This window comes from Amblyomma mixtum, chromosome 2 (genome assembly GCF_055824585.1).
Source record: "Amblyomma mixtum isolate Tamu chromosome 2, ASM5582458v1, whole genome shotgun sequence".
Classification (NCBI taxonomy): Eukaryota; Metazoa; Arthropoda; class Arachnida; order Ixodida; family Ixodidae; genus Amblyomma; species Amblyomma mixtum.
Window position 1 is genome coordinate 101812805 of NC_143013.1, and position 143321 is coordinate 101956125.

Genomic DNA, 143321 nt, shown 5'->3' on the forward strand with positions numbered 1-143321 from the left:
TTCACGTTGGTCTTGTTCACTTTGGGAGTGGCCAGAATCCATCTGCCTACCCTCTCTCTACTATGAAAAGGCTGAGCCTGACTCATTCTCCACCGACAGACAACGGCAGCGAAAAAGGGGAAAGGGTCCACTTCCTGGCCAAACTTGTTTTTTCTCTCCACGTGCTGATATTTCGCTCTCACCCTCCCTCATATGGGCTCCTTGGAACTTCACTTCCATGCACAGAGCCAGTTAAGACTTTCTTCGAGAAGGAGAACGGTTCGTGCTGTGCCGTGCTGCTATCGAGCAGACCAGGGTAAAAGTGAAGACACTCGCACTGGTCGTCACCGATACATTTCGTCCGACTACTGGGTTCATTCCACGGGTGCGTACAAGTAAACAGCAAAGTGCTGTGGTTCTTTCCTTGCTTTTTTGAAATCTTGTTATGCGGCAGCCTTTGTGAAAATGTACCGAGCGAAGGCCTTGATTTCAGCGGAGCCGTCATGCGCTAAGGTACACTGCATTTCTGCGCCGTTGTCTCCAATGTGTTTCCATCACGACTTCCTATGTTAACTTGCGTATGAAAGACGTTATGAAGCTAGTATTGCCGTACCGTCGGCTGCCTGTCAGCATTAAGTTATTACTCTCTCTGTGTCTACATAGAGAACCACTTGAAGCATGTCTTCTGTACAAACTGCAGGTTCACGATCATGGCCGCAAAACAGCCATTCGCTAAACCCTGCAGCGACGACCACTTTTCCGACAGCGACAATGATTCACAGTCGTCAGACGACTGCACGCACTTGCTTAGACGTTGCCCTTCTCAAGAGGATCTTCCTGACCTCCGTGTCTCGTCTGATGATCAACCATGGTCATGGCATGAGTGCGGAAGCCCTTTCGCCCGACAACTTGGAGCTTTCACACCACATTCGACAGACGACGAGTCCCCCGAGCGCTGGAAGCCTTCCCCTTCTTCCGGGGAACACCCATGCGAGACACTACCCGGTTACAAGATTCACATGCTCAGAAGCGCACTCGTGTGGCACGGTCCAAGCACGTACAGGGCGCACTGTTTGCAGGAAGACAAGGTATTTAGCGTTCTGTTGAAAACTATTAAGCCGACTTTACCGTGAACGTCTGGAGAACTTTATGTGGGAGCCCTTTAACGTCGCAATTCTAGTTTCCTACTGCATCCCTCAAATGTAATACCAGCTCCCTGGCACATTTCTTTCAATTTCTGCGTATTCTTTTAACGGTTGATATAAGCATGCTACAGGACACCTTTTTCTTTTGCTGAGGCGACTGTCTTGAGGACAAATAATAGTTAACTTTTCAATCACACAATCGTAATCATCACGACAGCCTTGAATTTGTTTTGTTCACTGTGCCTCCACTCCGCAGAATGGTTAACAGCTACAGTCGCGAGTAAAAAAGGTTAGCTTCAATTACGTGCCACATGAGCGGCAGATAGCAATGCTCGGTGCTGCGGTTACGAACTCGCCGATAACGAAAATAGTCAGGTGTGTTCGCAAAGCACGGTTCCGCGCCATGCGCACAGTGCGATTTTCACCTCTCCGGCGACGTCATTCAGCTAATCTTTTCTACTCGCGACTGCACTGCGTATATTATGGCGGACGTCTCTCTACTTGCGTAATTTGTTGAGTCATTTTACTGACAGCAGTTGCTTCATGTTCATTTCTCAGTGTCTGCATTAGCCATTTTTCCCTTCACAGGACGATGAAGCAGACGCCCGTGCCCTGCTGCTAGCCTCTTGTCAGCACGAGGAGCCGGCAGAAGTCGCATTCCGGCGCAGACTAGTCACGCGATCATCCAGCTCTTCTCCAGAGGCTCCCTGCGCCCTCCTCAGCAAGGAGGCAGCAGCCGTATCCACAGAGGCTGCCCACACAACAACCCCAAAAGTCCAACAAGCGCCACTCAAACAGTGGTCATACAAGTTGTCGTCACAAGTGGGCCTCGTGGATACCCACTGCCACCTAGACTTCCTTTTCCCCAGAATGGGTCACCGCGGTTCCTACGCCCGATTCCGCAACAAGCACGCAGACACCTTCCCGGACTGCTACGATGGCTGCGTGGCAAACTTTTGCGACCCGTCGACTTTTAAGCAGGTACCACTTCAAAAGAAATCTCGATGCGAATCCTGGCTTTTCCCCAGGACCATGCTATCTTGATCGGTCCTCAGAGGCTTACTGCCAACTGTCTTTATTCATCACGATCAATCTTCTCCATGGGCTACGCGTTCATTTGAAAGGATAAGTTAAGCTCGGATGTCTCCACGGCATGAAAGCCGAGGCGTACTAATTGACTTCTGGGCACCGTGAAAGCTGAGACGGCCCTCAGTGCTATGCTGCCCTATAGGTGCTTTCGTTTCATACAAACGCTATGGTGCTGATGTGTTTATTTTTTTTTTTTTGACGCCCAGTTCGAATGCTTCTTGGCTGGCAGATTTCGCTGAGCATATGGTCACATCTTTACACGTTGCTCGAATTCGCGGGCACTGCTCAGCACCAGCATGCACTTAGTTCCTCTTTGCCGTACGTGTGCTCGTTTTTAAGAGCCTCTGCAGCGCCACATATGGGAGAAGATCCTGGCTGAAGGTGTCTGGGGTGCATTCGGGTGCCACCCTCACATGGCCCACCAATACACAGAGGATGTCGAAGACCACCTCATACGGGCTTTGGAACATCCCAAGGTGGTCGCCTTAGGCGAAATAGGACTCGATTACTCGCACAGGTGAGTGCGCGCGCTAGCGAATTGATTCATTCCATCACACTAACAGCGCGTCAGTGAACGGATAGAATAACACCTCAGATTGATCACGTCGCACCAGATTTCCACGTTGCCCGACTAACTGCTAGTACAGCCGGGGCTCTCCCCTACGACCAAATTTTCGAACCACTAGATGGGTCCCTCAGAATATAAGAGGACATGTGTAGCAGATTCATTGGTACGAAATGCCTGCAACGCATAGTAATACATGTATGGGCTTGTTTGCTCGCCAGGTGCACCCTCTTTCCATGTAGTGACCTCTTCCCTTTCAATGTGTTCTTTCAGGAGTCGGAACACCTGAAAGCCTCCCACCTGTGAGGATCTGAGAGATTGCAGGTCTTATTTTAAACAAACACAAAAGTACAAACAATAAACGAGGCGGATTTTATCAAAAAGGAAACCAATTTCAATATGAGCGAGAAAAAAGGAAAGGAACAAGAGAACAACGCAACAACACACGGGAAAAACACACGGGGAAACAGAACAAGGTGCTTACGAAAAATGCAGAAAAAAGAGTCAAAGAGGAAAGTCACACTACTTGTCTTATTCGAGCAACGAGCGGAGAGGACTGGCTGGGTGTCGGGTAGTCAAGGAGTCTCTTGGCGTTCCAACGTCGATGCAAGGCTACCGCAGCGTCAGCGTTCGTGGGCTCCCGGCACGGTTTCCAGGTCTGGTATCCCGGAAAAGTCACGTAGGCGCCAGAAGCGGCCTATGTAGAGCAGCTGACGGATGGACTGAGAAGAGTAGCGCCTGGGCCTGGTGGTTGAGGCTCTCGACGATGGATGTCCAGGTCTGGTGGCCCGGACGTCTGCGGCTAAGGCCCAAGCCCGGAACTCGGGGAGCCAGCAGAACTCGTCCACGTCCGTCGCCCTCCGCGCTCTTGTCTTCTCTGCCACGTAATCCTGTTCGACCTGTCCCGGCGTACCCCTCAGCACGCGCTCCTCGTGCTTTTTCTTCTTCTCCTCACGAACGCCGCTGGGTGGCGCTATCTCCTTACACCACCCCAGGATGGCAATACACGTAGCCACCCGGCTTGCTTCACTGCGAGGTATCGAAGTGGAGGACGTACTTTGTGCAGTCTGCAAGAACACGCACCGCTTGTGTGACGCATTGCAGTGCAAATACAGACTACAACGCGGTGCTGAGTGACGCATTGCAGTGCAAATAGGGACTACCACGCGGTGCTGAGTGACTCATTTCAGCGCAAATAGAGACTACAACGCGGTGCTGAGTGACGCATTGCGGTGCAAATAGGGACTACCACGCGGTGCTGAGTGACTCATTTCAGCGCAAATAGAGACTACAACGCGGTGCTGAGTGACGCATTGCAGTGCAAATAGGGACTACCACGCGGTGCTGAGTGACTCATTTCAGCGCAAATAGAGACTACAACGCGGTGCTGAGTGACGCATTGCAGTGCAAATAGGGACTACCACGCGGTGCTGAGTGACTCATTTCAGCGCAAATAGAGACTACAACGCGGTGCTGAGTGACGCATTGCAGTGCAAATACAGACTACAACGCGGTGCTGTGTGACAGATTGCAGTGCAAATATAACCTCCATGCGAGAACGGGTACTCTGCAGAACTTACGGTGCTGGGAATTTTTCTACCGTATCATGTCATTATTTTGTGTGCGCGCGAAACGGCGTCTTTTGCTGGTGAAGCTTTTTATAACAGTTTCAATAAAAGTCTTCCTAATGATTTCTGAGGATTGTCTTCTGGCCTTGTATTGTGGTTGCCTTTCATTTGCCTTTAGCTCATCTCACACAGTAGACCGACCACTGGCGTGAAAGCTCTGAGTGGGCGCCACGGTATTGCTTGTACATCTGGACGTGGAGCCGTCGCACGATATGAGAGGGTTTTTAAGCATCAAATGCTTTTAGCCTGGGCGCCACGGTATTGCTTGTACATCTGGACGTGGAGCCGTCGCACGATATGAGAGGGTTTTTAAGCATCAAATGCTTTTAGCCTCATTTTTGGCAGAGCTGAGGTGAATTTCGTCCGGAAAACGCGCTAATCCTGAAACCGATCCTAAGATAGAACCTGAAGTGTCTGATCATGCAGATGAGCTTATCCGCAGTAGGGGGTAACTTTCCGTACGCAGACTGCAGCCTTGAGTGCGATTTGAACCAGCGCTATTTAGAACAGATCCGCCCGGCTGCCCCGTTTCTTACGCCTCACGGCCATCATCGCAGCATGTTGCGCCGCGTCTCTACCTGGTTGTTGTTGACCTCAATAGACAGGGCACATATCCACGTCCGGCGATATGCCGGGGTTTGGTGGTGATAGGCGATTCAAAGGAGAATACTGGCAGGAGGCGGGAACATAAAACAGTTCAATGATTGAAAGCTGCAAAAGTTAGTAGAGAAAAAAATTCAGATCACTGCGGCGACCTGCATTGGGCGAAAGCATAGATGCCTATACTCTGCACTTGTCGCCTCTCTTTATCATTTTCTTTTTGTTTGTTAATTTATCTACTTAATAAGCGTCATTATCTCATGCTTCAATTAAACGTCGATTTATTTGCTCTGATTATACGTTCTTTCATCTAAGTCACCTATATTGGTTTTTCAAATTTGGCACCGTGGTAGCTTTCCCATCCGCTTACTATATCTCCGCCCGGCCTATACTACCGTCCAATGGTTTTTGCTGATAATTACACAATTCATATCAGTGAAACTTTTTGTTCGATTGTCACTCATTAAGCACATTTCAAATCAATTCAAACTGTTTCATTCTTTTGACTGTTTCCACTATTTTCCGTCCATTGCTGATTTCTCGTCCACCCACTTTATCCACGCCAGCGCTATTTTGACCTTTTTTGACATTTTTGGCTCTAATTAGTGAATAATACAGACATAATTTTTTGCGCCGTATCCTCCCATGATCTTCTTTCGATTATAACCACTCGGTATATGTTACCTCTGCTGACAACGTCACAACTGCTGCGGACAGGTTTTGGTGACACAACCTCGCCGACGTAGCCTAGAAATGCTTTCGCATTAGTAAAACAATAGACTATAGAAAAAAAATTTCCCAGTACTTAAACATGCGGAAGAATTTTTTATGGAGCCAACGAACGAACCTTCAATCTGCATCAATGTAGTCGTGAATGTATCCGCATATCCTAGTTCACGCGAATGCCTTGGCGCTTGCACTGAACGAAAGAAGAGCTAAAAGTGACGGAGGGAGTACTAAGCGCGAGAGTGGGACCTCCAGATGTGTCCTTCCCAGAAGTGCGAACCGCTGCCATGAGAGGAGAAAATGTTCGATTGATTCAGCACCCCGCAGATATCCCAGAATGTGGTCGTTCGGAACCCGCATCTGGATAACTACAAAATTAGGCAGCGGAATCTGCAGCGCGAAAGCTTCACTGACCCGTCACCTCCCTTGATTTTCATGGCCTGACATTTCAGGTTCATGTTAAGTGCTTGAAATCCGCGGCATTTGCTAACAGATCACTGGGGCTTGCTTAGATATTTTGGAACCGCTGGAAACGGGCAATCTCCAACAAAATAAAATGAGTGCAAGGATATATTGTTACATTATTACGTGGCGGCTACAAACAGCAGAGGCAATCTGCTAGGCAAAGGATCGACGGCTTCGGCTAGTCGCACAGCACACAAGCGCGTACCTCAGCGTCGTCTTCGTTTCAAAACACTTCGTCGTCCTTCTAGCGTCCGTAGCAAGACCCCCTCGAGACAAAAGCACTGTCCCGGTGCGCACTACACGGGCCAGGGAGACGAGGAGTTGTAAGATTTGAGGCGGGACACATGCACGATGCCGGTGCGGGCTGCAGCGGCCGAGGGCGGTGGATGTAGCGGGGTGATCTCGTACGTCACCGCGGTCACGGGGCGTACGACCTGATAAGGGCCTGTATATCGCGGGAGCAGTTTTTAACACAGGCCCACACAGCGAGACGGGACCCAGAGCAACACAAGGGAGTCAGGAGAGTAGGTTACTTCACGACGGTGACAGTTATGACGGCGTTTCTGAGTTAATTTGGAGGCCGACAGCCGCTGGCGGGCGACAAGACGGGTAGCGTCGGCGCGAGCCATGGCGTCCCTAGCGTAAGGACTCGTGGAGGCGGTGGCGGGCAGTACACTGTCGAAGGGCAGCAAAGGATCGCGGCCAAAGAGAAGGTAAAAAGGGGTGAAACCGGCTGTATCGTGACGCGTAGAATTGTAGGCGAATGTAACAAATGCGAGGCTAATATCCCAGTCGCGCTGATGGTCGGAGACGTACATGGAAATCATGCTGGTGAGGGTATGGTTCAGACGTTCAGTGAGGCCGTTCGTTTGCGGATGGTAGGCCGTGGCGAATTGATGACGGACGGAGCAGGAGCAGAGACGTTCGGCGACCACTTTGGAAAGAAAGCAGCGGCCGCGATCGGTGAGCAGGTGACGGGGAGCACCGTGGTGGAGTATGACGTCGTGCAGGAGAAAGTCAGCGACATCAGTTGCGCAGCTGGTTGGGATCGCTCGAGTAATAGCGTAGGGCGTGGAGTAGTCCGTCGCGACCGCGATCCATTTGTTTCCCATAGCAGACAGCGGAAAAGGGCCGAGCAGCTCGAGGCCGACACGGGAAAACGGGTCTACGGGGATGGGAATCGGCTGAAGGTGTCCGGGAGGGAGAACCTAGGGCGTTTTTCCGTCGTTGGCACAGCTCGCAAGCGGCCACATAACGGCGGACAGAACGGTATAGACCGGGCCAAAAGAAGCGGCGGCGCACGCTGTCGTACGTGCGGGCGACTCCAAAATGACCTGCCGTGGGAACGTCATGAAGCTGCTCAAGGACGCTGCAGCGCAGGTGTTGAGGGACCACGAGCAAGAGATCAGCGCCGTCAGGCCACATATTGCGCCGGTAGAGGATGTTCTCATGGAGGGATGAGGGAGCGTAGCGATGAGGGAGCGTAGCGAGGAATCCAAGCGCTGTTCTTGCGCAATGTTGGATGCATAAAACGCGGGCGTCAGCCTCGCTTTCGTTGGAGGAAGGCGGATCGACAGGGTGACGGGACAAGCAATCCGCGTCCTGGTGCAAGCGGCCGGACTTGTGGACGACAGAAAATGTATATTCTTGAAGGCGAAGATCCCAGCGCCCCAGCCGGCCAGTAGGGTCTTTGAGCGAAGAAAGCCAGCATAAGACTTATGATCCGTTATAACAGAGAAAGGGCGAGGCATTCCCGCTCGGTGATAGAATAGTTGCGCTCTGACACAGAAAGGAGACGGCTGGCGTACGCAATGACGCGAAGCTGGTTGCGTTGCCGCTGAGCAAGTAGGGCACCAATGCCATGGCCGCTCGCGTCGGTCCGTTGTTCCGTAGGGGCTGGAGGATCAAATTGCGCCAAGATAAGTGGAGAGGTGAGAGCACTCCTGCTGCTTGGCTGGGCCCCCAAGAGAACGGGATGTCCTTCTCGAGGAGCGTGGTAAAAGGGCGAGCCATTTCTGCAAAGTTCTGGATGTACCGGTGGAAATAGAAACAGAGCCCGAGGAAGCTGCGCACATCACCTGAGGAGTGCGGAGTAGGAAACGAACGCATGGCGCAGACTTTGTCGGGGTCGGGTTGGATCCCAGCAGAATCGACCAAGTGGCCAAAGACCTTGAGCTGATGGCAAGCGAAGGTACATTTCTGTGAGCTCAGCTGAAGACCAGCGCGGCGGAAGACGGCAAGGCGGGCTGAAAGGCGATGCAGGTTGGCTTTGGAATTGGGACGAAAAAACTATTACGTCATCCAAGTAGCAGAGGCATGTCGTCGATTTAAAACCGCGCAGGAGGAAGTCCATCATGCGCTCGAAGGTCACAGGGGCATTACATAGGACGAAAGGCATTACTTTAATTTGGTATAGGCCATCAGGGGTGACAAAGGCAGTTTTCTCACGATCCCGTTCATCGACACCTATCTCTCAGTACCCTGAGCGAAGATCGATGGAGGAAAAGTAGCTGCCGCCGTGCAAGCAGTCGAGGGCGTCGTCAGTTCGAGGCAAGGGTCGACGTCTTTCTTTGTGACGGTATTCAGGTGGCGGAAATCGGCGCAGAATCGCCAGGTTTGTTCTTTCTTTTTAACAAATTGAAGGAAAAGGGTTGCGGCGAATCGTAGGAGAACAGGAGCGGCGGCCTAATGGGGAAGGCGAGCGGCTGGACCCACGAGCTTGCGGAGCGGACTCGGCACGGAGTGGCGGTCGACGAAGGAGTAGGGGCAAGGTGGCGCGGTCCAACGACTGCGGCAGTGACGGGAGATGTGTCCGATGCGTGAGCAGGCAAAACAGATCGGCCAATCACCAGACGTACGTTATTCGGCAGAAGAGACGAGGCTTGGGCATGTTGGTATGACATACTTAAGGGAAATAAATAGCGCACAAGAGAAGACGGGACAAGCGAGGAGACACAGACAAGCGCTAAGACAAGTTCTCCTATTCGGCACTTTCCGCCGCGGCGCGGCGGCCGTTCACTTCGCAACGGTTCACTTCGCAAGAAATTTAACGAAGAAGATGACACATGTGCAATGTGTGGTAGATCTGTGGAAACAATTGAAAACCTCATACTCAAATGTCATGGTATCCATCCGGATGTCGACGCAGGCGCAGTCACTCTTCCTGAGGCCCTAGGGTTTAAAGATAGCGATGGTCATGTAAATAAATCTGCAGTGGAAGTTAGCAAAAAGCGATTGGAGGATTGGTGGCTTAAAAGCAGAGATGTGGCATAAAGTTAGAATTCTAGGAAACCGTAGGTAAAGTTGATGGCGAATCTTAATGAGAATTGCCAACACAGTAAACAAAAAAAATAATACAGAAAGAAAAGCTGAGCATGGTGGCAATTCCACCACCCCGTTTCAAAGGGGGCGCTCCTATCCATCCATCCACCCACCCACCCACCCACCCACCTGTCCGTCCGTCCGTCCGTCCGTCCGTCCGTCCATCCATCCATCCATCCACCCATCCATCCACCCACCAACCCACCCACCCATCCATCCACCCACCCACCCACCCACCCATCCATCCATCCACCCACCCACCCGTCCGTCCATCCATCCATCCATCCACCCACCCACCCGTCCGTCCGTCCATCCATCCATCCATCCACCCATCCACCAAACCACCCACCCACCCATCCATCCACCCATCCACCCACCCACCCATCCATCCATCCACCCACCCATTCACCCATCCATCCATCCACCCACCCATCCACCCATCCATCCATCCACCCACCCACCCACCCATCCATCCATCCACCCACCCACCCACCCACCCACCCACCCATCCATCCATCCGTCCGTCCGTCCGTCCGTCCAATCCATCCATCCACGGTCAGCGGGCACGCTCCGTTTGCTCGCAACGCCGCTGAGAGAGCTGCAATTTGGTAGCTCACGAACGTAGCGTGTGGTATTTTTTCGTCTTTCGCGGGCTTTCTTTAGATGCCGGAAAAGAGGGCCCCGTAGGAGATACGATGCTAAAATAAACTGGATCGCTTGTTTATAAACCTGCTCTACAACCAAACGCAACGGTCTCGGTACTAAAATGAATATTTGAAAATTTGCATCATTCATCTTACTTAACTACTAAAGCGCAATAAAATATATTCTGAGGAGCGCCACATGATGGAAAACAATGTATCGTTGGTTTCAGCGGGCTGCGATTTAATGCTTTTTTTTTAAATGCTTGGGTCAAGTTACGTGACACACCTTGTATATCCTTTCTGTACGTAACCATGTAGATTAAATACCATAAAAGAAACAAAAGCTGGCGTGGCGGAGTGGTTAGCGTGCTCGCCTCGCACTCCGGGGCCCCTAATTCAATTCCCCAATTCACTTATCTTTTTTTTATTTATTCAAATACCTCACGGGCTCCGACTGGAGTATTATGTGAGGGGGGTTAAATAACTGGGGAGTGAAGAAGAAGCAAGTAAAAGATGGTTTTTTTTTTTAACATCATTATACAAAAGCAAGCGAATTCGACCAATTTTCTACTCTGTTTTAATGCCTCTAGGAATTTTCGCTCACGGCGAACGCCGTCGACACCGACAACGGCTTTTCTGCGACACGGGGCCCTTAACGCTGTCTCGTTAAAACATTTCGTCGTCCTCCCAGCGTCCGTAGCAATATTACAGGGGGGCTGAGAACCAGTCCGGCACCAGGCAAAACGGACTTCTCTCATAGTGTATGGAACACAAAACCTTACGGAACGATTCAAAACAGCTCTCCTGGTCTTTTGGCAAGATATTTAAACTCGCAGGTAATCGGCGAAGGATGATAACCTGTGATACATACCGAGAAATTTTGTGTACAGCAAAGTGAAGAGCCAAAAGCTCTGCAAAGAATACAGGAGTGTAACCACGGATGCCGACGGAATAGCTCCAAGCTAGATCCTGCGAATGTCCTATCGATGTTTTCTCACAATTTGCGGAGACATCAGCGAAGAGAAGCGAGTGATGTGGAATGTTCTCTAGGCGATCACCAAAAAGACCATTTACGATACCAGCGGGCGTGTGATTCGCATTGGAGGATATGATATGTTAATAATGTCTCCAAACCGTTGCAAGGAGCTTACTCGTATATGACGGGATTTAAGGATTGCCAACTCTCCCACACAAATAATCCTATATCTGTTTACAGCCTTGGAGTCTCTTGCGAATATGATTTGTAATCGTCCGTTCATTTTAAAGCTCTAACTGGCATAAATCCTGCCATTGCTATTAATCTTACAAAACTGTTCTCTTTCCTTGCTACTCACATTACAGGAGTATAAAGTTACGTTTTCATGCCGCCCTTAGGTTACTGAAAGCTATTTCAGGGTAAAACTACATTGACTAAAGCCACCATCCTTATTCTACAACGACAAATATTTCACATCTTCAGAAAAAAATCGTTCGTCCGATCGCAAACGCATCAAATTACTTTTATTAAGCCCCCTTTTTCACGTTGGCATATCATTCGTAAAAGCGTCGCGCATGGAGATTTTATTAACACGGTACGCTGCATAGAAAACTCCGAGGACTATAGATACTTCGAAGAACTTTCAAACAAACCGCGAATGAATACAACACGACATTTAAAACTGCATTAATATTCTGGTGCACAAGGATTCGGAAAAGCGAGCATTAGAATGATCGTAGCCAGTAAAGAAATACTACTTATCAACGGAGTGTTATAGCTTTTAAAAATAACTACAGGATGATGCCTTCTTTCTGTAGGCGCTCACGCATATGTTTTATGCGCATTTCAATGCTCATTTTTTGTGTCCACGTGTGTTGTCTTTCAAAGCACTGTTTTATTTGCTATGTAGGCTTGATCACACAACGCATAACTAATTTATTCGGGTGTTTTTTTTTTTCCTTGGTTCTGCGCGGCCTGTAACAGACGGTGAGCTAGCCGTTATTAAGCAGATTCACGTAACTAATGTCGACTGAGCTAGAGTGAGGGATCGATTATGTCCATTATCGCCATCTTACAGCACTCGAGAGGAAGCAGTCAATCCTTATTTTGCAACTCATCCTCCGGTCTTTCGCACGTCAGGGGTTGCACTTTTCGCTTTAATAAAAAAAAAAAAGTTAAATATACGCCGAACCCAGTTTTGAAACCTTGGGTTTAACCGAAATAGGTCATAATTCTTTGCAATTAAGACATAGCTAGCTGGCTGACGAATGCGAGTTACACTCAGTAAAAGTTGAATGTCAACTATGTAGGGAAGTCGTGGGCATGATACGATGATGGTATTGTTGGAAACGCAGCGCAGTTGTGATATTTGAGTTATTGCTACGCGGGCTTACACGCCTCTGCGGCGAGGGAGTCTTGAAACTGCCTTCTAGTTACACACTATTTGTTGAGTTGAGTTGAGTTTATTAACATTTTAGTTCTCAGTACAAGAAACTAAGGGCCGGGAACAAAAGGTACAAAACCTGTACCTGGCTGGGTCCCCTGACCCCATAACAAAGTTGGTAGCGATGCACCCCGAATAAACAAATCATAAACTAACGAAGAAAAACGAACAAAGCACTTTGAGCGAAAACAATTTAACATATTTTGAAATTGTGCACAACACTCGTGCCAATATTTAAACAAAATAAAAACTGTTTTAGCAAAACCCTGTGCAGAAACCATCAGAAAAATACAGAATCCATCAGGAGAGACACTTATAATCAATAATGTACAACAAATAAGTATGATGAGCATAAATCAAATATAGTCCATTCCACTCAAAAGCAGTCACTCGAAAAAAGTACACATTCTGGAAATTCTTTCTTTCTTTCTTTCTTTCTTTCTTTCTTTCTTTCTTTCTTTCTTTCTTTCTTTTTATTTGTTGCTTAGACATTTGCCTAAGATTCACAAAAACCGTAAACCGAACTACAACCACACAATGAAAATTTGGTGCAAAAATCTTTTCAATGTATTAATAGAAGGATAATTGTTCACTATCATCACGTGCTTAGAGCTGTTAGTCGATTACTGACATTAAACCGCACATTGGCGTCGCGAAAAACTACTACCTGGCTACCGCGACGATTGAGCGCGAGTTTCATCGCTCCAATCAACACGCAGACCGCGTGATGCCCTTCTTTCGCGCTCAACTTCCGCTTCCGTGTTTGTTTGCCGTCTACCTCATTAGACACCATAGAACTATACAAAGTCGTGCTGGGGCCGTGAGCACATCATTGTTAATAAGGTCCTGGTAAATGATGTTTACTGTAGAAAGCTAGTGAGAAATAAGACTAATTGGGCTTACTGAAAATGCTGTTTTTTTTTCTTAGTCATTGAAACAATGCAAAGCATATCAAATTTGTTATCTCTCACTGATTCGTCTTTTTTTTATATGCAAGTGACCAAGAGTTGCGTGGGAGTCGAGCAAGCCACCAAGTTGCATGTGATTTGTGCCAGCAACCATGAGCAGGCTGGCAATTTTGCAAATCGCCAGTGGTTACATTCATTCAATGACGCAAGCTTTCAATGTAAGTACCTTGCTTTTGGCACTGCATTGCTTCGGGATCCATGCACTGAGCAGCAAAATTGCTTCAAGAACAATAATGGGGTGCAGCAAACAAGACAAGACGAATTATGAAACGCGTGATGAAGGCGAAAAAGAGGAAAAATCGAACGACTATGAGATAAAACCACGTGAAAAAAGATGACCAACAATAACCCGGAAAAAACATGACCAACAAGGAGGGATGAAGTCTGAAGATACAGCACCTAGCGTCAAGTGATAAAAACTGAAGATCATTCCTGAAGAACAGTCGTCTTAGCGTCTAAGAATCTAAAAATTGTAAAACACCGAAAGAAAGGACGAAATAAGAGCACAAAACCAAGAGCACAAAACAAAACCGTGATCGATCTTGAGTTTCAACACATTTTTCTTTCATTTTGCCAACATGCAACACTATGCCACGTTTGCCCTACAGCCAACTGGCGACGAAAACTACACGCGTGAACTGCGAGCATGGCCAAGGTCAATTGAAATAGGTCGCGAAGCCGGGGCTTGAATGCGGTCCAGAACCAAGTGCTAGCGACATCAAATTAGGGGTGGAACTAAAGCGCCAAAATGAAATGAGTGGACAAACACGACTAGAAGGGTCAACACCGGGCAAAACCTTAGTAGTGATCACTTCATCCTTAGCATCACCTTCCCCACGACAAAACTTAAAAACAAAGCAAAAGAAATACGAACCACGGATTGGGACAAGTTCAGGCAACTTCGCGACAAAACAGCTCCAAAGGAGATCTCTAACCTTAGTGACTGGGTTATCTCCCTGAATGAGGATGTCAGCTCCACTAGCGTTGTGGTGCCAGTTGAGAAGGAGGAGCAGATTGCAGACTCAAAACTGTTACACCTGTGGCAGGCACAAAAAGGCCTCCAAAAACGCTGGAAGAAGCAAAAACACAACAAGCGACTACGCAAAAAGATCGCTGAAATCGAGAGGCGAATCGAGGAACATACACTTACTCTTCAAAAACAACAATGGAACCAAATATGTGAAAGCGTCAATGGACAGCTCGGAAATAAGAAGACATGGCATCTTCTAAGACACCTGCTCGACCCAGAACAAACACGTCCCGTGCAACAAAGTCAACTGTACAGACTCATACATAAATATGAGGGTACAACTGAAGACCTAATCAAAGAGCTAGCAGAACGTTATCTAAACACGGATGATGGTACCACTCAACCAGACTACCGGGGGACTCCTAATCCAAATTTAGACGCAGACATCACAGACGCAGAGGTCTGGTACGCAATTGGAAAACTGCGGACAACATCTGCGGCAGGACCAGACAAAGTAACAAATAAGACTCTCAGGAACTTAGACGCAACGTCGATCGCGGCGGTTACAGACCTTATGAACAAATACTGGCATGCAGGCAACATACCACCAGAGTGGAAACACGCGAAAATCACTTTTATTCCTAAAGCGGGTAAGAAACTCAGCACTGAGAATCTACGCCCAATTTCATTAACATCATGCCTAGGCAAACTCATGGAGCATGTCATCCTCAATAGGCTCCAAAACTATGCGGAGGACATGAACCTCCTACCTGAAACAATGTTAGGATTCAGGGCCCAACTATCTACCCAGGACATACTCTTGCAGCTTAACAAGGACATAATTGAAGCTGACGAGGGAACAGGAACGAAAGCAATATTGGGTTTAGACCTTGTTAAAGCTTTCGACAACGTCACCCACAAAGCCATTTTGACAAACTTGTCAGAACTCAACCCCGGAGAAAGAACGTACAACTACATCCGATCCTTCCTCACTAACAGAACAGCAGTGATAACGGTCGGAACAATAGAGTCTGCCCCAATCACACTAGGAAGTAAAGGAACGCCACAGGGCTCCGTCCTGTCCCCTTTCCTTTTTAACCTCTCCCTCATCAAAATTCCCCCCAAACTGGCACAAATACCAGACCTACATCACACGTTCTATGCAGATGACATCACACTTTGGGTAACCAAAGGATGCGAAGGCTACATAGAAGACACACTCCAAGCAGCAGTGGACATCATTGAGGCATGCGCATGGGAATCCGGCCTCACTTGTTCTGAGCAAAAATCTGAACTCTTCGTGATCCGTCGTAAACAAAGAGGTAGGCGTACCACGACATCCCCCCCCCCCCCCCCCCCCCCCCCCGCAAATAAACGTCTATGTTAATGGACGATCTGTCAAAGTGGTACAGACCATGAGAATACTGGGGTTGTATTTACAAACAAATGGAAAGAATACTGACACACTCACTAAGCTAAAACGCACGGTAGAAGCGACGGCGCGATTAATCCGCCGCATAGCTAACCGCAGACAAGGGGTGAGGGAAAGAGATTTATTCCGACTAGTGCAGGCCTTTGCGCTAAGCAGGATACTCTATGCCACCCCTTATCTCAAATTTTCGAAAGCAGAAAAGGACAAATTGGATAGTATGATACGGCAGGCCTATAAGGCTGCGTTAGGACTCCCACTAAATGCCTCAACTGAAAGGCTTATGAGGTTAGGAATACATAACACCTACAATGAACTGAAAGAAGCCCATTTAATGGCTCAAACAGCGCGATTAGCCAATTCCAGAACTGGCAGGAGTATTCTTACCAGGCTCGGAATTAACTTTCAACCTACGAATAACGATGCTAAAGTAGACTTACCCCGCGACTATAGGACGGCCCTACTAATCAAACCACTCCCCAAAAACATGCACCCCTTAAACCATGAGGGTAGAAGACAAGCAAGAGCCAAAGCCTTACATAACAAATACAGACAGTGCGCTGGAACACTTTATGTAGATGCGGCAGAATACAAAAATCCCAATGCCTTTGCAATTGTGGTTGTGAACGAGAATGGTGACCACATCGTCTCGGCGACAATCAAAACGAAATCCTCTGAAACGGCAGAAGAGGCGGCTATAGCCCTCGCCCTAGCGCATACCCAAGGGAGCATCATCTTCAGCGATTCCAAAATGGGTATCAATAATTTCGCTAAAGGACGAATTACAAACACCTCCCTTAGAATCCTTAACACAACCAAATTCTCACCAAATTATTCCGAATTGATATGGGTCCCAGCCCATTCGGGGAATCCGGGGAACGAGGCAGCCCACAATAAAGCCCGAGGTTTCGTCGACCGGGCAGTGGATGAGTCTGGCTCCCTGAATTTCACGAAGGACTCCATGATCACATATCATGATCTCACCAATCATTTTAAGCTAGAGAGGAGAATTTTCCCCCCTCCAGACAAAAGACTTACTAAAGAACAAGAGGTTACGTGGCGTCGTCTACAGACGAGATCGATACGCACCCCATCACTCCTCGCGCACATTCATCCAGATCTTTACAACCCAAACTGCAAACACTGTGGCCAACGTGCTACCTACGATCACATCCTGTGGGACTGCAAAATAGAGCCACCTCCGGGTGATCTAGTTACAGCTCCTTCTCTCGAGCGGTGGGAGACCGTGCTGGCTAGCTCTGACCCCAGAACGCAAGTTTTGGCGGTGGAGTGGGCTGACAAAGTCGTCGAGGGCTATGTACTCTCGACCACTTAACGCGACCTTTTGCCAAGCTCTTCCCGGCGAATAAAATGTTTTACAATCAAAAGAGGAAACTAATTAGGACATATTTTGTGTTTCAAAAGCATTCAAAAACAATTGCAGTGATTCCGATTTAAAATGTTTTAGTTGTGTGCATTTTGTTAGAAAGTATAGCGCTTGCTTTGTAAAAATTTTATGACAGCGTTCGCTCAGAGCAGCGGCAATGGCAGCGGGACGATGCCAAGGTTGACGGTGCTCTGATCTTTTGACCATTCTGGTTGCTTTTGTTTGAAACTCGATTCTTCTAGCCCTACTTTTTCCTCGTTGCTTGTTGCTCGAGTTCTTGGTGTGCATCGTTCGTGTACAGTTTCCGCTTTTCCCTTTTGCCAGCGCTTCTGTGTAGTTTCGTTCGGTTGGGTGCGGTTCTGTCGCTTTTGCCCCAAAAGGGCATCGTCTGTGGCCATGGGGCCCCCATACGCAAAAAAGAGGTGTGCGGTTGCATGATGTGCGAGCGATAACCTGTCTGGCGGCGTCACATTTCATCGCTTCAGCGCTACACCTGCGACATTCAGCGCGACACCTGAGGCGAGGACGAAGGAAAAAGGCACAACGAGAACTGACTACCGAAAAATAGCGTTGGTGGTCGGCACTCGTCGTGTCTTCTTTCTTCGTTCTCGTGTCGGGTGTCGCGCTGAAGCGTCGCGGCGTTCAACAGTTTATTTTTCCCGCCAAGCAGCACGTGACGCTGACGTCACAAATATGACCTGACAAAAACACGTGAGTTTGACGTCACTTTTTAGTTGTCCACGCATTTCGAAGACGGCGCTGGCTGCGCACCACAAGCCGCCATGTTTTGAACGTATGGGCTTCTATGCAGCCTACGCTACCATAGTACATCTACCTTGGCATGGCACTCACCGATGCTGATTGCTCCGTCGAAGAATGGCCGCCTGCTCTCGGTTGGTTGTTGCAGGCGCTAATGGCATAGCACACACGAGGATGAACACGAGACGAACCCCCACCCAAAATTTCTAGGCTTGGCTCCCTGGCTAATTCCTGGTTAGTTTGAACTTTTATTTGGCGCATTTACTAAATATTTTTTTTTTAACTCGCAGCATCATGGCCGGCGGGGTTGGTGCGCATTGAGGCACCCCTACGCACGGCTAGGGTAGCTATGTTAGAGCACTGCACGGGCCACAATCTGAGGCCCAAGCCCGGCCCGGGCCCGAGACCTGAAGCCCGAGCCTGGCCCAGGCCCGCGGCTTCAAGCCCGGGCCCGGCCCAGGCCCGCTAAATTATCGCTGTAGCGAGCCCGGCCCGGCCCGTGAATCCCGGAGTGAGGCCCAGCCCGGGCCCGGCCCGGCCGCGTATTCGCCAACTGCAGCCTGTACAGCCACAAGGCTTGAAACCACGGTGAATTTATCTGACTGAAGATTGTCACAACGCCTTACCTAAAAGGGATAATAATCCTCTTAAACGGCGTTATATGGCACTAAGCATCACGATTTGCGACCTAAAAGGGAAAAAATGAAAAAAATGTATTTAAAAAAAGCAATAAAACTACGGTACAGAAAGCGGAGTCGAACGGCCGACCTTCCATACGCAACACGAGCCTCTAATCATAGCCATGCTCTAATCCACTGCGCCATAGCAGCGATGCCAAGCCGTCGTTCTGAATGAATATTTATAACCAGCCTTAATGTGGCTGCTACCTGCCGGTGGGCGGCGCTGTCATCGCTGGCTGTACCGGCTGCATTTGGCGAACACGCGGCCCGGCCCGTATCACAGTAACGCTTGAGGTATACTGCTCACTCTGGGCAAGCAGACTGCGACTAGATCGATAAGGAACTCGCCGACAAAGGTTCTGAAACCACAGTTTGGGTTGAAGAAAGTTGCTTCTTTTTAACCCAGAAGGAAGTGATTAACAGTAGCGCTCGCAAGGCCTGTCCTTTGGACAGTGATCTCGTGTACGTGCGCAAAGATAAACTGGGAAGTTCCGAGAGCCAAATAAAAAGGGCTGCATTCAAGCGTAATAGACTACTTTTCATTTCGCCATGATTTTAATCAGTTATATTTTGCCGCCAACGAAGTATAAACATTGAAGCTGGCTAGCAAGCAGTGGGATGACATTTTTTTAGTGAACGCGATCTCTCAGGCTTAACTCATAGCCGAACTGGTCGCCTTTCAGCAGAAACGAAAAGCTAAAAGGCTTGAGTATTTCGCGGTGTGTATTTGAAGACTATAAGCATCCTAAACATATATTCTTCCCGAATGCATTTCTAATAGTTTACAGGTATGTTTTGGGATGACGAACGATCAATGGCCAATTAAGGCAGGTTGAATTTAACTTTTACTGGTGGAGCAGAAGATAACGCGCGAACCACGTGATAACTTATAGTGCAGAACACTTGTCATGGCAAGAAGGCTCTTGAAGAAGCGAGGAGGGATAGATGTGGTTATGAGATGAGAACTACAAACTCTCGCAAGCTTTTGTGGCTATTTAATTTACGACATGTTCCGGTCAGCTGATCAAAAAGAAAACCAAACGCGCTTTAGTTTGTGAATTTTCTCTCATGAGAAAGATATAGCTAAAAATAAAAGCTATGTTTGGGGGGCTGTGATAGACACCGAAGCAAAGGGCTCCGGATCATTTCGACCACCTGGGTATCTTCAACGAGCAATGATACTGCAAAGTACGCTGTCATCCTTGCCACCTAAATAAAAATGCGGCCGCCGAGGTTAGGAGCAAACCCTAGTTCACCGGCTCAGTAGTCAAGAAACTTGACCGCTAAGCCACCGCGGCGCGGAAATAGGGAAATAAATAAGTCAATGAATAAAGCTTAGTTTTTTCTCAACGCGTGCTATAACCCATAGCTCATCCGTGTCGCTGCTCCAATGCCGCAGTTGTGTACTTCACTCTGCAATAGTGAATGAATAGTCGGACATCAGCCGTTTCTGTACAAACCGAAGGCCGGCTCGGGTCCGCAGCTTTAAGCCCGAGCCCGGCCCAGGCCCGCAACTTCAGGCCCGGGCCCGGCCCGGCAAAACAAATCATGTCCCGGCCCGACACGGCCCGCGGGCCGGGCCGGGCCCGGGCTTTCGGGCCGGCCCGAGCCCGTGCAGTGCACTAAGCTATGTAAGGACATCTCTGGGGAAAATATTCCATTAAGTCAAGGAGCCGTGATAGAGCTGCTTCCAGTTCTTGAGGCAAATGACGATACAACTCCTGCAGCGGCTTCCAAAATGCCTTGCACTTGGGAGGCTACATGCCGCCAATCCTTATGACAAAGAAGCACGAAGAGCGGTGACGGCATACAAAAGCTGCCGCTGCATTTACTATGGATGTTCCCATATCGAGCCGGAGTCAGAATTGCGGCAACTGCAAAAAATATCGCGAACAAAGACACTCGGAGCGAATGGCCTTTTCCACACCTGTCTCAATGAGGCACAAAATTTTGTCACTTCGAGCTTTCAACTGTGATGCTTAACAAGTCTAACAGAAAAAAAAAGTGCGCAACAAAATGAAGCTCGACTGCCTTACGGTGATTAGATCATGTTCGATCTACGACTTCAATGCTAAAACAGCTTCAGTGTCTACTGGGTTGTTGGCTAGAACGTGACAAAATCGGCTCTTTCCTCGTTGGCGTTGCATAACCCTCCTCGCAGCGCCGCCCCTCCTCCTCCGCTGTAATGGGGTGTTCGGCGTATTTTCCTGTTTTCGATTGTTTACTGTATGTTTCTCTTGCACTGATCTGTGCAATTGCTTGCCACTGCACTACTGCTTGACCTACTGCTTGCCACAGTCCTTGAAGGAATGCATCCAGCTCTCAAAAAGTCTACAGGGAGAATAGTGATACTGCATCTAGTTTGTTTCATTCCCGCTGCATATGCTCAAAGCATAAATTAATTTCTTGCTTTTTCCCTCGTATGCCAAATACAACACTTATCCGGCAATTCCTGAACGTGGTAACGTTTTCGAGGTGTCAGTGTAAGTTCAACGCGGGAAAACCCAAGTCGCCGCTACGAATAATTCAAACAAGGTGCACAAATCAGTGCAATAGAAACATCCCGTAAACAATCGAAAACGGGAAAATACGGCGAATCCACTGTTAGAGCGGAGGAGGAGGGGCGGCGCTACGAGGAGGGTTATGCAACGCCAACGAGGAAAGAGCCACAAAATCACTCTCGCAAATTCACACTATCTCTACCAACGTTACTAGAACAATCAGTTTCACAGCTCTGCCCTGAGAACTGTCCCAAGTGGCGGTCGCACGAACTAGTGGCGCTGCAATCGAGTCTTGCTCCCTCGTCGCCGCTCGGTGCGGCTCGCTGGCCCTGCTGCGCCCTTTTTAAAGAGCGCTCGCGACAGCCGTTTTGTGTCGTCTGCTTCTCAGCTAATTTTAAGGCGAAAGCCTTTAATGCCTCATACTGTCGTTAGCAGCCGTGTCGGCAGATGTGTCCGCTTTCCGCGTCACTACTTAAAAAAAACTGTCGAGGCTGAGAATCGAACCGGGGCCTTTGGCATTTGAAGTCACTAACTACTCATTTGGCATTTGAACTAATCATTAACTCATGACTAGTTAGTCATGATTGGTTAGTCATGACTAGTTATTAATTAACCAGTCATTACTAGTCATGAATGGTTAGTCAGTCATGGTTAGTCATGACTGGTTAGCCATGGCTAACCATGACTAATGACACATTAGTCCTGGCTGGTTAATCATTAAGCAGTCGACTAGTTAGTCATTAACCAGTCATGACTAGTTAGGACTGTTTAGTCATGACTGTTTTGTCATGACCAACGTTACTAGAACCAAGTTCTAGTAACGTTGTGTGCCAACGGCCGTGTGGCCTAAGTTGCGTGGAAAGGCTTTCGGCTCGCGCACTTTAGATCGTCAAAGTGGCCCCTGAATTTTTTGTTAGTATTTTGTGACATTGGGCCTCTTCATGCTGACCTGCTTTGCACCGGGATGCAATAGCGGGTATCCCAACGATGACTCCACGGACAGTCATTTCAGCGTTTTTGCAATTTTTTTCACAATATTAACAGCCTAATTTTGCATCACACAAACGTGTCCTCCAAGATAACACGCAGCTTCGAAGCAAAAGCTGCCGTAATGGAAGTATTATTTTTAGGGGTGTGCGAATATCAAATTTTTCGAATACGAATCGAATACGAATACTTGATTCCGAATATCGAATCGAATACCGAATAATCAAGGACAGATGCATTTAACCTATACAAAACATTTATTTGAGCACCCAGGAACATCACAGTTCAACTATCGAGGATTAAATAAACACAGAAAGTTTGTGGCTGCACAAAAAGTATCAAAGTCTCGAACATTATTCTTAGAAGAGTGGAAATATCAGAGAGGATGGCTAGTACACAGCATTGATTAAAGCTAGCTTGCCATCACCACAAAAGCGCGTTGCTGGAATGAACATAAAAGGCTGTCGTGAAGGAAAACCAGCTGCCCCACATGGTCAGGCAGTAGTAGTTCCCTTCCAGCTGAAACGACTCCTCCAGCCACAGAAAATTCCCTCTCACTTGGAACTGACCTGGCACGTATTGCGAGGTACTTCGTGCACAGTTCTGGCTATAGCAGCTTCGCAGGTATAGCCACAAAAGAGCGCAGTCAGCTACGGCATGGCCCTTGGAGGAAGGAAACATTTTCCTTCCTCGAAGGCAAAATTCGAAGGAAAAAATTTCCTTCATCCATGTTAGAGTGTACTAGAAAGGTCTGAGTGAGACGAACGAGGCGCTCAAAGCGAGGCGCTGGCTGTCGACAGAATAGAGGGCGCTGTGATCGCAGTGGATTGGCTGGGCGCGCCGGCAGACGCGGCGCAAGCTGTGCGCTGCGGCCCCTTCTGCGGCGTCTTGTCTGTACGGGTTGATTCTTTTTATTCAAACAGGGGTCATTGGCGCAGTACAGCACAAGATAGGTCCCCGAGGTATTTTGGAACGCTTGTAGTCGCTGTCTCCACAAAAACCAGAAATTGACCGTCCCCTCCATGTGCGCGGCAGGCGAGTTGCAACTGCAGCGCACTCCACAAGTTCGCGTGTATGTCTGGCCTGGCAGCTTACACCGAGTCTACCATTAGCAAACTTTTGTTCTTCGAATACTGATGAAATATCCGTCGTCATGCAAAGGTAAATAAAAAGTCCTTAACCAGACAATGTGTATTAGGCAGCGGAATCGCGAAAGAATATGGTGTCAGCGCGGAAACGAAATAAATTTTCGCGGAATGAATGGACGTGCACAAAAACGGAGCGCAGGAATGCGTTCGGCGCGATTTCGCGCTTCCAAATGAAAGTCTGGAATCGCAAAGTAGAGAAATGTTACAAGGTCGGAGCGCTAAAGGGCCTCCGCGTGCGCAAATCGCAACAGCTGAGTGCAAGACTGGGATTCGAACACCACTCAGCGCTCAATTTACTTCTCTCTGAACACTGGCCAAAGTACTGTACGTTGTACAAGCAAAATAGTTTCTTAGTGTTGCGTAAGGATGAATACATTTTTGGTTATGGTAATAAAAGGCCGTGAAACATGTCAATAATTGAAAAGGAATGATGTATATTAAACCACTGATGGCAAGTGCAACTCAAATGTATGGCCAACTGATGCAAAATAGGTCAACATTTATTTTGCGAAAGCAACAAGCAGTACTGCTTGTCAGCGTCATAGGCACCTGCGCACTTTTAGGTGCTTCGTCCTTTGACGCCTTTCATCATTTGATTTGTTTATGCCCTTAATCAGGAAGTGGAGCCGTGTTACAATACAAAACTTCACAACCTTGCACTTTACTTCGCCTTCATGGACTGTGCATCTAATTGTTTTTGTTCTGGTCCTGAGCAGTGACAGCACGTGCAGAATGCTGTCAGCATGTGTAACTGATTCATGCTGAAGCAGCCCGTAAAGGCACTCTCCCGACTCGTCGTCGTAGTTTCCACTGTCCTGCACGGCCGTAGGTGCAGGCTTTCTTCCTTTTGCAGCCCGGGCTTTTGAGCACGGTAGACGTGCCCCGCTTGCGTAGTGCACGTTTCACAGGTGCCTTTGAGCTCAAATACTTCGGCTTATTGGGAAAAAGCGTGGGCACTGCTTCCGGTGTGAGCGCGGGCACTCCGCGCGCAATTCTCACTTCTTTGCCGGCCACTAGTCACTAAGTATGTACCGTTCTTCAAAGTGCAGCTCACACACTGCGCAGTTCTCATCCAGAGGTTTGTCAGCGCGATGGGGGTTCCGCTCCCAGGCTTTCCTTCGAACCGCATCTTTCGGGACGCTGAACAACGACAGCTTCTTCTCGGCTGGGACGCCCGCGTAGCCGGTGCGACATCCAGGTGCGTAGCGGTGACGATGCCTTCGATTAGGCATGCCACACACTTTGATGGTAACTGCAGGATAAAAGAGTGATCACAAAAGAACGAGCTACGCGAAAAAAAAAAAAAAAAACGCCGCCGCTAGCTGCTCGAGAACATTCCTGACGCATCGTCTGCTCCGGCGCAACCCAATCCACTTCGACCGCAGCGCCACCGCAGCATTTTCGACGCGGAGCGCCTCACCCCCAAGCAAGCGCGGAGCCGGTTGTTCGGCCCACTCAGACCTTTCTAGTACACTCTAATCCATGTGCATCATAGAGTTTCTTACTATTACCTAGAGGGAAAGCTGGCGGCGCTGCCCTTCAGCCACCGTGGACGCCCAAAGCATCATGGGGCGGTGAGCTACTTGTTGCGGAACAGTCGTAGTTTTTCGGGAACACAGAGTGGTACTACTCAGACGTTTCATTTCAAAAACGTTGTTCGTGTGTGCGCAGACGACTTTCGCGCGACCGCAGTGTGCAAAAACCATAGTAGTGAAAACGCGACGACACACGACGCCAATAAAAGGTTTTACTCTTCTGAAATGCCATTAAAAAACCTCTTAAAGTATCTAAGCAACAACATTTTTTTTTAAAACATATTTACTTTTAAAAGTGCGCTTGTTAATTACGAAATATTAGTTCTTATAGTGTTCATTGCTTGGCCAATAGGAGAGCGAGTCGTCTCTTATTTTGGGCAAATTTTGCACTTAAATGCTTTTCTGCTCGTTTGTTGCAATCATTAGACAAGATTTTCAATGTCAGGACGTTTGTAGTTATCAAACAGCTTTATTTCTTGATTATTTTTTGGCCAAAAGTTGCAGTTCCGCAACAAGTAGCTCACCGCCCCATGATGCTTTGAGCGCCCATGGTGGCTGAGGTGGTCACGTGGGGTCTCCATGCAAACTCCCATAGACGGCTTGCCAGCTTTCCCTCTAGGTAATAGTAAGAAACTCTATGATGTGCATTGCTCTGGGCGCCGCCATGTTGTTATGTCTCTGTCGATAGGGCTTGCGGACCGAAATGAACGCCGGGGCTCACAATGAATATTCGGCTAGATACGAATATTCGCGTCGGGCGAATATTCGAAAGAACACGAATACTTGAATTTCGATTCGAATACGAATACTAAAAATGTAATATTCGAAATATATTCGAAAATTTAGAATATTCGCACACCCCTAATTATTTTACTGCAGCCATGTAGAGCGCGAATGCAGCTCGCCAAAACCTCATATGTGCCGGCCGCTCCACGCTTCCGCGCTGCGTGTAGCAGACGACGCGCCCAGCAGAGAGCAAGACTCGACTGCAGCGCCGTTAGTTCTCGTGACCGCCGCTTGGGACACTCTCCTCCGCTGGGCGGTATGGGGAGCTGTGAAACTGAGTTGGTTCTAGTAGCGTTGATCTCTACGCACAGAGCATTTAATAATTCATCTGTTTGCAACGTACCTGTGCCTTAAGCAGGGCAGAATCGTGGGCCTGTTGGTAAGGCATGTCAAGGGAGAAAACCAGCCAAAAAAGACGGAAACACAAGAAGAGAACGACACAGGACAACGGCTGGACTAACAACTGAATTTTTCATTGAGTACAGACCGCCAGGTAATCACCACGCATGCGCCAAGGCAACACTCAAACATGATCACTCAAATAATCAAATTCTTTTGCCGTTAATGCTATCGATGGTGAGCTGACGCAAGCATTACCATGTTAGGCAATCTGGAAGGCCTCAAAGATTTCACGAGCCTTCCGTGCTTTTCCGCAGCCCAGGATGGTGACATCTGCGAAACGTGGGGAACATTTTCCGGGACATCTACTGCAATGCAGAGCAAGATTACCATCTTCACCAGCGCCGACTTTTGTTCTGTGCTTGCGCAACCTCTCGTTCACACAGTCCCCAGTCTGACCTATGTAAAATTTTCCACAGGTCAGCGGAATCTTGTAGATCACTTCGGTCCGGCACTTTGTGTACATAGTTCTATGTTTGGTCGTGCAACGCTTCTTTTTTCCGCCAGGCATAATTCGTGCGCAAAGACCTGAAAGCTTAACTGGCGCAGAAAACACCAAATGACCCCCTGGCGCTCAGCGACTTTCTTAACATTGTGCGCCACTTTGTGCAGATAAGGCATGACTTGCACTTTTTTCCTTTTGTCAGTTGCATCATTGTTTCCCTTCTTGGCCATGCCATTCATCTCCTTTAATACGGATTCAGCGACCGCTCTCAACATTTCTCCTGGGAAGCCTGCATCAGATAGACGTTGGGCTTGCGTAGTGACACTGGTTGACACGGTGTGGCAGCAACATTTTTTCACGGCGTTATGGAAACAAGCCTTGGCAATACCTCGCTTGACTAGTTTAGAGTGGTTAGAGTCAAAGGGTAGCAGCCCCTTTTTTGTTCTTGGTGAGTACATCCAGCACACATGGCCTTTTCCAGAAAAGGTTAGCAACAAGTCTAAAAAACGGATGGAATTGTTAGTGGCTAGTTCGTGAGTAAACTTCAAATGGGATGAGCAGCGTCTAAAGGCACCCAAAACATGTTCAACCATCATCTTATAGGAGTCAATAGGTCCGATGTTTAAAAGCACTAAAAAGTCATCAACATATCTGACAACTCGCAGAACACACCCGTCGTCCAAAAACTTACAAGGGAGCGGTCAAACTTTGCTAAGAAAATATTGCAAAGCACTGGGGCTACACAAGCTCCTATACAAATTCCATTTTTCTGGATATAAAACTTGTTATTAAACTCAACCAGTGTCGAAGAGAGGTACATTGCAAGAAGCTCCAAAAAACTTTCGCTCTGAATACCACATCTTGTTTGAAAGGCCACTTCACCGGACTCTTCAATAAGTTCTTTCACCGCATGGAACAGTTCGTCGCGAGGAATTGAGTAGAAAACGTCCTCGATGTCCACAGAGAAGGCCATGTTAGCTCCTTGTAGGTCTTGCTGGAGCTCCTGCACGAGTGACGCTGAGTTCCTAATCCCGAAAGGGTCTATTGGACAAAGACTATTCAGATGTCGTTGAAGATAGTGTCCAACCACTTTCTGCCACGAGCCCTCTTGTAACAATGGCTCTCAACGGTACCGATGGCTTGTGTGTCTTTGCTGAGAAAAACACTTGTAGCGAGTTCCGCGAAGATTTCTTTACAGATTTGAGCAAGTGGTCCAAATTCAGTTCTTCAAGAAGCTGCTCAGCAGCAGACCTTACCTTACCATGGTGATGCTTGAGTCAGCTCACCATCGATAGCATTAACGGCAAAAGAATTTGATTATTTGAGTGATCATGTTTGAGTGTTGCCTTGGCGCATGCGTGGTGATTACCTGGCGGTCTGTACTCAATGAAAAATTCAGTTGTTAGTCCAGCCGTTGTCCTGTGTCGTTCTCTTCTTGTGTTTCCGTCTTTTTTGGCTGGTTTTCTCCCTTGACTGTGCCTTAAAGACTAAGAAAAAGGGCTGAAATGTTGTGCTCTTTAAATTCTGTTTCTTGCGTTAATTTAAAATGCTAACAGTTCTTGTTCTTTGATAACTGTCACATTCATAATATCGCTTCAGTTCTATTTGGCTACAAATTTGGCGCCAAGTTTGAAAGGTATGGCTACCTTTGGCTACTTTCAGCTCAAGTTTTGGCTCCTTCTAAAATGTTTCCAACGGCAACACTGCGCTTGAGTCAAACAAACATGGCGGCGCCCAGGTATCGAAGCACATAGAGTTTCTTACTACTACCTAGAGGGAAAGCTGGCGGCGCTGCACTTCAGCCAACATGGACGCTCAAAGCATCATGGGGCGGTGAGCTACTTGTTGCGGCACAGTCGTAGTTTTTCGGGAACACAGAGTGGCAGTACTAAGGCGTTTCATTCCCGAAAACGTAGTTCGTGTGTGCGCAGACGACTTTCGCGCGAACGCAGTGTGCAAAAGCCATAGTAGTGAAGACGCGACGACACACGACGCCAATAAAAGGTTTTACTCTTCCGAAATGCCATTAAAAAACCTCTTAAAGTATCTAAACAACAACATTTTTTTTTAAAACATATTTACTTTTAAAAGTGCGCCTGTTAAGTACGAAATATTAGTTTTTTTAGTGTTCATCACTTGGCCAATAGGAAAGCTAGTCATGTCTTATTTTAGGCAAACTTTGCACTTAAATGCTTTTCTGCTCGTTTGTTGCAACCTTTAGACAAGATATTGAATGTTAGGACGTTTGTAGCTATCAAACAGCTTTATTTTTTTATTAATTTTTGGCCAAAAGTTAGAGTTCCGCAACAAGTAGCTCACCGCCCCATGATGCTTTGAGCGCCCATGGTGGCTGAGGTGGTCACGTGGGGTCTCCATGCAAACTCCCATAGACGGCTTGCCAGCTTTCCCTCTAGGTAATAGTAAGAAACTCTATGTCGAAGCATGTATGGAATCTAAAATCGTGTAGAGCCGGCTCTGGGCTGCTGCTGCACCTGTTTTGCCTTTGTGTTCTTCGTGGATCTTCGTAGCCTTGTGCTGCTGGAGTTCTCCTGGCAAGACCGCTCTCTTCAGCTGGTGAAACGGCTCTGTGTTTCGCGCTGCTATGAGCAGGAGAAGCTGCGCAGTCCCAGGCTGCTCGAGCAGCGAAGGCTCTCGTGGAGTGTCCTTCCACACATTTCCGTCTCAGAATGAGCGGAAAAGAGCGTGGATGCAAGCCCTGGGGATTCGTGAGCAACCGTTTCGGCGGGTGTGCTCGGCGCATTTCACCCGAGACGCCTTCGAGGGGTCACCACACGCTCTGGCATCCGCTGGCTACAAGCAGCGGCGGCTTCGACGCGACGCCGTGCCGTCGGTGGCAGGCGCTCAGGGGAAAACATCGGTGGAGAAAGTAAGCTGCGTTACTTGGTTACCGATGCATTGGCCGAGCAATGAAAGCTTCTAGCGATGTCCACGTTAGAGTTCAACGAGCCTATCTTCTTGCGTGATTGAGGTTGTCATGCTTTTACCGCTGTTCGGCCACGAGTAATGAATGACCCAGCAGCCGCTCGCTGTGCTCTCGCCTGTCGGCCGACGGGGATCATCCTGTGGGGCGTGTGTGTGCACACTTGTCGACGGCTCGAGTGGTGCTGTGCGGAGGAAAGTAAAGTAATTTCTCGCTGGCGAAAATCTTTCCCAGCCCAACTGGTTTATGGAACAATTCCCAGCTGGAACCAACTGGAAATTGTCCCATAAACCAGTTGGGCTGGGAAAGAATTTCGCCAGGATTTGCGCTCGGGCGCTGCCTACGACCTTCCTAGGTTTTAATAATATCGCGCTACCAGCGACCACGCAGTGTGACGATGATAAACAGGAAATGAGCAGGGAGGAAAGGAAAAACGAGGAAAGGAGAAGAGAGGAATGTGTTGATTGTTCATTGTGTTACTCTTGTTGGTATTTGTGTGTGTAATTGTTCTTTCGTCGCCATATTACGACCATGACTTGTAACGCATTGTAACCACTTCTTCCAGAACAGGGCAAAAACAAAACAATGCATCGATGCATGAAGTATTGTCTGGAATGTGAACCTTCTGATTTCCTGTTGTGGCTGCAAAGTGTGAACACAGTCATAAGGGCATAAAGTAATCCGTAGTTCGCTTCAAGTCAATATAGAGCTGTAAAAAAAAATTCATTTTTCAAAGGCATCTTCACATGGTCACAGTGGTTTTTTGCAACAGGTAGTGTGGCAGGCTGCGACCTCGACATGTAAGCAGAGGCTATAGCTACCTCTGATGTCAACCTGTGCTGTGCCGATGACAGGTTATGAAAGCTGCCAGTAAAATGATGATATACAGCTAACATATGAGTTGAAGAGGAGTCCATCACTGCTCTGTTGGTTGGTACCAACCAACCATCTCTCCATATTTCAGAGGCACCTAACCGAACCTGAAGAAGCTGGCCTTGCTGATGTTTCTGCACTGCAAATACCATATACTTCAAGCTTAAAAGTGAGATTTTAAACTTTATGTGTGTGGGCCGATATGAAAAAAGAATTGTGCTAAAAAATTAACTTTTCACATAGGTGCGTACAGAAGAGACTCCATTTTACCTTGAAATCGGTGCAAATGTGGAGATTGGTGTTTCTTCACCAGTTCAGCTTCGCTTATCAGGCCTTACTTTGAACACTGGAGAGGAAGTACATGGAAAACATTTGGTGAGTGGCCAGGTAGTATTTTTTATTTATTTTATTTCAAGACGCCCCTAAAGGCCCTCTTCATGAGGGTATTACATATGGTGTGGTAAAAATTACAACTTGAATACATAGAAGGAACATCTAACATGAGTAACAGGGAAAAAAAAAGAAGCAAGAAAAGAGCAATAACTGGTAGTCAGCGAGAATCGAAATGTGGTGGAACAACAAGACGCAAAATAAACAGAATGAAAAAAAAAAACAAGAAAAAACACAGATAAATGCAGCGGAATAAACAGAACGAAAAAACACAACTCAAACACATTACGGTGAGCAGAACAGAACTAGAAGAAAACTACACATCGCTTTGATTTTTTAAAAGTTCATGAAATGATGTCGCATTCGTTTCAATTGCCATTGTGGAAGGCAGCCGGTTTCAATCAATAATGGTTTTGGGTATGAATGATTTGGGAAAACTTGAAGTATGACATGTGATGCGTTTTATCTTAAAAGGATGGTCATGGCGTGGAAACACTGCTGAGGGTAAGTGAAAAAAATCGTTGTGAAGCAACTGATGATGATAAATTTTGTGAAAAAGAGTTAAGCGGGCCAGTTTACGACTATGTGAAAGGCTGTCACGTCCAGCACGAGCTTTTAACGCCGTGACGCTAGTAAAACAAGAGTAATCGGAATAAATGAAACGAGCAGCATGGTTTTGCAGGGATTCTATGTTATCTTTGATGTAGGCTTGATCTGGGTCCCATATGGCGGAAGCGTACTCAATTTTAGGTCGAATTAGTGCAATATAAGCAAGTTTATGCACGTGCACCGGAGCATGTCGAAGGTTACGTTTTAAAAGGCCAACAGAACGGTTAGCAGCTGCTAGAATGAAGTTAGTATAATAGTTCCAGGTTAAGTCTGATTGAAGGTAAACTCCTAGATACTTGTAAGTGGAAGTTGTCTCAACTGTTATGTCATTAAGAGTGTATGCGGTTGGTATGCGATAAGAATTTCTAGTAAAGGAGATGAGCTTTGTCTTAGAGAGATTTGGGGTGATAAGCCATAGCTGGCACCAAGTGTTAATACAATCGAGGTCAGTTTGTAAAGATTGTTTGTCAGAGTCATTTGTAATGGTTTGGTACACAACACAGTCGTCAGCAAACAGTCTAATTTGTGATGAAGTGCAATTTGGTAAGTCATTAATAAATATTAGAGAGAGGAGGGAACCAAGCACACTCCCCTGAGGCACACCAGATGTGACATGGGCCATTGTAGAGTTAGAATCGTTAGCAGAAGTGAACTGATCGTGAGATGAAAGGAAGTCTTTAATCCATCCATGAGGGTGAATATTAAGATGCGATAGCTTGAGAAGTAGTCTATGGTGTGGAACCCGATCAAATGCCTTCGAAAAATCTAAAAACAAAGCATCGATCTGAATTGCTGCATCCAAAGAAGTAAATAAGTCGTTAGTAAATCCGGCGAGCTGAGTGTCGCAAGAGAGGCCCTTGCGAAAACCGTGCTGATATTTAAATATGATGTTATGATCTTCAGGATAATGAATGATCTGAGTGTGTAGGACGTGTTCAAGGAGCTTGGAGAAGGTGCAAGTCAATGAAATTGGTCTATAGTATAGAGGATCAGAGCGGACGCCAGATTTGAAAATTAGAATTACTTTGGCTATACGCCAGTCATGAGGGATGGAGCCAGATGATAAAAACTGAGAAAAAAGTGCAGACAAGGCTTGGAAAATACTGTGAGATATGTTTTTTAGTATTTTGTTGTTAAAGCCCTGTGGATCTGCACTTGTGGTAACTTTAAGATTGCTTAACAAAGAAAAAATACCATCTTTAATGACTATTGGGGGCATAGAATAATCATGAAATGGGTTGAGAACTGGAGAGGTGGTGCTGACTTCTTGAGTGAAAACAGATGAGAAGGCATTGTTGAAGAGCTGAGCAGAATGGACATCGTCCAGCTGGTCATCATTAGAACTTGTCAACAAAGAATCAGCACGCGAATGAGGGTTAATTACACTCCAAAACCTACGGGGGTTATTAGATAGCATGGTGGGCAAAACGTCACCATAAAACTGGCGATGGGTAGCTTTAAGCATTTTTTGGTAATTTTTATCACTTTGTTTGTATTTTTCCCATGTGTTTAATTGGTTGTTAGCAACTGCCTGCATAGGCAAACGTTTTTTCTTATTATTAGCTCTTTGCAGCTGCCCACTGAACCATGGCGCACTTTTGCTGCACTTAATTGCTATAACCGGTATGTATTTTGTAATGAGGTTAATTGGAGTAGTTTTAAACACTATCCAGTTCTGTTCAATGGAACGGAATGAAGATTCAGCCAAGAACCGCCCAGAAAAAGAGGTTAATTCATGGTTCATTTGGTCAAAATTAGCTCTGCTGTATCACCTGATTAGCTTAGTGGTAGTTTTTCTTTCGATAATTCTGCCATTGATGCACCCAGTAATAATATCATGGTCAGAAAGACCATTAAGGTGAAATATTTTAGAACAAGCATCGGGATTATTGGTTAGAATGAAGTTGAGAATGTTTGCAGTGGTAAATGAGGATCGCGTGGGCTTTGTAATGAGCTGAGTTAGGTGAAAATCAAGACAAGTCTGTAGGAAAGCGTGCGCATCCTTATCACTTGGAGAAACAGATAGTGTTTCCCAATTGATACCTGGGAAATTAAAGTCGCTAAACACAATTAGGACAGAATTTGGAAAACGCGTACACACATCGGCTAGAAGGCGACAAAATTCATCTGCAAAGCTATCACGCAGGTCGGGTGGACGATACAACACACCAGCAATAATGTTCGTAGTAGTACATTTCAAGGAGACGAATACACACACGAGAAAAGTAGAAGCAATGACTGGTATAGATATCAGCTGTTTCTTATTCGCGATAAGCACACCACCTCCTCTTCTGTTCTTTCTGTCGCACCGAAAAAATTTAAAACATGATTCGCATGAAAGGATGTCATCATCTGAGATATAATCGGTTAGCCATGTTTCAGTTAATGCTATTAACGAGGCTCCAGAGGAGTCGATGAGAGAGGAGAGGGCATCACTTTTCGCTGTAACACTTCTGATGTTAGTATATAGGAAGTAAATGTTGTCTAAACACTTCGGTCCGGGCAAGATTGGCAGTGCATGATCGGAAGCACCATGATGATTTGAATGTTGTCAATTGGTAGAAGGCTCACTTAGACGCACAGCCTGGTTGCCAGTAGTGTCCCAGCGATAAACGTCGTCGTTTACGTGAAGTTTATTAAAATGCAGACGAATCCGGTCCCCCTCTTTCTTTATGACGAATGTTTCATTTCCACCCGTACTTTTCCTTGCAGCTGTCAAGTCCCAGAATAGAAATTGGTGTTCCTTCACCAGTTCATCATTGTTTATCAGGCCCTACTGTGAACACTGGAGAGAAAGTACGTGAAAACATTTGCTCAGTGATCAGGTTGTATGTTGATGCAAGAGTGTTTCTTTTTCACCCAAACATTTCCTTCCAGCTGTCAACAGGTCCCAGAACAGACCACGACTACTGCAGACTGGCCATTGCTTCCACACAGACACATGATACTGCTGTGGATGTAAAGAAGTCTATAGGTAACTTTTTAGTTGCAAGAATTACTTTGTTGCCACTTATAGGAGTTTAATTTTGGTTGAGAAGTTGGATATTTAGCAACAGGATGACGCAGTGTATGTGCGTAGCTTGTTTGGTCATTGTTTTATCAGGGCCGTGACAACTTGCTTGGACTTGCATTAATTAAGCACCGTCATGCCTAGTGTAACTACAGATTCCTCACTTTTCTCTCAGGTGTACAGGCCGGTCTCCGGATCAAGGCCCTGAAGGATCGATGGATGCAGACAGAGCCTGTGTTGGTCCCGAAAACAAGAACCAGGAAATGCCAAACAGATGGCACATGTGAGAATTCCTTGAACACATCATTGGAGTTTCTTGCAGAAGGTTCCATTGTAAGGTGCTCAACACCAGTGAATCATCCAGATACATTGTCACTCTCATCAGTCGAGCTGTTCGCTTTGAATGTCCCTGCTGATGACACCTATGAGCCATCACGTGACGAGTCATTTTTGTTAGCGTTTTTTAATATCGCCTTAGCCTGAACCCTTCACTACTGCAGTTATTATCTCTGAACAGTATAAGGAAAGGCTGTTGTTCAGCATTCCCTTCTGCACTGCTGACGTGACGATGAAGCATCGCTGGGCCAGCTGGACATCCACGTGATTGTTGTAAACATGGAAATAACACTGCCAGCCTTAGCATGAACAGGCTACAGAGAACAGGCAACCATGGAGTGCAAACTTCTGCGATGTGCTCAGATAGGCTGTTTTGATTGGTCCCATCCAATGTTGTCATTGGGCGAGTGAAATGAGAATAGGAAGTCCCGCGAATATAGAGTTGAGGTCAGCATTTTGTTTACTTGTGTTTCGAGATTTCTTCATTGAACAACTCCCGTTCCTATGCATCGATCCCTGTAATTCTTTTTCAGTCAGCATCTGCGTGACATAAAGAATCCACCTGATGTATAGCCAGCATCCTTTCAAGCAGTGTTTCGCAGCCCCTTTAAATCAACCACCCAGCGCCCCCGTGCCTGATGCGTCGCTTTTCTGTGTCTACAGGAGGACGGAATAGTGTACTCCGTCCCGCCCCCCACCTCCTTGGTAGCGCGGCCATGTTGGTAGCAAGCTAGTTTCTCCGGTGGGTGTGAGATGGCGCCACAGGTACCACTGCTACAAGGTCTTTCAGTTTTGATTCGCTGTCGTCGCACGCGATAGGGATTTCGGGTTAATTCTGGCCAAATCGAGGGATTTCGGGGTAATTCTGGCCAAATCAAGTAAGTACCCCACCTAAACGTAGTATAAAGCAAAACTGACCGTCAAATGCAATTTCTGTGCGAAATTTGATCACTCAACAAATGTACAGTTAGGCCGAGGGAATTTTTTTCCGATTTTCTTTTATTGAGCAAGAGTCAGTAGTCTGTCAGTTTTTCTATTTAATGTATTTATTATACCAATTGCCTATTAGTTGTCGAAAACAGGCTATAAGTTCTGCTATTAGAATTTTCGCTAGGAAATGTATGCGAGCGCTTGGGAATGATCTGAGAGTAGCGTGCTTATCGCCCGCAGTCACGGCATTGAACTCGATGACAGCCTGTATTTAGACTAGTTGGTGAATTGTGAACTTGACAGAGAACAGCGCCTGGACGTGGGACATGCGTGTTACGGGACTGAATCATATGCGAACGGCGGTGCATATGCAATTCATCATCATCATCAGCCTGACTACACCCACTGCAGGGCAAAGGCCTCTCCCATGTCTCTGCTGAAAAGAACATGCAGAAAAGCAAAGTAATGTTCAACAGCCTAGCAAGGGAACAGCAGTTCGCAATTGGTAGGGAGGTGCTGGAAGTAGTAAGGGAATATGTCTACTTAGGGCAGGTAGTGACCGCTGATCCGGATCATGAGAGGGAAATAACTAGAAGAATCAGAATGGGGTGGAGCGCATATGGCAGGTTCTCTCGGGTCATGAATGGCAGTTTACCAATATCCCTCAAGAAAAAAGTATACAACAGCTGTATCTTACCGGTGCTCACCTATGGGGCAGAAACATGGAGGCTAACAAAGAGGGTCCAGCTTAAGTTAAGGACAACGCAGTGAGCTATGGAAAGAAAAATGATAGGTGTAACGTTAAGAGATCGGAAGCGGGTGGAGGGGGGGAGGGAACAAACGCGGATGAATGATATCCTGGTTGAAATCAGGAGGAAGAAGTGGGCTTGGGCAGGGCATGTGATGTGAAGACAAGATAACCACTGGTCCTTAAGGGTAACGGAGTGGATTCCAAGAGAAGGCAAGCGTAGCAGGGGGCGGCAGAAAGTTAGGTGGGCGGTTAAGATTAAGAAGTTTGCGGGGATACAGTGGCCGCAACTGGCAAAGGACAGGGCTAATTTTAGAATCATACGCAATTGCTGAGAGCCAAATATTTTGGCTCTTCTACTGCAACCATTGCTTCCTAACTGTAAATAATGCTCAAAGACTTGTTTGTTAGTGCATACATGCGCGGGTATAATCCACGCTTCGCAGTTGCTGACATGAAGGCCTGCTGGAAGAACCTGCGGGATACGTTCCAGAGGTTGTATTAGCAATGTCCTTAGACCACATCGCCATCTGGCGGTGAGAGCATGAAGCACCTGGAGAGGGGTACTGTGGACGATGAGACGGCAGTATAAGCGCGTTTATCGCCTGGTCAGCGGCATGCGCTCATCTTTCTTTCTTTCTAAAGACATGACGCCAAATGTATTGGTGGCTCAATGTGCTGATTGAACCATCTACAACCGAAAATTTTCTTTTTATCAGCCAACAGATACTGAGTAGAAGTAACAGTGGGTGATGAAGCTGCGTCGCCGCCAGTGTAAAGGCCGCTTCACATGCAAGCGACTGAGCGATTAAGCAATGCGTTGCAGCGAAAATTTCCAACTTGTTGAAACCTCGCCGCTCATCGCAGCGACGACTCAAAACAGGTTTTTCCGCCTCCGCGGCAGGATTCACTAGCATTTTTGCTTGCATGTGAAACAGGCTAAAGTCTGCAGTGCACATTTCACTGTTAGGTATTTATTCTCGAGTACCACGGGTAATGAAAACGCAGCTGCATGGCCTACTGAGAACAAAATGCGAGCTGCTTTTTGCTTCGAGGTGTTTGCACTTCTAGAAACTGTCCGCCTCACAAAAGCAATGGCCCCATTTATGCGCACAAAAGCCTTTATGCATACAAAAGCCGAGTGAATAAAAAAAACTGACGCTTCTTTGCAACACTGTTACTATAAGACCTGGAGGCTTCTAAGGCAATGAGTGGCTCTATTATAAGGGTCGTATAATTAATACTACCTTGTGTGGTGTGATATTTACCTTGCCCTCAGCGACGCTTGCATGTGCTAAGGGTGAGGTATTATGCGAGTTACTCCATTTAGCTGCTAAATGCTGGCAGCATCACATTGGCCAAAATCTGCTAACTCAGCCGACCTTCACGCTGTTAAACTCGTTTTTATGTGCTTTGTGTTTCGCTTGATTCATCGGATTAGTGCTGTTGTGTCGGGTGGGAGAATAAATCAGAATGCAGTCCGCACTAAATGTGGAAGTTCTCGCAGAAGTTTTCAAAATACGGAGAAGCTCAATTTTTTTCTGCTTGGAGGCACGGACTGTACCAAGAAAGGCACTCTGCGGGTCTCACCGGGGACAGTAGAATGCACCTTTCCCTTCAGAGATACATGTTTACACCGGAAAGAGATAAGCTTTCACACGGTTTCCATGCTTAGAAAACATCTGCACACTCCTGTAAATGAAGCCAGTCTTCCTATGTACTTTATCACTCCGCATCTACGGACACTGAAGTGCTTCTTTGGACATGCTTTATTTTATTTATTCTGATCTCTTTGTTTCCTCGATTATCATTCCAATCTCCTCAAAATCTCTCAAAAGTCATTATTCGTTTTCCCATATTTTTTCAGTTTCTGTTTGAGCCAAATGAGACAAGTCTAGATGGTTTTCCTGCTGTTTGGATCTGCACCAAACCCTGGCCAATTCCCACCGTGGGTAATATCCAACATCAACGACCGACTGCCGTTTCTGAGAGACCCATGCAGTGACTGGTCATCCGTAAGTATGCCGAGCTCCATGCTTTTCAAAGTACAGGATGCTAACCATTTACAGTGATGCAGACTTTTTGTCATCATTAATTCGTTTGTGGTTTTTAGCAATCACAGCCTTTACGCGCATTTTCGTACCTGTTCCTTTGCCCTTCAGTCATTCAAGAAGCCGGCATCTATATTGCATGATGCAGCAGCTAAGATTTGGGACAGTATCATTGTACCATGATCTAGAAGCTGTCCAGTTGGTCATTACAAAATCGTGCTGCGAGTAAACAGAAGACGTGCACACTGTTTATTTCAGTGTTGAGCGGCTGCTTTGCTTCCTTGTATCCTTTCAGGGCTTCAGGTAACCTGGAGCCACTCCCAACCGATGACTGCACCACGACAGTGTTGAGAAACTGATTTTCATAAGCGTGTGTACGTAGAAGATTCAACATGTACAGATTCTGGTGCTGGAGACAATGACAGAGGGATGCAGCAGACTCCACAACCGTTAGTGTGGAATGTGCCGCTGGCTCTAGTGACATCACAAAAAGGAAGTGAAAAAAAGTTCCAGTGTGAAATCATATCCATGCCCTGTCCGAGTTGTGTTGGCTCGGCACAATGCGCATCGTCTTAGGCAAGCGTGCAGTGCATCCCACCCACTGCAAGTGCCTTACCTGCTTCCTCTGCTGAAATTATCCGCAGGAGACTGTGTACTGCCTGAAAAGAAATTTCTCTGCCGCTCCACGCGTGCTTTAATTCCACCGCATGGATCCAACGTTTCCGGCGATTTAACTCGCCGTGAGGAGAATCCGGGTTGATGCTGCGCTGACACCTGCGGTCAGGGCCTCCTGGACATCGAAGACCCTGCTTCTGGACTGCCACATGTGCCCCACTTCTGCTACAGAGGCGACGTTACCTCACTCCTTGTTAACCTGCCCCGGATATTGGGAGGCACCAGTGTTGTCGGTAACGCATTACAAGTAACGGCGTTGCCGGTAACGCGTTACTTTTTTCGGTAACTTAGTAACATACTCGTTACCATTTCGGAACTGTAACGGGTAACATACTTACGTTAACATTTTTCGGTAACGTGAGGTGTCCCGTTACTAGTTACCTTTTATTTCAGTTGTCCACCTCCGCCTCTTTTTCAAAAAAAAAAAACGCCGAAAATGATATTACAAATAAATAAAATCTATCGGTGTTCTCGATGACCCTTGTTGCAGCTCGCATGCACGCACTCAACTAAAAGAAAAGGCACGAACACGCAGTCACACAGTTGTCTTCACCCCCAAACCACTCACACACACAACTCTCTAAAGAGTGGACGCATGCTGAGCCACCAATGGAACATTTTCAGAAATCTGTAAGTCAGTTTCTGCGTAAGCTTGTTTTCCAACCAAAAGGTCTCGTTCCCAGGCGACACTGTCGCATTCTTGGTGGAAGCAGTTCCCTCTTCTGAGCAAACTCAGGAATGTCGCCAGTTTACTTCAAGACGGCCCCAAGAGAGCCGTCGAAAGAGTACAATGGTACTGCACAGAAAAGCGGATTGCAGTCAACCGGCTGTTTCTATCTGCAACTGCGGCTATGTTTCTGGTTACTGAGTTCCTAAGCGAGCGAAGCTGACCTTGAACACCTTGCCGTAAACACTCGCAGTTTTGCGATAATTATGTGGGTTCAATTAAAAAAATTGTTTATGTGTGCAAATATATTTTTTCCCAAACTATAACATTTAAGCATTTCTTTATTGCTACACAATTTCCGCGTAATTTCGTAAGCAGAAGCACACCAGAATTACTGTAAATTTGTTGAGGTCAGCTATGTTTTCTTTTTGAAGTTGGTATTATATGAAGTATGAGCTTTATAAAATTGCTATGTTGAGTTCGTACAGCGAAGACGCACTGATTAAAATTTATGGCCATGGAGTAACGGCAAAGTAACGTGTGATACTTTTTTTCGGTAACGGTAACGCGTTACCTTTTTTTGTAGGTAACGTAGGGCGGTAACGCGTTCTTTCTTTTTTAGTGTAACGGGTAACGTATTAAGCTACTTTTTTTCGGTAATGCCTACAACACGGGGAGGCACACAAGCGACACCTCGGCATTCAGGGTCACCAAACTACACAACTGCCATATTGAACGTACAGCTTCTGTTGAAAGGAGTTCGCTTTTGAGCCATGTAGTGGGGTGCTTGTAGCATCCGTAGAAATCTTGTGTTTCTCTGGGGTCAGGATAAGAGTTCCACTCACCTTCAAGCGATTTCAAACGCTGGTGATGCATAATGAGCCGCATAGCATGGTGCAGAGACAAATGTCCCGTGCTGTATACTTTTGACAAAGGCTGTACCGCACTGGCATGTGCCAGCCTATGCAATATGTCTGCAACCAGCATTTGTAATTCATGTTTACATTACTTCCAGTTATTCTAGAACACTTTTCTTATGCATTACTTGTTTACTACACGTGTTTACAAGTGCTGTCTTTTAAAAAGTATTGCTTCTTGGCGCCCGTAAGGCTGTTCTATGTATTAATTTATTTACAAAATACTGCAGTACAGGGTCCAAGCAGGAGTGGCATATGGAAAAGACATCTGACGTAAAAATAAGCATAAAAATGCAAATATACAGACTATGCTAACACATTTGTTAGAACTGCAAACTAAAGTACATTATTGCACTTGAATGCATGAAGTATAAGTTGAAGTCAACGTGTGAAGTACGATGACTGGTTGCCGCAGCAGAAAACATTTTGTGACCTTAAATACTTGGTTCCAGTATCTCTAGAGGCTGAAGAGAGCAGGCAGGTTTTTTTCAACTGGTAATTTCAACATGCTCCCCCCCTTATTTTTAGTGATTAGTTGTTAGTAAGTATTAGTAAGGAAACCCCAAGGCATGCACACTGTACTGATTGCCCGCGTTGGTTCGTATCCCATCCTCGTCACCAATGTGATGTTTTTGAAAGTGGAAATCAGACTCCAGCCGTCCCGATGCACACACAACCCATTTATTCAAACATACAATTATATATATAACAAGAACAGAAGTGCCCCCTGGGGAATAAAGAATTGAAAATGAAAACGAAGCTGAATACAACAGTAATTGTACTGGAGGAAAAGGAGAATTTGTTAAAAAACAGTCTCTTTAATGTAGGAGCACGGTTAAAGGCAACCACAAGACGAACTTGTAAGTGCAGGAGATTTTGATGCCATATCTTGTTTTATTAATTGGAACGTCAGTTTGTTGATATTGCTTATTGCTGTGATTGGTTAGTTGTGCAATACAGTGTACTGTGGACCACGGGCTGTTGTTGCCAACTGATGCTTTTAGTCATGCAGATGCAGTTTCAGAATGCATTGTGCAGTATAGGAATGTGCAGTGAGTGAAACTAATTGATGGCCATCATAGTACTATACTCTATCTCACGAATTCTGCAGGCAGATCATAGTTTTCTATGCCAGCTACCCACCGGTGATACAATGGGTACAAGCGTTCCCCTGGTCTGGTGCTCGGCTTATTCAGGGTGAAATGCTTGGGAAATGGGTCTTTGACCCCCACCTTGAGCAAACGAAAAGTTCCTTGTACAGTCGCGGGTAAAAAAGATTAGCACACGAGACAGAACACCAGAGCGCCGGAATGACAACGCGTGGCGCTGCCGGTGGCGAAGAGGCTGATAACGAGAGTGCCGGGCCGGTCCCATTCTACAGTATTAGGGGGGTTCAGTAGACTGCCATGGACCAGCAAAATTACTGGCTTAAAAGCAGCGCTGATTTGTTTCCGCGAGTTCCTTTTGACAAACCATCGCGGACATAAAAAAACAGTAATAGAAAGAAGCCATCTTTGCTTGATAACCGAGCCAAAATAAATGCAGCATGCACAGTCACGTAGGGTCGGCACTTCGACGCTCGGGCGGTGCACGCTTGGTAAAGCTTACTTCCTGTCGTCCCCCCCTAGGCTGCAAAACATGGAAACGGCCCGATAAGCAGGTCTGCGTACCGCAGAGCCGCGTGGTGAGATATACGAATTCTGATCACCAGTGATCTGTGCTAATATTTTTTGCTCGCGACTGTACCTTGTGCCTCTTTGGCTGCAGATGTCCTTGCGTCATAAAAATCTATCATCATCAACATTGTTTTCTGTGCAAGTATTACATACTTGTACTATATTACTATATAATCTTCCATCACACACCGCTTCTGAACGGGATCTTAATAAGTTTCAGGACCTTCTTACCCAAATGTCTGTTTAGCTTCACTAATTGATTGTACCACATGCTGCATTCAGCTTTTTGTTATTTTGTTTTGTTCCTGCGGTTGTTATGCCTCTAAAACACTATCTGTTCTTTTTTTGTGTGTAAATTACAATGTATACTACAGGCTTTTGTTTATTTCTTTTGTTTTCTACATGTGCTTTCTGTTCTTATGTATAGCACATTGGCGCTTGCTCAATATTATTTTGTGTTGTGTGTCATTGCTCCCCCCTATGTAATACCCTCGATTGAGGGCCTTTAGGGGTTTATTGAATAAAAAAAAAAAAATATTGTTTTGCTGTTTCATGGCAGGGATGTGCATTGTCAAAATGGTCATAATGGTAAGTGAGTCGGTGCTGAGCATCTTTGCAGAGCTCTAGCCTTTTTCCCATTTATAAATAATTCACGATTATGCTGTACAATGAACCCAGTGGGCTTCAAGTGTGTGCAAGTACAAATATACAAGTACAAAGCTTTCAAAGACTGTTATAACTGTTGTCATAAATGTTTTGTTGTACCAAAGTTGTATGTGTAATTTTACATCTTTATGTGATATTTACACAGGAATTTCTGCATTGTGGTTTCTAATGCAATGTGATGTTTACTCAAGACAAGCTGGTAAAATTTTTATTTTGTTATGTGATATACGAGGTAATTTGTACCTTTTAGTTTCTCTCGCATCTGACTTGCTTTGGGCAGACATCAGTTGATTCTGCATTAACTTCTCGTTAAATTTTTCTTATACTATAATGCAGGAAGAGTTATTTGTGGTTCTTAATTTCTTTTTTGCAATTTCTGTACTCAAAGCAGCAGGTAATTTATATTTTTCTGGCATGCAATTTTTTTCCGCAGTGCTGTATCTTCATGTTCTGTGATATTAAAATGATACAAATGGCAGTAGTCCGAATGTTTTTCATCGTTAAGAAAGAACTGCTCTGGGGTTTTCAACGCTGCATTTTGGTGGAGGCAGGATGCAACAATGCCCGCACAATTCAGCTGGATGTTCAGTGAGCACAGCTGCAATGGCATTGCTGATACATAGCAGCTGGTGTTGCACTGGCCTCAGTACTCTAGGCAGGCTCCATTGACATGGCACTTCGCCCTCGCTAGAAAAAGTAATGAATTTCCTGCGGACATTAGCTGAAGCTTGCAAGCTTTTGCAGGCCCTTGTGCCTTGGAGCTCAAACATAGCCGTTTTGCCTGGTGCCTCATTTTGCCATGTAGTAGTAGTATAAAACTTCATTCCGCAAAATGGGACGGGGTTTAGGGGTTGGGGTCCTGAGCAGCAGGTGGTGTTCCTAGGTACAGGATCCCATTGGTTCTTGCGGCCTCCTCGGCTCGCTCAACCAGCGCAAGCTGATCTTGCGGGTCGGAGCTGGACTCCTCCCACTGCTCGACTGACGAGTTTGTAATTTTGGGCTCTATCGGGCTCGCCCGACAGCCCCATGTGGAGTGGTAGAGGGTGGCTATCTCTCCGCACCACACTTATTCTGGAGTGTATTGCGTAGGCCAAATCTTACTGTGTATGTAGCGACTTGGGTATGAGTTTGTTTGTAGCCGTCTCCATGTAGTTGCCTGATGTCTTGTGAGTGTCTTGTGGGGAAGCGGGTATTTACGGCGTCCTAACTTCCAAAACATGATGAGCTCTCCGTAGCTATTCGAAGTATTGTTGGTTTCCCCCTTGTCGTCGCTCGCTCGGTGTGTGTAATGCTCCCTCCAAGTCTGCATATCCAGCAGGGCAGTAGTCCGATCCCGATGCAGCCACAGTGCTCAAGAAATTGCGCAGTACGCATGTTGCTTTTACAACACCGCCAACATTACTTGGCTGCAGGTGGATGGTGCGATCATACATCCTCCAGCGTGACGCAAGAATGCTGAACGCATTCTCAGCATGCCTTTTGCAAAACAGAGTCAGTTTCTGTGTTTGAAAAAAAAAAAAAAAACAACGCTGCTTCAGCACGAAAGGCCTCATTCTGCTCTACAGTAAAACTTTTTCTCTGGCGATAAACCGTGCAAATAAGAGGATAGACATCTCACTTGATTGGTTGGTTTATGAGGTTTAACGTCCCAAAGCGACTAAGGCTATGAGAGACGCCGTAGTGGAGGGCTCCGGAAATTTCGACCACCTGGGGTTCTTTAACGTGCACTGACATCGCACAGTACACGGGCCTCTAGAATTTCTCCTCCAAAGAAATTCCAGCCGCCGCGGCCGGGATCGAACCCACGTCTTTTGGGTCAGCAGCCGAGCACCATAGCCACTGAGCCACCGCGGCGGCCATCTCACTTGAGTCATTACAGAAGACAAACTGCACTCCTAGCTGCAAACAATAATGAACATCCCAAAATGCCAGGGCTTGCACACATATCTTTGTTAATTTTCGTTCTTTATACGTTGCAGACAGTACTTTTTTTTAGCTGCTGTTTAAAAAAACTCGCATAGCAAGGCACACCATAGCATAGCAAGGCATTTGCATAGCAGTAAATTTTGCGCCATGCAAAGGCAGTTATCGCCGGGACGGCTTCAACCCGACGGTAAGGCGATCATCAGATCATAGAGATGGGTCAGCCGGATGTGCCGACGCAACCTCGCTCTTTGCTGGGCATCTGCTGATAGAGCGCGCTGGCATGCAATGTTATTTTTGGCTAAAGCCGCTCAATATTGAGGAGCTTTAGTTTTGACCATATCTGGTAACCGCTCGCGTGCTCCGTTTTACTTTTGGTGCACCTGTACGTATACGTACGGCAAACGTTCTCACGGCGACAACAGGTACGCGTGGTACCACACTGCGATGTCAGAGCAAAAGTGCTCGTTACCAATGATATGCAAGAAGACACTGAGCTGAACAAATTAAAAACATTTGCCGCAAAGCGCTCGGATGCAGAAACAATGCAAACAGTGCGCAAAACCGTGAAAGAGAAAAAAACCTCGCAGTACCCGTACTCAAGTAGAGCGCCATGCAGAGCGGGGTAAAAAAAGAAAAAAACGACTGCTTGGGAGGCTTGGTAGATGGATTGGATTGTTCCTTTTCGGATCTTTTCACGGTGCTCAGAATGTGTGCAAGAGCGTTGCAACAAATAAAGCCAAATAAAACAAAAAAAATTATTTTGCATCTTTATTTATGTTTGTTTTATTAGTAGACAGTTCCTATCCTGTGAGAAGAACCAAGAAGAACCCTATCATCATCAGCTAAATGAGGGCGTCAGCGGCGACTTTACTCGTCGCGGACGAAATTTAAATGGCCAGGTTCGTGAGTGCGCGTGCAGATGAGTTGCTTGCGCTGCGCGAGGCGGGTTCGGTTATAATTTCCTCGAGCAGCTCTGGCTAGAACCGCTGCTTCCAGCTCGGACAGGGCCCTGCCGCGGAGCCGCAGAAGTGGCGTCGCGTGCGACGGACTCCGAAGAGCGCCTGCGGCGTGTCGCGAGACTGCAAGAGGTGCGTATGAACGAGCTCTTAGTTTGTCTGCGCCGAAGCTATGCCGCCCCAGCCGCTGCTCACGGCCTTCGAATTCGTGCAAAACCTTTTAGCCAGCTCAACTAGCGACCTACGCTAACCGCTGCCATACGCGCTTCCCTGCGAGGAGTGGGTGGACTGTCTGATGGGCCTGCAACGCTGTTAGCGCTTAGTAATCCATGCTGACAGTTTAGGAGCTGTTTACGTCGCAGTCGCTGCAGTGCTGGGCCTCGAATCTCTGTCCTCCCCCCCCCCCCCCCCCCCCCCCCCCCCCTCCCCATAACCTAGAAAAAAAATCTAGTTACGCATGGTCATTGGCAAGACTGCATTTGATGCTACAGTGCCGTTGCATGTTTGTCGCGCAGATATTGTCCATGGCTTGCGTCCAACTAGGGACACGGATTATCGGTGGCTTCGGAGGCCCACACTGAGTGCAATTCGGCTGATGAAGGCGTTACTGGCGCCCCGCCTTGAAGGACACACTTAATTTAGTCAGGTTAGGTCTCAATCTAGCAACTAGCGTGATGGTTTCTTCCCGATGGTGGTTGAGGACTGCTGAGCTGACGTTTAAAGACACGCCCCCTGGTTTCTTTTTTACCATAACTGTAATGCTTCAGTAGCCATATTGGCAGTACTTAGTGGGAACATGTTATATAGCTTTCTTGTCATAAACTATAGTGTCTGGGCATGTTGCTAATTTCTGGACGGTTGGTGGTTATGGTAATGGGTGTGTTCTCAAGCACTTGTGAAGGACTGAAAAAAATGGTGCACTATTATTTCAGCAATCCTGCTTCCGAAGGTCAGCGCCTATGTCTTCTATTTCAGTTAGGTGAAGTGAAAACCACTGGGGATTGCAAGAGGTGGAATAGGCACCTCTATAGTAATAAACCTGAGTTGACCCTTGTTTGCTGACTGCAACAAGTTTGTTACCCTAGATGCTTATTTTGTTGTAGTAGTGCTAAGTTTGGATACATTTTTTAATAATGTCTTTCATTCCCATGTGATTTGAAACACTTGTGTTCAAGTGCTCTAAAGATTGCCTTTGTTATATGTTGGCAGCACAGTTTATGCTTAAACGGGAAAACTTGAGATCCTACTTCGAAAAGTATCTTATCTGCAAGCGACAAGGAAGTTGGTCATTTTCACAAGTAACATTTGAGTGTGTGGTTACATGTGTGCATGTGTCTATAGTTCGTGTGAAAGTAGTTTGAAGCTAGGGTAGTCTTAGGTGATGCTGTTAGAATAAGATGGTTAATTTCTCTGATTTCTTCCTAATGGTCACCCATTTGTAAAATCCCCAAATTAGCGACCCTGAAAAGCTCCATTCCTATCAGAAAAGTAGTTAGAGAAAGCATCCCTGCCTGTAGTGTAATGCACTTGTGGAAACCAGTGGTCATTCTTCTGTTAACAAGAATTAACCTTCACATGCAGCCTGTGGCAAGTGCTCACAGGTTAAAGGCCAGTGCTAAGATCAAGGATAATAAATGCGTTTGCCTCTTAAAAAGCAAAGTTTCAGAAAAGTGGAACTTCGACGAACAAGCCTTAGCCCCGTGATTGCAATGTGGTGCTTGTTGCAGCTGCTAAATTCACTACTTGTGCGGATGTCATTTTTTCTTTTTACGAGATTTGCAATGTTTCTTTTTTCATGTGGTGAGCTGATGCTTTAACAGCAGCGAAAATCCAGGCTAGCACTTTCACAGAAGTGGGTGGGCGAACCAAGTGACGGAAAGGAGTGAAATGTCACTTGGGCTTTAGAGGAGTGCTAAACATAATTTAACTTTTTGCTATGCAGCCTGTAGACTAAGCTCAGCGAATCACTTTTTTCTTTTCATCCAGGATGCTGAGTTTATTTATTGGGCAATGAAGCAGACTTTTCTAATGGAGCATTAACATAATGAGATGCAAAGAAAACGAGATCTGGTAGCTGACTGCCAGACATCTGAACTGGTGAAGAATTCCTATGCCATTGGTTTGCATTCTCATATTACGTAATGCCTGTGTTTTGGCATGAGCAAGGCTGTTTTTCATAGTTTTTCTTCCCGAAACTGTATTATATTTATGCATCTCACTTGAAGATTTTGCCATGAGAAAACATGCAGTGACATCATTTTTCTGAGCTAGCCTGTTTTGTTTCTCCGCAGTCTGGTAAGTCATAACCTGGGCTATGATCTTATCGACTGGTCTGAGAGTGCAGCAAACATGGATGGCCTGTTTGAAAAAAAATTCTGCAAAGCCATGCATGAAATTCCATTCAAATGTCTCTGAGGTACTCGTGCAGCATTTTCTAAGCAAAGGCACCATGTATGCAGTCCTCTTTAGTGTCTCCTTAGGAGTCTTGTAAAGGACCAGCATGCATGTAAGCAAAGTACGTTTTGAAGACACTTATGTCATATTACCTGCCATTTGGCTGCCACGGTGACTCAGTGCTTATGGTGCTCAGTGGTGTGCACTGGTTAGATTCCATCCACAGCAGTCTCATTTCGATGGAGGCTAAGTGCTAGGGGTCAGTGCCCGTTAAAAACCTCAGATGGTCGAAATTGTCCGGAACCCTCTCCTACAGCATCCCTCATAGCCAGAGTCCCTTTGGGATGTTAAAACACAATCAAAACCAAAGCCTAAAGCCTACCTGTCATTCGTGTGGCACTCTCTGTGGCATAGAGCAACAGGATAGATGTGTTTGTATTTGTTTTCCCAAGGCCTACCTGAAAAGACTCATTAGAAGTGGTTTGTGTGTGTGCTTTTTGTTCTTTTGCGCTCAAGGGGGTTGCCGTTCCTACAATGGCAGGTTGTCACACCAGGCACTGCAGCATAGTTCTGCTTGTGACACCGCATCGTTTCTCTGACCTTTGTTGCCGCAGGTTCGTGCCCGGTCTCGTGACTTCGCCAGCAAGGTTAGAGCGCAGGTTGCAGAAAGAAGACGCGTGGAGCTGGAAGCCATGTCGGGAAAAGACGAGCTGCAGCCAAAAGTAATTCGCAACACATTGTGTGTGCAGATAAGCGAGTGATGTGGCCCTGTTGCATGGCGGGTTTCACGTCGAATGCATCAAGAGGCTGTACATTGGTCAGGTCCTCAATATATAGCATTTATGCTTGTGAAATGATTTTTTGATGTACGTACATGATCTTTAATGACCTCTGAATGGAACGAGGCAGTTGATTACCCAGGTACAAGTTTGTAAGTATGAGGTAGTAAATGCTAAGATCGCCCTTGTATTTAGGCTTCACTATAGTTTGTGTTCGGGTCACTTTGTTTAGCACTGGAGTAAATTGCAGGCGTTGCATTGTTGTAGAAGAGAAACCAGGAAAGACGTTCAACGTGTTTAGGCGCACACTACCAACTGAAGGTTTATTCTAGACATAAAGAAAAAGAAGACTTAAAGGATAGCAAAAGAATAATCGCTTGATTACAAGAGGCAGGTCAAAATACAATGTGTTATCGAAAATGGCTGTGTTGGGACCATGCAGAGAGTTGTACATGGCGCTCAATGCGGACCCAAACGCAGCTGTTTTCCGATAACATGTTGTACTTTGACCTGCCTCTTGTAATCAAGTGATTCTTCTTTCATTACCATTTGTGTTTTGTTTTCTTCATGTCTGGATGAAAGCTTCAGTTGGTAGTGTGTGCCTAACACGTTGGGTTTTTCCTGGCTTCTCTGTTCTTGCAAAACTCTGCAGCACGTGCAATTTGCTCCGATGTAGGCTTCATATATTGCAAAGAAGTCTTTGATTCGGTCACAGTATAAGGATATATTTAGGTGTTTAACACTCCGCTCGACAGCAGGACCACATCTTGTTCGCCGCTTCTTTTGGACGTGGACAGATGGCGCCACGTGATATAGGCTTGTCAAATTTCCAAGCTACAGCCTCGTCCTAAATGCAGGCCTGATCCAGGTACATTTGGTAGACTCGATACAGCATTTTACACAGCAGAGGAGATCGCTGTGTGACGATCAAGCGTGGAACCAAACAAATTTGGCAATGCAGTGGAAAGCGATGTGGATTTGGAGCGCTCAGAGGCAGAATCAAGCACAGACTTTGTTGTGCTGGTCGTGGCGGTGCTGAAGGAGCTTTTTGCACTTGTCAGATGCACCAAGTGCGGAATGGCAGCGCTGTATTTGAACAAGTCTGACAGGCAGTACGGACTGGCCGTGAAGTTGGAGGTGATGTGCTGTGTGTGCAGCTGTCGTGACGAGCGTTCTTGGTCTCCAAGAATCGAAGGATCTGGCAAGATCACCCCTCTTGAGGTCAACATCAGGGCCTTGAAAAGTATTCAAAGCATGAACCTATCCCACAGAGGTCTACACAACAAGACTTTTTCAAGCGCACGTCAGGAAAGTGTTTATTTATAGTAGGATACAACTTAAAAAAACAGCAGTTGCTGACACTGGGCCGCGGTGACACTGGGCCGCGGTCCGCGGTGTCCTGTATTACTCCGCTGTCCAATCGCAACTGTAAAGGAAATAAGCTTCTTACTATTTGACTATATCAAACAAACCACGTATCAAAATTCTAATGCTCACAATTTTTTCCTTCCGATAAGCTTCTTGTTTACGTAACGGGAAACGTTCAAGCAGCGGACTACTTTTTCGTTGTGGAGGCATTCTGTGCTCGGAGGCTGAATGTGGGCAGAGCTTCACTGCAAACTTAAATTGTATTCGACTATAGTAAGGGGAAAAAGTACACTACAAATAGCGGTGAAAATCGTTGTCCACTTTCTTGTAGATAAAAGAACGAAATGCTTTCTCAGGTAGGTGTCTGGAATAGTTTAATTTCTTTGTACCTTAAATCTGCACATGAATGAAATGAAATGAATGACTGTGCACTTCATGTTGTGCATACTGTGACCGTGTGGCCGTGACGTGTGGTGCAGTCATGTTGTGACAGCGCTGTCAGTTGAGGCAGGCTTGACAGAACGCAGCACTGTGCGGGTGGCTCATTGCAGAGGGACGAAAATAGTCCACCCGGAGACCGCCGCGTCGAAGAAGCTTGGAGCCAGCCGCCACGCCCCGTTGGTGCTTCAGCATTGCCGTTGAGGCGGCTGAACAACTCTCCGCACCGCAGCCCTAGGGGGGGGACCAGCAAGGACAGACTTCGTCAGGTGCGCGGCACGTCTTAACAACGCTGCAACCTTTCCTTCTTTCTACCAATTCAGCAAGCGCATTCAGAGGAGGCAGTTGGGGTAGTCTGTGTAGAAGCTGCTGGTCTTTTTGAGCAAGGCATGAAACTACTGTCAGTACTGCTTATGGCTTGCGCTATACTATCTTTTCAGAAACTGTTGATCGCATGTTAATGAGATTTGCTGGGGAACCTTTTTGAAGGGCCTGCCTTCCAAAACAGGGTGCAGTTAATGTGCAAAGAATGGCCTTCAGAGCTTGCTGGTGTGGTACAAGGATGGCAAAATGGCGTTTCTTCACTGCTTGGGGAAACAGGACTGAGACAATCAAAAGTGGAGACAACACGAAAGCTGTCTTGGCTAATTGAAATTGCCGGGTAATTTGCAGGGTAACACAGGGGTCCAACTAATGTGTTGCAGGACCTGTGGGGTGCAAATGAGATTGTACAAACGGACTACGACCTGTGTGATGCAATTGAGATTGTACAATACGTGACAATAGGAGATATTAACCTTCCCATGCTTTAAGTTGGCATGTTCTGTATGCCAGAAGTAGGCGCCTGATGATTCCAATTGACCAATCATAGAAATATGCTGCTTTTACGCTCTGACACAGTTTGTTCTGCAGCATACACGAGGTGTATTATTTTAGATCTGTTATTCGCGATTACTCCCACGGCTGTGAGGTCACCAGTGGTACTCCCAGGCATTAGTGGCCATGGTGCTGTTATTTGTGCGATAAATTTGCAGTATGCAGAAATTGCAAATTGTACCCAACAGTGCATTTACAGCTGTCGGAAAGTACATACAAATGTCAGTAAATGCATATTATGTCTTTGAAACTTTAGTGGGGGCAGTATATCATATACTCCAATGCTGCGGATATAGTAATAAATAAATAAATAAACAAATACAGGCACTGGCTCAACAAAGTAAGCCAACAAATACCATAACACTGGATAATAGGGAGTGTAACAGCCTTAAGCACACGTGGTTATGAGTCCTTAAGGGAAGCCAGAAGATAGTACTAACGGAAGCCTGGCTATAATATCAGCATACTTCAAGATATGGAAACCTTTCCCTACAATGTGAAACCATCATTTACAGCCTTCGAGGGTGCTGAGGCTAAATTCAGATGGGCTTAGAAGACTCTGGACACACATACAACATAGCATTTTGTCAAAGAATGGTAACGAATGACCAAAAGCCTCTAATCTGTTGATGGCTTTAGTGTAAAAGTAGGGCTTTGGTTCTGTCTTTGAATGCTTTCAGACTGTTGATCATTCCTGCTATCCTCAAAAGCAAGGTAATTGTGCACATAGTAGAAGCTGTACCTGGCTACACATTCTAGCATTGTACAGTCAAGCCCACTTATAACAATAGTCAAGTGCCATGGAAATACTATTGTTATAACCAATAATTGTTATAACAGGGTTGTGCCAAAAAAAAAAAGGATGACCAACTTCAGAGCATTTGTTGACAGTAAATACCCAGAGGGGTTTGATTGTTCTAATGCCTGTAAAAGCTCATTAAATCGAACTTCAGGGAACCGGAACAATGTTCACCGTTCACCGATGACCAAAGCACCGCCATCACTGCGCCACCGGGAGTAGGGTGCCTCGATGCCAGCGCCGCCGTTCAGGGTGGTGCCATCCTTTGACCGCTCCAACGCCGCCTCTCTCTCCCTGCGGCGCCATGTTGAATCACAGCGGTCGGTCGGGCTGGTCGCCGTTGCTTAGTGCAAGCAGCTGAGCTTCCGTTTTTCGAGGCCCAGTGGCTGCGGACGATCGCTGGTGGCTTTATTTGTTTGACAGTGCTCTACCGCGTGATTGAGGATCTTCTCAGGTCCACCGAGGCAGCATGACGGGCTGTTGTGTTCTAATGTGCGCCGGGTCAACGCGTAAAGGTCTACGCTGTTTTCGCTTCCCCCGAGACTCCGAGCGAAGGAAAAAATGGGAAGCTCAAGTAAAGCGGGATCAGCCCTGGAGTACATTGCTTTAAATGTTACACCTCACTGTGCTTTTTATCACTCTGTCTCGTTCTGCTATTTCGTGGTTTGCATCTTTTTTTTCATACTTTGTTTTCATGTTTACGGCGAAGGTTACACCACACTGGGCACAAGAACATTTTTCCCCTAGGTCTTGTTAACTTATTTCGTGGTTTGAACCTTTTTCATGCTTTATTTTTATGTTTTCCTTTAAGGTTGCACCCCACGGTACATGCCCCACTTTTCTGCCCCAATGTCTTGCTTACTTATACTGTAGTTAGTTCGTGTTTTTTTCATGACCTACAATTACAGTTGGCATTAAATGAATAATTTGCATTGTCTTTTGTTTTGTTCTCTGTAACCTCTGTAAGAGGGTAGGCTGAAAAGCTATGTTACATATTTGTCTTCATCAGTAGTAAAGATCAACTTTTAGGTAGGAGTTGTTTTTCTAACAGCCTAATCCATCTGCACACAATTTTGTAGACAGAATAGGTATATACACTGATAGCCAACGCTAAAACCGCGTTTTTTTTAACAAAACCCTCTATGGTCGATTTTTTTAGAAAAGCGTGACTTTTTAATGTCGATTAATTCGATTTCGAATTTAAAATTTTCAGAATTACTGCAGTTTTTTAATGACTAAAATCCACCCTTTTTTTGAACAGGTTTACTTGCATGGTTTATTAATGAATACCGATTGGCTTGAACAAAAAAATATGAAAAAATATGCGTAAAATTGTGTTTCACAAACTGAGGAATCGCGGGAGAGCAACCGGTGCATATGTACATGGCGCAAGCGAAGTGTGCATGCGAGCGCACGCAAGAACATTCGGTGGTTGTGCACCCCTCATAAAAAAGAAACGAGTGAGAAACTTTCAGTAATCCTTTATGCTATCGCCAACGAGGGGCGATTCGTTTTCTTTCGCCTCGAGAAAGAAAACGCAGGAGCAGTGGCAACGTCGGTATACGGCGGCATCATTTGTATATACCAGCGACCACCCCATAAGCATATGTAATTGCGCCCTTGTGAGCAATAAACGGGCGAGCAACTCGCAGTTACCCTTTGAAAGATTAGAAAGAAGACAGACACCGGTTTTTGCGAGCAAAAGGAACGGAAACAGCCCGCGCGACGATAGCGAAACCAGCCGCAGTGCTCGGGCGGCTGACGGCACGCGGGCGTTAACAGAACGTGCGAATTAAAATCCAAAATATCGTGAAAAAAACAGAGGCAGCAATTTATTCTATCCGCATGGAGCAGCGGCACCTGCCCGGCAACTGATCTTTAAAATATCAGCGCGTTTTTCAAACCAACAGACGGAACAGTAAATGTTCAACCTCGACCACCTGGGGCTGTAAAATTAAGTCATGCAATTACGCCTTCGACCCTCGGATGTTAAAATGGCTATTATGAGGTTTACAGATACGCAGTGCGATGTTGATGAAAAAGACTTCTAGTCAAAAGCACACTCACGCCCGCCGAGAGTAAGAGTGGCGCCGTTACACACGCTAGAGCAGCTGATCCCATGTGATTCAATATGGCGGCGCCGGCGATGTTGTCTCCACCCTGAACGGCGGCGCTGGCATCGAGGCACTCTAACCGGGAGCTTTGCGCACCTCCACATCACAGGAATCAAGCGGGCTTTTTGGAAGCTATTCTTATGGGAAATTCAAGAAGCATGCAGAACCAAGGGTGCAGTGACAGCTGACAAGAGAAAAACCGTGCTGGCTGCATGCACGCGCGCTGCACTGACTGATTAGGGGTACGCATGGCGTGCGTAGCCAATGCAGCAATGCAGCAGCTCTCCTGACGCGATGACGCCTGCCTCTTTTGCTTTCGTGACGTTGCTGCGCCAGCTTAGTCCATTGGTCGGCCCCACACATGCACGCTTTTGTGTTGTAAGCATGGTTTTGCTGGTGTGGTTGTAGCATTTCTTTTCTTTCTCTGTAATGGTTGACACTCAATTACCAGATTTGTTATAACCAATAATGTGCCTTGACAGCATTGCTATAAGCAGTTTATTTTACCATAGAACACAAGGCAAAGCTGATGGTGCCATGACTGACCATTGTTATATCCGATATATTGTTATAACCAGTATTGTTGTAAGTGGACTTGACCGTATATGCAGCGGGAAAGCCTAGTCAATCTTGCTGAGGCATTCGACACCCGGCAAAGGCACCACACTCGGCGCATGTGCAGACGGATTTTTTTTTTAACTTATGGCCTGTCTGTCTCCTTGTGCAGCAGGCATGCAACCAAAGTAACAGAAGTTCCAGGAAAATGCTAATGTAAAGTGTTGCAGTCGTCTCCGAGGTGTAGCTCATTTTCCTCAATAATTTGGCTTTGTCGTGTCCTGAGGAGCATTCCCTTTCCAAGAAAGGGAATAGCAAATGCAATGCGGGAGGGGAGCATTTGACAGCAAATGACAGAAATCTGGCCACATTTGCTGGCCAGTTTGTTACGGGGTGTGGCGTCGGCAACTTGCACGAAATCGTAGAGAGACTCAAAATCTCTTGAGAATCCCTGTACCTGGGTACGAATGAGTCTCTGCATGGTGGCATTAGTTGTCTAAAGGAAACCGAAATTTTTTTTTTTTTGATGTGGGCAAATTAATTGCCATTTAGCTAGCCTGTGTGCCTTGGTAGCTTTATCAAGACTGTGTTAAACTTGTCAAGAACAGCAGGGATGCTTTTGTATGAGGTGTACCAAGGCAATGTTTCTTGTGTGGTCTGTGAAGCCGCCGCCATTGGTCTGTAATTATGGTGATCAGCTGCTGACCCGAAAAGACAGCTTCAGTCGTGACCATGTTGGTCGTATTTCAATGGAGGCCAAATGGTGGAAGCCCGTGTACTTTGCGATGTCGGTGCACAATAAAGAGCCCCAGATGGTCGAAATTATCCGTATGCCTCCACTGCGACATTGCTTTGGTATGTTAGACATGTAAATCCAACCAAACATCTTCTCTGATGCGCGTTTCTACACCAGAAAGAAGCGAGTGCCATCGTTTCAGTGAGACTTTGGTGCCTTGGAGTCCTCCTTGCTGGATGTCTTTAGGGCAGGTGCTCACTTACCAGCTTGTGGGCTGCTGATTCATGTGAAACCTTAGTGCGTGCTTGTTCTGTTGTTGTACATGACGGAGTCTGTGTCTGTGCTGTTTATACGACTCTGTTGTAGGCTTATCACTTTGCAGGCAAGAGAAGCCATTTTTCTTTCTTCCTTTCTTGCAGTTTTGCCGCCAGATCTTGAGTCCTGCCTCATCACCACCAGCTTCACCGCGAGGCCAGGAGAGCCCACAGGTTTGTCGCCTCTTTCCGTTCCCCCGGTGCCTCCGAGTTTTTGGCACTTGGCCTCCGTTCCATTGATAATTCAAGCATTTGTCATAGCCTTAAGCCTTAAGGCTCATTCACACTTGCGAGTCGCAAAGGGCGTGCGACTCGCAGTCGCTTGCGACCAAGCAGCAGCTCGACAGCACCGTTGTTCACACTTGCAAGCGCGACCAGCGGGTCGCCTTCTCGTTAGATTCTCGTTTGAAGCGAAAACTCTCGGGAATGACGTTGTTCGCGCGCTTTCGAGAGTTTCGTCTGCTGTGGCCGCGCCTCCTGTACTCGCGCTCGATAGTCTAAACTGCTATTCGCAATGTAATACAACTACCCGAGCGAAGATTAGGTTGTCGTGACGGTTTTGATGTGCACCGAGGTCGTACAAGCGTCACGATGACAGAGGCGCGCTTCTCTGTAGGGCCGGCCTACCAGCCTGCAGTATGCCGGCCGCCGCGGCGTCACAAAAATGCGCCAATATTGCTTGTTCGCGTTCATAACAAGCCCTTGGGTACAGAAATGTAAGAAATGAATCATTTTTGAAGATCGCTGGCCAGTACCGAGTTGCTGGTAGAAGGGATAACAGCGACAAAAGCAAATTTCTTCCCAGAGCCGCTTTGCTGCTGCTGCTCCATGCGGCTCGACTGTTGTCTGCTAGCTCCGCTGCTGAAGGCGTCGCGGAAGTCGAGCATTTCTTGATATTATTATGATACAAGGTCCACAATAAAGTGGTTACGAAAGCAGCATCTTAATTACTAGCGCTGGCCAGGATCCGAAGCGCCCTCAGTTGCGACATCTATATGAAACCAGCTAGGCTTAGCGACGACTACGGCAGCCCGCTGGGAGCAGCGCAGGTCGTCGCCCGGCGCGCCCGCGAGCGGTGTCGTTGCCGGAAGCTTGGCTCGCTCGCTGATTGGTTCAGAGGTTTGCGACTCGCAGTCGCGAGGCTGAAAAATCGAGCACCGAGCGACTGGCCCGCGACTGTCCCTTTTCGACCAGGGCGACCGTTTGCGACTGTCGCTTTTCGACCAAAACAGTCGCGCGACCTCTGCGACTCGCAAGTGTGAACGGGCCTTTATAGCGGTTGAGTGAAAGGCACAGATCTTAGTGACATTCACTACATTCATACAGAAAAATAAGAAAGGTAGCATTCGCTCACTGGTTTCCAGATGCAGGAAGCGGTGGTGGGAATGCTACACCACTTGCATGGTTCCTAGTTGCACCACAGAATCAGCACGTGGCACATATCCACGGATGCAAGTTTCTGGGTGAAATCGGGCTAGTGCTGTGCCCAGCTGTGTTTCCAACATGAGCCACACCCAATATCATACCATCTTCAGTGTCTTGCTAGTGCGGGGGTGCCTGTAGACGCACTTCATGGATTTCTCTCGGTAGCATGACCCTTATATCGTTGTTAGGAACAAATAGTATGAATGAACAAGCAAAGAGGAACGGTAAGGTTTAAGAAGCGCATTTAATTGCATTTGGAAAGCACATGCATAACATGATAGCTCCCGCATACTTGTCTGTGTTGCTGTTCTTGCGAGAGTGCACACCACAGACAGAGCATGGCGGATTCCAGGTCCTGCTTCCAGTCTTTGTTGCTATGCCTTGCAATCTTTTCTCTTTGGTTCCAGACTCCACAGTAAAATTACACCATTCCATCATATGACCCCTCACCTTGCCTTCTGCACCTTGCCTTCTGCACCTTGCCTTCTGCACCTTGCCTTCTGCACCTTGCCTTCTGCACCTTGCCCTCTGCACCTTGCCCTCTGCACCTTGCCCTCTGCACCTTGCCCTCTGCACCTTGCCCTCTGCACCTTGCCCTCTGCACCTTGCCCTCTGCACCTTGCCCTCTGCACCTTGCCCTCTGCACCTTGCCCTCTGCACCTTGCCCTCTGCACCTTGCCCTCTGCACCTTGCCCTCTGCACCTTGCCCTCTGCACCTTGCCCTCTGCACCTTGCCCTCTGCACCTTGCCTTCTGCACCTTGCCTTCTGTATTCTGTTCACTGCGAATCTAGGGAGCAGGCAGCCAAGAAATGTGCAGTTCCTTCATAACCTCATGTTCCCATTACTGAATTTTGGGTACTGGCCCAGCAGGCCATTGAGGCATCAACTTCGGCTTACGATTATGTATCTTCTATATGCTTTGAGTCTTCACAAATCATCGCGATGGCGCCATTTTCCTCATGATCATATCGTTTCACTCTTTCAAGTGGCTTCTAAACGATATGGGCAGCTTTGGCCTTGCCACGATGCAGGGAGTGTGATATCCTCTTCAGTCCTTTCTCGCTTGCTTTAGTTTACTGTCTCCTTCAATTTTTAACTGAAAGCCAGATGCATGCGAAATGCTGTTGCTTACAAGAAGTAACTTTTTTCTTTTTTTTTCTTGAGCTGTGATGGAGTGGGGTTTGGTGGTACATCGTCATGTCACTCTTTCGCTAGCAGTTGGGGAAATAACCCAGAACTTCTCATAGGGGAGGCAGTGTCCCAGAAAGTTGTATAATGCATTCGACAGATTCTGAAATGAAGTATTACGAACAGGCTTCAAATGGTGACAGTGTAGCAAAATTTCGTTCCGTAGCGCGAGCAAATTGCAGTGTAGCAATTGCTGCGCAGGTTGTCTGGGCAGAGCATTGGTGCCATTTTAAATCTACTCATTTTCATCTCTGGCTCCGCCTGACCACAAATATGGGCCCTGCATTCGTATCTTAGTTTTGCTGTGTGTGCATTTTAATGCAGTAGCACTACTAAGTGTGTTTTCAGATTTCAGGCTTACGTACATACTTATGTACAGGGTACTCTTAGAGGGAACACGCCTTTTGCCTGTACATGTACTTTTAGAGGGAGCACGGCTCCGCGTGGCTGCGTACATGCGGAGCACCATTGCGACCAAGCCGGTGGCAAACCGGCGCAAAAAAAGGTCAGATGACATGAAGCACCACATCGAGGTCCTTCTCCCTTTGTGCCACTCTGCATTGATTCATGAACGAATTAGATGCAATGGCACTTCACAGGCACGTGGCCACACGGAGCAGTGTTCCCTGTAAGTGTGATTGACCCTGTACATTCCTGAATCCTGCTTTATGGCTGACAGCCCACTGGGTTATGAGCAACCTGCCAGATGTGGCACCTGGCATGCCTTTATGTGGGCAAAGGCCTTCAAGGTATGCCTTCAGGGTAAAGGCCTTAAGGTCTTTACGTGCGTAAGGCATTCGACCTGAAGTACCGATTTGCAACTAGTGCTACTGCACGATATTCCTTGCTTAGCCATGCTAAACCGTCCGCTAATTCTTTTTTTTTTTTGTTGCAGATGACAAGTGCCCACAGCACCAGACTAAAAGCTGGTGAGTGCATGTTCATATTCTCAAGTGTGACTATTGAGGAGCTGAGTTCCATCTCCTCCTCTGTGCTGTCTCTTACGGTGACAGGTTGTGCGAGCAAAAAACAATGTGACAAAGAATGCATGTGCCAGAAGAGAACGGCACCAGGAATGCTGGAGCACAATGGATTATTATTCTGAAGGAGCGAAGCATACATGTGCACATCGGCGTAAAACTCGTGAGAAGCACAAAGCTGCCGTGCGACCACTGCGGAAACGTGGGTGCCAATATGTGTGTGTGGGAACAGAAATTGCTCTTCAGGAATGAAAATTAATTTGTACGAACTGCCACTGAGCGTCTTTCACGTTCCTTCTGCCACTGCTTTCTTCATTGGTAAATATGCACCAACTGTTCCTGGTAGCTGTGTTTCTCTGAGGGGGTTAACGGCAGTGGCATAGTTTTGCTTACGCAAATACACCGCTGCTACCAACAAACGTAACCGGATGGGGAAGTTTGAGATCCCTCCCCCCCCAAAAAAAAAAAAATTGCTGGTAGCTTAGCATAGCATTGCTAAGCACAAAAATTTGCACAGTTTTTGCAGTTGTGGCCGTGGCCAGCCAGGTACCTCATAGTGCGATTGAGGTGTCCACTAACCCAGGGACCTTGTTTCTCAACATTGACTGTTTTAACCTCATTTTCAGAAAAATGAGGGGACGCTGAGGCAGGGATCCAGTGTCGAGCATTAACACACTTAACATAGGTCGCCGGTTCAAATCTCTGCCACGAGCTAGACTCTAATATTAAGTTTGTGCTGCATGAAACTGAATCGTTTGACACCATCCAGAACATCCTGCGGCAAGCAGTTGGCCTACAAATTTTGCACGAATGTCGGGACTAAGTGGCCAGACTTCGACGCCTGCCAGACAGGGATATATGTAGCTTAGTTTCTGGATGTGGTGCTCAGGCATCATGCTGCCACCTGTTATTATTTTATTCTAATATGTAATCACCTCGGTTACCATGGCAACCACTGGGATACGTATGGAGGACATCATCTTGGATTCTGTCTGTGGAATCAGCATAACTCGTAGGCTTGAAACAGAACCATTAGAGCTCTAAAAGGCGCATAGCTGCCTCAGTTTTTAGATGGACACCACCTAAGGACACACATGCACCTTCAATTGTGTCTATGCCATTTCTTTTCCTCAAAAACTAATTTAATTACCATTAGTACTACACAGTTGTGGATGGTGTCTAGTGCAACTGAGGTGTCCACTGACCCAGGGAGTCAGTTGCAATACACTTGCTACTCAGAGGCTTCACATAGATGGACACTGCTAGAAGTGCTTTTGCATTGGAAAACTTGATTGTAAGAATATAAAACGTAACCTGTTCCAAGCCAACTACAGCCGAGCATGTGGAAAAAAAAAGAAAGGAAACTGAGGTGGCCTACAGGAATACAGAAGCAGTTGATAGATATTTGTGAGGGGAAGTTCAGAAATGCATGTGGCACCAGTGAGCGCAGCAAAGCCTTTGACTCATTAAAGGGACAGTGAGGAGAGCTCTATTGATATTTTTTTTATAGCAAAATCTGATAGTTCGGCATTTCATGGCTTTGTTGCCACTTGGCCGACAGCGAAAGATGCATTTATTTCTAAGAAATTTGGATTGGAAGTTGGAAAAGTTTTTGCCGCCACTCTGATTCAAACTTGGGATTCTCCTGCGATGACACAGGACTAAGAGACGTGAAACATGACGTGCATATGACTTAACGCAGACTCCGTGATTTCTGGCGGCCAGCAGTGTGGCCTAGCAGCAGCCAAAAAGAAAGCTGCCACCGGCCACATGTTGAAAGCATCTATAGGCTATTGCGGCCGTCGCTACAGTCGCTTCGTTTACGTTTGCACTGGCGTTTTGCCAGCGTTACGATGGATCCCGCTCTCGAAGTCTTCAACGAAGTTCTCGCAAATAGACACCTTTAGCATACTGTGTACCTTGTTACCATTAGCGGAATACCGGGAGCCCGCCTACCGCCAGTGAGCAGGCGCTGATTGGTCCCGATGCTGCAGGCGCACACGTGGCTGCCGGGTATGTGGCGCCATCTGGCGACGTCAAGGAGATTTGCGCATGCATTGGCTGTGCCTCAGTGATTTGTGGCTTCTCATGTCCCAGTGTTGCTAGAACTATTTGTTCTAGCAACACTGTTTTGTCCTATGACGTCATCATGCTTGTACTTGCGAGTTTGGCCTGTGGCGGCGATACCTGTATTTTGGTTCTTGCTCTTTTCCACGTTACAAGAGCTTTGTTGTCAGTATGAGTGGCGTTTTTGTAATCAGGAGCTGGTGTTCTGTCGATACAAGCCAACTTTAATTTCTCCTCTGTGTCCCTTGAATGCACGCAGCCTTCCATGCAGCCGTGACTGCCATCACCATCTTTCCTCCGCTGCTTGTGTTTCGTGCGGCCCATTCCTGCCCTTCTTTCCTTTCCCTACTTCACTCAGTGCTTTCTTTCTCAATTGCTCGCCTCGCCACCTTTTCAATTTCATAGCCACCCTCTCCTCTGACCCTGAGCGCTGCATGGCTTCAAGGTCATCGAAAAGGTGGCTTCAGGTTTGGTTTTATGGGGGTTCAACGTCCCAACGCGACTGAGGCTATGAGGGACACCGTAGTGGAGGGCTTCGGAAATTTCGACCACCTGGGGGTTCTTTAACGTGCACTGACATCACACAGCACAAAAAGGTGGCTTCAGCCTGCAGCTTGCGAGCTGTGGGGTGAAAGTTGCTGTAGCTATTTTGGGTAACAGTAGAAAAAGAATGTAATTTTTTTCATAGTGAACAGTGGATTTATTAGTGGGTCACGGCGACCAACGAACGCAGCGGTCAGGTCGTAGCAAGACGGCAGAACCAGCCGAAGGAAGCAGCTCCAGCACGAGCCTCGCGCCGGAACCACCAGCGATGACGACGAAGTGCGGCACCGCGGAGACGTCCTCTTCTTCCTCTTACAATGGCCCCGGCGAGAAGGAATAGCCATCCTGGCGACTTACGGCGAAGAAACGACAGGCGGGTTGTAATATGGTTTGAGGCGACTAACGTGGACGACCTCGCGACCACGGCGGCGGTGGTCCGAGGAAGGTGTAACTGGCTCAATGAGGTAGTTGACAGGAGACGTGCGTTGAATGACGCGATAAGGGCCATGGTACTTGATGGAGAACTTGGTGTCGGCAGGAACCCAAAGCCAAACGAGACAGTCAGTGGAGAACGTCGGAGCAGGCCTGGCATTGTCATGCACGTCTTTGCGGTATCCTTGTGTGTCGGAAGTAAAGGTGCGGGCCAGCTGACGGCACTCTTCAGCCTTGTCAGCAAGGTCGGAGATAGTTGTGTATTCAGACGGATCTGGTCGGTAGGGTAAAATGGTGTCGATGGTACAGGATGGTTCATGGCCGTATAAGAGGAAGAAAGGGGAGAAACCTGTCGTCGCTTGATGGGCGGTATTATAGGCAAAAGTCACAAACGGAAGTACCTGATCCCAGTTGGAATGGTCAGACGAAACGTACATTGCGAGCATGTCGCCCAGAGTGCGATTGAAAAGCTCCGTGAGGCCGTTTGTTTGCGGATGGTAGGCAGTAGTCGCACGGTGTATGATTTGACATGCTGAGAGGAGCTCTTGAACTACCTCGGACAAAAATACGCGGCCCCTGTCACTGAGCAGCTCCCGAGGTGCGCCGTGACGGAGGACGAAGTGGTGCAGAATAAAATAAGCGACGTCACGAGCTGTGGCCGTGGGAAGGGCGGCTGTCTCGGCATAACGGGTCAGGTGATCGACGGCGACGATTATCCATCGGTTACCTTCCGGAGTGCAGGGAAGTGGGCCATAAAGGTCGATGCCGATGCGGTCAAAGGGGCGAGCAGGGCATGGTAAAGGCTGCAGGGGTCCGGCCGAGTGACAAGGTGAATCCTTTCGTTGCTGACAGGCATCACACGATCGAATGTAGCGGCGGACAAAATTGTACATTCCACGCCAGTAGTAGCGCTGACGAAGTCGGTGATATGTTTTGAGGACACCAGCGTGAGCACTTTGCGGGTCAGTGTGATGATGGGCACAAACGTCGGAGCGGAGATGGCGTGGGATAACCAGTAACCATTTTCTGCCGTCAGGGTTGTAGTTTCGGCGATAAAGGAGACCATCCCGGACGGAGAAATGAGAAGCTTGGCGGCGGAGAGATCGCGGAGATGCAGCCATGGTAGGGGCATTGATGACGTTGAACAGGGCAGAAATCCAAGGATCTCGGCGCTGCTCGGAAGGCATATCTGAGACTGTGAGAGCGGTCAGGGGAGGGTCTGGTGTGGGAATGGCAGGCAGGGACACCGGCGACCGAGAGAGAGCGTCGGCGTCAGAATGCTTGCGGCCCGAGCGGTATACAGCACGGATATCATATTCCTGAAGGCGCAAGGCCCAGCGTCCGAGACGGCCCGACGGATCTTTGAGCGTAGCGAGCCAACAGAGGGCGTGGTGGTCTGTTACAACGTCGAACCTGCGTCCGTACAGGTAAGGACGGAACTTTGTGATCGCCCAGATGATCGCCAAACACTCTTTTTCGGTAACGGAGTAGTTTGACTCTGCTGTCGTGAGGGCGCGGCTGGCATAAGCGACGACGTATTCAGAAAAACCATGCTTGCGCTGGGCGAGTACCGCACCGAGGCCGACACCACTGGCATCAGTGTGGAGTTCCGTTGGAGCATCGGGATTGTAATGACGAAGTATGGGCGGTGATGTCAAAACTTTGCGGAGCTTCGCGAAGGCCTCGTCGCAGGCCGGTGTCCAAGAGGACAAGTTAGCGGGTCCATTCATGAGCTTTGTTAGTGGGGCGATGATTGTAGCAAAATTACGTACAAAACGACGAAAGTAGGAACATAGGCCTACGAAGCTGCGCAGTTCTTTGAGAGAGGCCGGTTTCGGGAAGTCAGCAACGGCGCGTAGCTTCTCAGGATCAGGGAGGACCCCATCTTTACACACGACGTGGCCGAGGATGGTGAGTTGGCGGGCGCCGAAGTGACATTTTTTGAGGTTCAGTTGAAGGCCGGCGCGAGCAAGGCAGGTCAGCACCTGGCGGAGACGATGCAGATGGGTGGGAAAATCAGGAGAGAAAACCACGATGTCGTCCAGATAACAAAGACGGGTCTTCCATTTGAGGCCACGCAGCACGTTGTCCATCATTCGCTCAAATGTTGCTGGGGCGTTACAAAGGCCGAATGGCATTACGTTGAATTCGTAAAGCCCATCTGGAGTGATGAAAGCGGTCTTTGGGCGATCAGCTGGAGCCATGGGAACTTGCCAATAACCGGAGCGTAGGTCAAGCGAAGAAAAGAATTCGGCGCCTTGCAAACAGTCCAATGCATCGTCAATGCGTGGGAGTGGATACACATCCCGACGTGTGATTTTGTTGAGGCGTCGATAATCCACGCAGAAGCGTATAGACCCATCCTTTTTCTTGACAAGGACAACGGGAGATGACCAGGGACTACTTGATTCTTGAACAACACCGCGGTGGAGCATGTCGTCGACTTGTTCGGCTATGACACGACGCTCTGTAGGTGACACACGGTATGGTAGCTGGTGCAGAGGTGGGTGAGTGCCTGTGTCGATGTGGTGGGAGACAGCCGTCGTCCGGCCCAAAGAGGCTTGCGGCGTGTCGAACGAAGACGAAAAATGGTGCAACAGCTCAAGAAGCTGCTCGCAGCGGCGTGGCTCGAGGGCAGTGTCAACAGAACAGGCGAGGAGATCACGCTGAAGCGGGTCAGAAGCCACATTATTAGGGGTCAACGCATCAATTTCGCAAGCAGATGAACGGTCGGTAGCGTCGAGGTCAAATAGTACGTCCACAGGCTCAAAACGGCCAACGCACTCTCCACGAAGCAAAGTAACGGCGTAAGAAAGTGTATTGAAGACCAGAAGTGTGCTGGCACCATTGCGCAAGTCAAGCACGGCGAAGGGCAGTGAGATACGGTGGCGGCAGGAAGCAACGTCGGAAGGTAAGAAGACAACGGTGGCGTCGGCGGTAGAAGCGGCAGACAGAGGAACGAGGACAGCGCTAAGGGGTGGGATAATAGTGTCCTGAGCGACATGGAGTTTCGGAACAGCACGAGGACCCACGTCATCAAACGCAGCGGCGGATGGCAGAGCGCATGGCACGGAAAGTTCGACGTGAGGGCGGGCGCAGTCAATCATGGCATGGTGATGGGACAGAAAATCCCAGCCGAGAATGACATCATGAGAACAAGTGGTGAGGACGATGAATTCAATAAAATACACTTCGTTCGCAATTACTACTCGGGCGGTGCAGAGAGCTGTGGGCTGGAGATGCTGTGCGGTGGCGGTACGTAGCGACAAACCGGAAAGAGGCGTCGTCACCTTGCGAAGAGAGCGGCAGAGTTTTTGGCTGATAACAGATACGGCGGCACCAGTGTCTATGAGAGCAAGCGTCGAAACACCTTCCACAATAACGTCAATAACGTTCGCAGGGAAAAGAGGACTTTGACGGTCAGCGGAGTACGCAGTTCGTGCCTCGGGAACTGCGACGGTTAGTTTCCCTGCTCGGCTGAGGAAAGTCGGCGGCGCATGGGCGAAATGGAGCGGCGGCGGGGTGACGGTGAGCGACGAGACCAGGAAGCCTGGTGGTCAGAGGGTTCAGGTGGCGGCCCCGGCGGAACTCGGAAGGAGGGCGCCGAATAGGACATGCCCGTATATTCAGGCCTCGACAGTGACATGCGGCGTCGACAATGGCGGGAGATGTGCCCGGGAATGCCGCAAGCAAAGCATATCGGACGGTTGTCCGATGTGCGCCATGGCGAGGTGGGCGGCGCAACTCTACCAGTAGTGCGTGGCGAGCGCATGATGGCCGAAGGATACGCATACGCCGGGGGAGGGGCTGGGCGAGCCACAACTTCGGCGTAGGTGCGAGGCGCCGCCACAATGGGGTGCGGCGCGAAAGCGTCAGGATAACTCAGCGGCGAAGCACTCGGGGCAGGTGGAGATAAGGCAGCCTCAGGAAGCGCCATCCGGGCAGCGACAGGAGCTGTAGGATGGCCGGAAGGAAGAGCTTCCGAGACCTGTCGCTGGATTTCATGTCTGAGCTGCGGCGCCAGAGAACATGATGGTTCGGGTAGAGATGGTAGGAGAGATAGCTGGCGGGCAACCTCCTCGCGGACAAATTTCTTGATTTCGGCGCTGAGGTAGGAGGAGTCGGGGTCCGCGGCCAGTCCAGCGAGCGACGCGTCAGCAGGGTGGCGAACCAAAACGCGTTGCTTCCGTAGCTCGTCGAAACTTTGGCAAAGTTCGTATACCTTTGCGATGGTGGTCGGACTTCTAGCCACGAGCATGTTGAAGGCTCCATCATCGATGCCCTTCATGACGTGGCGAATTTTATCTTCCTCTGTCATAGATGGGTTCACTCGTTTACATAAATCGACTATGTCCTCGATGTAACTTGTGAAGCTTTCACCGGTCCTCTGCGCTCGCGAACGGAGACGCTGTTCAGCGCGAAGTTTGCGAACGGCAGGGCGGCCGAATACTTCGGCAAACGTGGTTTTGAACACGGACCAGGTGGTGATGTCCGACTCGTGGTTCCGATACCAGAGGTTTGGGACGTCAGTAAGATAGAACACGACGTTGTTAAGTTTCAGAGCGTCGTCCCACTTGTTGTGCCGGCTCACCCGTTCGTAGGCTGACAACCAATCTTCCACATCTTGGTCGCAGCTGCCACGAAATATAGCAGCGAAATATAGCACATGTTTCGGAAAAAACATGTGCCCCTGATTTACCTGGTTAAGCTAAACAGTGCACAAGCGTGTTTTCTCTTGTTTAGTGGCGATCAAATGGACTGATGTGCAGGAAGTGAGATAGCATTCGCTTCAGCGCCTGTTGTCGTACATCATTGCTTCTCTTCAGCAATTTCAGCTTCCCATTTCAGACGCATTTCATTTTGCTGAGCCATTCTGAGTCATTTTCATTTTCGCTCAGTCTTCCCAATTTCAGCCCCTCAGTCCTCTCGCGTACAAGTGGAGAGCGGGATTTCCTTCTCCCTATATTGGCAGGTGGCTGATGGAGAGGGTGGTGGTGATCTCTTTTATTACTCCCAAAAACACCACATGCCACGGTTGGTAGGTGGAAGCTTTACCTGGACGTAACAGTTTTTTTTTTTGCTAGAGACACACCTAGCACTAGTGCTCTAATAATGCCAGATGCATTCTAAAACAATGATCTTGGAAAAAGAAATAAATGGCGGTTACACAAATTGGTAATGTAAAAATGCAGCAATCACCGGGAAATACAAGGACTGCACACAGAAACATGCCATTGCAATGAATGTAAACTGCAGAGAGACTGTTCTTAGATGTGGCTGCCACGGGGGCTCAATGGTTACGGTGCTTGGCTGCTGACCCGAAAGACGCAGGTTTGTTCCCGGCTGCGGCGGTTGAATTTCTTTGGAGGAGAAATTCTAGAGGGCCATGTGCTGTGCGATGTCAGTGCACGTTAAAGAACCCCAGGTGGCCGAAATTTCCGGAGCCCTCCACTATGGCATCTCTCATAGCCTTAGTCGCTTTGGGACGTTAAACCCCATAATCTAAACCAAACCTATTCTTAAATGCCAATCACTGGCAGGCCGCTTCGGGATGCTGTTATCCAACTGCAGGATCCTGGATTCTCTGCTGGGCGGCTTGTGCTCTGCTATTGATGCTTGGCTTTCTTTGGGTGGTGGTCTCTTGGCCATCGCTGCTTTCACTTGCAGTCATGCACATTTTCCTCTTCTTTATTCTTGGTTACTATGCTCCGTGCTGGTTGTAGTGTAGCTGGTATGGCTTCACACCAAGTGAGCAGCTTTGGCCCTCTCTCTTCTTCCCCACTAGGATGCAATATCAGCAGCTATTGCTCCTGAGTTGTGACGTAAGAAAAGACCACAAAAAAAAAAAAAAACTCTCTAAAAAACTACGGCTATATTAGTGTAGGTACGGTATGTCACAGCTGTGACTCCTGTATCCGTAGCTTGTGAGTTGGCGAGTAGAGCACTTATGCTAGCTTCACCCTGGAGGTAGATGTAGAGTCCTCTTTCTGCTTGTACGAAGAAAAGAACTTGAAATTCCTTGTACAGCATAAGAAGGTGCAGCCTTGGGCTGCACTCTTGAGTTTCTATGCTGTGTGCTTGACTCTTCACTCTGTTGGCATCAGTCGCATCAGTCAACTGGGGCTCTCATTTGTTCCAGCGGGCCTAGCTGGCGCAGACCGCGGCTGTTCCGAGATGCTTACGCCAGGACCTCCAGGGCGCCTGCAGCCACCTGGCATCACTGGGACTGCCGGTAAGCAGAGCCGCCATTGCATTTACATCGCAGTCTCTCTCTGCTTCTCCTGGTTCAAGTGTGCACCAACTTTGGATGGCTCGCTCGGCGATACCTTTGCCTGCCCAGTTCCCCTACCCCTTGGAATGTGCATAGAAGATTATCGAAGGTGCAGTCAGCAGTGAAACATGGGGAAGCTCCGAGGCTGGAGTAGACTCCTTATGGTAGTGCCGTCTAAAGGGGCTGTTTCTGATGGGGGATTAGCATTAGCCCTCTGGTCTCTGCGGGAAGTATTACTGTCTTTTCAATGCAAAGCTTCAGAGCTCACAGACAGTGCTAAGCAGCTGCCAGTTGTTCACCAGATTCCACTGCAAATCATCGTGTGTGTTGACCATAGTTTAGGAACATTATCGGCCCCCCTCTGGGGCCGATATCGGCACCCAAATCTCATTTGGGGAACTTGTGGGCGAGTAATGCATTGGTGTGTTGAGAGTATTAGTATGTACTATTACTGGTTTCCTTTTCGTAGTTTCCCGCAGTTTTGAAATGCTGTCACTATTACTGGTTTCCTTTTCGTAGTTTCCCGCAGTTTTGAAATGCTGTCACTATTACTGGTTTCCTTTTCATAGTTTCCGGCAGTTTTGAAATGATGTCACTTTCTGGGACCACGTTATTGGCGATGCCGGGTTTCTGCTATAGTTAGACGTGTAATGCTTTTGCGCTAGTAAATGGCACTAGCTCTCGTCCTTTCTCGTGCCTCTCCTGCACTCTGTTAGAGTTGGGAGCTTTTCTTGCTTGCATGTGTTGCACTCCAGTCCATGTAAGCGATGTGCTCGGCTTAGTAGTGTCTTGGCATAAATTCATGTTAAGGGTTTTCTTTTTCTAGGGGGCCATGCTTACGCAGGCCACGACTCTCCAAAGGTTCCCCTTACACCTGAATGCACAGTGCAACTTCAGCAGCAATCTGGCATTCCCAGGATGACTGGTAAGCAAGGTTTTCAGATTTGGGAGATTCTGTGTCGGGTACATTTGTAAGCCTCCACGCAGTAGGACACATTGAAGTGGAGGCTTGGCATGCCCCCCTGGGGACCGTGTGTGCCACTTGTGCAGTTGAAACTTGTGCCATCTGTGTCAAACGAAACACTAACAGATTAACTGAAACAGAAATGCAAGAATGCAGAAACATCAGCTGCTGCAGAAGAAAGGACGTGTGCAGGGTCCATTAACACCTTCACGCATTGATCTTTGCACCGCAGAAGTAAAAAAGCTAGTATTCAGTGTCAGTCAGCTAAAGAAGCGTTGTTTCATTGTGTGTTGCGAATAGTTGTGTTTCATTGGAAGTGAAACTCTTTTTTTTTTTTTTTCTCACCCACTAGTTCGATGTAGGTGATTTACTCTGAGCCCTGCTTCTCGTTCATTCTCGTTCCTCTCTGCCAGTTTCTTCCACTCATCTTCCAATCCCCTCTCCTTTGGCTGCCTTTTTCCTCCACTCTTTAAAAAAGAAAAACTAGCTCATTTCATTACTTTCCAGGCAAGGGTGGTGGAGAGGCAGAGCTGTTGTCTACTGCACTGATAAAGTTTCTCCGGAATTCCGCATGCACGTGCAGTCTTGACATGGCACCTATCACTGTCTATCAAAAGTTTGGAATAACCTCCGAATGGTCCCTTATGTTTGATTCCAGTTGCACCGAGCTTTTTCATTTAGTAGCATCTTTTTACAAAGTGCATCATGCTGTCAGCAGCGCTGCACTTAATCACTTAATCCCAGGTTGAAGATTGTGGCAAAGCAGACGGCACCTTTTTTTCTCGAGGCAGGGACTACATGTGGGCAACTGCGTGAGCTAGGAAGATGCTAGCATTGCAGCTAATACATCGCGTGCCACAGTTTGTCAGGTCATTGCTGGATGAGGTGCTGGTCATGGACAAATCTGTGCAATGACTTTACGTTGCAAAAATGGAGGAGTTTAATGAAAAAGCACCCATTCCGATTGACTCTTCTTTCCCACTAGCGCTGTGCTGCGCAGCGGACACATCATGAGAAGTGTATACAAGGGAAGTTGCACTAGATATTTAATGAGATGGCATTACCATATATTACTCATGTAAGGGCCACACCCCCAACTTGCTAGCTGGTTTCTCGGATTTTGCCCATGTGGCATGTTACGCTGGGAGCCTGCGACACTTGGTATGACCACACACGCATCATCCCATTCACCGAACTCCGCCTGGAACAGTGAACATGCAGTGCTGCAGCGCTGTTAACTGGTCTTGTGCACTCGGTGTTCGCACCAGAAAGGACAAAACCTTATGCTACGCACAAAAACTAGAATGGGGTGGCATGGGTGCTCCCACATTAGTGGCGTATTTCTGACGACATGCCGCCCGCCAGGCTCTGGCGCCGGAGTAGCGCGCCATTTGCCCGGTGCTGTTAGGCCTAGCGCACCATTCGCCCGGTGCTATTAGGCCTAGCGTGCTTCGCATCAAAGCCATGCCAAAAGTGCTTTGAATCTAGTCACGGTTTACTATGTAAGGTGTAATGTTGCCAGTTCACATCATCGCACAATAACCTCGCATTGAAATGGACGTGCATTACTTCCCCAAAGCCTTCGACAGTGAAGCTCGCCGAAAAGCAGGCCAGGCGAACACCACTTCACACTGACGACCATAGGTCAGTTGCATGGCGTGCCGATCCGAACTGTCGGGCCATTCAAGTGCCAGATCCTCAGAGGGTCATGATCTTAACTGATAATCACATGCTGTCTCCCAGTAAACTGCTCTAGCAATCTGTTTTACTTTATGTGGTTAATTCGTGCAGGTCATCGGACGTGCGTCCTATCATTCATACTTTCAGTGCATTATGTATTTGAAGGATGTGCCGGGACTGCGCTAATTCATCGTAAAAATGTGTATCGCAGCATAAACAAGGGGCGCATAATCGGGGCTTCGCTGTAGTAAGGAACATTTTATAGAAAAATTGCTGGTCCTGTGTAAGGGCCACATCATGTTAAAAGTGTGGCCCTTTCACGTGTATACACGGTATATGGCTCATCGGCAACGAAGCCCAGTAGCGGTGTTGACCAGCAGCAGTGCTGGTCACAAATTTTCTCCACTTGAGTAACAAGCTCAGCCAAAACCCAACAGCCAAGAACAGAGGAGTAGCCGTTTGGTGCTGAGGTTTCACTGGTCGCAGGGCAGAAAATGGGTTGGAGCCTAACGGGACAACATTTACCACATAGAGGTGATACAGAGCAGTTGCACATGCAGCAAGGTTAAAATACACAGGAAGAGATCGTATATTAGCAGTGCAATAATGAAACGGAGCCAAACAAGAACATAAACTGTTGACTATGCACTCAATCAACCATCACTCAACCGAAGGACTCCGAAGTGGCCATATGGAAGACTGATGCATGTTCTCTCTCTGCTCTGCTGGCAGAATGATGGTGGTGTTGACGCCAGGAGTTGCACGATAGAGCCCCCTCCAAAGCAACTGAAAGGAGTGTTTCTGCGGCATGGGCTGATTGCTAGCCCTAAGTGCCTTTCTCTTATACTAGGTATGCTGTATGTGTTGGTTACTTTGCCTCAAGGCTGGGCATGCACGAACCACAGTGTTCATAATGTGAGCACCATCTCATCCTCCTGCTAACATGCGTATCATGATTGGTCGGGAAAGGAGGAAATTTTGAGTGTGCATGCGTGTGTTGTCATTGTGCACAGTGACATCTGTTAGCATGCTCAAAGGCATGCACTAGTATTCACCAGTAATTGGAGGATCTTTCTTCGTTCTTCTAGGGAGTTCGACAGTGTATGCAGGCATGTTTTTTTAAAGAGCCCTTTTGGGGTGTTGCATAAAGGGTGGGATCACATGTAGGTGATGACTGTGACGTTTCAATATGAGAGGCAAAGTCGCCGCATATGCCGATGGGCAGGTGATGGTAGCAATGTCGGGAGGAATGTCGCTCTAGTCGATAGCTGTTCGGGGCAAAAATTGAGCCAGCGAACGCAGCAGTTCTAGCAAGTGGTTTGAGCAATATGAGTATATAAACAAGCAAAGGCTAGAGTTGTGGCGACGAATGCCAAGGTTCGAAAGTTATGGCTAAAGTTTCAGTGGTGTTACGCTGGTATTAAGAGTAGGCGTAGTGATTGAACCTTGCAGTATGATTTTGTAAAGCTTGGAGTGTTAGCTAGATAAGTTTGATGTGGGTGCCAGATTGTAGATAACATATTCTGGGCTAAACCTGTTGAGTGATTTCTATGAGAGTAGTAATTTTACTTGCCATGGTGCCTGTTGTAGGTGATGTCTCAGAAATTGAAGGTTTGTTTGCGATGATGCAATGTTAGTGATACGAGTATGTCAGTGAAGATCACCGTAAGGTTATGCCAAGGTATTTGTAAGATTCCGCAAGTTCAGCTATGGAGGTGTTGACAGTGTAGTCAAATACGAGGGGCTGTTGGCAACTGTGAAAGGAGGAAACTTTGCTTTTGTTGGCATTTAGTTCCATGAGCCACTGGTCACACCATTGTTGAATGTGGTGATCATTTTGTGTGACCCAGTTGTCGGCAAACATGCGTGCCTTACATGCTACACGCATTGGTAAGTCATTAACGTAGATTAAAAATAGTGGCCCAAGGACAGCCCTGTGGGGTGCTTGTTACAGCGAGGGAGGTAGAAATTTGGCTAAACTGGGAGCAGTTAGAAATTCCTTGATCCCGCGAGAATGTTAGGGTGTGAATTTAGTTGCCCTAGTTTTAGGAGGAAACGTTTGAGGCGTGGTCTCAAAAGCTTTTGCAAAATTAAAAAAAAAAATTGTCATCAATTTGGATATCACAATCAAGGTTAGCATGCAGATCATGAAAGAAAAGTGTGAACCGGGTTTCCCAAAAAAAGATCCCTTGTAAAAAAGCCATGTTGTGACAGTGAAGGACTAAAAAAAAGAAATTGTTAGCGTCCGGAAAGTTCATGATGTGGGAGTAAAATACGTGTCATTGTGATTCTACATGGTACACTGGTTACAGAAATGCCGCAGATTTTTCATGACATCCGCATTCCAAAAACTGCATTTTTAGTGTGTTCATTTAGCATGCTCTTAAAGTATGCTCGGCTAGAATTCAATCAGTGCCGTACTTAGTAAAGGCTGTTCTGTGAGAAACCGAGGATAGTCATTGCTGTCATGAAGTCACAGCATGACTTGAACGGTTACCATGGCAGGATTTGTCGTACTGCTCACATTATTCCAATTCTTCATCACTTGCTGGTCGAGTGCGTCTCGTGGTGTTTTGTTTGACTGGCTGAAGTCTGGCCACCCAGTGAGGGCATTTCATCGGAGAGCAAGGTTGAAAGGGCAAAGGGCACGTGGTTTCATGTGAAACTGTCATGAATTGTGCCTTGGAGGAAGTAGAAGATGACGTAACCAGTGATGCTGTTTTCAATGTAGGTGGGTCTAGGACGCACAAGGCTCGCAGCAACTACAGGGTGCTGCAATCCACACCAAACACATCACCGGGGTAAGTCACGGTCACATGGTGCGTTGCTACTTCATCAACATGGTTTCACTAATGAAATGAGATAATGGTGCGCATAAAGCCATGTGCAAAGGTGGCTGGTGTCACTGCAGTTGAATCCCAGTACTTTTAATTAAAAGGGGGCTGAAAATTCTTGTTTTTAGGCACAGATGTTGTTATAAGGTCATAGCAGGTCTTAACACAGCTGTGTCAAAAACACAGAAATTCAGGTGCACATAAAAAAAAGGAACACTCGTTTATACAAACTTGGCAAGAATGACCAATTAAAGTGCTCATCGTATGATATGGTGCCTGCATCACATCATCATTAGTTTGTTTTTTAACCCTGTTGGTTAGGCAGCGTTGGAATTAAAGGGACAGTGAGAACAAATTTAAAGGGTTCTGTATCAACTGTCTGCCGAGCTCTAATGACAAACAATCTACCTCTGCTGAAAACGAAGGCTCTTGTAAGCTGGAAAAGGTATCTAAAATGGAATGCAGGTGTCACCACCATTTGCTTGCAAAAATGACGTCTGTGCTTTCCCTTGTCCATGCATCTGAGGCTAGGCATCACCATGCAGTTCCAGTCTGTGATCACAAAGTCTTTTAACTGCCGACTTTGCTAGTTTCAATCAATTGGGATTCACAGTTATAGATCTTCCGAACGAGCAAAAGGGCAGAAGAAAAGGTTTCTTTCTAAGAACAAAATTTGAAGGAGTCTGGACACTAAGGGCACTTATTGGGACACTGCCCCACACTGTTTCAATCAGCTGTGCGCATCTACATGCATTTGTTTTGATGATAATGATGGTTTTGATTTTCATGACAGGACAGCTTGGCCCAAGAGCGCTATGGTAAACATGTTTTCATCTCCACCGGGTGTGAACAAAGACCCATTTTTTTTCAATTGCTTCACCCCAGGGGAGCCATGCACCAGGCCAGAGGAAGGCTTGTACTCGTGTGGACAGTGTGGAGAGTAGTTGCGCATTGCTGCTATGGAATAAGCCTGGTCACATCTCACCTTGAGCCTCGCCGTGGTGGCTCAGCGGTTAAGGTGCTCGGCTGCTGGCTCGAAAGATGCGGGTTGCACCTCTGCCGCGGCGGCCGAATTTCGATGAAGGAGAAATTCTAGAGGCCAGTGTGCTGTGCGATGTCGGTGCACGTTAAAGAACTCCGGGTGGTCGAAATTTCCCGAGCCCTTCACTATGGCGTCCCTCATAGCTTGAGTTGCTTTGGGACGTTAAACCCCAATAAACCAAATCAAACCAAGCATCTCGCCTTGCAAACAAATGATAAAGCTGAGGGCAGCCTCTGCCCTAAGCTTGGCGCATGATGGCCTTAGCTGCCTAAGTGCCATTAAGCCCAACACAACACACACACAGAGTGCCAGCGACTTTGTGCTAGAATCTTTTTACCATGTCTATATAGTTGTGACAAGATATTATAAAGAATCTTTGTACTCTTTGCTTGCGCTCAGATGTACAGATGCACTCACGCTCGGATGTACTTGAGAAAGAAGACAACTTGGGCGCTTGTGTTGTCTACTTTCTTGTGTGTTGCAAGTCTTGGTGCTGGAATCCTTTCGTCTGGCAGCCAACTAGCTCAGCAGCTAACTAAAAAAAAAGTATGTCGACATAGCCTCCAGCTTACCGCTTGACTCTATTAATGTATCTCTATGACAGAGCAATGTATGTGGAACACAGCTGGCAGTAAGCGGTTTGTCAGACGCCAAATGGTCACCGGTGGTTATGGGAAGCTCCAGGAGCACCGGGATAACTACACTTCCAAGATAGTTGTGCGATTGATTGCCATGGTAAATGGTGCGGAATAGCCCCAGTGTCATAAGTTGAGCTATTGTGACCAGGAATATGAATTCGTTTGTTCTCAGTGACTAGTTTCCTGGCTGAAGGAGCTTTTGTGCGCTGAAAATTGGCCTTGTGGAGAGGGAAGGTGCGGCAACTTTCTCAGTTCTCATTTGACTCCTCAACTGTACCACGAGGAAATGGAGGGAGCAAAAGAGAGAGGGGGGGGGAAGGGGGGGGAGGTGCCATGTGGAGGTGTGTTAATTTCAACCACCTGGCATTTCTTAAACCTGAAATTCTCTACGTAGCACCTATGTTACAGGGGGTGAAAACCTGAAGAATTTTCAGCTGTGCTAGTAGAACTACAAGACTTGGCAACTTGCTTGAAGTCATTTCAAACATGCGTATCAAAGAAATATCGAAATGCCTGTTGATAGACATGCAGGAGGCCTGTTGAAAGATGTATTGTTGGAAAAATTAACCCTAACGGGAAAACTCCCAAAATTTCTCTAGTCGTAATGCTGCACTGGCTTTTGACGGCGCAGTGTTGAATTTTTCCTTGATTTACTTTACACACCTGCCTATTGGTACAGTTTTATCGACCATAGGCATATAGAAGTCACGGAAGTAATTCAATTGCGCGTTTGTCTTTTTTCTTAGTTTCAGCAATGGAGGTGCCATTTGTGATAAAGCCTCTGAGTTCACAACTTGTTTACGATCGCAAAACAGAAGCTTGGGCAAGTTGGTAATCCACTGAATTGAAACGGCAAGATGTTGAAACTGCGACGAAGGATGAGCGCTTGTCTTTGTGTGGCTTCTTTCATCCTAGCCTAGATCCTAGAGTTTAAAAACCGAAGCGTGGCCTTGTGGTAGAGCATCCGCCTCGCATTCGGGAGGTGCTGGGTTCGATCCCCAGTGCCGCCGGGTGCCCACCGGTTTTTTTAATGGGTACAAGATTTCCCCTGGCCTGGTGCTCGGCTCTTCTAGGGTGAAATGCTTGGGAAAAGGGTCTTAGACCAAACAGTTGCCTTGACGGATGAGTGATAAGTTCCCCCGCCAAGCAACCATAAGTCCGCCTCGTGCGGCATAAGCCCAATTTGTGGCTTAGCCTAAATCTCACTGTTTCTACTCGATTGCCCGCTCGATTGCCTAGCCTTTCTTTAATCCCACTTCCTCGTCTTCCTCCGCCTGCTTCTTTCATCACGACTTCGTCTTTGCTGTCTCGGCATCACACTCGGCCACGACTGCGGACGCCCTGTTGATTGTAGGCCGCGTCGCACCCAGACCTCGTTGTCGTACACGCGGCCACTCGTCTCGCCCCGCTTCAGCAGCCGCTCCTTCATGGTCTCGTCCTTCACTTCGACGTAGAGCAGGTTGGTGCACTTGCACACCTCAGCCTCGAAGCGGTCACCCTGCTCGGTGTTCCTGGGGTAACCGTCAATCAGGAACCTTTGGCTGTCGCCACGCTCTTCCTCATTGCTCCTTTCAGCAGCTGCAAGACCGTGACCAGTGGGACGAGCTCACCCTTCGTCATGATTTTGTTCATCTCCTTGCCCAGGTCGCTGCCGGACTGCACCTCCGCCCGCAGCAGGTCACCGGAAGAGATGTGCGTGAAGCCGTAGTTGGCCGCTATCTTCTCGCATTGGGTACCTTTGCCGGAGCCGGGGCCGCCGAAGACAAACACGACGGGGACGTTGAGTTCTGGAGGCCCGTCCATTGGCGTTGAAGTAGGGGAAGGAGCAGGGGAGCAGGCCTGGCTGGAGGCGGAACTTCCTCAGCCTTCTCATCTGGTTCTTTTCTCCTCCACTTTCTTTTCTTCTTCTTTCTCTTCTTTCTTCTCATCCTTCTTCTCTTCCTTCTTTTCCTCTTGGCCTTTCTGATCATGAACAGGCCGTCCATATCATCGTCGGCATCCCTGACATAGGCGCCGCGAAGTCGTCCGCTGGTGGATCGGCATGGAGGGCCGCGGCAGACCAGGACAGTACCCGGACAGTTGCAGGCTCTCGACCGTGGCCCTGCGAGGTTGTCATGCAAGGTGGTGTGTTCGAAGCTGCGTCGACGCATCAAGGGCGACGCCGGTGGTGGACTATCTTCTCGATTCTCATCAAGCTGCCTGCCCTGATGCAACCTCTCTCTAACGGGAGGGGACGTGGGAGCATCCAATCCTCGTTCGATTTGGAACATTTGGAGGCGCGATACTGATGGCCTGCTGCCAACCCTGGAACCCGGAGAAGGCGGCAGCCGCGAATGGCCTACTGGTAGCCTGCGTCCGGAGCGGGACCCGGCAGTTGCTGGCTGCCGAGCAGGTGGCACTGGAGGGGTCCGCTTTCCGCTGAGGGCCTCGTAACCCTCTTCGATGCGGTCCTCTTCGCGGAAGTCCACGCTGGAAACAGGCTGGCGCCGGATTTTGTTGTCTGGGAAAATTGGCTCATGACACTGACGTCCCGGCAGCAGGGGACGCGGTTGTCCTGGAGTGGCCGTCATCCGTTGAGGCGGCAACCCAGGCGACCGCACTCCAGGCGGCATGCTACCTAGGTTATTACTGCTCGGACTTGAGCATCCGATGACGCTGCTGATAGCCACTGAGCCCGGAGCCGCCGTCACCGAGCTGGCGAAGCACGGGTGCCGTGGCGAAGGTGGCGTCATGAACCCAGCACTGCCTGCAGGAGGCGGCTGCGCCGAGGGCCGTCCGAAGCGGTGTCCATCATGCGTCGATGCCGGAATGTTGGGATGCCTCATCGGTCCATGAGACGGTTCCCGAGACATCAGCGGGGACGGTGGCACTGCTGAGACGGAGCCCGCGCCCCCGATGGAATTGGGAGGAGCGCTGGTTGCGTTTAGGCCGGGAACTGCCGACACCTCGGCGAGTGAGGCGGTCATCTGAGAGCGGTGCACCACGGAGGACGCGTATCCACTCGTCGGCTGCGGTGACTGCGGTGGCGGACTGACGATTGTGTTGGAGCCGACCCGCAGGAGCTCGGATGCTTCCACCGCGGCAATGGGTGCCTCAGAGCCCAACGCCTGCTGCGGCCACGTGCGGCCCCTGCAGGCCTGAAGAATGCGTACCTTATCTTGATTGTAAAGGGCGATGTCTTCGTCTGGAGCCTGGCGCCGCGCTCTCATCGTCGTGAGTTTGGCGTCGTGCGCAGTGGCCAGGGGTGTAAACGCGGCAAGAAGTGCAGAGGTCCAGGCCGGCCAAGTGGTGTAGCGGCGGCCTTCGTACTGGTGCCAGGCGCGGGCGGCACCGCGGAGATGCTCTTCCGCGACGGCGAGCGTGGTGGCTGGAGACCAGGCGAAACGCCGGGCAGCAGCGTCGACCACTTGAATCCACGCTTCAGCGTCGTCAGAAAATCCACGGTACTCCGGAATTTGTATCGGGGTTACTGGGTATCCAGAGGACAGTGATGCGCGGCCAAGCGCTGCAGTCAAAGAAGTAGATAACTCCCGGATGATGGAGAGGGCTTCGGGAAGAAGGGCCAAGGCTGAATGCGCCGAGGAGGCATGGACGCCGTTCTCGGGCGGAAGAGGGGTTCCAGGCGCCGAGGGAGCCGGCCGTGGGACTGCCCGGCCGCTTCGAAGGAGGAGCGACGGGTCGTGGAGGTCCGGGCCGGGCTCGACGTTGGTCGACTGCGCCATTGTAAAGACAGACACCGAGACACGCTGAGCTGAGCGTCCGCTCGATTGCCTAGCCTTTCTTTAATCCCACTTCCTCGTCTTCCTCCGCCTGCTTCTTTCATCACGACTTCGTCTTTGCTGTCTTGGCATCACAATATATATAATATATATAGCATTATTCTACTTTAAAATTTTGCACTGTGCTTTGGCTGAGATTTTGGGCTGTCACTGTGTTCGAGAACCCTCTTTTTTATGACGGCGCTGCTTGATTGTTTTTCTTCTTCTTTCCTGACGCAGGCTGGGAGGTAGCCCCGTGGCCCTGGGAAGCTGCGAGGCAGGTGGCAGCACAGACAGTGCAGACACGAGCGCTTCGAGTGCTGGTCACTGCAGCAGACCGCCTGGGGTGCCAGACTTATTTTCACCGGACTTCGACAAGTACCGGGAGCTGATGCAGCAGGACCTCCTCGAATACTACCACAGAGACCGCGTCCAATCGCCACTGACATCAGTCGGCGGGTCGTCCGGTAATGACCTCAAGGAGACTCGGATACCTTGGGCTGCATTCCTTGTCGGTCATTGTTGAGCGTATTGGTTCCAGCGCACTTGGTGTTTGAACTTTGGGCTTAAGTTGTATGAACTGCGTGCTCAAGTAGAACTTTTTTGCTGGACTAGTTGGTCGATTCTGACGTAAGTAAAGCAGCGTGAATGAAGGTTGCCGAAGGCAAACCGAAGAAATGACAAGAAAGAGTGCTGAGCCAATTCCTTCTTGAGGCAGAGCGTGATGTGCTTCAAGCTTTCAGTTTTGTAATCCAGCATAGGACCATAGCTCAGGGGCTCTAGAGTCCTTTCGGTGTAGGCAGAACCCCCAACAGCTTTCAAAATGTGCTGAGGAACCCCACTTGGTTTCTGTCCTTCCCTGCTTGACATAAATTAAAAAAAAAAAAACAAGAACACAGAAGCATGGTTCCCCTCTAAAAAGAAAAACTGATGGTCACCATGCATATATAATGTGACATTCAGTGAGAGCTGGCCGTGGTGGATGCTGCTGCTCGTGTGCTGGGAGCTCCCTCTGCTCCTTTTTTGTCCTGCATGTTATGCCAACAACACCCACACGAGGGCGCCGCTCTGTGCCTCATTTCTCCTGTAGTTATGCCAACAACACCGCAGGGTTGGGAAGCACACCCTTCAGGGGGAGGACGTGGCTTTCCACAAATTTGTTTTTCCTTGATGTATTTATGTGAAATTTTTTGCACATGCTGGAATTTTGAGTACTCTCGCAAAATTTAACTCTTGTAGTAGCATCTTCAGAAAATTATTTTCTAATGTGTATTTTCCTCTGAGCCCTGCGAAAAGGCTGCAGAGTTAAGAAAACATGGCACGAGGCTGGTTCAACATTCATTGCGTCCCCTACTGGTATGAGACAATTTTTTTTTTTTTTTCCGGGAAGCACAAGTTTTGGTTAATCAATTTTTGCGATGCGGCGTCTGTTGACACATGTAGAGTGAAAAGAAAATTTAATGCAAAAATATAAAACTCACAAATTTGAAAGGCAAAGATTGTCTTCATCTGGACTATGGTGCCAGGGGTGCAACAAAACAGATGGGGTCTAAAGAGGTAGAAGCAGTCATGCAGAAATCTGCTGCATAAGGTGTCTAGGTCAAAAACCTTGGCAGGTAAGAACGCCCACTGTTTGAGTGTTTCCCCACAATGCAGAGCCACCACAGTTGCCGAAACAATTTTTTTTACTTCCTGGTCGATATCAGCAAGGAAACGTGGGTGCAGCATAAATTATGAGGCATGCAAGCGGCTAGGACAATTTTGTTCTAAGCCTAATTTTTTGGGGATCTTTTTGGGACTTCAAAGCGACATTCACCCTTAGCAGCTGTTGCTCATTGCCAAATTAACAATGGCCAAGTGTATAGTGAAGTGATCTGGTACATGCTACCACAATATGATCGTTCCTAGAAAAGGGGGGGGATGAGAAGTTTGATTTAGTTTTGCTTCGAGGACTCTAAAAATGCAATTCAGGAAACCGTGTTTGTTTGTCAACCCGGCCATATCTCGAGCAAGTCATTTACCTGGGAGTCTGGACAAGCGTGTGCTCGCACTGATTTCTAAATAATGATCACGCAAGTTTGTGCACTTGTGTATTCGCGTTTGTTTTGGTCACACTGAACTAAAAGCTTCAGGGCTGTTCGTGGAGCAGCATAGTCAGACGTGACCGAATGCATTCGTGAACAAGTGCGCTTTCTTTTGGTCTCTCTGTGCGTCCAGGCAGGCACCAACAAACAAAACAGTCAGCCACAGGTTTAAAAAACGGTGCAAGTTGTGCACACTTGTGCAGAAAGGACATTTGGGTTAGCTGGGGGGAGGCGTTGTAAGTTGCACTAGATTGTTAGACTCTGAAGAATGCAAGACGGCCACCAGTGCTGGCGTGGTCCCTCCATGACTTTGTTATTTACCAGTTCTTGTTGATTTGATTGCTATGGCACTCTGACTGTTGCTATAGTGCAGGGGTTCTCAAACGTCTTTGCTTGGAGGAACCCCAAAAGCCTTCAATAAGTTCCAAGGAACCCCCCCCCCCCCCCCCACTTTCACTTACCAGCAATGTTGTCGAGTGCATTTTTGCAAAGAGAGAGTTGCAAAAGTTAAATGTTTATTGCACCGATTAATACAAATACTAATGTGATGGGTGGTACTGCTTCCCTTTTGAGAGCAAGCCAAAGCGTGGCTCAGCAGCACTCAGAGCCAGTCTCATATCAGCTGCCGGGTCAGGGCCGGTGAGGGTTCTCGCGGAACACAAGAAGACAGCCCGCGGAACCCCTGTGTTCCGCTGAACCCAGTTTGAGAACCCCTGCTGTAGTGTATTGGGGCTGGTTTTGTTGCTTTTGGTCTGCACATTAAAATTTTTAATAAGGGAGTAATTACTCATTGACGTCCATACGATTGGGCATCAGGCGAGCGTTGAGCCTGCCCGAAAAGGCCATTGCTGGCACACGAGCTTGATGCTTCTTCTTCTTAGTAAGTGTGGCTTCGTTAATGCTGAGTAATTGTTGGACTAAAGGCTGCCCTTTTAGAGGTGGCGTGAAGGCTCGTGTGGAATTTTCTAGACCGATTCCTGCTCTGGACACCTGACTGTAAACCTTTTCTTTGTTTGCAGTGGGGTTGCTTGCACAAGGGTTTCGTATGGAGTAGGTGGCTACGGAACAGTAGGCGATACTAGAGCTGCACTGTGCTCCTTTAAAGCCACTGTCATTGCCAAACCTGGAAGACTGTCTCAGGTGCACGTGTTGGTTGTGTGTCTTCCTCTTTTGCTCAGATGACATGTCCCCTGGGCTCACCCCCCCTCCACATGCTGTTCCCCTGTCAGCATCCAACAGCACGGGCGATGTCCGGCAGATCGTTGCAGTCCCACTGCCGGACTCTCCAGCACATTACAGTGAGTGGACTGGGTTGTGTTACTGCGAGGTTTTTGTTGATTCTTTGAAGTATTCATTGGTGCATTCATTGTGTACCTGAAGGCAGTCATGGGCATTGCATGAGGGGTGCGTATCGAACAGTGGTGGCAACAGAAAGTAAAATTAAGGGTGGTCATCGTAGTCTTCAATGGGTGGCTTGAGGGGAGACGCGGGTCTTGAAATGAACATTTTTATTAGAGATATCGGAATTAAATTAAGTGTGTATACTATATGTTTATTCCTCCTGTTTTCAAAAATGTAATTAGTTTCAGTTTCAGTGAGTGAATGAGCGTTGTATTTCGTTATTCTGCTCATTGATTGTAGCCCCATGTATTTCCTTCGTCCTGTGTGTTCGTCCCTTTTCCGTGTTTTTTAGCGCTCACCAATTCCTTCAAGTATGTATTTCCAACTAGCCCCAGTAGTAGCTCTTTTTCCTTTGGTATTTGTCATTTTAAATGCCTTGTATAGCTCCTCCTGCATGGGCCAACATATTGGCCTGCAGTATTTTGAAATAAATAACTCGATTAGTTACCATATTATAGAATAGCTGTAGCTTAATTAGTTAAATGCTTAGAGGTCGTTAAGACACTTTCTTTCTATATTTGTTTGTTTCGATAGATGTGGAGTGTAGCAAAAGACGTGCCATCTGAGCCGTGCTATTCATATATTTATTGAAGTACATCATCGTATAAAATTATTAAAATTTTGTCCAATATGGTAAATGTTACGTTAATGTCCAAAGCTCTACATAGGCTATGAGAAACTCGACAGTGGAAGGTTCCAGAATAATTTCGGCCAACTTGGGGCTCTTCAACGTGCACCGACATTGTACAGCAAAAAAGGTATCTTTTGCCTTCCCCTCAGTTGAAACATGGCCACCACAGCCGGGATTTGGTCCTGTGCCCTTGGGTTTCGCAGCCAAACACCGCAGCCACTAAGGCACCATTGCGGGTTAACAAGTAGATGATGTCCTGGTATTTCATGGAATGCAGATCGCCACATACCATATGTCATGCTGGCTTGTGTAGACTTGCTGCAGTGGTCTGACTCTTGGCAAGAATGAATAAAAACAAAACCCTTGTGTATTCTTTGTCGACCTTGTCTTTGGCTTATACATCGTGTAAACTTGTGTAAGGGCCGCGCACAAACTTTCCACGACCAATGCGGGAATAGCCTTCGAAATGCACGTGCTGTAGCCTTCGCGATCAGCTCCGGCTGCGAGCAACAATGCGCTTGATTGCGGAGGCCACTGATGGGCATAGGAGCTCTTGATGGTTACCACTCTTATGTAACAGATTCGGGGGTAGCTACTTGTGGAACCACTGGGACTGCATCACGCGGATACATGTAGCTGTGGGGAACTCAGACTGTGCCATGCACCAAATGGTACAAGCACTGTACTCAGTTTCATACATAGCAGTTAACGCTGCCAAAGGTACGAAAGTAGTCTGCTGCAAAAAACAAGCAAAATGTATCCGTCCGCCTCTCGTCGTGGCTGAGTGGTACGAAGCGCGCGCCTTTCTGTTCATTTTAAAAGGGGTCAAGGTTCGACTCCCGGCTCGGCTGTTTTTTTTTTTTTCATTTTTCTTAAAAGATTCATTAGGTAGAAACTCGAAACTGTCAAACTCTAATACCTGCTTTGAAAAACACAGCACTGTTTACTTGTTTTGAAGGTAAAAGGCAGGCATACATACAATGTAACTTGAGTCTGATGGTGTTGAGTGCAAAGCTGTCATATTTAACACTGCCAGAGCTAGATATTGCCACCTTATTCCAGTAGAGAGACCTTTTTTCTTGAACCTCGCAACTGTCCGAGGGCTCACCCTGGTCATCTCGCCCACAGTTTCGAGAACTTCACGCACAGTCTTCTCCGAGAAGCGCTTCCTTACGCTAGAGTAAACGTTGACAATCACCTGCTTGCAGTCTTTAGAAATTTTCGGAGACTTCAGCTTGGAGAATAGGCGAGCAGGAGATGTTTTTGAAGCCGCACTGGGGTTAGAAAACAAGCGAGTAGGAGATAGTGGTGCCACTTTCGCAGACTCAGAAACCGAAAGACGAAAGCAGACGACATCACCGGCCGGCCTAGCTGCGAAAACCTGATAACGAGGAGCCGGAAAAAACCCAGAAAACTAAGGCACTCTGTTCTGAAGAACATAAAAGAAAAAGCGATCTTTTTGCAAAATAAAACATTTTTATTATCATACTACAATATCGACCAACATTTACTTTAATTTTAAGTTGATTACTCTTTTCACTTTCAACGCACTACATTACGATGCGGACGAGGAGCGCGAACAGGCGCCGCAGCCTTCACTGCGTTGACTGCTATGTATGAAACTGAGTATAGTTCATGCTGCTCAGCACAAAAGGCGCCACACTCTGACATGTTTAATGGTGCAGTGCCCCTCCCCTTACCTGATTTCTCCTTTATGTTACGCCAACGATGACGCAGAACCAGGAGACAAGGCCTTAACAGCTGTTGCTGTATAGCTGCCGCACATCCAAGGCATGACTCGTGCCTCATGCTTGGATTCTTTTTTTGCGGCTGTGCTTGCAGCGGACTCTCCGAAGCAGCTGGACTGCAGTCCGGTGGAGTACCAGTTGCCGGCCTCAGTGACCTGGAGGAGGAAGCAGCACGGTTGGCGCCAGTCATCTGCCACCCCACCAGAGACATCCCCCACTGTGCATCACACGGGGTATGGTGTCCAGCCACACATTCGTTGCCTATATGCATGACGAACAAGATGGTTTTGTGCTTGGCTCTGTTGGTGGAAGCAAATGAAGAGTCATTAGTCAGTTTGTGGCACACAAGGGCATCTAAAGCCTGACCAGAGTTCAGTTTCGTTCATGAGTGTGTGACTATTTAATATTGGTACAACTTGGCATTCACTGGTACAAAGGAAGTAAATTGCTGTACGACTTAGTTTCAAAATTGCTCAGGCTCAGGCAGAAGTTGACAGAATGTGTGTGTGCTTCATCTTTGGAAATCAACTGTGATGCGGCTTAGTTAGTGAATGGCACTTCCTTCATTCAGTAAGAAAACAAATTATGGCAGGCACTTAAGACTACTTACATGCTATGAATGCGAAGGTATGCTTACGGGGTGTTTGGCTGCGGCAAAGGCATACTACTATAATACAGTGGTCAGTGAAGCTGATCTGTTCGCGCCGTCCTGATCAGCTTGGCTGGTTTTTTTATCAGTGTGCACTCACAGGTAAAAAATTGGTAAAGGTTTAACGTACTTAAACTGAGTAGACCTGCAAAAGCACGTGTTCATTCTTCAATTGGAGGGGGCACCTAAAGGCACACTGAGGAGAAACTGAAGCTGGCTTGTATCGACAGAATACCAGCTCCTGATTACAAAAACGCCACTCATACTGACAACAAAGCTCTTGTAACTTAGAAAAGAGAAAGAACTAAAATACAGGTATCACTGCAGCAAGCCAATCTTGCTAGTACAAGCGAGTTGATGAAATAGGAGAAAAGGCTACAGATCTCAGAGGCTCACAAAGGTGCATGAAGGTGACGTGTTCAATCGATATTGAAGCATATATTTGTTTTGAAACCACTAGCGCACTTTTATAGCACGAGGAAGACTGAAAAAAGACAACCTGAGTGTTGGAAGTCTGCAATTGCTGGTGCAACAGGTGGCGAGTTGAGTTTCTGTATGTTTTCGGGTGCTTTGCGGCTATGCGTTCTGCATGCTGACATGGTTGCATTATACGCCTTGGTTTACAAGAGCAGAGCAGCAGAGGACCTCCAAGTGCCTAAGTGCTCCTCGGATGAAGTTCATACAACGGCACGGATGAAGTTCGTACACCGCTCGGCTTATTTACATCGTCAGTGCACCAAGACGCTGGGCTGCATAAGCAGCCTTATGAGGACTATTATTACAGAATTTAAATATGCCCGCACGTACTAGTCGCTACACATCAGTGGTGATGGTGGCTTGGCGGTGAGAGGGACACTGCCGACTCCTCGGCGCTAACACTTTCTTGCCACACTCTCCGGCTCAGCCGTCGAAAGCATCACACACTATGGGGGGGGTTGAGGTTGCTGAATGCAGGCCGCAGTTCTTTTCGAGAACTTCGTTGTTGAAGTCTGGAGCAGGATCTGTCATAATGTTGGTGCAAACTTAAACGAATTGATGATGGCTGATAGAGGCCTTCAACGTCCGGCCGGCTGCTAGGCGGTAGCGCAGCACTCGCTGTCAGCAATCACGGAGACCTCATTTCCGTTTCCGCAGAATTGGCCATTCTCTACTTAACATTCATAGATGGCGGTGAGTGCTCATACCACTACCAGCGCAGTGGCGCAGCGGTTAAGCGATGCGCCACTTCACTGGCCGGTGGCTGTTCCTGTCACATCAACCCATAGGGATTGTGCGACCCATGTTTCTCTACCGCCGCCGCGGTGGCTCAGTAGTTACGGCGCTCGGCTGCTGACCCGAAAGACACGGGTTCAATCCCGGCCGCAGCAGATGAATTTCTTGGGAGGCGAAATTCTAGAGGCCCTTGCACTGTGCGATGCAAGAGCACGATAAAGAACCCCAGGTGGTCGAAATTTCCGGAGCCCTTCACTACGGCGTCCCTCATAGCCTGAGTCGCTTTGGGATGTTAAACCCCATAAACTAAACTAAACTGTTTTCCTTCCCGAGCAACCACTGGCACAGCTGGCACCATGCTCCTCCAAACTTACCCAAAGTTACCCGATTAACTCAGGTAAGCTCGGGTAGTAACTTGGGTTGCTAGGCAGTGGCATAAGATTGTACTTACGGTGACAAGGTTCTTGGTCGGTGTTTGGTGATCGTACGAGTGCTTTCACACTGAAATGCATCTACCACCTATGAGCATCCGTGCACCAGAAGCCCACAGCAAAGCCAGATTCAAAGACTCTCTGCAGAGGCGATCAATGTGAGAGTGAAATGTCGCAACTGACCCTGCTAAGGCAGGTTTTCTGCATTACATGATGTGATCGCTTTTGCGTCTTTGTTTTTTTTTCCTGCTCTGTTGCGCTCATTGTGAGGTAGCCCTAGGTTGCTACTCAGTGCTAATCCAGGCATTGCTTCTTTTTATCTTAATTTGGAAAATAAAAGTATGGAATGGAGAGAATTCTGTCAGCAGGAAAAGTAAATGGACCACGAAAAGTACTCGACAGTTCAACTGCAGTTGGTTGACTTACAATTGAAACCAAAGCAGGGCACCGTAAGTAAAGGAGAGACAAAGGAGATATCAGGGATGCTACACCGTGGTTGCGTTTTTGCTGCGTGGCCCTCTGCATCCCTCTTGGTGGTGGCCTTGAGCAGTTTCTCTGTCAACACTCGGAACCCGCACGCCTCCACATTCCCACATTCGGCTGCTAAATGGCCTGATAGCGCTATCTCGTTCTACTCTTAAAGAAGCTTAAGCATCCTCAGAGTTACTTTTTCTTTGATATGTAATATGGGGGTCCACTTACAATCTTATAAGTACTATATACAGACTGTTTCGTCAGTTGGAGAAAATCTGAAAAAAAATTCTCAGCCTAACCGCTCGCTTGTTCGGCTCCAATTTCACACCAGAGTGGCATCTGGCGGTCAGTTCTGTTTTTACGCTTCGTTCGAATGCTGTACTTGCCTGATTCGGTCAGAATTAATTGAAAACCTCCATCATATGCGGTGATGGCGGACTGAAACGGCAAGCTTTCGCAGCAGTCTTACCCGTAGCGCCATCTGTGCCCGCCGGAGCAACGAGTGCTCTACCATTGAGGCTGCGCTGAAACGCAAGAGCGGACGGAGAAGCCCCCCCCCAAACCTCTTTGCACCTCGTGCTTCTCCCATGAGTTTCTCCGTATCCTCCCTGCACGGTAGAGTGCTCGTTCATCTGGAGGGCGCATGATGGCGCTACCAGCGTCATTGCTGCAAAAGCTCGCCGTTTTGGTTTGAAGATTTCTAAATAATTTTGACCGAATCAGGCAAGTTCTCCACCCAAGTGTAATATAAAACAAAACTGACCGCCAAGTGCCACCTTTGCGCAAATTTCGAGCCCTAACAAGCGTGCGGTTAGGCCTAGGGAATTTATTTCGATTTTCTCTGGTTGGTGCAACTTTCTGTATAGCCTGGAAGTGAGTGGCCAACTTTTGTAGTGCAGGCTGCTCAGTTTGGTTGCTTCCTTTCTGAATACTGATTGTGAGTATATTTAAATCCGGTATAAACTTTATTTGCCCGTTTTTTCTCACTAGTTGATTCTAAGTCAGATTTAGCTGTTTTTTCTCGCCCGATTCTCACGGCTGTTATTCGTGCTCGCATTCAACAGTTCGTGAAGGCTAAGTGTGTCAGCCTGTCTGCCACTGTACTGCCTAGCCCTGCTGCTCAGACTGAACCTGCAAGCAGACCTTGTTCTAACTGCAGTGTTGTTGTAAGGGATCATTAGTGTACGCGGGGTCATCGGAATGCGGCTGGGGCGCTCAAAGCAAAGCGTCTCCTTTCTCGGAACGCGGCCAGGAAGTACGGGTGTCCCCCGCCCCGCGGTACCGATTCGCGCACGTACTCGCACGAATGTGTATTTGTGTTCATTTTTATGTTTATTTTGTGGTAGAGAGGGTGGTTTACCTTGTTGAAGCCGGAGGGCTGGCCATGCCCTTGAAGAACCAATCATGCTGAGAGCACAACATGATTGGAAGCTACGAAATGTGGGCCGGGCCTTTAGGGCTTTAAAGCCGGGTCCCGGAGCCGGAAGCGGGGTTCGGCACTAAGGTGAGATGCTATGCATCTTCGGCTATGCCGAGTAGAGGCCTCCCCTAGTGTTAGCCAGTTCCGCCTTTTTGTTGTTTTGTATCGTTTTGCCATTTAATTTGTCTCTAGTGCCTGAACTTCTATACGCTGTAAATATTTGTGTATAAATCTTCAGTTATTGCCTTTTTTATCCCTGCATCTCAACTGATCACAAGACCGTCTCTGACGGGGCACCCCTGGTGCGAAGAAATAAGCTTCAGTCTTCGAGTTACCAACCGTCTCTGGCGGGGCACCTCTGGTGCGAGGAAGATAAAGAACCTGTGAAACTTTACTGTCGTGCTACTTCGCTTTGTCCCATGACGAAACGCAAGTCTCTTATCGCAGGCGCTCGGAGGCGAGTCCCATGGCTGGGGACAAAAAGTCCAGCGATGAAGAAGACGGATCGGGAAGTGACATCGGCCATGGTGGGAGCCCTGGAGTGGCTGCGTATGGGTTTCGCACACCGGACCTCAAGAACTACTGCCATCGCGTCAAGGCCGACATGGCGAAGATGTACAAAATTTCCCCATGGCCATCACCAGCCGAGTCCGTCGAGAGTGTCGGAGAGGATGTGGCACAGCACCACAGTACGTCGCCACAGCTGTCGCCAGCAGATTCCATCAAAGCTGTGGGTGAGTGCGAGCACCAGTTGGAGCCCAGATGGATTTTTACTGAGCATTTTTGGTGAGCGACGGTTTGTGTTTGACTCGTGATGTGGATTGGGGATCACGGCAGATTGGTGCCTAATTTTCACAAGGAATGCAAGCGGGCAACACAAGGGGTGGCATCAGATGAAGCGCTTCATCTGGCATCGTTCTTTGCACTGGCCGCACATACTTTTTGCAGTGTAACTGTGTTAAACCCATTTGAGTCAAGAAGCAGTCAGTGACCCCCAAGACTGTTGCATCTGCACATGAGGTACTGACAAAAATGAGCGCAGGGCCGCCACGGTGGCTCAGTGGTTATGGCACTCGGCTGCTGAATTTAAAGATGCGGGTTCGATCCCGGCCACAGCGGCTGAATGTCTATGGAGTAGAAATCCTAGAGGCCCATGTACTGTGCGATGTCAGTGCACGTTAAAGAACCCCAGGTGGTCTAAATTTCCGGAGCCCTCCACTGCGGCGTCTCTCATAGCCTCAGTCGCTTTGGGACGTTAAACCCCATAAAACCAAAAATGAGTGCAGGATGATGGCATTCTGTTGCTCTGTTTTGTGTTCTCTCAGCTGAAACATGATGCAGCAGAATACCTGAGCACCATCTCTCTCTTATCTGTAACTGCTAAGGGTGACAGGTGGAACTGCCGTTTCCACCAGACACTTCTTGAGGTTCAGACACAAAGCTGAAACCCTGGTTGCATGAACAGTCGGGCCACCAAACTGGCCTTGAAGTGTTAACGACTTGAAAGTGCGCATAACAGAGTTGGAAACGGTTTACTATTGTGTCGCGTGCCTTCTCACATTGGTGAATTGCAACAATGCGTAAGCAAATTTCATACAACAATGGAATAGCAAATGTGAAGCACTGGATGGGGTACTTTGTGTAGCTGCTGTTTTGCAATAGGTGTAGGTGGCAGAAATGGATGCAAGCTCAGGTGGGTGAGCTTTCTGAGACTTCACAGCAGTGCAAACACTACATTCAAGTTTACCATGTCAACGCAAGTCATCACGCACACGGTCATCATGTGCTGTGGCATAACTACGCTATGACACAAGTCTGAATTCCAGAGAATTTATGCGAGTGGGTTCTTTACGGGAGTATATGCAGTAATTATAAAGTATCGTTAGGCGACGTTATGGTTCGCAATATTTGAAATGTTTGGAACTACGCTGTTTTTGTTTGGCTAAGTCGCAGTTTTGTTCTTTCTAAATTTAATGGTATGGGATCCATTTCCATTCGAAGGTCGTTGCAGAGGCATCAAAAAAGGAGCGATATGTGGATATTCTAAAAATATTTCACAGTAATGAGTTGTTAATACCAGTTATTGGGGAAGGGGCCCAGCTTTCAAACAAAACCGAGATGGCAGCCATCGGGGATGCAATCGTGGGAAGCGATGGGCGTGAAGTCCTGTCACATTTCGCTCCAAAATCACCATTTCCAAGCTTCGTAGGGGCGAAAAATATACACCTGTTTTAGTAGTTGGAGGTCAAATTTGGAGCTCTAAGCTTTTAAACAGGAACTTTTTAAACAGGAGTGTATTGATCCCGAATATGCCATTTTCGCATTTATCATTTCATGACCCCCCTTTCCCCTTAAGACTAATCCTCTGAATAAAATGAACCATGAGAGACCATTTCATTGGTTTCGCGACTCGGTATAAAAAAAAAACAAACACTTGTGACGAGCTTTTGCTGCGACCGCAAACCGTGGTGACGCCGCACAACGGAGCTTCCATGTGGCACTGCCCGGGAAAGAGCTATATATATATATAAAATGCTTCTACGCAAGAAAGTGCACTGCCACAAGGTGACTTCCGCACACCACCTTTGAGAAAAACTGTGGGGAAGCAGTCCAGTGGGAGCGCACTTTCTTGCTGGTACGGAAATGACTGCGCGTCGTCACGCCTCTGCTGACTCGGAGACCTGACACTGTCAGATCTTGGCATTGTGTACGTGTCACGTGCTGCACTCGGAGCTTGATGGAAAGCAAAAATCGGAGACTGCTGAGGGATACAGCGAGAAAAAAACAGCGGAAGAAGAAATTTAGACCTCTGCTATTTCGAAAGGGGATAATGTGAGCTGGTTTCATGGTCCCTATCTTCAGCTCACTTCATTCATAGTGCAGTAAATGCTGTTTGCAATTATCCTCTCTCTGAAAGACTACTTTCATGTAACATATTTTTTTTAGGGCACTTCCGTTAAGATGAACTTCTGATAAGACAAATTTTGTTGCTGCTTCAAGTTTGTATTCATTAACGCCTAGTGTATTGTGCTCAGGTTTTTCCCCCAGGGTAAACTAGGAGGACATTCTGGAAGCTGTAAAGCTGGGATGATGCATTTCTCCTGAACATTCTCGCTCCTTGCGAAGCTTCAGCCTCCCACAGCTGTGAGAACGCTTCCCATTGCCCCCACTCTTTTGTGATGGCCATAAACATGTCACAGGGAATGGCATTCGCTGGAAGGGCCACAAGTCAATGAGTAGATGGTGGTAGTGTGTGCAGTGGGAGCAGCGAAGTCTGTGGGGTGAAGTGTTTGGAACACCTTATGTATTGTGCTGTACAGTGCATTTTAGCGAGGAAGTTCGTATCACTAATATTTTCCTTTACTTGGGAGGGTCTCACCTCTCATGCTGTTGGTGCTGTCGGTTGTTTCCAGCTCCAGTGGAAGCACGGGACAACACCACCAGGTCTCCGCTTTTGCCATCGCCTCCATCTGTGCTTACCCGGGCCAGAGCCAGTCCTCTGGTGCGCTTAGCCCTGAGGCATCGCCTAAGCACTGTGATGGAGTGCTCGGAGGAGTCCGCCTCCTTGAGCATCCTTAGCACCACCGCCATGGTGAGTTGGATGCGGACCTCTTTGCATCATCTTTGTAATGCAGATTAAAGGTGCACTGAAGAGGATTCTGAACATGTCTTTTTGCCACGGGAACTCGATCTACACGTTCCTAGCATTCTTAGAAACTGCGATTTATTGCCCTGTGTGGCCGATTTCCCCAATTAAAACGAATTAACGTCCAGCTCCTGCCTTTTTTTTTAATTCTGCCTCGTACGGTGGGCGGAGTCGACCAACGCGTGGAGTGCCTTTCATCCAGTTCCGTGGCGGCTTGCCGCTCTGCCATCGGCGGAGTAATACGTAGTAGTCCGTAGTAGCAAATAGTCCGCGTGTATTTTCATTTCTTTGGGCTTATTTTGCGGCTATATTATCTGCGAATGAAACTATTTATTCATGGAAACCTAAAAAACAAAATAAAGCGAAAGCAAAGCCTCCACGGAACTGGGTGAAAAGCGCTCCACTTGTTGGTCGACTCCGCCCACCGTACGAGGCAGAATTAAAAAAAAAAAGGCGGGAGCCGGACGTTAATTCGTTTTAATTAGGGAGATCAGCCAAACAGGGCAATAAGTCACTGTTTCTAAGAATGCTCGGAACGTGCACATTGAGTTCCCGCGGCAAAAAGACGAGTTCAGAATCCTCTTCAGTGCACCTTTAAGCGTTAAGCGCTGTACTGTTGAATGAAATTGGTATGACTCAATGCGTCTCCGTACTGCACCTGTTGGTTTAGCTTTTAACTGCATGCAAGGGCCTGCGTGCCTTCTGCCTTCACGGGCCAAATTTTGAGAGTTGTTTGGTAAATATCTTTGGCTTATTGATGCCCGCCGGTCACTGAGATCATGTTTGCATTCTGCAGAAATTGAAAAATCAGGGTCTTTTTTTTTTTTTTACGTGCTCATTTTCCACATGGGAGGGGAACAGTACTAATGCTTTCAGTGTTGCTCAAGTTACCATTACGTGCTCCATGCGCAGACGTTGGAGTTCTTTTCAGCGACCACCCCGCGTTCAGCATGCTGGCTTCGAGAACTGTTGCTGTTACTGCAATTAAGAGGGTTTCAAATTGGGCTGGATGGTAGTTGACATGGTCACACATAATTGCGCTTTTGAAAAAGAATTGGAACACAGGGACGGCACAAACTCTGGTGCACACCAGAGTTTGTGTTGTCCCTGTGTGGTCCAAAGTCTTTTTCAAAAGCGCAATTATGTGTGACCTGTTGCTGCAAGTTATTGAGGATTCAGGCTCATGTCTTCACATTTTGGTCCTTCAGGCTAAGTGAACAGTCTAGATGCCTACTGTGTTTGCATTGAGAGAAATATGTTCCTTGAAGGGCAGCTATTGAACCTGGAAATAAAAAAAAAATGCAAGCCAGCTGCACATATGGGGCGTTTTTTTTTTAGACTTTAGAAAGTGTTGCTGGCTTAGACATGCATTTGTCTTTGTTCAAATGTGTGAACAGGCGAACAAAGGACCTAGGAAAACTGACAGTGCATTCTCCGTGTCCAGGAACCTTTGATGGAGGAGAGTCTTCTCGTTGATGCCAGACAGCCAGCTCTCGTGGACGCGACCTTTGGGGCTTTTACCGCCACCATGGTCTCTCAGCTCGATGGGATCGTAAGTTTTTTTTTCTTTCTTTCTGCGGTCACAGTTGTTGTCGTCGCAGCCAAACGACATCCACTGTAATATAGCCTTAGTTCAAGTAGCCATGCTTCAATTTTTTTTTTCTTTCCTTTCCACCTTGCCATCAGGTTATCTTTTTGCTAGGGACGTGCGAAAATTAAACTTCATGGTTTCATGGACGCACACAGCGTCCGCCAATAGTGTCCGTGGTTCGTGCCCCAAGACAGCACTGACCGTCCCCACCACTCTGTGTTCTTCCTTGTTCTCAGCTATGGCCACAGATCATAGTACAGAACTAATGCATGGCAATATATGCAGTAGATGAAAAGTGCTAATCCATTTATTTGTGAAGTGGAGGCGACTTGGCATTGTTTAGCAGCCGAGCAAAATACCAGGTGTGCAAAGTAGCCATATCCAAAGACTATTCATAAGGTCTGTGGTCAAGTGCTTGGGGATTTCGAGTGCCTCTTATACCCCTGCCACACGGCAAATTTAATGTCATTCCCATCGAATGATGTTCGTTCAAAATGACATTAGTTTGCTGCCACACGAGAAAATATGTCATTCGATGAAAACGACATTAGGTACCGAATGAGTTAACAGAACTCATTTGCCAGCGATCTCCGAGCTAATGTGTTCCCTCGACACCAGAGGCTTGGTGAGAATATACACCAAAAAACATGATTACAAAAACGTCACAAGCACTGTAATATTTCCGCGTCCGTATGATTGTGCGGTCGTTCATTTATGTATATAAAAATTCCAAATAGAATTGGAAAAAAATAACACACTCTCGCTACCAGCCTTGCGTGGATAACATTCACAACATGGCGACGCCTAGCTCGCCCGCTTCGGACCGAATACTGCGTCGCCGCTGCATTTTTCGACGCGATAGCTTGCTCTAAACGGTTGTATTCGCTTTTATTTTGTGCATTCTCATCCCTCTGTAACAATATAGGTTTGAAATTTATCTCAAAAGCGACTAATATTTCAGAATTTCTTGATGCTAGGCTTAACTATGTACGGCGTACACTGTCGTCATAGCAACGACCCCGGGCGAAGTACTTCAACTTTGCACTAGAACCTACATTTTCATTTCATCCAATTGATTTACATTAAAAACAAAACAAAGCCTTTGAATGCATTCATTACTGCCATTAATAAAAGAGAAAAACGCTTTTTCGGCACTCAGTTCAGGAGGTTTGACTTGCTGTCATCTAGATGGCGCCACAGTATGTTATGCTTCTCACGCGCTACGCTAGCCACTCCCAACCACTGTGCTCCCAACTAAAACTGTTGTGACGACGGGCGGCAGTGCGCGGAAGGTGCGCCCGTAGCATGCGCAAAGCTTTTGCGGACGCACAGCTAATACCGTCTAATTTCACCATGGAGAGCATTTCACAAAATGACATCAGCCATTTGCCTGCCGCCGCTGGCTGAGGTTTGGCTTGGCTTGGACTCGTGGTGAATAGCAGTGATCAACATGTTATTGAAATGAGGATGAAGATTTTAAAATCGGTTTCCATTAGCAAAGCAATACTTTTTGCAACATATTGAAGCATACATCGAAATTTTTGTACGCTGTACTCTCTTTCCATCGCAATCGCCATCATTTGCAAATGACATTAGTTTTTGCCGTGTAGCAGCGCGCAGAAAAAATGACATTAAGTCGAACAAATGTCATTCGATGAGAATGACATTAAATTTGTCGTGTGGCAGGGGTATTAGGCTGCAAGGGTGGCTTGTGTTATGAAATTGGCAGGGAAAGGAAATCGTCCATTGCAGTGCATGCAGGATTGTATTGCAGACGCATACTGCAGATACATATTTAACCTGTTCTTAAAATACAAGAGCAGCTTAAAACACTCAAATGAGCATTTTCTTTGAATGAGCCGCCTCAAAAAATCCTTGATGCTGCCGTACAGCGTAAGGCAAAGAGAAATATGGGATTTGCCATTTGTTCGAACCAACAATGGTTGTAACAGGTTGCAATATCGTCTACCATTCCTGCTAAATAGCCTTGAAAAGAGGCATATAGACCCGAGCACCATGACTAGAAAACAGTGGAAAGAATTTCTAATGACAAACGACGGTCTCTTAATTAAAAAAAAATTGTAAATGTTTTCTCTTAATTTGCAGCATACTTGCTTTTGTATTAGGTTTGTATGATTCTTTTGTAGGTCTGTACATCCGGAGTGAAAGTGGTCAATTGGACCAGAAATGCGTTCATCTTTTTTTTTTTGCTCTATATGTTTACAAACATGTTGGCCTGTACGTGGGATACTATTGTACGCGAATACATTTGTCTTGCTTTTGTCGGTAGGATGCAACACATATATGCAAACAATATGTATACAGTTGAACCCCTTTATAAGGAACACGCACCGGGGAGCAGTTTGTGTCTCTTATACGAGAGGTCTCTTATAAGCAGGGTACCATGTTTTCATTTTGTAACCAGCCCGTATTTCGTATTTAGGCACCCTGTGGCTAAAGAATGCAAAAAAGAAGGCCATAGCATGTAGCGAAAGCTTTATTACATCATTTTCAAGAGCACTTACTTGGTGGGCCCCCACACACTTCATGGCCACACCCCACAGCTTTCTCAAATTCTTTTGTTGCTGAAATAATTGTCAGTGTTGGTCTGCTTGAGAGCTGTAATCACACTGTTCGTCATTACTGCTTGTTCCAGCTTGGAAACTAAGCCAAGAGCTTCATGGCCGCTAGGCCAAAGCTGTATGTGTTGGCGAAATAATAATAAATATTGGTTGCGCAAGTATGTGTCCCCTTTTTGTTGTCACAGTGGATGTAACTGCAGTTAATGGACTGATGGTACAGCACCCGAAGCTAAATGTCTGTTACAAGCGAGATTCAGTACCAAAATTCAAGGATAACTTGTCCTTTACAACCGGTTTTCTCCTATATCCGGTGTCTGTTACAAAAGAGGTCCGATTAAGGACACATATAGGCTAGCCAAGCTTGTTGGTGCATAGTGTCTTATACCCGACTGTCTGTTACATCTGTGTCTCTTATAACGGGGTTCAACCTTCGTGCTGCCAATCAAACGGGCGAGTGCCTCGTCAAGCTGTTTTCTGCAGCTTTTTTGCTCTTGTCCCAGCATTCCTTTGTTATACGCGGAGGAATGCTGAGTAAAGATTTGATTTGATTTGACATTGCCTTCATCATGTCGTGCACTTTCCTCTCTCTTTGCAGGGGGAAGAGCTGCGTGATGACCCCATGTCAGACTCCCTGGCTTCATTCATAGAGAACGAAAGGATGATCATGGCAGAATTCGACGATTCTGCCTGAACCAACGAATGCAGCTGTCAGCAACAGTTGGGGGACTTGGTGCAGTTTTTTGCAGTGGGGGTGGCTACTAGTGTTAGCTGTGTTTTTAGTGCTTTTAGTGTTTTTAGTTGGCTGAGCAAAATTTCCGGCCTTGTGGTTGAGCCTTTTTTTTTTTGGCCATTGTTTTTAGCTCTTTTAAAGATTAGGATTTTAACGATTAACTTGTGCCTTGTTATGGCATCTAAAAAATCAAGTTTGGCCACTCTCTTTGCATGGCTGCAATGGATGGCGTATTAAAAAAAGGGGCCAACAAAAAACAATTTGCCCACACATGGTTTGCAAAACGTTGGGAGCATTGCCCCTGTCTGGTCACAAGCTAGTGCTGTTCCTTCCAACATACTAAGAACGCTAGGAGTAGGCTAAGCCCTGGATGCTGAAGCCACTAGGCCTGCTCCCCAGTGTCACCGGGTACCCACCGGTGGTACAATGGGTACCAGCTTTCCCCTGGTCTGGTGCTCAACTCATTTAGGGTGAAATGCTTGGGAAATGGGTCTTTGACCTCAACTTGAGCAATCGAAAATGCCTTGTGCCATGGCGCTCTTTGGCCGCAGATGGCCTTGCACAATTAAAAATTCTTCATCAGGTTAAGCCCTGGAAACAATGTTATTCATGGTTGCCTTTACTTGTCATAGAAGAAAATAAGTTGAAGGGAAGGTCTATCAATCTTTCATGCATGCCGTTGTCTCAACACCAACAGAGAACGGAAATTTTATAAAAAATCTGTTTCCCAAGTTTCAGTGGTATACCTCTTGTACTAGGTTGGGCGCTTCCCATGCTAGGCTGCTACTTGTTACATTGTAGCCCTTGGCATGAGATTTTTTTAAACGTTCGTGTCGATACCACTTTGATGCATTTTGGATGGATTTTCTGTGGCTATGCTGGCACCTATATTGCTCTTCCAGTTTTTTTAGTGAGGTTCCACAACCTTTATTTTTTTTTTTTTTCAGTCATGTAGTGCATTTGAGTCCTGAGCGTTCGTGCCAGCTGGTAGGGCCACCGTTTTTTGCCCAGACTCCAGTGTATAGTTCACAAGTAAATGTGTGCAGTTTGCTGCTCCTTTGTGCTGTAAGTTAGCATCCTGTATCAGGAACTGTGGCCCAGAAAAAAAACGTGGGTGTTAGTGTTCAGAACTATGCAATTTCCTAGACATGAGTACATGAGTATGTGGCCTACAGCTCATAGTAAAGTGGTTTCGTTCAAGTATGTTCGCTGGCCCATGGTCACAATTTACAGGTGATGTGAAGCAAAATTTTTTTTACAGAAGAATCTTGCTTTATGTCATTTTAGTATTTTTGGTATGCACTGTATATAGTTACTTCGTCATTGTATTTGAATAAATGTTTATTCACTAATGTTTATTGAGTCGTCATTCATTTTATATTTTGATGTTTAAAATCTTGTAAATGTTTCTCTTTTGTGTATATTCAATGCATGCTCTTTTTGCTTTACTACTCTTTTGTTAGTTTATTTATCTGCTGCTGCCCCACCGCGGTGGCTCAGTGGTTATGTCGCTCGGCTTCTGGCTGGAAAGACGCGGGTTCAATCCCGGCCGCGGCAACCGAATTTCGATGGAGGCGAAATTCTGGAGGCCCGTGTACTGTGCGATCTCAGTGCATGATAAAGAACCCCAGGCGGTCGAAATTTCCGGAGCCCTCCACTACGGCGTCCCTCATAGCGTGAGTTGCTTTGGGACGTTAAACCCCAATAAACCAATTTATCTGCTGCTGTTTCACTTTCTCAATTGAGGGTCCCATCTCACTGACTCTGGGACCCTCAACTGTAGTTTTGGATCTTTGTATCATATAATTGCATATAATTGCATATAATAAAATTAAACTGTCAAACCTCGTTAATTCGGAGTTCAAGGGGGCCGGTTAAAGATTGTCCAAATTATCCGAAGGTCAAATTATTGAATGGAACCCCCAAAAACTGCTGAAAATCACCCGCTGGGGGTTCCTTCGGTGAGAAACTGCAAGGGCAGTCTGCTTTTGAGACATGCGCGGCAACGACGATTTTCTATTGGCAGTGACAAACAGGAGCAGCACTGTCACGTGGTAGCGTTGGAGCCGCCTCTCAAACACCGTCACGTGCGCCGGGGCTCTGCAAGAAAGGGATAACGTGGACTTAAGAGAGGGGAACACACACTGACACTGAAAGCTGCGCGCAGCTTAGGTGAGTTTGGTTGATGCGCGGCCGGTACCCGTCGTCGCCGCGGGCTGGTGGCGGGTGTAATTTTTAAGCCTAGCGACGTAGGCCTTTAGATAGTCTTGCCATTGCGCGTTGCCCGGAACAACGTCCTACGCAATTCAGTCGTGAGCGCGGCTATTTGTACGATCGCGTGGCGAACTGGTCATACATGGACTCCGCGCCCCTTCGGGAACCTGTCCGAATAACCGGCACGATCCCAGCGGCGTCCGAATTAACGGGCGCCTGACAAGATCGACTTGCGTGGGCGCTGGCCGGTACTGCATCGGCTGCCCGAATTCGCGAATTAACTCTTTCCTTACCGCGCCGTGAGCAATTTGATTGTAAAACATTTTATTCGCCGGGAAGAGCTTGGCAAAAGGTCGCGTTAAGTGGTCGAGAGTAAATAGCCCTCGACGACTTTGTCAGCCCACTCCACCGCCAAAACTTGCGTTCTGGGGTTAGAACTAGCCAGCATGGTCTCCCACCGCTCGAGAGAAGGAGCAGTAACTAGATCACCCGGAGGTGGCTCTATTTTGCAGTCCCACAGGATGTGATCATAGGTGGCTCGTTGGCCACAGTGTTTACAATTTGGGTTGTAAAGATCTGGATAAATGTGCGCGAGGAGTGATGGGGTGCGTATCGATCTCGTCTGTAGACGACGCCACGTAACCTCTTGTTCTTTAGTAAGTCTTTTGTCTGGAGGGGGGAAAATTCTCCTGTCTAATTTAAAATGATTGGTGAGATCATGATATCTGATCATGGAGTCCTTCGTGAAATTCAGGGAGCCAGACTCATCCACTGCCCGGTCGACGAAACCTCGGGCTTTATGTCCTTGTTAAGCTGCAAGAGTATGTCCTGGGTAGATAGTTGGGCCCTGAATCCTAACATTGTTTCAGGTAGGAGGTTCATGTCCTCCGCATAGTTTTGGAGCCTATTGAGGATGACATGCTCCATGAGTTTGCCTAGGCATGATGTTAATGAAATTGGGCGTAGATTCTCAGTGCCGAGTTTCTTACCCGCTTTAGGAATAAAAGTGATTTTCGCGTGTTTCCACTCTGGTATGTTGCCTGCATGCCAGTATTTGTTCATAAGGTCTGTAACCGCCGCGATCGACTTTGCGTCTAAGTTCCTGAGAGTAATTATTTGTTACTTTGTCTGGTCCTGCCGCAGATGTTGTCCGCAGATGTTGTCCCATGACAACACGTGGGTCATATATGACCCACGTTTTGAATCTGCCTCCAAAAATCAGTGGCGCTGCTTAGAGTTGCTTCTGTAACACCATTTTTCGGTTTCAGTTCTGTCTTCACATTTTCTAACACGAGAGCGGTACGTCTTAGTCCGCCGGTCACCGATAATGGCATACGTTTGGCCGTGCGTGGAAGGCGAAAAGCCACTCTGAGCACTTTTTTTTAGAGCAGCAGTGGTGAGTTAAGACAACCATGTGAAATGGTCAGATTTCATGCAGTTACGATTGAGACTTTGTCTCAGAGGCCTGTGACATCAGCGTGTGCTCTGGCATGTTTCGTTTTGCCGTTCACGCTGTATTTTATGCAGTGCGCTTGATTTGTAAGTCATTTTATTTGGTGCTTTAATATATTACCAAATGCGCAAGCAGATTTTTAATTTTCATATCAAGACTACCTACCGGGAAAAAAATGGGAAAAGTAGGAACTGCAAGCTCTGGTATAAAAAAAAAGGGAACAAGTGTACTGTGCAGCACATATCACGTCTACCTCCTCTTCACGCCGCCGCGGTGGCTCAGTGGCTATGGTGCTCGGCTGCTGTCCCGAAAGACGCGGGTGAGATCCCGGCCGCGGCGGTTGAATTTCTTTGGAGGAGAAATTCGGGGCCCGTGTACTGCGCGATGTCAGTGCACGTTAAAGAACCCCAGGTGGTCGAAATTTCCGGAGCCCTCCACTACGGTGTCTCTCATAAACCAAACCAACCAAACCTACCTCCACTTCATATCCTCATGCGTCTGCTTTCTCTAGTGGCACAGCAGCCATACTGTGTAACTTGAAAGGTGATGTAAGTGCATTGTATTATGTAAGCAGCTCAAAATCTCAATGGATAGTGAAAGGGACTCGAAATGATTTTGATGGATGGAGGCATCTGAAAACCTATACGTATCCGTAACTGCATGGTTATGGCGAACCACATCTTCCACGAGCCAGGAGGGATAGGTGCAATCTGTGGGGCTGGGGATGCCCGTACACCCCTTACCCCCCCCCCCCCCCTCGCAGGAGGGGGGGGGGGGGGGGCATAATATAGGTAGTATGGAAACCTGGGAGACCTTGCTGGTGTTAAGATCGGAGAACAGGGGCCTGGGAAGCATTAGTACTAGACGTGAGTCATCGTGAAGCAAAGATGCGGCGAGGGCTGGCGACCGGGCAGCAGCGGCGGAAGCAGTGGCGACGGCGGCAGGGGCCCTGTCTGACCTCGGGTCGCCGGACGGAGTGGTGCTGCGCAAGGTCAAGCGGTTGCTGTTAATTGAAAGACGGCTGTGTACTCGACAGAGGTCTCGTGCTTCGAACACCCGGAGGGGGAGTACGAGGACGTCCGTTCACCTGCTGGGAGACTACGGGGAAAATTACCCCCGGAGGCAACGCACAGAAGACTTGCACAGTGATCAAAGTGACACATCAGTGTTTGATGACTCAGTCTCTACCCCTTTCCATCGACCGAGCTGCGAGAGAGCCCAGCACCGCCCCCTGCCGCGGGTGGTACACTGGCATCTACCCACCTGACTGGACATCGTTCTCCGAACTTTATTCCCCAATCAGGTAACTGGGGAATGCGAAGACTTTTAACGGGATGTTTTGTGACCGAAGCACTCCCATCTAGACTGTAAATATGTAAAATAAACCTTCTGTACAGTTTCTTCCATAACGGAGTTCGACACCGCCCTTCGGAGCCGGGACCTGCGGGGCTGAACGAGTCAGTCAACATCAGGGCCCTCCGTCTTTAACATTGGCAGCTCGGACCCTGAGCTCCAGTTGCTTCTCGTCCAACTGGCTGAAAAGGCCGCGCCGGGACTCAAGACCTCCCGGCCAGCATGTAAAGCGGCATATCGGCGATTAGAATTGGCACTCTGTTCAGAAAACTGTCCTCTTCACGGTGACAGAATAAGCCTCAGTGCCGTACGAACTGCAGGATGCAAGGAGGACAACCATAATTTGGACATTTCTGCGTGGCCAATTAATCTGTCAGCAGCGGCACATTTTGAATATAGAATGAAACGGCTGCATGGCTCCTCACGTTCGCTGTGTTTGCTAGGCTACGTCGTTGTGCTGTAGTCATCTATATCGTGCTAACGGAATTTATTTGCTTTGTTGTTTTACGCTGTCTTCACATATCTTCTTCTCTTTACTGGGGGTCTCTCACGTTTCGGTTTCTTTGGAATATATTCGGGAGGTTAGGTAGCATCGTAAGCACGACGCCCGCCGCGGGCGCACACCGTCCCGCAGGCGTGACAGGTTCATACGGCGGTGTTGATGCCTGCCATGGACGTCCTCCCTACGTCTCCGTCGAGCGCCGACCGGAGCGCACAGACTGCGCCGACGCCCCGACACCTCCTCGCCCGAAGCACCGCCTGCCAGGCTCAGCATTAGAACACTAACACTTGAGTGGACTTTCACGTTTCGTAGCGAGAGCTACACTACCCACAGTCTCGCCATTTCGCCATGCGTCTGGAAGGCCAGTTTTGCGCATGCGTGAGGAGCCAAGTGACGTTCAGAGCACGCAGCTGCGTGACCGCTCAGCAGACGCCGCTCGCCTCGCCAGTTGTGCGCATGTGCGAGGAGCCGAGTGACGCCAGAGCTGGTGCGCCTTACTGCGCATGCGCAAGGGGAGGAGACGCGCTGCGGTGTAAGACGGATGTGATGCAGTTGCGGAGAGCCATTGCCATGGAGGAGGCAGCCGTTGAGCGGCTTCGCAAACATAAGCTCAGCTCGTCCGACCCTGCGTTTGTGGCCTGGGAGTTGGCGGTCAGGAAAAAGAAGAACGGTCGGTGCAAGGCCAAGGGCAGCGGAAGCGCCTGAGGAGCGAGAAGAGCGCCTAGCCAAGAGGCGACGTCAGGAAGCAATACTAGCTTTGGACCTAACCAAAGCCTTTGACAACGTCAACCACTCCGCCATCCTAGAAGCGCTCTCGGCACCAGAAACCGGCCCGCGCACCTTCAAATACATTTCAGCTTTTCTAAGACACCGCGCAGCAGAAATCTGCTTCGGGTCTCTCTCCTTCCCGACCTTCATACTCGGCAGCAGAGGCACTCCTCAAGGGTCAGTCCTCTCGCCACTGCTCTTCAATATAACACTCATTCCCATGGCCAAGGCGTTAAACGCAGTACCTAATCTCACTCCTTTTATGTGGAAAACATTACACTGTGGACAACCACAGGAAATGCGGGAGCCATAGAAAAAACATTGCAGGCCGGTGCCGACCAGGTGGCAGCGCATGCTGCTACCGTCGGCCTGGCGTGCTCCCCTACCAAATCCGAGTTTCTCATTCTTCGACCACCTAGACGTAGGACGGACCTAGGCCCCCCGCCTTCAATAAATGTCACGTTGGACGGCACCCCAATCCCAAAGTGGAAAAGGTCCGAATCCTAGGAATCCTATACTCCAGAGCAACGGCAAGAACACCGCCACGATAACCAAACTATAACAAACACCGTCCATCAGACCATGCGGCTCATACGACGAATTGCCAAACGACACAGGGGCATGAGAGAACATGACCTCTGTCGCCTAGTTCAAGCATTCGTCGTCAACCGCATAGTATACTCTCTCCCATATCTCTTCCACACGAGAGCAGAAGAGAAAATCAACGCCCTGATTCGCCAGGCGTACAAGACCGCACTCCACCTCCCACGACACATCTCCAATGGACGGCTCTTACTCATGGGCATACATAACACATTAGCCGAGCTTACAGAAGCTCAGCGTACGGCACAACAACGCCTCTCCTCCACCCCCACAGGCCGCAGCATCATTAAGAACCTAGGTCTTAACCCAACCAACACTCTCCAACCTACATACTCCACCCCCGGGGTCACCCAAAAGCTTCTAACAGTGCATCCACTCCCAAAAAACATGCACCCAGTCCACCACCAAGGTCGACGCGCAGCAAGAGCCCAGGCACTACACAAGCGGTATAACCAACACTAGCACGGAGGCTGTCTACGTAGATGCCGCGGTATGCACCACTCAGCCGGCCTTTGCCATTAGCGCAGTCGGCCACAATCTTTCACCTCTAGCAGCTGCATCGGTCCTAACGTACACCTCGCTAGAAGCTGAAGAAGTTGCAATTGCCCTTGCGATCTCCTCCACCACTGCCACACTCGTATTTAGTGACTGAAAAACCGCGATCAGAAACTTCGCCAATGGGTGGGCACATGCCGTCGCCCATAAAATTCTCAATTCCTCTCAGCCCCCCACTTGACCCATTCAACTCATATGTGTCCCCGCGCACGCGGGCCATCTAGGCAACGAAGCCGCCCATGACACCGCTCGAGCAAACGTCAACCGAGCAGGGCAAGCCGTCGAGCCAGGGAGCGCCCTTGACAGAATGATCACATACCACGAGATTTCACTCCACTACAGAGAGCAACGACTCCACTATCCTCCACCTCACAAATCACTCACTACACTAGAGCAGGTGACGTGGCGCCAGCTACAATCTCGCACCTTCCTCTCCCCCGCCCATTTAGCACTAATGCACCCAGGGCTGTTCTCGCCAGAGTGTACCCTATGTGGAGCCCCAAGAGCTGATTTCCATCACATACTCTACACATGCTCTGAGTTCCAGCCTCCATCAGAGCAGCAACTCACCTCGAGCGATGGGAGGTCGCGGTGTCCAGCTGCGACCCAGCTTTCCAAAAGCAGCTGCAGGGCGGGCTGGGCTTTGGAAGTCGCCGGACGTCACCGACTGCCGGCCACTTCACGAGAAGAGCCAACCCAAGAATAGCTTATGTTTATCACCACCACCGTCAGGATGCGGAGGGGTTGCAGCATCACGCTTTGGCCCATGCAGCTTGGTGAGCCGTCTTCCGAGGACGTGAAGGCTCGCCGCATGGCCGACCACGTGATCAGACTGACTGAACTTTGCGACGGGGGCGTTTCCAGCGGACTTTACGGACAACCCGTTTGGCTAGGGATATGCCGTACCTCTCCCTACGTATATCCTGGCATAGCTGAGCTGAGCCACTGCCATTTTTTTCCGCACATGCCGCCGCTTCGTTTATTTCTTTTACCGTAGAACGTGAGGTAGTCTATAGCCTGCAGTCTGTCTCTCTCTCTCTTTCACACACATGCGTATGGTTCAGACGTGAGAAGATAGTTTAATCGAAGTTTCGGCCGCGGGACCGGCATTCGTCGGAAAAAAGCGCGACAGGGCTATAGGGGCGTCACGTACAAGGTGTTCAGAGTTAGCTTTTCAGGATTTCTTTTTAAATACCAAGAACACTATACGTTTTTTATTTGTATATGGGATATGCGGCCAAGCGGGCACAAACTGTGGGGATAATTGTCATTAACTAAATGCAATATTTACCTTTTCATTCACGGCAGTTAGCATGGGTGTTTATATTGCATTTGATGACTATTCTGTACAATTTTAATAATGCGCTTGTGTCCTGAGATATGCGTGTCTAAAATTTCAGCCCAATCCGTTTAACTACACATGCGAGACCGCAGCAGTCGGCATGAAGCTCCTCCCTGGTGTGACGCAGCCGTGCCGTGGAATGATAGGCGACTTCTTGCTCTTGGCCAGCAGTGTGGCGAAGTCCGAAGCGGCGCCAGTCTTATCGCTCACTCGCTGCTTAAAGAAGCAGTGCTCGCCTCACATTGCCAGCGCAGTCGTTTTTCGGTTTCGCTGCCAAAAGCGTCGTTGGCTTCCGGTCGAGAAAGGTCGCTATTTAGCGGATGGTTCTGTGGAAACTTCCTTAGGGCTGTTCATCCGGCCATGGAACTCTTGAAAATTTTGTACGCCAATCGCCTCGTGGCCCCAGGTTAAGCATTCGCACTAAACAGCGCTAGGCTGAAATGGCTATTTACCCTACTCTGCATATTGCAATACGGGGTCTCTCGCCAAATATGCATTTAAAGTCAAAAGTTCAACCACACTTTCTAGAATTGCTGGCTTCATGAATATTCTAATAAGGGAGTAATTACTCATTGGCATGCACCCAAGCGCAGCCATACGGCTACAAAGGAAAGCTATACAGCTTTCCCAGAAACTTCGCAGTTAAAGAAAAATTCATCCTGGACCGGGGTTCGAACTTGAGATCACTGCTTCACCGGAGCAGTCGCTCTACCAACCGACCTAACCGGGACGTCTAGCATATTTCAATTCAATTCAATTCAATTCTTTTTATTATCATTTCTTCAGCACAGTACATAACATCACTGTCTGGATCCTTAGCCAAAGGCTAGTTATGGATCCATGCAATAAAAGCAAAGATATTAGTGAGGACAAATGCTTTCTACATGCATGCCAAAATAATACACATAAGAATGGTGGAAAAATGAAAAGCGTACAAGCAAGAGGGTTCAAACTACAGAAATACAAGAGGGTTCACTACAAAAAAATAGAAGAGTGTGCAAAAAAACACGAAGGCAGGAACAGCATTCTTTATACAAAATAAACGCAGTTGCCTTAGAAGTGATTATTCAATGACATATAAATGGCAAACCCAACATAGACACTACAGAGAATAATAAGAAACAATCACAAAGCGATTTGCATTGTAAATCAGGTAATTATTTGTGACAGAAAAAAGGTCTTCAGTGAAATATAAGGATTAGACGTTGCAAAGACTGCACAGGGGATTTTATTCCAAGTTTTTACCCCTTGATACTCGAAGCGGCGCTGGCCATAGTCATCGCGAGATGTAGGAACCAGAAATCTTCCCTGTGCTGCTGAACGGCTGTTAGTTGGGGCTCTATGGAATGTGTTCAAAGGAAAAAGGGAGGTGCCGGAGAGGACTCTTAGTACAAGTAGTGCAACGCGAAAATCTCGAAGCTGCAATGCCGGCATTATTTGGAGTCTAAAAAACAAAGGGCGAGAAGGCGTATACGGTGTTGTGCAAGTCATTATTCTCAGTGCCCGCTTCTGCAGGCGTAAAACAGGTTCAATGTATATGGTAGAACAAGAGCGAACTCGAAGTGGGAAACGTGTTGGGTGAAATCTTGCGAGTAGTTCATATTCTGCCACCAGGCTACGACACTGATCCATCACTGAGAAAGTGTCTACCCGTCTTGCCCCCAGCGACCCGAGACTGGTTTTGGTTGAGATGTTGAGATACGTGTCCGGTCCTTTCTTGACCCATGCACCCGTGCTGCGTGAAGGCTTTTCTTTTGTTGCTGCGCCTGCCTTCAGAGGATTACAAACGAACCATGACAAGCCCGGCTGCTAGTCCCCGTCGTGCGTGGGGGGAGGTGTTGGCTGGGGTGGTTCCGCATGCTTCTTTCTCTGCCTGTCCCTCGCCAAAGCCAAAGAGAGTGGGGCTTCCTTTATTCGGTCTATGGTTCCAGAAGGGTGAAGGGAAAAAGTTGGAGAGCCGGGGCAAAGAGGGTACCGTCTTTGTCCAAACGGCGTCAGAGGTGGGGTGATCCTTGTTCGGGATAAGGATGCCAGCACGGGAACAGAGGACCGTTTCCTTCTCTCTCTTGTTTAGCCTTGGCTAAATAGCCGCAGAAAGGTGTACCGTCGATGTTACTATTTGGAGGGCCTCCTTTGAGGGAATGTGCCGTTTCGTTCTTGAGTTTTACCTGACTACAGACTTTCCTGTTTTCAATGTCGTGACATATATTAGTGGGAGCAAAGAAAAAGAAAAAATAATGCTGCCCAGCCCGCATCGCAAAAGGCACAACGTCGACACAGTGGAAACTTGGGAGAGTTAGTGATAATTGTCGACATAATTGCACAGAGCAAATTAGTAAGTAAGCGAAAAGAGGAAGCGGACGCCAAAAATAAGGAAGGTGTGGAATAAAGAAAATTAATTATGCTTATGTCCCATATAACGCTAGAAAAATAAATATATTTCTAGCGTTTTTTTTTTTTTTTTCAATGACCCTTATAGTTGAAATCGGTGCCTTTCTTGTGTCCTTCCTTCTGCCCTCGTCTTTTGCGCGTTCAATCACTTCGTCACTGTTGATGCATAGTAATATTAGTAGTAGTCGGAACACTCCTGGTCTAGAGTGTAACCCGCTAACTATAGCGCTGAAAAAAAAATATTTTTTTATCAAATGATATTGCATCTATGATAAGAAAACTATAACAAAGACAGCAATACAATTTAGTCAACGCTCAGCGTATGCCTGTCCAACCTTATAAACTATGGTTGGTAAAGAAAAAGGCAGAGAGAAGTGGGCAATTGACAATTTTTGTTTACCCTTGAGATGAATCGACATTGCACAAGAGACGTGAAATTGCTATTGAGAGGGTTAGCACCGCAGGGTGTCGGAATGTGTTTACCTCAGAAGCAAATATTCGTCGTACATGCGGCGGCACCTTGCAACCAATTCCGATCAACTACGACGGAATTTTGCCAAGGCTCACAAAAATGCAGTATACAGATGCATACCATTCACGAGGCGGACTCGATACTTTTTTATAGACATTGTACGAAGAAGAACGGGGGGGGGGGGGGGGGGTGCAGGAATGCTGCCAAAAAAAAGGGGTCGGCTACAAAGCGATAGTTCTGTAGGCACTTAGGGCGACCCCCTCCCCTCTCTCGTTTGGACCCTCAACTGCGTGCTCTTATTCATTTTAGACGTACGTCTTTCTTGTATCCAGTTTGCATCATTAGGTTGCTTATTCCCTCCAGAATTTTCCATCGCGTGCTGAAATGTATATCTTTCTTGCCTTGCGTCGATTTGCCTCGATTTGGTTGGATCAAAGATTGAAAAAGTGCGCCCGCGTATGTGTATGCGTGCGTGTCCACGCGCGCGTACCTGGAAACTGTAGGAACAGCTGCTATTTTCACACCGTCTATTGTCAGGAAACTGTAGCCTCGTTTACATGAACCCGACTTCGGCGGGTCGAGCCAGGAGATCGAGTTGAGCAAGGTCAGCCCAACTTGTCTGCATGTTTACATGAACTCGATTTTAGCGAGTCGCGACCGGTTCAACAGCAGCGGCACCAAGCGTCGAACGGCGCAGCGGGAAAGGGCAGTGGCAGCCGGGAAGATTGCGGCATGCACGGCTGCCTCGCAGGCGCTACGGCGCAAGCGAAAAATTCAGGGGGCACTTTGACTGTCTAAAGTGGGTAGAGGCGGAAGCGTTTTCCGCACCACCTTCGCTGTTTCTGTGGCACTGGTGGCGTCGCATATAATTGAGTACTAATTACTAAGTGATGGCAAATCACAAATTAATTGTTAATTACTGATTAATGCCTGAATATTAATTAACTGCTAATTAATGACGCTTAAGCTTCGCCTTTAGGAGTGGAACGCGACAGCGCGTTGTAGCGCTGCCAGGGAGTCCACGGAACGCCACCACCCGTTCGGCGCGATGCTTTGCCCTTTGAACGCAGCGCTTTTTGAGGAAAGGAAATGGCGCAGTAATTCTCTGTCATCTCGGTGGACACCTGAACCGCACCGTAGAGGAAGGGAGGAAGTGGGAGTGAAAGAATATAGATAAAGAGGAGCCGTAATGAAGAAAATGAAAATTGTATTTGAGGAAAGGAAATTACGCAGTAACTGCCTCACATATCTCGGTGGACACCCGTCAAAATTCAGGGGGGGGCACTTTTTTGACCTAAAGTGTGGTCACTGATGTGTGATTACGATGTTAAGCTTCGCCCCTAAGAGTGGAACGCGACAGCGTCTTGCAACGCTGCCAAGGAGTCCATAGAACGCCATCGCCCATTCGGTTCTACGCCTCGCTCGTCGGTAAATTGGTTTTTGAGGAAAGGAAATGTATCTGTCTCTCATTTGTCGGTGGACACCTAAACCTCGCCGGAAGGGAATGGAGGAGGATGGGAGTGAGTGAAGTCACCGTATTCACTAGACGCGCCTTTGTTCATTCCAAACCATCGAGCTGGGATGGCGGAGTGGATAGATGCTCGTCTCTCACGCCGAAGACCGGGGTCCGATTCCTGAGCTCGACCAGTTTCTTAATCGGTTTTATTTATTTATATGGCCTGACTAGTAAGGCTAATTAGGCTAATCGGGTAATTAAGCAATTAACTAAGCTCAGTCCCACTTAATTGAAGCTTCACTATACGATCCCTTCAATTGGTTGCATGGTTACTAGCCAAAGTGCAATTGGCCCCGTTTGAAATTTGCGCACTGTGACGTCACGACCGTTTCCACCAATTGAAAAGCGTGACATTTTCTGTCGACAACTGCTGCTTACAACGATGAGACATTAAAGGCTTCCGCCTTAATAACAGGTTCGCATTTATCACCTCTCCTTCCACTAACCCGACTCAGACCGGTTTACGTGCTATCTGCTCTTGGGGTCGAGTGAGTCAACCCACTCCCTGCAGCGGAGTTGACTGGACTCGCTCCCTCGACTCTCGGACCCGATTCGTTTACATAAACCCAGTAACCGGTTTTCAGCTCAAATCCTCCACTCAACCCGTCATGTAAACACCGCTTATAACGTGCTTGTAATCATTTTCCGAGAATTCCTTTTCCTGCGGCGCTAGTCTACCCCGCCTGCAGGAGGGGCGCGCAGCAAGGGGAGGGGGCGGTCCTTTGTGCCAGTTCCGGAAGAGGGGACTTCTTAGCACTGTAGTCGGTTACAACTAAAGAACGAAGCGGCACATGCAACTCAGAGGGAGCCCTCCAGCCAGTCACGTCGATTTCTGTGGCTGTGCATGCAGCCAAGCCTGCGAAAGAGAAGGAAGGAGACGGCGTTTTTCCCCGTGTAGCCGAGAGTGGATGTCCTTTGTTCGGGATAAGGCTAAAAGAATAATAACGCAAAAAGGAAGGAAAAGATTTTGCTGCCCCGGCATCCGCCGTCGTCTCTAGGAGCACCTGAGCTGGAGCAGGGGAAAAGACAGGGAGAAAGGCGAAGGTACTAGTAGGTGTGGTGCCCCCGTTTATTGTCTCAGCTGCACTGGCCACTAAAGGGGGAGGGGGAGAGGGCTGGGCTGCTCACCTTTCGCATAGATCCGCGCGAGAGCGTCTTTTTCGCAAAAGCGCTGAATGTTACAGGTGGGGTCATATTCGGCAACAGACGGTCGTAGCAGCTTCAGTCTCCACTGCTGTCGCGGCGCACCTGTGGAGACCGAACAGAAACCTGTTCGGTCGACGCGCTTGGCGGGGCGGTCTCCTTTGATGGGCATGTGTTGAGTTGTACCCGACTTATATACCACATGGATTCATTTCAGCGGTGGAACATGGCGCTCTCTAAACCACGGCATTCGTTTGAAAAAAGTGCGAGTCTAGTTCAGGAAAACTGCACCTGCTCCATGGTTAGTGCTGAAATAGTGCAGCTGCAGCCGCCATGGAAGCAGATGATGGTTTGCGGGTTGTGATAAACGGCGGAGACTCAAGTAACTTTCACTCGTCGACAAGCTAGAACGCTGCTCGAGTTCTCCAAAGAAACGGATCGAGGCTGGTTCATGGCAACATGTTATTGTGATGTGCTGTTTGCACATTTCTTCATGAGATACGAGAGGTTGGCTGCCGCTGATGTAGGCTGTAAACAGCTGGCTGCAATTCATTGGCATCGCAAAGGCTAGCGACGACCAGGCCTGCACTCGACCATCCGTTTTGGAAGCAGACAGTGCCAAACTGCGCTCAAAGTGCCGGAACTAGCGGTACACACCCGCCGCACCGCCGCTGCCGCAGAACTTTGCCGAACTGGTGCATTGAGTGCAGGCGAATCGAGCGCTCTCCAACTTCCCCTCCACAGCGCTAGCCGGAACAACGAACAACCGGCAGCACGAAGCGAAAGCCTGTCTCTTCCCTTTCCTGTCGCTTTAGCAATGCCTGTCCTCGAAAAATAATACGACGCCCAGAATGCGTTTCGTAGCGTCAGGTGAAAAAAATTGGCAGTGGCTTAGCTCTGCTATGCCTGGATATACGTAGCGTAAAGTTCTCCGGTGTTTCGGCCGCACGTTTCGTCTTGGCTGCTCGACGGCGAACTGCCAGGCGACAACCTCGGGATCGGAAGAATTTACATTTTCCAGTCTTCTGCGCCGTTTGGCAGCGGCTCGACTCTCCTTAGCTTACCAGAGCTTGCATGTTGAGCGCGACCGTCATTTCCCCGCGCACCCTCCTCGCGCATGCGCAGTAGCGCGCGGCGCAACTGTCGTAAACACGAGGTCACGCGGTGGAGAGGAGCGCACGCCGGCGGCGCCGGCAGCGAGGAGCTCGCACCGGCTGTGGCGAGGAGGCGACGCACCTGCGGACCTGCGCCTCTCGTGACGTCACGCGGTTCTCGCGCATGTGCATAACAGGCGGCGCACACTCGCGCAAAACTCGGTTCTGACCCGCGTAGTGTGGCTTTACTAGCTTTACGCTACAAAACAATCCAGCAAAGCAATATGGCGGAAATCTGCTTGGAAGTTCGACACACACTACATAGGGCAAAATCGAGGGAAACGTGCAAACATCGTAGAGGTGTCATTCCCTCTCGTGAACACCTCCTGATTGTAAATGTTTAGCAGCGCCACACTCGTTATTTTTTTGAACTGTGATTATTTAGTACACGTGCATGTGTGTAGATGGCGCTACTTACTACATTTATCTACATTTATCGCATGTCGCTGCGTTATTGCTATTATTGTTTGTATTCTGTGGACTTTGTTCTTTGCAATTGTTACAAGTTGATTAAAAGAATGAGAGACTGACATTTTAAGAGTATATTTGCCAGAAAGAAAGAAGCCGCGGAACGTTTCAAGAGCTTGTGTCCTTCATGACGAGAACAAAAAAGGTAGCTAAAATCAACTAGACATTGCGCATTCCCCAAAAGCCGTAGAGTAAAGGCGATGCTTAGCCGCGTAGAGCGAAGTATTAAGTTTCTTCACGCAAAATCTCAAAACTGCCACGCGCTGGTTACCTGAACAGTATTGCATTCCGTTTTTAACTATTTCGAAAAAACGCTAACTTTGATCAGGAATAACTTTTAAACTAAACAAGGCAGACGGATGAAATTTTCAGAATGGAAGGGCGATTAGACGGTCTCACACTGTACAAAAAGGCGCCGCAGTGGAATGCATATCCCAAAAGTTATTGCAGATTACATTGTTCTGTTTTCTATGCTTTTCAAACATGCGTGGCTAATAAACTAATTTATACACGTACTTCTAAATGCTTAAATATGTTCATTAGCATCCGATCTCAAAGTATCTCGAAAGATATTTCTCTAGGTGCAAGAGGTTTTTCACAATTTTGCATTTCCTGAGACAAGTTGAGCTCAACTGCCAGTTTTCATCTTTGCGTTTTCTTTTACAGTTGAAACAAATTTGCAGCTACCGTTAAACAAAATGCGTCTTTTGAAAGCAGAGAAAAGTAGCTTTTCGGAGATATCTGATCCATATTTATGAAGCGAACGAGCGAGGTACAGTCGACGTACAAATATCACCAAAAATGGTTCCCGCTCACCGTCAGAGTGGGACCGCCACCTTAAGAGAAACCCCCATGGCGGAGTAAAATTTGTATTACTCACTCGCATCCACTCAAAAAAGTTACGGATTGCGTATAGGTCATGGGTCTTGATGGCCAGCTGCGCACCGATATTCGAGTAATCTGAAGTGCTCCCGAGAGTTAAGAATGTTGCTTGCTGCGCTGGTTGTTTTGTAGACGCGGCTGACGTTTAGCGTACTAGACGAGCACGCATATGCGAGTTGCAAGTTGAGCGCCGCGTTCGTGCCTTTTCTGGGTTGTCGTCTTGTATTCGCTGCTGAAATAAAGCTGTTGTGTCGCTTTACCAGGCACACGTGGCGTTCCAAAGATACTCAGGCTATACTCAGTCGGTGCCATATTAGGTTGCTTCGAGCGAGTGGCACTCAGCGCTGCATTAGCTGCTGAGAGGCGGAATGCTTCTTCGCCTTCTTTTAATCTTTGCTGGAAATCCTTCACTAAGGATTTCGAGCAGGAGCATAGCTTGTAGAAGTTTCTTTTTCTTCTGTTACGAAGTTATTGCGGAAGATGCATCGCTTTCCTTCGTTCGCTCTTCTGCCATTGGGTGATTGCTGTATGATCAATAACTCCTTGATTTCAGGATTTCGGATGTAGTAGTGAAGAGCTCTGGAATAATTTAGACCATTTGGGGCTCATGCGTGAATTGATATTGCATAGCGCACAGGCTTCTGTGCATCTCGTCTCTGTTGACAAGTGGCGGCCGTTGCCGGTATTCGACCTCGCTACCTTGAAGTCGCAGCTGAGCGCCACAGCTTCAAAGACACCGCAGTATTTCTATATACGTGTGTGCCTGCGTCTGTGCTGTGTGTGCGCGCGCGCGTGTGCTTGCGTGTCAGTGTGTGCGCGATATCTTGGTGACTGTGGCGGTACCAAAGGCAACTACGAGTGCACAGTAATAGTAATAATAATACTAAAAAAATTGATCTTTATTCGAACATCACGTCGTCTATGATGACAGGGGCCCGGAGTAAAAGCTACTCATTGACAGCTTGACAAAGCCCTGCAACTTGACTATGGCACAGGAGGCTGAGATAAACTCTGTTTATTACAATAAAAAAAAAGACAAAAGGCAATGGAAGCAAGCATAAAATAGCACTTCAAGGTGAAACTTATATCATCACAAGAAACTACAAAAGAGCATGCAGCACAGTCAGTCACTCATATCTTTTGGTTCAAATGATGGGTGAGCAAACAGAAAACGCAAAACCAATAGCACTCGTTCAGAAATGTCCGCTTAAAAAAAAGTAAAGGCAGGCGATAACAGAAATAAAGGTTATGTGTAGAAGAGAAAAAGTTCCGCTAGATGAGACATCCTCTAAATTAATATTTTGTTCTTGAAGTGGTTTGGTTTATGGGGTTTAACGTCCCAAAGCGACTAGAGACGCCGTAGTGAAGGGCTCCGGCAATTTCGACCACCCGTGGTTCTTTAACGTGCACTGACATCGCACAATACATGGGCCTTTAGAATTTCGCCTCCATCAAAATTCAGCCACCGTGGCCGGGATGGAACCTGCGTCTTTCGGGTCAGCAGCCGACCACCATACCCACTGAGCCACCGCGGCGGGCTGTTCTTGAAGTTCATTATGTATTCGTGCTAACCTATTTTCTAACGTGCGTATGCCATCGGTAGTTCGATAGGTTTTTATTTTCAATTAGTACCACCCTTTTGCTACGTATGTCGGCGTTCGTTTTCTTTAGGTAGTGCTTTAAGAAAAGAAGCCTAATTAGGCAATTCTTGTTTAAGAGCTCGATACAGACGATAAAGAAATATTTTTGGTATTGGAATTATTTTATATTTCGGGAAAAATTCGGCAGTGCGCTAAGACTGCGGGATGTTGTCAAGAAGATGCAGAAAATTCTTTTAAATTACTTGTATCTTTCATAAGCTTGGTTAAGCTATAGCACACGAGATCAGGACATAGTAACTAAGGCGAGAATTAAACAATGATAAATAACGAGCAGCGCATTCTCGGGGTTCCGTACCGATTATGGCAGAGAAGACCAAGAATTCCAGATAATTTTGTAGCTGTGTGCAATATACAGTATATGGTCGTCCCGATACATGTTTTGGTTCGCGTTTGATGTCGCGTGGCTCACTGGCTGTCCTTCAGCTGCGGAGTACAGGTCAGCTCCTGGCTGTGGCGGCCTCACATCGATAGAGGCAAAGCGCAAAAGCAACCCTTCACTCAGATTTCCCAAATTGCTGTCGCTCCAGTTCAGTCACCCACTGCTGTGCACTGGCGCTGGAGGGAGTGACACAGCTTTGCTGAATGTAGTTGAGCAGCGACTCCCGGGTTTAATGTATGCGGACGATATTGTACTGTTAGCAGATAGCCAGGAAGATTTACAAACTTTGGTTAATTGCTGTGGAGACGAAGGAGACGCTCTAGGATTCAGTTTTAGCGCAACTAAATCAGGTGTGATGATTTTTAACGATACAACTGATCAGGTGCTTACAATACAAGGCCACGAAATACCCAAAGTGGCCGAATACAAATACCTTGGGATATGGCTAAACGAAGGGCAGATATACACGGAAAAGCATGAACAGGCTCTTAGGGCAAAAGGACGAAGAGACGCCGGGATAATGAAACATAGGGCATTATGGGGGTACAACAAATATGAAGTACTAAGAGGTATTTGGAAAGGAATAATGGTGCCGGGACTTACTTTCGGCAATGCGGTTCTGTGCTTAAGGGCAGAAGTTCAGTCGAGATTAGACGTAAATCAGAGAGCTGTTGGAAGATTAGCACTAGGTGCCCACGGCAAAACCACAAACGAGGCAGTACAAGGGGATATGGGCTGGGCATCGTTCGAGGCACGGGAAGCTAAGAGTAAAATACTATATGAAGAACGCCTGAGGAAATTGGACGATAACAGATGGGCAGCTAAGGTATTTAAATATTTATACAGAAAGAACGTTGACTCACTAGAAAACTAACCAGTAAGTATGCCGGTCATGAGGACGGAGAAAGAAAGAGCATTAAACGACAGGTTAAAAACGCGGAAGTTAAAAATTGGATGAATTCAATGGAAAAGAAACATAGTGTAGAACTATATCGATTCTGGAAAAAGCAGATCAGGAAAGAATTTTTCTATGATAACTCAAGAGGCAGTGCCCTACTTTTTGAAGCTAGATCAGGTTGTCTTAGAACGCGCAGCTACAAAAAGAAATTTAACGAAGAAGATGACACATGTGCAGTGTGTGGTAGATCTGTGGAAACAATTGAACACCTCATAATCAAATGTGATGGTATCCATCCGGATGTCGATGCAGGCACAGTCACTCTTTCTGAGGCCCTAGGGTTTAAAGATAACAATGGTCATGTAAATAAATCTGCAGTGGAAGTCAGCAAAAAGCGATTGGAGGATTGGTGGCTGAAAAGCAGAGATGTGGCATAAGGTTAGAATAGTAGGAAACCGTAGGAAAAGTTGATGGAGAATCTTAATGAGAATTGCCAACACAGTAAACAAAAAAAATAATAAATAATAAATAAAGAAAAGCTGAGCATGGTGGCAATTGCCACCACCCCGTTTCAAAGGGGGCGCTCCTATCCATCCATCCATCCATCCATCCATCCATCGAATGGCGCACTGGAAAATTGCACCTCTTTCCTGAAGCGTGGGTTTTTGTCAGGTAAATCAGCGAGCCATGCATGGCTTGGCAGCTTTTGCTTTAGGTTAAATGCATGAGCTAGAACTCCTGACAGCTCCTCAGGGAGTTGTAAAGTTTTTATAGTGAATTCTCGCAGTTACAGAAGGAGAACATATGTACAACTATGAGATTTATGAGCGGGAACACGACAGCCCGTGTCGCTCAGTACAGACAGCTGAACCTAGCTTGCGCTGCGACTGACGACGACACACTTCGAATGCGGCTACGGCTTTTGTTCAAGCGCGCACGCTCCCCGCCGTCTCCTTGTTTGTTGCTTGGTTTCGTTCTTTAATTCTTCACTGGCTGTCTACCACACGTGGCTGTTTTTTATTGTTAGAGTCAGACGCAACCGAGAAAGCCGATGTGCCCTAGCGGTTTCCTTTCTTGCTCCGGCCGGTCACTAACATGCGCGTTCGATACCCTGGCATTCCAGTCGTAATGAAAATTGTCGACGATTACGTTATTTCCAAATGAGAAATTTGAGCGCAGCTCATCAGCTGTTTCAGCTTTTCGATAGATTGAGGCAAAGAATGCGAGCAAGACATGCATGTACAATTACAGACAGCTTTTTATTTTTGAGACATGTTTCTTCTTCAAGAAACACTCCACTAACAGTAAAGCTACACTTGAGAGAGATTACAATACAAAAGAATTATTGCACTTAAAGTGCACTACCACAAATGAGAGAGGCAAACAAACAAAAGAATTTGTTCTCTGAAGCTTAAACGGCGGCTCGGGCGGTCAACGCCCTTTTTATATAGGCTCGCTCCACGTCTGTCCTTCGCTCCATGGCAGGCGTGCACATACACACAGTGTCGGCTGTGCAGTCTCCTCGCGTTTGGCGCGCGTCCTCATTGGCCAAAGGCCGGGAGTGACTTCGAGGAGCATCTGGAACTTTCTGTCGTGGCGCCACCGCCGCCGCCGTCGCGCGAGTGAAGAGGTGGAGGCATCTCTGAGCGCACGCAAGGCTACGCCCTCTCCGTCAACATCGTGTAGAAACGACTCGGACAGTCTAGAACAATCGACGGCAATCCCCCCGCGCGCCGCGTTGGCGAGCAGTGGGAGAGGGGGCAGCCACACGCACAAGGCTAGACGCTATCCAGGGATTCCTTCTCCCCCGTTTTACGACGCGCACCGGCGAGAGCCGTCCGCGCGACGCTTTTTTTTTGTTTCTTGCTAAGGAGGGGAGGAGGTTGCGTTTACGGACAACGACAACGGCGACGCCACGAAACGCAGAAACGGGCGCCTAAGAGCTGCTCTCTAAAAAAACGTCCTCCTTTGGCGGCCGGCAAGCGCTATCAGATTATCACTCTTGGCATGGATGCCAACGTGACCAGGCAGCCGCCATTCATGCCCCTCCCTTTGTTATGAGCTGTTGCTGTATGTTGCGATCAGCAGGGGCAGCAGGCGGAAGCGGTCGGTCGCTTGTATAGCATCCTGTCGTCGTACAGCCGTGGCCACGTGAATCTGACACGTGGCGCCACTCGAACCGCAGGCTAGGCTGCGGTGTTTGTGCAGAGTTACTTGCGTTCCCGTGTTGACGCTACTGAATCTTGATTGTGTATTTTCTGATGATGGTAAGTGGTGAGGAACGGAATGCTGCTGGTTACAAGGCAGCATGGACTAAATTGCGCCATTTCGAATCAAATCAAATCAAATCATTATTTAGAGAAACGTGATGCAGTTCTCTAGGGGGCTGGCAAAAAGGCATAGACATGCCTGATCAATGTCACAGCGCTCGGTACGTCAACTTAAAGGAAAGCAAATAACGCAAAACCTAACGACACAAGCAAATGCACAACCAGGACACGAAGCCATATATAAAGCAAGGAACTGATTTTCATCCCGGTTTTAACCATTACATGAAGGGAGACGGCATTGATTTCTTGTGGAATCGATTCGCTCCTTAAGCGCAATAAATATTGAGGCTGCATATATGTGCAAACAATTTTTAGACGTCATGGAGGTAAGGGGCTCCCATTTTTAGGAATACCTTGACCTAGGAGCGGGACATCAAATTGCTTACATTGCGAAAATTACTCTGAGACTCGAGGACAGTCAAGCAATAGAACAATCATGAAGTCCACACAAAAAAAAACTGCGGAATACAAGTTTACAGTAATTTTGGCCGGGCGTAATATGCGGAGGTTGGCATTCAACAAGTCGACCTTATCAAAGATAAATTGACTATCTAAAGTAAAAATAGAAGTAATGTCAATGGTATGTCAGCCATAAGTACAAGACGATGTAATGTTTCAAATAAACATAGTGCTTTCAAGAGTCGTGAATTTCCCTGGTACATGTCCCAAGGAAGCATTTCAGAAAATGCTGTTAAATGTTGTGCGCGTTTTTTAAGTTGCTGTGTGGATGAGAGGTGCTGTTCTTTGGCACACAATCATGGAATTAAAGCCTGACTTCAGCAGACACATTTTGATGGATGGCAAAGTGCAATGTTAATGAACATCGAATAAATTTAGATTGTTTAAAGCATTCTAGAGCACGACAATACAATGCCTCTCATACCCGGGTGCAGCTTTTTGTTCTTACCATGAGCCTCCGGGCCCCTTGTGTGCTAGCAGCTCCAGTGAATTAAGTTTCTACAAAACTATTCTGAGGTACTATTTCGAGCTTTCTGGTCTGCTCGTAATTGAGCTCAGTTGAAACGACATAGTTGCGTTGTAAGTTTTATAAAACTAAGTTGCAGTTACGGTGTCATGAATAAACTGTTTGCATTGAACCCACAGGTATTTCATCTCCATTTCAGTGCATTGTTCAAAAGAAGCTGAGGAAATCTAACTGTAGATTTTGCGAGAACCGCTTCATCAATGCCAGAAAAGATTTTAAGTGACAGAGACTGAATTGGCGAAAACCATCATAAAGAACAAAGCAATTTTCATTTTAAATAATGTGGGGTACTGGACCATGTTAATCACTGTTGCTTTGATTTATTCATTTGTTATACTCGTTAATAGCTGAGTGATTGAGTTGATCTTTCGTCAAAGCTGCACGAAATAAACTAGTTAACTTCTTGGTTTTCTCTAATTCATGGCGTACGAGGTCTGTTAGAAAAGTATCCGACCTTTCGCCGAAGAAAAAAAACTGGCATAGCTGGAGCGTTGGAAACCTAATCACCTTGAAAGTAGACCCTTTGGGACTCCACGTACTTCTCCCAGCGGCGCTGCCATTGTTGGAAGTATTCCGAAAAGGCCCCTTTCGGAATGGAGTTTAGCTCAGCTGTCGTTGCAGCCATAATGTCCTCTCTTGTCTGAAATCGCGGTCCTTTCAATGGCCTCTTGATTTTGGGAAACAGCCAGAAGTCACAGGAAGCCACATCAGGAGAGTAAGCAATCTGTTGAACTACAGCAGTCTGGTTTTTCGCGAAATAAGTGTGAATTTAGTGCGAGGAACGTGCAGGAGCATTGTAGTGATTGATGCGCCAATTTCCTGTTGACCTCAACTCCGGCCTCTTGCGCCGCACAGCACCACACAGGCGACGGAGGACATCCCTGTAGTACTCCTTTGGTCATTGTTTACCCTGTGGGGTGCGTACACGGGGTGTGCCACACAGAGGGAGTAAAAAAAAAAAGCAGTCAGCATCACTCTAACATTGCTGCGCACTTGGCGGGCCTTCTTTGGTCTTGGTGGCGTGGAATACTTCCATTGTGACGACTGGGATTTGGTTTACGGGTCGTGCCTGTACACCCAAGACTCGTCACCAGCGATTATGGTGCTGATGAAGTCGGGGTCACTGTTTTGTGGAATCCAGCATATCCTGTGAGACTTCAACACGAAGCTGCTTTTGCTCCACCGTGAGCAGCTTCGGCACGATTTTGCCGCATCTCTCTCCATGGCCAAATCTTCTGTGATAATGGAATGTGGAGAAAAATTGGTAATGTCCACCTCTTCCGCAATTTCTGGCATAGTCACACGACGGTCCCGCATCACCACAGCGGTCACTTCGGCAATGACCTGGTCGTTTCGGCATGTTGATGGCCGACCGGAGCGTTGCTCTCTCTGCACCGATGTGCGGCCCTCTTTAAACCAATTGTACCACTGCTTAATCTTTGTGCTGCTATTAGCATTCTCACCCAAAGCCGTCTGAATATTCCGAATGGTTTCCACTTGGCTGTCGCATAGTTTCTGGCAAAAGTTGATGCAGTAGCGCTGCCAGAGCACTGCGCACTGCCTCACTCAAACGCTGCGTGCCAGTGACTGACGCTATCGGCAGGCGGGAAAAAATTTGTGCATGAGCACGAAGCTTCAAGGTAGACTGGTGCACGCGTGCTTGTTTCAAATCCATCAGGTGTTCGCAAAAAAAAAATAAAGTCGGATACTTTTCTAACAGACCTCGTACATGCAACGTAAACGCAACGAGGCATACATAAACAAGTTGTTCTGATAAGAAGTAAACGTTGTTCACAGAACAGGGGCGTGTACTTTGAATGCATTCAGAAATAAGCTACGCTAAACTCAGATCGGTGAAAATAATACACAAAGCTACTGGAATTATTTAATTCCGTGGCAGCATTACGCCAAAGGACGTGACCAGTCATAGCAAACCATGAGTCTGGCTACACTGCAGACATGTGACAGTCAAGAGTGAACGCGCAAGTTCAGTGGGGGATTGGCCAGGGTTTGGTGCAGACCACAAGCAAACGATGGAATTCCTGCTTGCGGTACATGTGCTCATAGTTCAGGCTTAGCTGTGACTCTGCGCTAATGCCACTTTCTAGCATTCAGTGCGCCTATGGAGTCCTCTAACCTGAATATGAACAACACGTTGTCCAAAATACAATCATAGACACAGTACTAACCTATGAAAAAAAAAGCGGCAGAACCACCTTAAAGCAAATTATCGCAGAAACGACGCCTGAAGTACTTCGGGGTATGATATCTGAAAAAGCAACGCATAAAAAATTTGCTCAATCAGTGTACTCGACACTCGGGCTATAAAGAAAATCCAAATAAACGAGAAATGTTTGTTGCAAATGGGTTTCTGATTTTTGATATATGCTTATGATACTGAGACGGCGATGACACTGTGAGCAGTCGTGTGTATGGTCGGCCCCACCTTCGCCTTCGCGGTCACGCCTTGAAGTGTCACTCCATTATTAATAGCTTCAAAAAAGGTCCATTTGGCAGAAATGGAATGTTCGTATAAATTAATGGGTTAAGTAACTAATATTACACTATGTGCCTATATTCATTCTGTTGCGTCGCTAATTAATGTGTTGTGTATTTTATATTATGTTGCATATTGAAAGTTATTTTCATGGGAGGTCTCGCCCGCGGTCTTGTACCATGGGACCTCTCGCTGTATACAATTGCAACTTTTATTGTATTCCTCAATAAACTTTCAACTTTCAACTTTCAAGGGCTATCATGTTGCTTTATTATGGGCAGGAATTCAGAAATGCCTAAAGAGATATTGAAGGCAAAATTTCCCGAGCAGTTTGAAATGTCGTTAGTAAAACAACTACGCTCTGTTTAGTCTCGAAACAATCCTGTGTGATGGTGATAATGCTGATACCGTAAATTATCCTCATGTACGTAGAGTGCGAGCGAGAGTAACGGCTTTTCCGAAACGATGATAGCCCAGTGCACTGGCCAAAATATCCCATCCGCCGAGTTTATTTCATGCATTTCTGGCCGTAAGTTCCCCCAATAAAAGCTTGTATTCAGTAGAAATCCGGCCAACCTGTCTGGTAAACATATTTCTCTGCGGTCGTCACTACCACCGTACGCCACAAATATCCTAATGTTAATTATACCTCATACCTTAGCCACCGTTCAATTAATATGTCGCCTTGTTATGCGCTGTTTTCATATAATATCCCGTAAGTTATCGGCTCTGAGCATTAGAAGCCGTGGACAGGTTCATTTTGTAAACGAGTTTGAGCCTATGTAACGCATGACATACTGTGTAACGTTATGGCTTTAATATAACTCGGACGACGCTTAACCTACACTAAAGAGTACAATGTGATAGCATGACATGTCACACATGTCGCTTTCGGTTATTCAATGCGCATAGGCTGTTTTTAACTGGCGATTCAGATTCAAACTGGCGACCCAGTGTTCGTTCATCCGAATAGCAAAAGATTGGAACGGACTGCCCAATGCCGCTGTAATAATAGAAGACACGCTTGCATTCAAAGATAAGCTCAAATCTTTTAGACACATTTCAGGTTTTCTAGCGCTAATCTCTTGTACCTTTACTATGCGGTTTTTTATTGTTCTCTTATCCGTTACTGAATTCTTACCCACCGTTCAGCACTTCTTCCTGCCTTTTATTCTTGGGTTGGTTTTTTTTCTGTTTTATTCAAAAACATTCGTGCGTTTTTGCATTTTGATTTTGCGAGCTGTTTTCCTCTTCTTTTTGTATTTTGAACCTTGATGTTGACAGAATGTTTCTTTTTTTGTTTATTGTAAGACAGGCCTTCGGCTCCCGAACCTTGGGCGGCTGGCGTGAGGAAGAATAATGTCTGTTATTTCAGAGACTGGGTTGTTGAACCCTTGCCAGATTGGTTTCAGACCAGGATGCTCTATATGGTGTGCCCATACCGATCTGGAGAGCCGCATACAGTTAGCTCGTCGCCGAAACCAATACGCAGCTCTTGTTACTTTAGATGTATCTAAAGCTTATGACAGCGTTGAACACAGGACGCTCTTGCAAAGACTACAGGCAGTAGGACTTCCGAGATACTTTGTGTCTTGGGTTGCTGAATTCCTTGCTGACAGGGAATTTTACTGCTTCCAGAACGGTGTTTCATCAAGCAAATTTCGACAAGCGAGAGGTGTGCCCCAAGGGGCGGTCCTCTCCCCTGTACTTTTCAACATCTTACTCAGCAGTATTCCCTGTAGTCCTCAGGTGTCCACCTATGTGTATGCTGATGACATCGCCTTTTTTGCTTCAGAGAACGACATTTCCTCTTTGTACCAGTCCTTACAGTCCTACCTGAATGTCCTAGACCAATGGTTAGGAGACATTAATCTGTACCTTAATGTCAATAAATGTGCTTTATTGGTTTTTCCGCTCTCTCGTCCAGTTAATATCTCTATTGTTTACCGGAACCATGTAATTCCTCAAGTGCAAAGTGTCAAATACCTCGGAGTAACTTATGATCCTTCTCTTTCCATATCGAGCAGATCACTGCGAAAGGAGTCCGAGCAGTCGGTATGCTGCGTAGGCTGAGCAGTATTCGTTCTGGCATGAGAAGACACTCACTTCTTATGATTTATAGAATGTACGTCCGTCCAGTCTTAGAGTTCGGCTGTGTTTTATTCTCTGGTGCGCCAGCGTATAAACTTCGCCCCTTGATTCTTTTGGAGCGGGAGGCGTTGCGCCTTTGTTTGGGCCTTCCAAAATTTGTGGCGAATTCTGCTTTGTACCTGGAAGCGCGTATTCCATCATTGACTTCTAGATTTCGGCTCTTAACGGTGAAAACGCTCGTAAGAATGTGCGATTCTTCGCTTCATGCCTCCAATTTGATCTTCCTTCGTCAGCCTCGGCCATTTTTCAACGAATCCTGGTCTCGTTTCCGTACCCCTCAGATATGTTTTGTGCAGTCCCTCCTTGTCCCCTTAAACGTCCGCATTTCGGACATCCGTCCGGTATGCGCCAGTTCTTCATCTATTCAGATTGTCTTCGATGACATCTTTCCAAAACATGCAAAATGCCTTTCCATTTGCTCAGCGGTTTATTGCAGGATTACCTGCTGTGCTTTAAATCTCATGTGCTCATAGCGACAGACGCCTCACAGTGTGAAGAAAAGGCCGGTGTTGGCATTTTCTCCATCTCCCTTGACTGGTCATTCTCACTCCGCCTTCCCGATTACACCCCTATTTATTTGGCCGAATTTCTAGCAGTGGTCTTAGCGTTGCGCAAATTAAACAGCTCCTTGTCATCTGTCATAATTATGACAGATTCATTATCGTTGTGTTCCTCTCTCACCGCATCTACAACATCTCAGGCTCTTCGGTTACTCAAATGCTTGGTTCCACCCCACGTGTGTTCATTACGGTTGGTCTGGGTGCCTGGGCACAGAGGAATCCATTTGAATGAGGTTGCCGATACCCTGGCGAAGGCATCTCTTCAAGGCCCAGTCGTATCTGTGCTTCCACCCAGCGCATATATTACGGCGGCCAGGTTTCGCAGGTATCTGCTCTTGAAAGAATTCGCAGCATCAGCTCTGACCTCCTCTCCCGAATTCCGGCATCTCCTTTACCCGTGGTGCAGTAAAGGATGGCGATCACGCAAGCTTGAGGTTTCCTTCACGCGTCTACGTTGTCGTGTGCCTCACTTAAACTTCTACCTTTATAGATCTGGTCTGGCGGTCTCCCCATTGTGCCCGTTCTGCGGAGAACCCGAAACGATAGATCATTTCTTGTTGACCTGCCGCCGTTTCTCCTCTTTACGGAGCCGCCTGCTGGAGCATCCGTTACAACAGCTTGGTCTAAGTCTGTCTGCCGGGGTTGTTCTGTCTCTTGGGGCTTCCTCCCTTGGGCACAGCAACTGGAATGTGCTCTCCGCCATGCAAAACTTCCTTACAGTCACTAAACGGCTGCCGTCTTAAACTCTGCTCTTTCTCATGATCAATATTCCTCTGGAACGAAAGCTTTCTGAAACGTGGAATATTTAGCCCCGTTCTCTATTTCAGTCACCGATCTCACAGCATTTGTTTAGCCTATTTCAATTACACATCTGAGATCCTTTCATTTTTTTCCTAATTGCTGTTATTATCATAATTATTTTATTTTTCATAACCATTATTTTCTTGTTTAACATTTTGCACACCTATCAGTTGCCGCCTGTGTCTTGGCCAATCCCCCGCAGTGGGTACGCGCCATTATCTAGAGGACAACAACAACAACAACAAGTGTGCGCTGATCGCTGCCGCTGGGACTGATCGCTGCCTCTGGACTGAGCCAAGACGTACCGCTAGCCGTTCGCGACGCAGCGCCTTCGTAGACGTCCTACACTACACTTGGTGGAGGTGCTGTCTGTTCTCACCATCGAGATACGCCACCATGCCCAGGCTTCCAGGCTCTACCACGGTGCCCGACCCCCCGGCCCAACCTGCCCAGCCTGCTGGCCCTGCTGTCATCTGTTCTGGTGCCGTCCGTCAGCGCGACCCCACGATCTTCAGCGGCACGGATGACACCGATGTGGAGGATTGGTTGGCCTCCTATGAACGCGTAAGCGCGTATAACAAGTGGGACGACAGGGTCAAGCTTACCAACGTTATATTTTATTTAAGCGACGTTGCCAACCTGTGGTTCCGCAACCACGAAGCGGACATCTCCAGCTGGGCGGATCTGAAAACCAGCCTCACGGAGGTCTTCGGCCGTCCCGCTGTGCGTAAGCTTCGTGCCGAGCAACGCTTGCGCAGTCGGGCACAACAGAGCGGCGAGAACTTTACCAGCTACATCGAAGATGTAGTCGATCTCTGCAAACGCATCAACGCTTCCATGAGCGAGGCAGACAAGATCCGAAATATTCTGAAAGGCATTGATGATGACGCCTTTCAGATGCTCGTCGCGAAGAATCCCCAGTCTGTCTCCGACGTGATAAGCCATTGCCAAAGCTTCGATATTTCTGTACAACCCACTACTCATGTTATGCCCCTTTTCGGGGTCTTTGATATACTAAAATAAATAAATATATAAATAAATGAATATGAGTACTAAAAGCGTTTATGTTCCAATTAAAGTAGGGCTTGTATTACTCCAACAAAAGTGGCTATAAAATCTCACGGCTCTTTCAGTAGTGCTAACTTCACTACTGTATTTCTGAGGCGACCAGCATCACAGAAGGTTATTGAAGCTGAAGCTATCGCACTCATATCAGGTTGTACAAGTTGACATTTCAGGACGAAAGCTTGTGGCCCTCAGCTCCAAGAGTACAAACCAGTAATCGTAACGTACGGACGTCTACGAAACGACAACCATGACATCAGCCTGCGCTAGTGCGGGAGAATTAAATTCATTATTTTCTATTTGTCTTTATTCTCTAAAATTGTCTCCAATAGTGAATTCCATGTTTTTTGGCAAAGGTACACTTTAATGTATTTTAGAAATTGTAGTACCTTAATAGGATCGAGTACCAGACATCGTACAAATCCTGCAATAAACGGTAAAGGAAAGAAAGACATTTTTTTCCATCAAGGTATTGGGTCATGTGCGCGGTAAGGTGTCAGTATTTGCTCGTGAAGTCAGCCCTAACACTGATACGTAATTGTTCAACGACCTTTGCTAGATGAACACCGTAAACCTTTTGGCGATGTCAGCGTTTCGCGCACTTGTAACGGTCTTGGTCACAAAGGAGATGCCAAAAAAGTTTTTCACCACCACCACCTCGACTCAGCGTGGCAAGCTCAGCCAAAGACCAGCTACCAAGTGAAAAAGGGGTTGGTCGTTTGGTGCCCAGCTTTCGCCGGTCGCAAGCCAGAGAGTGGGTCGGAGCCAAGGTTCACAAACAAAACAAACTTTATACAGCAAAGAGACGATACAGAGGATTTCACAATCACTCGCACGAGCATGTACAAAGTGATTAACAGAACAGTGCAATTCGTGCAAAGTTACACTCGAGATAGATTACAATACACAAAAAATGTTCCGCCTAAAGTGCACTAACTCAACACAGAGGCAAACAAACAAAACACAGTTTGTTCACCGGGCACCGCGACAGTCCGGCGGCCAAAGGAACACGACGGAGCCGTCCCGCAGGCTGGCGCACGCTGCCCTGCTGGTCCGTGGCTGGGAGAGTAGTGTTGACCCGAGAGTCGAGAGGGCGCGCTTCTCTGAATTTTGATAAAGCCCCTCGATAATTTGAAAGTAGCGACACTCTCCTCCACTCCGGCGTTTTCCTCCTCGAATATCCTCGCCCGCCGGCTGCGCGCGCTGCACACGGCACGCTTTTTTGGCCATCGCTCGCTCGCCGTCCGGGCAGTTGGCTGACGCATGCGCGCGCTCTTAAGTTCGCGCTTTTTCCACGCTCTGTTATTGAATAAAAACACGAGAAAGACATGCGACACGCGTGACTACCACAAGCCACATAAATTACCGTCTCGTATGCGCAATGAATGTGCCAATTACGAGCGCTTGCGGCACGAACAAAACCACTTGCTGCATACATCTCACATTCTTTTTGACTTTTCAATACCGTCTGTCTCAACACGGCATAGTATATGAAGCATATTATTTACAATATATCTGAACATTCCTGAATATTTTCGGCATACCAATGTTTAGTTAAATGTAGATTCACTTCGAACTAATTATCGCGGAAGTACAGTTTATGAAGTTGTTCACGAGTGGAGTTTCAGAAGTGGGATAGTTGCTGGGAACAAGCTGGGGCATTTGCTTCGATGGCCGTCCTAAAATTTTTCAGGAAGATTCAGTCTGAGTTTGACACCGCGCAGTGCACATGCAACGGCTTAATCGTTTTTGTAGTTGAGAATTTTCGCGGTGGCTTAAAAACGAATATGAACTTTTCATATAAGCATGAAACGACTTCAGCTCCCGCTGTCGGCGACCTTGAGGTGATGTCGAGCCGAAGCCGAGAGCCAAAGATCCGCGCACCGATTTTCCGTCATCCAAGAAAAGTGCCCGCACCCCAAAATTTGGCCCTCTCAACCACCGAAATTTGACCTTTCCGAATTTCATCAAAATTGGTGTCAAGCTTAATTTTAATATGACCGATTCAATGGTGAGCTTCATAATTAGGTTTGCTATCCCCAAAATTTGTCTCTCTGGAACCCATAAATTTGATGTCGTCCATATTTGGCCAACACTGGGGTCCAACCTAATTTGACTATGGAAACTCAGTGTTGGCTTCCAAATTTAGGTAGACCACCCCCAAAGTTTGCCACACTTGGGCATTTTCCGCCCACATTCTATTCCTCTTTAAATCCTCTTAAAGAGATGTTACGTTAGGAAAGAAAAAAAAAACGGATAGCAACGACCGTGACAAAACCCAAGAGGAAGTTATAGGTCTGAGCAATTTGGTCCGCCACAGTCAAGGCTGTCCTAAAGCAAGTGCCTGACTAATTTAAGTCTTGAGTATAACTACAGTCACAATATGACACACAGTTTTTCAGATGCAATGTTTATTACAGATGAGTCGTGTAGTTTTACGTCGAAAATATACATAAAAACCACGAATAAGCCAACTGTGGACATCTGTCACCCGTTGGGCGCAGTCATCAAAACAAAACACAGAAAACAAAAACATAGCTAGGGAAATGAAACAGCTCAGATGTAGGCCTATAGTTTTTGAGCGGATGATGTATTCAACAAAAGGCTACGCAACCATGCTGAACTAAAGCAAATAATCACAAACTGTAGCAATGAATATACAAAAATGGCATGCAATGGATATTTACAATACTTGAGTACATTCAGGCAACAATGGAAAGCACTGAAGTTATTAAAAAATGAATTATTTATGTGAATGCAATATGAGGTCTTTTCCGAGAATGTGGCATTGATAATCTGACCTGGTAGAAGCGTAACGGTTCAGCAAAACAACAAATAAGCGTAGGTCGTTAGACAAGTTGCATTCTTAAAAAAATATCTAGGTTAAATCTCGCTCGGGACATGCGCCGCATTACTGCGATGTGCACCATTACCAGAGGTTCGAAAAATTTACCGCACCACGGATACCGCTGCACGCATACCAACACTTTTGCTTCCACACTTGCTAACACATGCACACACATTGTATGCATCAGCCGCCGCTGTTATATCACGTTGAGCGGAAACATGAAGTGACAACAATAACACCCATAACGACGCAAAATGATCAGTGAATTAGGTGAGGTTGTTGGCTTTGTGATGCGCATGCATCACAAAGCCAAGAAATGCACAGTTGCACAGCCAAGAAATGCACAGTTGCTCGCAGAGGTGGGCAGTCTTCGTCGGGGTAAAGTTTGCCGATGTTGTGCAGCCGCTTTTTTCTTCTAGTGCTGTCTTTCTTGCCGCTCGGAATCGCGAAAAGAACAAAGGCTTTTTCACGCCGGCTTGTGCACTGAAATGCGCAGCAACTCGGCATAGCGCTGCTCTAAAAGCGCGCGAATAACGCGAAGTGCAAGCGCGCAATGCCAGGGAGCTCGGTCGTAGCAGCGGCGGCTGGCCAAAAAATGGCGCCGACGAAAAATGAAAACACAAAAAGAGCGAACTTTCCGCGCGCTTTTCCCGGAGACCGCCCGCGGAGCCAATCACCGTTGAGAAAAGCGCCGATGGGAGAGGTGAAAGAGGAGGATCGGCTAGGGTGCGCGGCGCGGCGGCATAGTTCACAGAAAGACGCTACTTTCAAATTATCGAGGGGCTTTAAATTTTGAACGGCGGCTCGGGCTAGTCAAGAGTGGTCAACGCCCTTCTTATATAGTCGCGCTCCGCGTCTGTTTGTTCTTCGCGCCAAGGCAGGCGCGCACGTACACGCAGTATCAGCTGTGATATTTCCTTCTCCCTCTCGCGCCAGGCGCGCGTCCCCATTGGTCACGTGCGAAGACTGGCTTCGAGATCTTCGAGATCTTTCTTGTGTGGCGCCGCCGCCTGCGCGCGAGTGAAGAGGGAGAGGGCATCACTTAGCAGGAGGCGTTGACTTAGCCCACCCAAGGCTACGCATTCTCCTTCAGCACTGAGTAGAATTTACTCAAAGATTCTCGAATAATCGACGACGCGCGCTGACGTATTCTTTTGGCGCCGCGCCGGCAAGCGAGGTGGAGAGGGCAGCTGCACACACAAGGGCGCTCTCCGGGGTTTCTTCTTCTTCTTGAAGAAACCGCCATAGCGCTGGCCATTGCTGACCCACGTACGCGCACAGTCCTAAGCGACTCCAAAAGAGCGATCCAAAATTACCCGGCAGGTTTTATCTGCCACCCCGCTGCACGCATCCTTCGCGGCTGCACTCCCGACCATAAGATCAACCTCGTCTGAGTACCCGCCCACGCGTGAAACTCTGGCAGCGAAGGGGTCGACCGACTAGCCCGAGGACTAACCAACCGGGCGGCCGGCTACACGGACCCAGACGCTCGTGCCGAGCCTCCCCAGACCTCTGCCGAAATCACCTACCAGACGCCAGTTCCCGCCTCCACACCCCGACTTAAATCGAGGGCAAGCCACCTTGCTCCGCAGGTTGGAGACACACTCCATCCTTAGCTATTCTAGACTTTCACTCATCACAGACGGGGAATACGACCCCGTCTGCCAAAATTGTTACCGAGGAGAAATCGCCACCCAGGCGCACAACCTTTGGGGTTGCGCGGGAAATCCGTGCCCTCGAACCTTACTGACAGCTCCCTCCGAGGAGGGATGGAACCAAGTCCTCAGAAGGCCTCGTGGGCCCAGGAAGTCGCCCCAACCTGGGGGCCACACCAGGCCCACCTGCCCTAAATCCCGCCAATATATGGCAATAAAGTTGCTTCTCTCTCTCTTTCCGGGGTTTCTTTCTCCCCTGTTCTAACGGCGCGCGCTGGCGAGATTGCTTCCGCGCGGCGCCGGTTTTTTCGAATGTACGCTGAATTTTGTGACAGGCGATCACTGCCAAAACCACTCTAGGTGTCCCGCAGTGCCTGCAGCTGACTTAGGCGGTCAGAATCCTTCGCCTACCCGCTCGATTAAAAAGGGTACGCCTGCTCCGCGCAATTGCTGACTGCGGCGCCGAACTGGGAGAGACCGGACAATCATGAGTGGACTTCCTCAGCCTCCTCTGGGGCTGCTGTGGATGCTAGCGCTGCACTTCTTTGGGCTGCTGCTGCTGCCGGTGTTGCTTCTATTTGACACGGCACGAGAGCTGTACTTTGTCTTCTTCTTCAGGCTGGCGAACATCGTCTGGGCCGAGAGCTTCGCCAAAGCGCGACACCTCGCCTTGAAGCCGCTCAACTCACTGGAGTCCCACGACGCCAAGCTCCGGGTAGGAGGCGCGCTTCGGGTGCTGGAGATCGGTGCGGGACTCGGAAGCAACTTCAAACACGTGACGAGACCCATCAAGTACACGAATGTGGACCCTAACAAAGAGTTCGGTCAAGTGTTTTTGGAGGAACTGAAGAAGCACCCCAAGGTATGGCAGCGGGTCCTGGCCGCAGAGTGGAACTTAATGCTGTTGTTAACACCTCTTTTTGGGCTAGTTGGTGCATACTTGAATTAGAGAAAAAAATAGTGCCAAACCATGCACGCCACAGGAACGAGGACGAGACACAAGCGCTTTTGTCTCGTCCTCGTTCCTTTCTTGTATTGTGCATGGTTTGGCGCTATTTTTTCTCTAATGCGGTTGAAAACCGCAATGCTGAAATGTTTTGTGGTCAGATGTTCCTTTCTCTTAGCATCTGACATGTTTCGTGTTCCAGAAGCGTCTGGAACGGCAGCAAGGCAATACCATTCGAAATATTCACTTTAACATTTCAAACTAACTGAGGTTAGTAGACACTGTAGGGCGTTGATTACTTCTTGAGCAATGGCACAGGCCAGAGATGTTGCAAAGTTACCACAAGATGCAACGGCACAAGTATTTAAACAGTTCCACTTTTTATTGTGGGACAGTTGTTAACCGCGAAATCACTGTGCCATATGCAGCGAAGAACTACGTATATTGAGCGGCGATTTTTTGTCTGCTTGCCCGAATCTATTAGTAGTAGCCAAAAAGTTTTTGCGGTACGTATGCAAGGCAATTTTTACTGTATCAATAGAAGTGCGAAAGAACTACTCTCACCTGCTGATGCACAAAGACTCTGTAGCGCTTAGCCAGTGACTCTGTGACAGTGTAACAGATCTCCTCTTCTTGAATAGATATCTGACATATTTTAGTTCTTGCAGCTCGCGTATGCGGCCAACGCACTTTGTACTAAATAAAATGTAACTTTTAAAATGATTTTTCGTTGAACGAGCATCTTCAGCTTGCGCATACTATCGTCAGGTAAATATAAAAGTTTCGTGTGAGTACTATTGGTGGTTTCTGAGTGTATTACGTTTTGTCACCTCCCTAACTTCTTACGATATCAACTTGGCAAATTATTTTCCTGTGGACATGGCTAGTATCTGCGTCGCGAGGGCTCAATGATATATGTTTTTAATCATCAAAGGAAGGTATAGCGAAATAATACAAAAAACATGCAAATGAAAGCTCTTCTTGTCTTGTGCAGCGCAATAAGCTCAATTATAAGGAAAGATTCCAGACAGAGAGAGGACGCCCAACAAGAGACGAGGACACAGAACAGAAAGGCACTGAGCACCTAAAGGCAGCAGTCCTTCGTCAAACTCTCCATCTATGCATTGGTGAAAACATGCTTATTTCGTTGAGTGCTGGAGCACTGGTAGTCGTCAAATCTCCAAAGATATTTTTCAATAAAATAGGATTGCATTACACAGACTAAAGTGAGGCTATTTACATCGACACAAAATAACTCAAAATCAGAAACGCATTCACCCTAAGTCGAAACGTAAGGTCGAAATGTGAGTCGAAAAATAGCACTCAGAAACTCACTTAGTGTTAATCCGGAAATAAAAGCACACAGCAATAATCAGCAATATCAGCTCACAAGCTCACTCACCTTACATAGGAAATATTAGTTTCCACTACAGAAAATAAACACTCAGATGTTGAATGAACAGTTACAAACAAGAGCTACTCGTTGAAAGAGCTCACTCGGCAGGCCATCTGGAAGGTATGATGTGCGCTTAGCCCGAAGTGCGGTGCGAATGAGGCATGCTTTGTAGCCCAGCTGTCAGTTCTACAACAGGTACTACAACCAGCCACCGGGAAACGCTTCATACTGGAGTGCAATATCGCTCAAAAACACCCGCTTATACTGTAATGGCTTTCTTCTTCAGTCCGCGATGACTGCCAAACCACGGACGTCTCATCTCCACAATGCGCTCTGATTAGGAGCATATCACACAATGCGGCGGCTACCGTGCTCTCTCCAACACAAGAGTGAACTACCATGGTTTTCTTTTCCAGGTCGAACTTGAGCGATGGGTGCAGGGCTACGGCGAAGACATGGCGGAACTGGCGACTGGTCAATTTGACGTGGTTATGTTCAGCTACCTACTGTGCTCAGCCAGAGACGGAAGAAGAGTCCTTGAAGAAGCCAAGCGAGTACTGAGGAAAGTAGGTGTTATCATCGTTTATGTTTATCTACTTATTGCATATTTGCGGTGTGAAATACTGTACCACGCTGAGAGGAGATTGTTTATTGGTCATATGTAGCACAGGAAAGAGATGAAAGTAACAGGAGATGTGAAACTCTTACTCATGCCTAGATTATTTTGAGCGGTCGCGGGCAAAGGCCAAACTACCGGTTTCTTGTGGCTCGTAGTACTGCATCTCATTTCAGGCGATCTTCCGCACACAATCTTTTTTTCTCTCGGCTGTCAGGCACAGAAGTGTTCCAAGCAGCGGAGGCGGAGCCGGGATAAGCGGTTGACCAGGGCCGGACTGCGTAGTACATTAGAGTGCCCGTTATCGCAATAAGTGTACTGCGTTTTCGTTTGTGTGTGAACCCTCGGTTGGCAAGTGTCAAAGTGCAACCTGGAAGAGAAGATGAAGAGAGGGTGGGAGGGGACGGGTTGCAAAAGGGGGCGCCGCGGTCGCCAATCAGAGTCGAGGGGAAGGGAGATGGGGTACGCCGTATCACACAGTGATTGATGAACATGATCACGCCTCACACTGCTCCAGTGGCTGCTCTTTCCTGAGGGAAGAAAAAAGCAAACGCGCACTCTGCCGCACGAATCGCATTGATCGTTTGTGAATATTTTTTCTTAACCACTTGATAAATTGGAGTGCTCAAGTTTGTGTTTTTTGTGTTTTATAAACTTTCTCTTTCTCGATGCTGGCTGTCCATTCATGCTTAGAAATTCTGGGGCTTCGGAAGTCTGAACTGTAGCCCTGAAATAGCGATGAGCATCGCTGTCATTATTACCGTCAGGTTCAGCTGTTCTTGACATTTGATTTGATTTGCTCCACTACTGATCCTGACAGTAAGGAATGATAATGACCTACGCCGGTATAGTACCTAATGGTACACTAATTAACCCCCGGTCCCTAGTTAACTCCGGCACCTCACCAAGGCAGAGGCCTTATCACGCAGCTAAGGATCCTATTATAAGAGTCACTGGATCCGGACAGCCTCCCATTAAAAAAAAAAGGTAACGGGGGGTCAGGCAGGCGGATACGCTTAGGAAGTTTGTGGGAATCAGAGCGTCTCAGCTCGCACAAGAGACGGTTAATTAGAGGTGAAGGGGAAAGAGCTTTCTCCTATTCTCCTACAGTGGGTGTAGTCAGGCTGATGATGATGACTAGTACCTAATGGTTATAAATTAAAAAGTGCGCCTCCAGAGCTCTCCTATGAGAAGCACCCCAGTCGTGTTGAATCATGGAGAAAAAAACGCTTTCTTCCTCCCTGCTTTTATTAAAGCTTAAGTAAAGGGGCTCATGCGCTTAGCTGGGTGGCATAAAATCTTTTGGTTCGCTAGCACTAATGCTTCCCAGGCTGCTGTGTCAGCATCCGAGTGCACATGAGTTGTAATGCGGAGGCTTGATTAACAGTAACATCCGCACTGGACCTATGCCTTCACACGAGGACAAAAATACTGATGCAAAACAAATGCTAAAATTCTTCCTCAGTGGCTGTAATTGTTCAGTTCAACGAAGAGATTATAGAAAGGTTACATGCTAGATACGAATGTCATCATCGTTCACTGCTCGGTTTCATCAGATCAGCGAACCTTTTCTCATTTATTTAGGCATCCTCATCTATCATTACGTACCGTTTTATGCCCTGAGGTAATCAACATCGCATTAAAAAAAAAAAATACGAATGTCTTACGAGATAGTGTCTCGCTTCCAGGGCGGACACCTGATCTTCCTGGAGCATGTGGCCTACCCAAAGGGCGCATGGCAGCGACTCCTGCAGCATGCGATGACTCCGCTCTGGACGATCTTCTGTTGCAACTGCCACCTGAACAGAGAATCCGAAAAGCTCATCGAGTCCGCGGGTTTCTCCCATGTCATGATCCACTACGTTCACGTGCCGCTGGGGATTGTAGTAAACCACCAGGCGTACGGAATAGCCGTCGCGTGAGTTAGCTAATCAATGAACTAGGTAATTCCAGCAAGTCTGTGCGCGGCGTATACTTTAACGTAACAGTCATCACGCGGAATCTTGATATGTCTCTAAGTTGTTAATATAAGTGCGTGTTTCACGTTTAAGGGTTGCAGTTACGTCACTGTATTACTTAGGTGCATCAGTGACATGTGTTCATGACGGCAATTCAGCGGCGGTGGCGTCCCGCTACCTGGACTAAATCACTTCGTTTCAGCCTTTTCATTACAATGCATGTCTGTCAAACGCGCGAAAGTAACTGACAGGTACGTAGAACGGATTCACAGCGGAGGTCGCCCTGAACAAAATACTGTTTCACTGCTGGGGCTTTCACTGCTAACATGTGTGCAACAAACACGCGGTAGCTTTTGATTGTCTGCACAGGTGTGCTTCGTTTTTTTTTTAATATACTGAGAATGGAAGCGCAGCAGGGGGTTGCCATGAATCAGGTGGGCGGTTGAGATTGGAACGTTTGAGGGGGTAAGGGGGCCGCAGCTGACACAGGACACGGTTAATTGGAGTTGTAGAGGAGAAGCTTTCTTCCTGCAGAGTGCGTAGTTAGTCTGGTGCTGATGATGAAACACATCGAAACTTTACAACAATGGTTTCTCTTGGTTTCGGCCTTGGCAGTTTTGACCCAATAATGCATCCAAATCTCCGTACCTTATCTCCCCTTTAATCGCGGGCATATTCGGTTTATTTTCCCACAATCTTAAACTCGTTCCTCTAGAGCCTAGCGTTGCTGACTGTTCAGGAGCTCCCGTTTTGAATGCTGGGAATCTTGTGAAGATTCCCAGCATTCAGCATGAACGAAGATGTGTAACAATAGTTCCTTGGCAGCACTACTACACCCGATAACGTGACAACGATCGTGACGTCATTTTGAACCTCACCCTCCTCTATCAACCTGTGATGGTTGGCTCACAACGAAGTCTACCAGCACAACGCACATCTCGCGAACCGCATTTCACTTGTTATTGGCTCTCCTCATCTCCTCCTATAGGGGTGGTTCTTCTAATAAAGTTTTTTCTTTCTCCCTCTTATTCCTGACACCCTTTATGCGAAAGCTTTAGAGCCTCCGTGTTGCGAAAATTTGTCCGTATAACGCGGCTCCAGTGCAAAATTTCTCAGCTCTCTTTAATTTATTAAACCGACGCTCGAATATGTAGAATGTATAGCATTCGATCATGACACTAAGTTAAATTTTAGGCCTTCATTTCCTTCCCTCAAAACATACTTTCAATTTTTCGTCTTAAGCCTCTGGTGGCAGGTAGCAAAGTGGACAGAGGAAAGTACCCTCTCCACTTGCGGAAGATAGGGAAAGTTGAACAGGGAAGACGAAGGGAGGGTGGGAGGCAATGGTAGGAGGGAGTGGAGAAGTCCACTGTGACTGCTGGATTGATGGGGAAAGGGGGGCAGAGATACGGTGTGCCACGCGATGGTTGACGGACTGAATTATGCCACCCGCTCGCAAGGCGTAGAACCGAACGGGCGATGGCGTTCGGTGGACTCCCTGGCAGCGTTGCAAGACGCTGTCGCCTTTCACTCTTAGAGGCGAAGCTTAACATCTTAACCACACATCAGTGACACAAGCAGCAACACCGCGCTTAAGGCTTTCGCCTCAGCGCACTTTAGGTCAACAAAGTGCCCCCCTGAATTTTTGGGTTTGATATAGCGGTTTCACCTCAACTTTTAGTGGGTTGAGAAAGACAAAACAGAGCAAACAGTACGAGGGAGTAAACAGGTCGGGACACTTATTATATGCGGCTGGTTTTAATTAGACGTTTCAGACACGCATTCTGTTCTACTCTTGAGGGAAATCTGAAAAGTTGTGAGCGTACATTTTCAACTATCTGTTAAACAAAAATAACATCAGTATACTTTCTAGAAACGTCCATGGAGCAAATTGTACTAGAGTGCCACAATATGCTTGATGAGGTGCTGACACAAACGATATGGTGCACCTGTAGGAGAGCATTGTTCCGAAGGCCTGAAAGGCTTCGAGCAACCGTTGATCGCACTCACTAAACGGGCCACTCTAGATTCTTCGACATGATCGCACGCCTTAAAGGGGCCCAGAAACACAATCTTAGTTAACTGTTTTGCCTGTTGATTGCATACAGTGAGTTATAATGGTGCTATTAGCGTCGGTAATACCGCGTATATTCCGTTTTTTAATATTTTAATGTCCTCCCAAAAACAAATTCTTGGCTCTGATGGTGTCGCCACACAGTGGCGGGTTTTTAGCAGCGGATATGACATCACCTGGCGCGAGCTTGATGATCGGACAAACAGTAAATATACTGCAAATTGTGTGAATAAATAGACACATTTTGCACCTGTCTGCGTTTTATATTAGATCAACAAAAACAACTTGTTTGTCTTAGATAAAAGCCCTGCAAAGCAAGTAAAATAAAAATACACCACCAGGGGCGCTCTGGCATGGAAACGACGCTGCCAGTCTCCGCAAAAACGAGTTACAGGGAGCAGGCAACCATGGAGTACAAACTTCCTCGACGTGCTCTGGCTGGCTGTTTTGATTGGTTGCGCCAGGTGCCGTCATTGGGAGAGCGAAATAGGAGTGGGAAGCCCCGCCAAAATCGAGTTGAGGGCAGCGTTTTGTTTGCTTGTATTTTGAAATTTCTCCACTGAATAACTACCGTTCCTGTGCATCGATTCCTGTAATTCTTTTTAAGTCAGCATCTGTGTGACATAAAGAACCCACCTGAAGTATAGCCGCTATTCCACCGGGCAGTGTTTCGCAGCCCCTTTAAAAGGCGCCCGGCCATAGATCTATAAGCGACAACTACCCACTTTTTTCAGATAATTTGGCAGTTTTGAAGCTGTTAAGCCTAACATTATGCAGTGTTCACAAAATGAACAAGGGAGGGGAAAACCTCAGGTTGCTTGAGCCAACGTATGCACCGTGCACTTTACGCACAGTACGTTTTCGTCATAGGAACAAGAGCTGGCGAAGCAGTTTTATGCTTGCGTACTTCTTGGAGCAAAAAGTTTCCCAGTACGCCTACCCCTGTCAACAGTATAAACGGATAAAAGTTTCTCAAGCCAGTGTTGACGTGCTTTGACTTCTTGTTACTTTAGGGCGCCACTGTGTACACGTGACGCTACGGCACGGCAAACTGCTCGACGGTGGCGGGCGTTTCTTTTCTTTTTTTCAGCCAGGGCCAGTCTTGTATCTTACAGAAAAAATGTAACCGTTTACAATTACAATTACTCCATCTGAAGTGTAACTGATTACAGTGGTGAATTACTGCCCGTAGAAGTAACTGACTAATTACAGAACAGTAATCGATTACTATTTGTGAAAGCCTGCTCTACAAAACAACAAACCGAGACAGAAAAGTGAAGGACGAAGTGAGCAGCTAGGTTATTTCGTATTTCTGCAGGCTGCCGTACAATGTAAGTAAAACAGCGCTAGACACGGAACGAAGGAAGAACAACACAGCACAAGGCGCTACTAGCAACTCGATTTTTATTCCGCCAGAAGCGAAATAGGTATCCGGAAAGTAAGAACACAAAAACATAAAGATAAACAGTACAGACACTCAGATACATAAAGTGCAGTCATTGCAGGTGCATGCACAAGTCACAAAGTTAGATAGCGAATTTCTTTGTCAAGTAGTTTAATGGATGGCTTGCTGACGCAGTCCTGTCCTCTCTGTTGAATGATTAGCGCCTCGAAGACTTCTCTTGCTCTTTTCGATCTACATTTCTTAATAACGCTCGTGCGGTCCAAGAAAAGTTTTTTGACTAGGCAGTGTTTGCAGTGTATGGCTAGATTGCTGCCAGTTCCTGTAGAATGTAATCTGGCGTGCTCGCTTAGTCTGGTGTTAAGACAGCGGCCTGTTTGCCCGACGTACTACGTTTTACTGCACGAGAGCGGCACGTCATAGACCACGCCGCACTGACAGTCAGTGTAGCGTCCTTGATGGTTGATGCCACACGGGGCGTGCGATGGTTCGTCATTGTTGACGCGCTGGCACAAGGCACTGAGTTTGTTGGGTGCAGAAAAGACCACTCGAATGCCAACGCGTCCCGCACACTTTTTGACCCGATGGGACAGTTTGTGAATGTAAGGTATGACGGTCGTCTTAGAAGTTAGATTATAAAGTCACCTGGTCTTCTTCGCATTCTGCACTTCCCTCAGAAGGAACTCTGCCACAGTCATGACCACAGGGCTGGGAAAAGCTGCGCCCAACAGTCTCTCAGCATGGGATTGCACACTTGGGAACATGTCATGAGGCCTAAACCTGCCAATGGCGTTCTTAAGTGCCGCTTTAACTATCCCACGCTTTACGAGCTTGGAATGTGCAGAGGAGTATGGGAGAAATTTTTTCTTCGATCGTGGAGCATATTTCCAGCATACGTGCTGCGCTGTGAAGCTGAGCTCCATGTCTAAGAAACGCATTAATTTGGCAGATTGATACATGACATCATCGTGGTTTCCTGTGCCCCGCACAAGCTTGGCAAGGTCTGTGCAATGTTTGGTGATCAGAAGCACGAATCATGCTCTGAGATGCCCGTCACCAGGTACACAAAATGCAGGACCAAACTTATCTATAAGATACCCCTCACCTGCAATAGCGTTTACAGGGGACAAACGGGAAGATGCTATAAAGATAAGGCCTAAGAACACAACTTGAACGTAAAAACAAATCCGGCGGTTTCTTGACAGCTGTGGTTGTAAACCGCTCTTCAACGAAACGAAGTTTCTTGCATAGCTAAAGACAGACTGGATCGAGAGATTACCCAAGCCTTTTTTTTTATTTCTAAAGTAGAAAAGAAGTGTGTCAGCGTGTCCTCGGTTTCACTCTTTGATAAAGAGCTGCGATTTCTGAACGGACACGTGTAGGCTGTTTCTTTTTAGTGGAAGGTGATTCTCGCCGTCTTTTCTGCGATTTTCTTATGTCTTGATTATCCTTTGACTGGGATCGCTTTTTTCTTTTTGACAGTGTTTGCTACGAATGATTAAAAGTGTCTACACTGGTTCCTTGTTTTCGCCCTTTTCCTT

General features: G+C 47.5%; 4 protein-coding genes and 1 pseudogene across 10 annotated transcripts in view; 4 read left to right on the plus strand and 1 right to left on the minus strand.

Moving 5' to 3' along the window:
* LOC149360324 (uncharacterized) overlaps nt 1–2207 on the plus strand; it is a 4869-nt gene extending 2662 nt beyond the window's left edge. For 2 of the 3 annotated variants that reach the window (XM_089569240.1, XM_089569241.1), the window contains 2 exons: nt 680–1067; nt 1713–2207. In XM_089569240.1, coding sequence (XP_089425366.1) covers nt 690–1067; nt 1713–2168 — 834 coding nt within the window. In that variant the 5' untranslated portion in view covers nt 680–689 and the 3' untranslated portion in view covers nt 2169–2207. Of the gene's footprint in view, nt 1–231; nt 365–679; nt 1068–1712 lie in introns of those variants that run through there. The other variant, XM_089569242.1, reaches the window with a different exon arrangement.
* Nucleotides 2208–28947: 26740 nt separating this feature from the next.
* Nucleotides 28948–43559, plus strand: LOC149360325 (uncharacterized). 2 transcript variants are annotated; one of them, XM_089572283.1, is made up of 8 exons: nt 28948–29463; nt 30482–30559; nt 30634–30765; nt 34102–34185; nt 34267–34363; nt 34575–34682; nt 38281–38428; nt 38760–43559. In XM_089572283.1, the coding sequence occupies exons 1-7, from the start codon at nt 29179–29181 to the stop codon at nt 38289–38291; spliced, it is 795 nt and encodes a 264-aa protein (XP_089428409.1). In that variant the 5' UTR covers nt 28948–29178; the 3' UTR covers nt 38292–38428; nt 38760–43559. The 2 variants fall into 2 exon arrangements, with proteins under 2 accessions (XP_089428409.1, XP_089428410.1); XM_089572284.1 differs by having other exon boundaries at nt 39109–43559.
* A 2298-nt stretch (nt 43560–45857) lies between these two features.
* On the plus strand, nt 45858–100049 carry LOC149360326 (uncharacterized). Of its 4 annotated transcripts, none has more exons than XM_089569243.1 (15): nt 45858–46079; nt 48956–49063; nt 51016–51195; nt 56426–56494; nt 59830–59863; nt 69096–69188; nt 70054–70152; nt 74603–74672; nt 80384–80610; nt 83406–83525; nt 86102–86240; nt 90641–90927; nt 93607–93785; nt 95284–95391; nt 98608–100049. In XM_089569243.1, exons 2-15 carry the CDS (start codon nt 49034–49036, stop codon nt 98701–98703), a joined length of 1731 nt encoding a protein of 576 aa, XP_089425369.1. In that variant the 5' UTR covers nt 45858–46079; nt 48956–49033; the 3' UTR covers nt 98704–100049. The 4 variants fall into 4 exon arrangements, with proteins under 4 accessions (XP_089425369.1, XP_089425370.1, XP_089425371.1 ...); XM_089569244.1 differs by having other exon boundaries at nt 51040–51195; XM_089569245.1 differs by lacking the exon at nt 83406–83525.
* Nucleotides 77630–80107, minus strand: LOC149360327 (uncharacterized; annotated as a pseudogene).
* Nucleotides 100050–133875: 33826 nt separating the features above from the next.
* Nucleotides 133876–138268, plus strand: LOC149360328 (thiol S-methyltransferase TMT1A-like). Its single transcript, XM_089569247.1, has 3 exons — nt 133876–134250; nt 136147–136296; nt 138035–138268. The coding sequence occupies exons 1-3, from the start codon at nt 133876–133878 to the stop codon at nt 138266–138268; spliced, it is 759 nt and encodes a 252-aa protein (XP_089425373.1).
* Nucleotides 138269–143321: the final 5053 nt, after the last annotated feature.

Excerpts from the sequence above, each read along its gene's own strand:
- LOC149360325 (XM_089572283.1), top strand. The coding sequence starts at position 29,179 with ATGAGCAGGAGAAGCTGCGCAGTCCCAGGCTGCTCGAGCAGCGAAGGC. Across the intron at positions 30,560-30,633 it reads CATATACTTCAAGCTTAAAA|GTGCGTACAGAAGAGACTCC; the intron begins GTGAGATTTTAA and ends CTTTTCACATAG. Across the intron at positions 34,186-34,266 it reads CTGTGAACACTGGAGAGAAA|CTGTCAACAGGTCCCAGAAC; the intron begins GTACGTGAAAAC and ends ATTTCCTTCCAG.
- LOC149360326 (XM_089569243.1), top strand. The coding sequence starts at position 49,034 with ATGTCGGGAAAAGACGAGCTGCAGCCAAAA. Across the intron at positions 86,241-90,640 it reads CCCACTGTGCATCACACGGG|GCGCTCGGAGGCGAGTCCCA; the intron begins GTATGGTGTCCA and ends CTCTTATCGCAG. Across the intron at positions 90,928-93,606 it reads AGATTCCATCAAAGCTGTGG|CTCCAGTGGAAGCACGGGAC; the intron begins GTGAGTGCGAGC and ends GGTTGTTTCCAG.
- LOC149360328 (XM_089569247.1), top strand. The coding sequence starts at position 133,876 with ATGAGTGGACTTCCTCAGCCTCCTCTGGGGCTGCTGTGGATGCTAGCG. Across the intron at positions 134,251-136,146 it reads AACTGAAGAAGCACCCCAAG|GTCGAACTTGAGCGATGGGT; the intron begins GTATGGCAGCGG and ends TTTCTTTTCCAG. Across the intron at positions 136,297-138,034 it reads CCAAGCGAGTACTGAGGAAA|GGCGGACACCTGATCTTCCT; the intron begins GTAGGTGTTATC and ends TCTCGCTTCCAG.